Genomic DNA, 138,672 nt, shown 5'->3' on the forward strand with positions numbered 1-138,672 from the left:
CAAATGCACACCGCAGTCAGCCCGGGGCTGACTTTTGGGTCTGACTCAGTCACTATCCCATCCCGCCGCCCTTCTGGCATCCTCCAGAGCCTTCCTCCTCGGCTCTCCTCATCCTCCTCCACCACACAGCTCTCCCTAACCGCAGGGCATAAAGCCGGGATGCCAAAACTGCCTCCCCACCAGCTGGGAGGGTCTCTGCTGAGCTCGGGGGTGCCAGAGGCCGGATCCTGCCATGGGGGGTGGTGAGGGACCCCCGCTCTGTCCCTCGGGGCTCCCTGTCAGCTCTGAGGTAGTTTGCACGTGTACGTTTCCAGCTCGCAGCACCTGCACGGTCTCCAAAAAAATTCATGATTTAAGAGCCTCTGGCTGGTTTTGCTCTGCTCTGGATCTCATCCACAATCACAAATGAGTTAAAAAAAAAGAAATTAAATTTAAAAAAAGAAAAATAAAAAATCAAACAAAAATAAGAAGAAAGGCTTATTCAACCGAATGGGGACGCATCTCTCTCTTCCCCACGCGCTGCCCATGTGGAGCTGCCGTTGGGCTTCCCGAATTAATTCTAAGCCTTGAACAATTATTGCCAAGCACCCGCTCCCAGGCCGCTTCCCGGCCCGTGGCCACCCACCTCCGACCAGCAGATCAAAGCCTCCCGAGCTCAAGCACTGCTCGTCCCCACTGCCCCATCGCTGCTTCCAGCTCCCAAAGCAAATCCATAGCCAAATCCTGCACCCTCCGGCCCGGAAAGACCACAGCTGGACTCGGCACGGCACGGCCCGAGTGGCTGCCAGGAGCCAGCGCGTTAGGAGGATGCTTAAATATTTCTGTGCCCTCTCAGGAGAATATGCGTTTCACAGGATCACACCGATTTCATCCAAACGAAAGAAAAAGCTACAACGGAAAAAAAAGAAATTAAAAACGACCGAAAGAAAAAAAATAATAATCGGAACCCAAAAAAAACCAACCCTCGGTTACTAAATTCTCCGAAAATAAGAAAGTTCCAAAGATATCAAAAGCCTATGTTGTGTGGACCAGCAGGGGACAGGGAGGGAAGACCTACATCAATAAAAAGAAATTAAATTAAAGAAATGTCTTCAACTGTCTTATAGCAAGTCTGCGTTTCTGATCTTTTTTTCAGTCTAGAAAACACTCAAAATAGGTGGAGCTAGAAATTAATATTTTTTTTTTTCTGGCACTGATTAACTATCTGACTAACTTTTACTGCTTTCTTCTTTTTTTTTTTTTTTTTTTTAGTGCACTAAAAAAAATAAAAACAAACCCAAAACCTAATGCCCAGGAAACAAAAAAAACGTAGCTTAGAGGCAGTTTCTTTTCAGTATTTACAATGGATTTTCCTCTAGTTTGACTCCGTAAAACCCTTCCACGCTTGTCAGCCAGGTCAGGCTGCAGGGAGGGAACGTGGCCCCAGCACCGCTGCTGAGCCCCCAGATGCTCTTAGCGGCTGAGAAAGCGTTCAGAGCTTGGAAGAGAAGAAACATTAGCTGGGATTTTGGGATTTTTTTTTTTTCCTTTTTCTCTTTTTCTCCAGCTGAATAGCAAAAGAAGACTCTGATAGCATTAAAACGAGGCGAACCCCCAAATCCAAGTCTCTCCGTAACGCCGCGGCGGCTCGTTGCGGTGATGCTTTGCACGGGACACGGCACCGAGGAGCGCAAAGTGCTTCCAAAGACGGGAATTTGTTCATCCTCACCCCAGCCCTGTGAGGTAGGAGAGCAGCATCACCCCCAGGGGGGAAACTGAGGCCTGGAGAAGTGCTTTGCTTAGCGTCCTTTCCTTTTTGCCCGTGGCAGGAGAGGCAGCCAGCCGCACAAGCTCTGCCTGCTCGCTGCCTGCAACTCCTCCCCGGCACGACCCAGCGAGCAGAAACCCATTTTACCCTGTTCCCCAATCCTGCCTGGAGGCTCCCTACGTCCCCCTGCTCCAACTTAAACGCTCCGCATCCTTCCTCACCACACGGACAAGGATGTTTCAGGACAGCAGCTGATCCCCTCTGCATCCCAGGATGGGGCAGGGCTGAGGCTGCTCCTTGCTCACGGAGGGAAAAAAAAAAAATTAAAATGAAAAAAAAAAAAATTATTTCTGCTAGGATAAAAGCACGGCAGAGAGGAGCTGACGGCATCTCTCACCCCTCCACAAGGATGTTCCCCCTAAATTACCTTTTATTCTGGCACAAAGAGAGCGGCTAGAAGAGCTACTGCGGGGCCAGGGATCCTTCCTGCTTGCTTTTGGGGTTCACTAGAGCTTTTTTTTTTTTCCTGCTTATTCGTTCCAGGCCTGATCCACGGCTCGCTCGCGTCTCCTGCCACCCATCTCACCAACCAGCCGCGCTGGGGATCCTGTTTTATCCCGCTCTCGCTCTTCCCAGCTCAGCTTGGCTCCGGAGAAAGATGGGAGATGCTTGGAGGCGTCTTCCTTACTGCAAATCACTTTATATAAATAATTTCCCTTGGGAAAACAAAGAGATTTCCCCCCCCCAGAAAAAGCATCGATCGCTCCTACGTTACAGCAGCGGGACCAGCTTGGGGGTGGGAAAAAGCATCAAAGGTTTCCCCTGAATCATCAGATTTTTAGGTCAAGATCTTCTCACTGCAACAACCAGATCAACAGGACTGGGGGTGCTTGGGGTGGGATTTGTTGGGGTTTTTTTATCCCTCAATGATACAGTTTGAACCAGTTATCAAAAATGCTTGCTGTTGGAAAAAGACAATTATAATCACCGATGTCTGAATACACTGTTCTGTGCAAGGCTGGGAAAAAAAAAAAAAGTAGAGAGCCAGAGATTTCAAGTAATAAGAAACCATTTTTCCTAGGACAAATATCAGACTTCCTTAAAAAAAAAAAAAAAAAAATTTAAAAATAAGGAAAACCCCACAGAAGCCCCTCTCCCACGGCCCTGAGGGGCAGGAGCTGCCAGCCGGGTGCTGCCAAGCCCTGATTTTGCTCCTTTGACCCCAAATTTATGGAAAGAAAAAGGGTCGGTGCTTCCCTACCGCCAGCGATGGGCCGGAACCCATGCTCCTCACCCACCCCAAATATTTTGGTGGGGCGGCGGGATGGGGATGGCAGCGCCCGCTGCTCCCAAATTCACTTTACCACCACCGAATTTCTTGTATTTTTTAACTATCATTCAAGCAAGGGTCGTTTTCCTGCAGGTATGGTGAAAAATAGCAAGATGGGACTTAAAAAAAAAAAACAGCCCACGGACCTTTTAGAGCGGGCAGAGAGGTTCAGGCCCGTCGGTCCTCAGGGTTCATTCATCCTCTCTCTCCTCGATGTGCGTTTATATAAAAAAAAATTGGCTCCCATTAATTTCTCTCTCTCTCCTTCTCACTTTTTTTTTTTTTTAATTGCTTATCCTCGGTAAAACGGAGGCAAATCTCTGTAAAATATTTAACAGCATCATAGTGGAGAAGATGGTTTGAAACTGCCTCCGTGGCAACACAGGAGGCCGATTCGTTTGGGTTCTGGGATATATATAAATATATATATATATATATATATGGCTTGCAAGTGTTTGAAAAAAAAAAATCGCCTGAGCTGGTGTGGTTTAAATACCAGCAAACCCCGTGTACCCCACTTTGCATAGTCAACGCTGCCTAGGAGTCCGTCCTCACATCCCCGGGAGTGGAAGATTTCTGATCCCAAAGCTCTTTCATCATTTGATTTCTCACTGGAGTTGGATTGAGAAAGGCCTTTCAGCCAGTAGCAGGTTTTGGTTGGGTTTTTTGAAAAATTCAATTTAAAAAAAGAAAAAAAGAAAAAAAGAAAGAAATTCAGGGGTTTTTTCCCCAATTGAAAAAAGTTGGTGGGCTCCAATTTGTCCAAGGTCTCGAAGAGTCGCGACATCTGACAGCTCTTGCGTTGTGGTGAAATTCATTAACTGGCTTGAAAAGGCCAAAAAAAAAAAAAAAAAAAGAAGCTGCTGCCATCTTTTCCACTATGTCTGAAATTCCTGTCGTTCTCCATAGAGAGCTCATAACACTTGGTTACCTGCACATAACTCCTGGCTCATAAGAAATTATGAAACTTAACTTCTCTTTTCATTAAAAAAATAAAATATTCAAGACTATCAGCTTTTATATAAAATATCAGCAAGCCCAAAAAAAAAAAAAAATCAATTGCTGAGGTAACTTCATACCTTGAGGTAGCTTTTTTTTTTTTCTTTTCTCTTCTTTTTTTTTTTTTCTTTTTTTTTCTCTCATTGCTCAAACACACAGCAATACCTGGCCTTCCCCCACATCGCCCTGTTGTTGCAATGGTTTAAAGGACAGTAACTGCTGCCATGTTCCCTTATCAATGAACCACCCGCCTTCCTGATGCTGCATGAACTGAATTTCAAGCCGGGTTTGGCTTTGGAGGATGCGCCCAGGAAAACGCCTGCTCGAGCGGAAGGGCTGGTCTCCACTTCAGAAAATAAACGGGTAAAAACATCAGTGCGAGGTTCGTCCCAAATTCCCTCCTTTTAGCCTCAAATTGATTCACCCAGGGGTTGCTCCCGGGTCTCCTGCCACCTGGTGGGTGCAGGATCCAGCATCATCCCTCAGATTAATCCCAATCATCCCCCCCCTCAGATGAATCCCAATTTTGCTTTTCCACCTTCCCGCCCCAATTTGCAGGAAAATCAGCGTAAATCCACATTTCAGATGCATTTGCAGAAAAAAAAAAAAAAAAAAAAAAAAATGCAGCACGGGGGCTGCCCCAGCTCCACCATGGAGACAAGACCTTCCCCTGCCTGGAAGAGGCGATGGCAGCAGTTACTGTCCCTTCCAAATACTCAATATTAAAAACAAATCATTAAAATATATCTAAAATATAAAATCCACATAAGAGTGACGGGAATCAGTAACCATATTACATTCGTTTGACGTATATATTTGGTATCGTCTCATGAGAACAATTATTCTTACTGCAGAAAGGAGGGTGGTGGTTGGTGTTTGTTTTTTTTAAATAACAAAAAAAATATCTTTATAAGCTAATAAAAATGTGCCAAATTTCAGGAATATTTTTTTCCCCACCTAGAGAGATTTGGAGCGGGGGCGGGGGGGGGGAGTAAGACACAAACAGCCCCAGGGGAGTTCATGTGAGCTGGCACCTCCCCAGTTTGCTAATAAATATATTCCCTGGGTGTTTTCAGGAAAAAAAAAAACAAAAAAAAAAAACAAACCACCCTGTATTCCCCCACGGCTGAGCCCCTGGAGGCTCCGAGCCCCTGGAGGCTCCGATGGGACTTCAGGGCACAAACCTCCCGCTCTGGGTGGGGAAACTGAGGCTGAGGGCAGCTGGCAGGGGACGTGGCAAAGGAGTTGGGCACAAAACCAGCCCCGGATCAGCGGCAAAGCCAAGTCCCCTGCGGCTGGGCATCGCTGCGCTGCACCCCTCAGCCCCTCCGGCTCCCTCCCGACCCCCCAAACCATTCTGCATGCATTTAATTCCCATAATCTGATTATTAAAGAGATGAAGATTAATTCAATGTTTCCTACCAAGCAGGGGTTTCTTTGCCTTTTTTTTTTTTTTTTTTTTTTTTGGTGGTGGTTTATTGCTGTTGCTTGAAAGGAGGAGGGAAAAGCAAAAGCCCTTCCCTCACCCCTTCCCTTCCCCAGACAGTTTGCCTCGTCTCTAGGACGGGTCGTCACCTCCGCAGCGGAGATCACTGAGAAAAATGGTCGCATGTCCCGCTTCTGCCATTATTTCATAGGCTTCAAAAAAAAAAAAAAAAAATTTAAAAAAAAAAAGTCTTTCTTTAAACTAACCTAAAATGAAAAGAAACATTCAAACAACTGAAAGAAAAAAAAATAATCATCCTGGAAAATAGAGGTGCTCTCCTGGCTTCTAAGGCTTTACAAGGCACTGCACTGCAGGCAGCATAGGCAGGAGGAATCCTGCCCTCCCACCTGCCTGCCGGTGGTTCCGAGACTGGAGCGGTACAGAGCTCCCAAGGGACACAAATCCATTTGGTGTTAAGGTGGGGGGGGTTTTTTATCTTTTTTTTTTTTTTTTTTTTTTTTTTTTTTTTTTTTTGCCCACAATGGATCTTGTTACCAACAGGGGGTTGGCAAGAATCCCCTGGAATTTCTCTTAAAAAAAAAATTAAAACTGAAAAAAAAAAAAAAAAAAAAAAATCAAAATTAAATGCTCCAAAAGGCTTAACGTCGCTCTGGGAATATCCACCAGCCGCGGGGAGGGAGGGAGCGAGGGGTCGGGGAGACGCAGCCACCGGGCACCTCAGCTGGGACAGGACCTCCAGAGGCTACTTAAATGAGAGGGCAAATGCTGCAGCCGTGAGAGGGGACCCAGCGCCGCGGTGGCCGCGGCTTCGTCACACCATCATCCCTGGGCACCCGGCGCCGCGCTGCCGGCGCGTTGCAGCACCTCTCGCTTCATTTAAGTAGCTGTCCTGGCACGTGGAGCTAAAAACGGATCCAAATTTTTTTTTTTTTTTTTTTTTTTTTTTTTTACCCTAGCCATCTACCTTGGAAGCCAATCAAACTGCCTTTTAATCTCGATCGGTTAATGAAAAAATTAGCATCTGTCTACGGTAACTGATTCCCAGCCACTCTTAAGCCCGGCATTGGCTTGTTCCGCTTTTCACGTTGGTGTCGGTGCTGCTCTTATTTCCTCCGCGCTTGCGTCTGGCCGCTCTGTCCCTTCTGGTGCTGCTGCTTCACCTGGGCCAGGATGTCTCGGATCTTGCGCTGAGCCATCTGCGGATGAAAAGAGCAAAAGAGGGGAGCTGGGGGGGGGATCCCGGGGCCAGCGAGACTCTGGGGGTGAGGGAAACAGCTTTGCATGTCGTGAAAGATGCTGGAGAGAACTGGCTCCTGGAAATCCCTTCCTGCCCTAGTTTTAGTGGCGTTTCCTCCAGAAGTTGGGTTTGGGAGGTCACACTCTGCGTGTGTGTGCACTCCCACGCCTCTTCCTGCTTCCCCCACCATCACCCACAGCAAAAGGCACAGCTCACCACCACCCACTTCTGCAACCACCACCAGCCAGGCGTGGAAAAAACTTCCACAGGAGGATACGCACATGGGCACAACCCCATACAAGCCATCAGAGAATCCACTAGTGTTTAGCACAGGAGCTGCCGGGGCCGTACCTGGCTGGCGTAGAAGTGCCCGATGATCTTCACGATGACCTGCTCATTCTCGTCGGGGGTCTGGTCCCGCGGCACCACCACCTCGGCTGCTGTCAGGTTCTGCAGCTCATTGACCTGCCGGGAAGAGGCAGAGATCACCCCGTCGCGCCGTGCGGGAAGGACGAGCCCCTCCGGGAAATCCCAGCCAGTCCCTCAGGAAATCTGTCCCTGGGGTGTCTCCAGGCACTGCCATGAAGCAGCCACCCTCCCAGGGAGGGGGGTGTGTGTGTCCCAGGTGCTCCCACCCCCATCCAAGCACCGCTTTTCCTTACGGTTTTGCCCCCTTTGCCGATGACCCTGCCCGCGGCCGAGGCGGGGACCCGGATGTGTGTCTCCAGCTTCACTTCTTCCTTCGGTCCAAAGAAGTTTTCCTCTTTCAGCTTCCCATAAATCCTGCCTTGTGCCTGCAGAGGGGACGGAGCACGGAGTCAGATGCCATCCGAGATGCCTCTCCCCGGCGTGTCCCCACCACGGCAGCCGGCTCAGGGGTCTCCACCCCTGGGACCCGCCAGCATCCCAGGAAATCCCAGTTCCTCAGGGTTTCAAACCAGCTCAGCCCCTGGGAGAGCTGATGGTGGGTTAACCCAGCCACAAACTGGAGGGCTCAAAATTGGGGTCAACTGCCCTGCTCCTCCCTTCCCAGCTCCACGGGGTGGCAGAAACGGACTCCCCAAATCCCCCGCGGTGACAGCAGCGCAGGGGAAACCTTGAACTGAGCTTCTGGAGGGCCCGTGATGACGACCATGCGCACTTTGGAGTCCGGCGTCTCCGGAGGAGCAATCTGGAGCGGGGAGAGAGACGATGGCTGCAGTGGGGAGCGCTGTAGGACTGGGCCCCCAGGCTGAGCACCTGGGCTTTTCCAGGTGGTTTTTGCAGCCAGAAAGGCCTCCCCCCCCCAGCTCAGGGAGGTGCTGGCAGAGGTGGGGGTCCTTGCCGGGACAACCCTACCTTGATAGAGGCACTTGCGAACCGGGAGAGCTGCTTGATGTGCTGCCCCTTCTTGCCGATGATGGCGCCGACCGCCTGCGCGGGGATGAAGACGTGCACCGTCTCCTGCTCCGGAGGCTGTGGGTACAGTGTCACCGGCTCAGTGTCACCGTTCAGGGCTCAGTGTGTCACCACGGGGATCAAGGCTCCAAGTCCCCTCTCAAATGATGCCCACACCTCTCCCAAGGGTGCAGGGCTGAGCCACCACCAGACCCTGTGGGGTCTGATCACCTTCTCTGTTGTGTTTACAAGACCAGATCCCACCCCCACGCTGGACCTGACCTGCCTGCTGGCAGCGGGGGATGCTGAAGGCATAACCCTCACCATCACAAGGGTCTTCTCCATGTGGGGGAGATCCCCAAGCTGGAAGCAGGAGGAGTTCGAGCTGCCTGGTGTTCACCTACCATGAAGGAGCTGTACGGCGCAGCCCCGGAGACACTGCTGGGTGGAGGAGGTACTGCGTTGGAGGAGGCAGGGAAGAGGCCAACTGCAGCCAGGTTAAGGCCAGGGATGAGGTGAGATTGTAACTAAGGGCAAGAGGAGAGAAACGCTCATTGTTTTTATCGGGGCGTCCTCCTAGAGAGCTCCCATCAGCCGAGATGCAGGGCAGGACCGGATTCCACTCACACTCATGGCGGCCACGTCGTTCTCGTAGGCTTCCCGCACTTTCTTCATGATCTCCTGCTCCGCTTTGCAGCAGTTCTCGATGGAGCCCTTCACCGTGATGGTCCTTTCGGGGTTGTACAGAGTCAGGTCCTGCAAGCTGAGGGGACAGGCAGGGTCAGCGCCAAGACCCTGCCCAACCAGTTCTCCAGTCCTTTTGATGGGTGCTCTCGGGGTGCCGGGGACACTGGGTGCTACTGTCACCATGTTCTGGGACTGTCTGGTCCCAGTCAGAGCAGGTATCATGGTTTGCACTGGGAAGTCCACCCTGCCTTCCCTAAAAACATGGCTTAAGAGCGAAACCCCCGTCCCAGCCATCAAACCAGCCAGTGCTGAGCTCTGCAGCCCTGAAGGGACAGGGAGGGAACACCAAAGGGATGGGGGGAGGAATACAGAAAATATAAAGCCAAGATTTTTCAAGAGAGCTTTGGGGAGTAAAGCACCCACGCCATGGGCTGGCTTCCCAGCTGACAGAGAGGCATCTCTGCCCACTCTCATCATATCACCCGTCTCCTCCTCATCCTCCCCATCTGCCCTGGGCTGAAGAAGGTCTGCCCTGGTTTCCCCAAAGGGAGCGAGGAGCCTTACGACGAGATGGTGATTTTTGTCTCCGTGTCCTGCTCCACTTTCTTCAAGTTTCGCCCTTCTTTGCCGATCAGGCGCCCCACAAAGTTGTTATGGGCCAAGATTTTCAGAGGCACTTCATCAGCTCTTGAGAGAGGAATAGGGGAAAAACCAACATGAAGGATTACTGCAGCCAGAAGAGGAGGGATTTGGTACAGAGGGATGGGGGAAGCTCAAGTCCCCTTGCTTAGAGTCCCTGGGTCCCCCAAACCGAAGCTCCTGCACACATGGGAGCATCACCTGGCTCTGGGCGTTGGGATGGTACCAGAGCCCAGCGAAGAGCCGCGCCTGGGATAAGCGTGCACAGACAGGCAGGGGGAAACCTTACGTCTTGGTGTCCTTCGCCTCCTTCTGCATGATCTCTAAAATCATCTTGCAGGCGGCGGAGCAGCCCTCGGGGGTGGAGTGGATGCTGATAGCTTTTTCTGCAGCTCCTGCATTTTCCTTCCGGTGCACATCGATCCTGCAAGCACGGGATGGGCGTTGGGGAGGAGGAGCAGCTCTGCAGCTTCCCGGTAGCGTTAGCGCCGGCTGCTCCGCTCCCCACAAACCGCCTGGAGCTCACACTCAGCTGTAAGGTTATATGCACCCAGGGAAGGCAAGAGGAGTTAATTCTGGGCTCGATACTCGACGTGGACGTAGCGGCTAGAAGCTCAAATCACAGAAATCCAAATAAGGCATCAGCATCTATTTATTTTAAGCAACAGGAGTGATTAAGTGGTGGAACAAGCACGTGCCTGGGGGATGGGATGGGCTGTCCATCACTTCACGTCTCAGATAAAGCCTTCCTTGGGGGACAAGAGCCCTAGCCAACACAAACTTGGGGGCCAAACGCAAGAGCAGGCAGGTGAAGCACAACAAGCTCATGTTAAATGAGACCAGCTGAAGCAGTGACCTCCCCGTGTGCCTGCCCAGGTCCCGTCCCAGCCAGGACAACCCCAGCAAAGGGAGACATGGAGGGAACTGCAGCCAAGAAAGCCTGGCTGGGGCAGGGCATGGGAAGGTGGCTCTTGGACACACTGCCCTGCACGGCAGGAGAGCCGGAGGGGCCTCAAATAGCCTGTTCTCCAAAAAAACAAAAAATCCAGCCTCGTAGATCACTGCAGACCGCTGGGCTCAACAAGGTGCAAACCTGCTCGTGGGAGAATGGACTCACTTGGACTGCGTCTGCTTGGTGATGTTCCTGATGGTGGCTCCTTCCTTGCCAATGATGGCACCCACGTACTGGGTGGGCACCAGGAGGCGGAGGGGGATATCCACTGGCTGCTGCTTGACCGGTGCCCCCGCGGTGACGGGGGAGCCCTGCCTGGGGGCACCGCGCGCTCCGAAGCCGCCCCGCCGCCCGTTCTCCGGCCCTTGCAGGGACTGCTCGTCGGGGATGTAGGAGACCTTCAGCGCGTGGTTCTCCAGCTGGTGCCCGTTCAGCTTCATGATGGCTCTGGAAGTGGAGAAGGGGTCGGGGTGGGGGTCCCTCCTGTCACACTCCCACGCCAAGCGGCAGCGCATCAGAATTAGCTCAACACAAAACGGGCCAAGCCCTCCCTGGCGTAACACCCAGAGAGGAAGCACCGGGACGAAGGAAAGGAGATGTCAGCGATGCCACAGGGACCTGGCAGGACTTTCCAATCAGCGTGGATGAGCCAAAGTACTTTAAAGGGAACCTTTCCGAGCAACCAGGGCAAGGACAGGTTTGTGCAGGGAGCGATTCCCACATCTCCTCTGCCTTATGATTTTTGTCTGATATCTCAAATCCCTCTCCCGGCAGGACTTCAGGGACTGCAAGAGCTGAAAGCTGTCGATAGATGGGGCTGGCAGCAAGAGCAAAGCGACGGCTTTGGCCACTGCTCTCTGCAGCTCCTTCAAACCTCCCCGGTTTCCTACGGAGACAACCCAAACTGCAGCTCTCCAGAAAGTGGTCAGTGACTCAACTCTTGCAAAAAAAACCCCAAAAAAAACCCCAAACAACCCCAAACCAAAAAAACCCCTAAAACTGGCTGAACAGAGAGTTTCCCTGCTAGCAGCCCCATCGCTGCAGGACACGATGGGACTAGAGAGAGATGCTTGATGAAGCACACGCGTCCCTGGAGGAGGAAAAAGCAGAGAAGGGTTGCAGATCTGACAGCAAAACTAACTGCACAACATTCTTTTGCTGGGTGCTTCCTGGTAAAAGAAACTCAAAATATTTCACCTCATAGGGTGCAAAGTGCAGGGCTGGTGTGGATGGACAAGGGACAGGAGGGCAAACCAGGAGCGTTCCTCTTGCTGGGCTCCACAGCCAGACCCTGCCCCGTGTTATTACAGAAAGTAAAACAAGACAGCGGTTCCCCCACGAAGGTTTGCTGCGGCCACACATGCAACCACAGCAAATTTGGGTTTGACAGCTGAAGCATTATCGGCCGGAAGGCCATTTGGAAGCCGGCGCTTTGGCAGAGTGACCACAGGCGACGTCCCCGGGGACGGTGGCGCGGCCACTGTGGCCACATTTGAGACGTGGCCGCCTCGGTGACGGAAACATTCCTGGATTAAAAACCTATCAATCAACCCCTGGGCTCCTCCAGGCTGCCCTCCGAGGAAAGTGCTGATCCCCTCCCTTTCCAGAGTCCCTCATCAGGGTAAAAGGAAAGCAAAATAAAGAAAGGTGAATACCCCATTAATTTTCCATTTGCATTTAGTGCAAAGTCTGACTTCCCCCAGGCCGGGTGGGGAAAGGAGCTGCAAGTGTCCCAATGACACAGCCCCCAGCCAGAGAGGACACTTGCTCCCAACACCTACCAGTTCCTATGATATTTGGTCTCATTATTACTTTTTCTGGAGATGTAACTCCTGAAATCATGTAGGTACAAGAAAATCTCTACTTTTCCTTGAGCGCTTTTTGCTCAAGGAAATTATGTTACATTATGTTTTTACTCTCTGAACTGCACAGCAAAGCCTCAAACCTTGGATGTCCACCTGGAGGTGAAGGAAAAGAAATCAGAACATGGGGAGCACGTCCTCAAAGATTTGTTGCATTTTAGCCAAAATTTAGGAATTCTGGGGTAATCTGAGTCCCAGCATTGGAAATACTTTTTTCTGCAAGCGGGAAAGGGGCTGGAGCCGCAGCAGGGAGGGCAGCCCGAGCTCCTGGGGGGACCACGGGGCACTTACTGCCTGGTCTGCTCCCGGTTGGCATAGGTGACGTTGACAACGGCCGTCTCGCTGTCCGTGTTCACTGCGAGCAAGAGAGGCAGAAATTAGAAAGGCAGCATGAATGCCTCACACCAAGGCCCCCCGAAAAGCTGAGAGACCCTCTCAGACAAGTCCCCACTGGGACGAGTTCCCTTCAGGGCTCCTCAGGGATTTGCAAACATTTTTCTCCTGCGAGGAAGAAGAGTGTCCGAGGGCTCAGGCCATGCTGGGCCTCATCCTGGGCAGCACAGACCCTCCTGTCTTATTTAAAGGATCCCAATGTGTCACTGCACTCTGCAGCAAAGCCACCAAAGCCATCTCCACCCCGTCATCCCTCGCCGGAACCTGGGGACAGCCCCAGGAGCTCCTCCGAGCCCTCTTTTCCATTTCTAGGAGGGTTATGGTAACTCTACTCTCATTAAACATCCCGGGGGCAATATTAAACCTCCTGTCTCAACTGATTGCCATTAGAGCTGAGATAAAATCTGCTGAGTGGAGACAGATAGTCCTTGGCCGGCCTCAGGAGAGCATCCAGCAACTTCCCACGAAGCGGCTGCTGGTGGGTACCCACAGGTGAGGTGGGAACGACGCCAACCCAGCACCCGATGCAGGGACACCCACGTGTGCTGCCCAAAGCCACCACACCAGACTCATCTTTTAGCAATAGAGAACAAAAGAAAAAAAAAAAAAAAGCCCCAGCAATCAGGCTGAGACCTCTTGACATCTTTAGCCACGGCTTCTGCTGACAAAGGAAAACTGCGTGCCTGTCCTCACCCTCCTCCCCCCCAAAAATAGCTGGGGCAGAAAGTATCTTAAATAACAGCAAGTTGGCATCTTTTTTCAGTTCTACCTTGCTCGCAGTTTTCTACGGTGCCATACTGGGCTAGCAAACCATCCAGAACCTGGAAAAGGAAGGAAAAAAACCTACTTTACACTGGGAATGTCAGGACAGACCAGGGAAATACAATCAATCAATCAAGACAGCTTTCTAGTCATTAAGATTTCACAAGCAATTAGATGAAGGAAGCTCCTGCCTGCCCCAGGATGCTGGACCAAGAGGCCTTGGAGCCAGAAAGGGGGGAAAAAAAAAAAAGAGTCGGGGAAAAGTCCCAGCAGTCGGTGGGAAGAAAGGATCCATTTTGTTCCTTATACAATAGATAAATCATATAACCCTGTATTAATGTAGATTCTCGTTGGTGTAGCTTACATTGCTTCTACCACTTCCATTTACTCCTGTAATGGAAGAGAAATAAGCTACACGGATGCAAAGGTCTAGTATAATTAGACCCAATTAACAACAAAAAAAAGGATAAATCAATTTTAATCCCAAGTACAGAAACCTGGTGGGGGGAATTAGTCCTTAAATCTAATCTACACTTCTCCACTTGCTCCTCTTACCTCCCATCGCAGCTGGGGTGGGATGTTTCGGATTTGAATTTTCCGGCTCCTGAAATAAATGAAAAGTGATTAAAAAGCAGATTTGGTGTCCGAAACGTGGCTATTTTGCGTTGAACTGTTGCACGTTGATGTATCTAATCAAGCTTTGCATTTCCATATGCTACTGGGGTTTCTGATGGCTTTTGGCTAATTACACCCAGCCCGGTCAGTGCTGGATTTACACTGGAAACTTCAGCGAGAACAAGATGCAAAAATCCCCCCGACCCTTTGGCACTGGCTGGAGCCCTAACGTGGGCACGGCTGGAAAGGCAGAGACTTTTGCCAGATTACATAGAAGGATTAGAAAGCAGAAAGGGAGCTGTGTGTCCATGTAACCTGCCCTCCTGCACTGGAGGCACGAAGAGACGACCCTTGGGATGCCACCAACTGCTGGCGGGACCCGCTGGAGCATCACTGCCACGTCCCAAAACCTGGCTGAATTTTAACCGGGGAGATCAAGGCACAGGCATCCTGGCTCCGCCACTCGAGATGGTTTGACTGCTTCTCTGGTCACATTTTTGGCTTTTCCTAACCTCGCTTTTCCCAAAATAGAAACTCTTTTTTTAATTCCAATGCCAAATTTGCCCCGGGGGTGCTGTCCCCCCACCCGCCCCTCGCCCTGCAGCTGCCGCAGACAGCTGAGAGCGGCCGTGGGCTCGTCCGGCAGCTCCAGCACCGGTGTGGAGCCACGGCACCGCAGCTGTCAGCACCCTGACGTACTGCCAGACACCCCAAGAACCCCCACCTAAAGGCAGTGACACCTTTAGGTACCCAAGGCTTTGAAAGATGCAGCTTTGTGTGTGCAACCCAGATGTGAACAGTGCCAACCCCCCACGGATGGCTGGTCCCCCCCTCTTGGCTTCTGTTTTTCAGGAATAACCAAAACCACTGAATTTTAAGATGCCTAAAGAAAAGCAAGATAAATGCCATGACCATGGCAGGCAGCTCAGTGCTGGCAGCACTATATGAGGTAAATACTCTCACACCTGGGCTTCAAATTCAAACTACTTATGAACGCATGAAATAATCCAAAAAAAAGGAGAGAAAATGAGGTTCCAGATTCTTATCTTCTAATTACACAACTTCAGAAGGTGGCTCAGCTCATTTGTCAATGAGAAGAAATCGTCTCAGCACGAACTGGCCCAAAGCCATGGGTATGATTTAGCCACACAGGTAAGGATTCCTCCTCAGCCCCTTCATCCCGCGAGCTGCCTCGAGCATCCCCTCTGATCCGTGCTGCCGACGCAAACCCACACACATCAAAATCCCTCAAAGGGCTGGCTGAGCCAGTTGTTTCAAACAAAACCAGAAGTGATGTTTCCCAAAGTCACCAAAGATTTCCTAAAGATTCAGACTGGAGGGACAGAACAGCCAGATCTGGGGTGTCTCTCCCTTCTAAAAGTCAAAATTAAGCACAAAGAATGAGAGTTTCAGCGTTCCTGCCAGCTCAGCCACCAGGAATGCTCCAAAACACCAAATGTTGTCACTAATACAGACACAAACTGGATAGATGGGAAAAAAGAAACGAACCCTTAAAATCACAGCGTGTCGTGGGGGGGGCTGCAGGAAGCAAAGTCGGGGAGGGCACACTCTGAAACCAGATCTCTCGTTTACATGCTAATCCGCATCCCAAAATGAATGGAAGAGAGATTAAGAAATTCAGAATGCGAAGAATGTCACAGCCCAGGGAGGGTCAAAAGGATTTGAAGTGATAGAGGAAACCCCATAGGTCTCCCACCGCCCACCCCTGCCACGGAAACTTGTCCGGATAGCTACAAGCATCTGCACGGGCAGAGCATGTGTTCTGCACATACGTGACCAGCATCAAATGTGCTATGGAGAGAAAAGAGCCATTTATGTCCTCACACCGTAATTCTGCTGGTGGCATCTAATTTTCTGCCCCTAAAAAAAAAAAAAAATTAATGAAAAAAAGAATTGGATCTCCGTTTCTGAGCTTGCTGGAGTGTCTGCCCAGGCAAAGCATCACCTGCATCCGCGCCGGCCGGGAAAGGTGAGGGGCTGCTCTGCGCCTCACTGGGGCCACTGTGCTTTTATTAATATGTTAATTAACCGGTAATTCCTCCCATTGCGACCACACCACTTGGATTATTTGCTGCTCCTAACAGCCTCCATCGCTGATGGATATTAAATCCCCGCGAGGCCGCGCTCGGAGCGAGAGATGGATCTTTTATCAGCCCAGCCAGGTGAGCTGCACAAAGCACAGCAGGATCCCACAAAACCCCGGCACCCCGAATACTTGACTCCTGGCCCATCTCCATGGGTGCTCATGCTGCCCCAGGGAGGGTGGAATCGGGGCCACATCCATCACCCTTCGGTGAGCTCTGGCTCAACATGGAGTTGCCCCACAGCAAATGGAAACCTCCCCCTCCGATGAGCAGCCCCTGCTCGAATCCAGCTCCATCTGAGCGCTCGGCAACGGCTGTGGTTAGAATTACAGAGGAAGTCATGAATAAATAAACCCCACTATTTGCTTTGCTCAAAGCAGGTCCTGCTGTATTTAAATCCTCATCACAAAATGCCACTCTTCGCGCCACCGAATGCAACAGCCCGGTTCTGCCCGCTCCCACCTCCATGCCGAGCGGAGCTTTACTCCAAATAAATAACTCCGCGAGACGGCGATTCCCCGGCTTTTTATTCACGATGTGCCAAAGGCGGGAGCTCCTCCCTCCTGCGCCGCTGAAGGGCTCTCACAACCTCCGCTCGCCCGACCTCGGCTGCCAGCCAGGACCGGCACTCGTGCCCCTCGGGCGGGCAGGAGCCACGGACCAGCCCCAACATTTCCAGCCTGCGGGAGAAGGCAACAGCTCTCACGGATGCTGCTCATCTTATGGCAAAGGCAGGAGCCTCCCAGATCCTTGGGGTGAGCCGGAGCGGACTGATCGACCTGGTAAAAAAAATGTCTATTTGCAAATCTGGATGGTTTCTGCCCACGTGCTGGTGGCTTTTTTTTTTTTATTTAAAGAGAAAAAAAAAAAACGAAAAAAAAAATGGGGGTGGAGAGAGGAGGGCGAACAGCTGCAGGGCTGTAAGGGGAGAGGAACCGCGAGTCCCAAGGATGGATCCTGGCGTCGCCCTCCTCCTGCTCCGTCGGTGCTATTTGTGGTAACGGGGTTTTAGCATCTTGCTACATCCCTCCTTCAGCCCTCAAAAACCTGCCAATGTGCCCGGCAGCCCCGTGCGGACCTGCTGGCTCTCCTGCAGAACCAGGAGGCAAAGCAAGACCTTTGAAATCTCTTGACGCTCTCAGTAAACCCTCCCCGGCCATGGGTTGGGCTCACTGGGAAAAAAAACCCACCCACCGGGGAAAAAAACACCCACCCTGATGCAGCCAGACTGTAACAAGGGGCTGTGATGGGACCCACATCACGAAGCCATACCACAGATGAGCATCTTGGGTCAGCCCCTCCATACCCCCGAGCAGTGGAAGCACCAAGATCTGCTCCATCAAAGACTTTCCTCAGGTTTTCCTTCAACTCTTTAAAGAGCTCAACACACCAACAGGTTAAACTTCACTGGGGGGAAAAGCAAAGAGACAGAGCAAAGTGCCACGGAGGATCCTGCAATATCCAGGTACCATGGAGACTTCCTGCCCTCTCGTGCTGTGCCCATCGATACCGTGTGGGTCAAACCCAAAGTGCACCAAAAGGAACCTCTTCTCCAGAGGGGAGAAAGGGAGCTGAAATGGGAGAAGGCGGCAGCAAAGGAAAACCTTGTTCATTCAGAAAATACTCACTGCTGGTCTCTGACAGCCCTGGAGCCAGCTGGAAACCATTGTGTGTCCCCAACACACCCAGGGCCCTCCCAGCCCACACGGCATCGCTGGCGCTCGGTGTCGCGGCCACAACCATGTCCTCGGAGCCGTGCACCCTCGGGTGCCCACGGCACATCGGCAGCACAAATGGACTGGTACCCTCAGCAACCTTTGCAGAAAACCCTGATCACCCAGGGAGGCAAAATCATCATGAAGAAATCCAAATTAGGTTTTGGGGCTTTTTTGAGTTTGGTTTTTCATTTTTAAATCCAACAGGGAAACATCCAAACGCAGATTCAGCCGTCAGGCATCCGCCTCCTCTCACCTCTGGATGCATCCCCAGAGATCACCTTCGAGAGGGTGGCCGGAGCCTCCTGCTTAATTAAGAATCTGCTGGTAATTCCCTGGAGTGGACTGGCACGGTGGTGGCGGTGGCAGAGACCCAAGAAAGGGGCACTAGCTAGTTAGGAGCAGGCAGCCTGGCCGGGGGCCAGCAGGAGGCTGGGACTGGACGCTGCGAGCCAGAGGCGACGGCAAAGCAGCACCGGCACAGCCCGGCCACACTCGAGGGTTTTGCACAAGCCCCACGTGGTGTTTTCAAGGTGATACTTTGGGGGAGCAGAGCCAATTCTCACTGCATCACCAGCACGAGCGCATCCCTGCCTCCCCAGCGAGACTTGCTGTCACCTCCTCCCAATAAAGTTTTGGCCACAGGTCCCAGCTGAGACAAGAGCTGCTCTCCCCCAGCACGGAAAGCTGGAGAGACATTCAGAGAGGAGCATCGCTGCACCCACAGCTGCTGAGCAGGTCGACAGCAGAGCTTGGGATAAAATCTGCCTCTCCCCATCGCACCCCACAGATGCGCCTCCTTCCCCCACCCTGCGGCACACGGAGCCTCACGGCGCAGGCAGGGGCTCGCTGACAGCCTGGGGTTATTTTGCCACCAGGATTTCACAGAATCACCTAGGTTGGAAAAGACCTTGAAGATCATCTAGTCCAACCATTGACCTCACACTGACCGTTCTCAAAATTTGACCCCAAGCATCCCCAGCTCTGGCAGGACAGAGGCAACTGGAGGGATCGATGTGGTGGGCGCAGAGGGTGCAGGATGCTCAGGTCGCTCCAACTACTGTCTCTGAGCATTTAGCCCCAAACAACGTTCCCTGTGACCTGCAGGTAACGGACACTCACAACCACCTGCATTACCAGAGCACGATGCTCTCTACAAGGCTCATCTTTAGCGGGTAACAAAAACCCCCTGCACAGGAGTTACTGCCACGAGCGAAACGGCCCCACGGCGCAGCCATCTCCATGGATTTCCGTCCTCTTCCCCACCTAGTCCAGGTTTTGTCCTGACAGCTTGATTTCTCTTTAGCCCCAAAGCAAGGGGCTGATTTAGTGAACGTCTGCTAGAGAAAAGGTCAACCCCAAGCACCGTGGCAGGAGCTGCTGGTCCTCTGTCCCCCATCACTCTGCACTAGGGTATCAGCAATAGCTCTGCAGTTACCTGGAGCTGCACACACACCAGACACACTTCCCATGGGACGTTGGCTACAGCATCTCCCTTATATCCAACACCTCCTGGACCTTCTCTGTCCCCCACCATGTATTTCTCAAAGCAGAGGTGACTAAAGGCACCGAGATGCTGAGGGACCAAGCGCTGATGGCAAAGTACAGCCAAGCTCTGGGCTCTCCCTGACCGCAAGCACCGACCCCATCCTGGCCATCTCCTACTGAAACCATTTATGCAGCTCCTCAGGACAGGAGGAGGATGGCCAAAGCCAGAGACATGGGGGGACCTACTAGAAGTGAACAACATTAATGATGGCTTTTCAATCAAATGCAAATGTTATGCAAATTTGGGGACTGAAAACACAGTGCATCCCTGATTCAATTAACAGCATTTCATTTATCTAGTTAGGCTTTGATTCAGGAAAGCACTTAATCCTGTGCTTAATGTGTTGTTGTTGTTGTTTTTTAATGTTTTAAACATTTTTAAATAGGAAAATGTGGTTGCTAAGACACAAACGTTGCCAGGGGGACTCACGAGAAAAGTTGTAGCAGAAATTACTTGCTTTTCCCTTATAAATTGATAGGCTTTCAATTTGCTGGCATCTCCGTGAAGCAGGAACATTATCCCTAAACCCCCTTCATTGACAAGGAAACAAAAGCCCAAAAAAGGAGGTACCTGCTGCTGGAAGCCCAAGCAGATCCCTACCACACCTCCAAGCACAACCCATCGCCGTCCGGCCGCTCAAACAGGATCTGCCTCCAGGCTTTAGTCACTTCACCTGGGATTTGCCACCTTTTGCGTTGCCCTCCAAGCCAACACAGGTCTCAGCTTCTCCACACACTGGTTGGTTTTTGTACTATTGAACCCACCGACACATGGACTTCCCAGCAGGACCAGGCACACGAGGTCCTCGCTGGAAGCGCTCACACGCTGGCAAGGCAAGAAAAAAAAAAAACAACACATACCAAATTCACCAGATGATGCTCAAGCAAGGCCAGCAATCCTAATTCCCTCCTCAAACGCAGCATTACTAAGGTTTGAATCATACTTAAGCAAAGACAGATATTTGAATTTTTGCCTGAATCCAGACTTCCTGACCCAGCTCCTTACAGAGGTGCAGCAGGTCCAGGTTGAACTTTTGGAGTCTTCGTGGTTTGGAAGAAAAACCTCAATGTGGGAACGGGGAACAACCATTGAAAAGTCTTCCCCTTAGTTTCCAAAGAGCCTAAAACCAGAGCTCTGAGATTTGGAGGCACTGCGTTTGTTTCGAGCATTAATGCTGCAATGTCAGACATCAAAAATATTCAATTTGAGCATATACATAAAAAAAGGAAAACTGGGCTAGCATTTCCTAAAGGTTGGGGGGTGAGCCCTAAATTAAAGGCATTTTTTAAGAGCACTGAATTTTTCTGCTGGAGTTAAGGTCATCACTGCCCTCTCCTGGTCATGCTGCTTCCCATCACTGGGCCCCCCACTGCAGCACTGCCCAGGTCCCCTGTACCCCTCTTGTGCCTCTTGCCCAAAGCCTGGCTTCACTGCTGAAGCTGCTGATTGAGGTAGATTTGGACTACGACCTGGGCTGTGATATGGGGCAGGTCATGCATAGTCCCACTGAGGGAAAAAAAAAAAAAAAAGTGGTAGAACCCGATGAAAAAGCCCCCAAATGTGCTACAATTGAGCAGGATCCAGGAGGAATGGAACGGGCAAAGAAAAGAGCATCCCTGGGTCCTGAAAAGGGGCCCAGCTTGCAGCCTGCTCAGGAAACACCGATTTAAACAATGACTTTTCTACATTTCCTATAAAGAAAAAGCAAAGGTCTCCCAGAGAACCGCACCCCCGCCTCCAAAACACCTCCTCAACTTAATGTCATCGGGGCAACAAACTCTGAAACTCCAACACTCTTTCTTCTAAAGGCATCTTGTGTTATTATGAGCTGTTATCCTCCTTCCTTCCAATCCCAGTGACCTGCTTGCCCTCGTATCCTAAATCTTCACAAAGAAACAACTTCCTTGTAACCACAGACCAGTGAAAAGCCTCCGTGGCCAGTGGTTGCTGTTCACTGGAGGACCTGGCCAAGGCAAGAGAGGAGAGTCCCAGCTGCGCCTGTGCAACAGCAAAGCCAGAGCTGCAGGGTGGCTGCCAGGAAAGAGATTTGGGGGTGGAATAAAAGGAAGAGGAGGTTGAGAAAGAAATATGCAAATATGTATAATGACAAGATTAAAGCAGCAGTAGAAGAAAGAAAAGCAGAGAGAAAATCAGGCTCACCCCTTGAAGAGAAACGATCCAAGAGGCCCCTCCTGAGGAGATCAGGCCAAGCCAACAAAGACATTTGGCTTCTTGCAGTTGGAGGGACGCAGAAGTGAACAGGCCGTGGGATTTCAGAGACACACATCATCCACGCAAGAGTCTCATACAGACCCACTCGCCTTGGCCTGTAGTTATCACTGGCAAGCAAGCTCAACATGATTAATCCTTTCCATCAATCATCTCAGCAACCAGAATTTGATCTTGGGCTAATAAATCTGTCTAATTGGTTTCTCCCCATTAGCTCTTTTTCGGAACCACTTTGTACACGGAGAATCACCACCTAATAATTGATGAGATTTTTTCAGGAAGCTGCCAAGAATGAGTTGTCCATGAGCATTCCTTTGAAAGCCTTGGAGAACTCACTCCTGTTTTTAGAAGAGCTGCTGCATCTGGGGTGCAGAGAGAAGGGACTGGTTGATGCCCAGAGCCAGAAGAATTGTTCTGTCTTATATTCCCTCCTCTATTAAACTGCTGTGCTACCTTTCCACTCCTCATTTTCCCCACTGATCCCACGTAGATAGTGCTGGCATGGAGCACACACCACATCCACCCAGCTAAGTGCCAACCTCTGAGAGAAGCCAATACCTCAGTGCTTCAAAAGATGCAAGAAATCTCAAAAAAAAGTCTCAAAATCCCTTATCCTCAACTTGCCCTGAGGAAGACTCTAGTCATCCCCCAGACCTCTGCAGTTAGTCCTTGCCAAAGTCAATACATCAAGTATCTGCAGACAGGACAAGTTTAACAGTAAGTAATAGAGAGGAAAGATGGATGAGTTTTATACAATGCATCCATTTTGCATTATCTTTCCATTCTAATTTGCTGGCAGGTTGCCATGTATTGAAAGGCTCTTTCTGATGATCTGAACATGCCCCAAAGCCAAGCCCAGCTAAATTCAGTGGGTTCCCACAACCGGCAACCCAACCCCAAACCTCAGTAGGACATGCTGCCTCTGACAAACGGGTGGCAGATAACACACCAGTTCCCTCCCAGCTACAGGGCAGCTCAGTCCCACTGCCAGCAAGACACGTTGAGGGATTTTTCATCCCTTAAGAAAAACCTAAAACTTCAATTCTCAAACTGACAGTAACCAAACTTGACCCCTGAGCTGGCACTGGCTGGACTATGAACACAGCAACAAATGTGATGTTTAAAGGCAAATTTTCTTGCAGACCATTACACGTGGAGGGGTGGCAGAAGAGGGACTTGTTCCTCACCCCATCTTTTACCCGTGGTCCTCAAAGCACTTCTGAGACCATCACTTCAGAGCACAGAACAACAAACTCTAAGGTAGGCGGGTAAGGGAGCGCGTCCTCAGAGGGTCGATGGGAGCACTGCCAAGCCCGCACGGCCGTTAGCTTCCCTCTATCCCTGATGTCAATACAAAAACCTGAATAAAAGCACACACGAGATGAAGTATATTCCACATTTTGGTGCCTTCTGCACATTTCAGAGCACCTCCCTTCACCCACCGAGGCTGACTTCGAACCGAAAAGGTCTGAAGTGTGGATTCTCACTCAGCCACCTGCCTCCAGGAGCTACGACATCAGCCACCGACACAGGAGACGTGTCAGCCCGCCACGTCTCCTGCCATCCTCCCCCAAATCCAACAACGCATCAAATAAAAGCTCAGATGGTGTGAAACCCACAGCATGGCCACGCAGACCTCCCGCCCTTCGTTACTGCCTTCGTTAGGGTGCTGGGAATGGGGTTTCAGCAGGCAGTTGGGTGCCACCCATGAACCTCTCTCACCCACTTCTCCTTGCCACGAGAGGGCACCTCTGCCCTCCTCCAGCATCCCAGTCGCATTTCTAACTGGTTTCCAGCGGCTCTGATGGTGCTACAGGGTCAGGGATGCTTTGAGATGAGTTCAGGCTTTGCAAAACAGCCAAGAGAAGCTTCATGCAGCTCCCCCGCAGTCAGCATCAACGGGAACCCCAAACCCCCTCAGCACATGCTCTCAGGTGGGTCTTAGACCACTCTAATTTCTTAATAATTAACCATCATTACCAGGGTGATTGACAGGTGGCACTCAGATGAGTTTCATATAATTTTTGCCTACAGAAAGTGGCCAGGGACCTCTTTTTATTCTCTATTTTCATTCTCCCTGGACAGTCTCTTACTGGAGATCTTACAAACCCCGCGGGCTCAGAGCACCTCAAGCAGGGGAAATAAGGAGGGATTTGTTAAAACCGAGGGGAGCTGCAAGAATTCAGGGCCCCAACAACTTCAGATGCACAAGCACATGCCAGTGCCAGCACGAGAAAGGAAGAGGAAACAAAACGGCTTGTGACTTCTGAGGGTTTTTCTGATCGAGGTCTGTGTCGGGAGGAGGAGGAGGCAGCAGGCGAGGCAGCACAGGGACCGGCGGCTTTGAGGGCTGCTCTGTTGGGACGTTACAGTGCTGGAGAGGGGCACAGTGACACAGACCCCCGTGCCTGGCAGGTACGGCTTTGTCAAATAAGCCTGGATCAAAAATCGATATAAAAGAGTCTCCATGCTGACCTCTGTGCCAGTGGCACCGAGTCTGTTTTAAGCCAAATCAGGTTGAACCAGTGCAGCGATTGCACACAGACAAGCCCTCCGAGATCAAAGCAGACTCATAAAGGGAGAATCCAGAAGTTACAACATGGATTATACTATCTTCTGAATTTAATTCAAGGGTGGAGACCCTTTTGCCAAAACTCAAGTTAAAACCCGTGATGCCGTACTCAGACCTGCCAGTCCTCCCAGTTTGGGTGGGGAGGTGGCAGGGAGGGGTTTCATAGCTCCAGCAGCCCAGGCTGGGAGCAGCACCCTTGTCCCCATCGTGTCAGGCACAAATCCCAGGCCAGATTCCACCCAGGAGCTCCCAAAGCCCTTCCCAGCCCTGGCACAGGCGACACGTGGATCTGTGGCAGGTTTGGTGTCGCAGCCGGGGCTGCACCTGAGCCCCAGCTGGGTTACAACTGCCACGTATTTTCCACTGACAACTGCAAGTGAAATCAAAATGCTTCCGTTCTTCTGTCTAAGTGAAAGTAAAGACAAAAAAGTAGCCGAGATTAAAAAGCGAGGCTTTTTCTTCTTCTTCATTTCCAGCACAAATTTTAACTAGAAGAACCAAGTTCTTCACCAAATCTGGTTGAAGTCTTTCTCTTGCATTTCCTCTTCAGAAAGAAGAAAAGGGCAAAGCAAAACTCTTCTAAGAAAACACGATCTAGCATTTTCATTGGAAAACGAGAAATTAAGGTTTCTCACACACAGCTCACAGAGATCACCCTTTGGAGGCAGGAGGAAAGATGTCAACGAACCCACCTCGGACAGCCCAACCGAGGAAGCCAGTGGCACCCACGGAGCCTGCGTGGATGCAGCCGTGCTCCTCCTCAGGTATCTACTCGGGTTTAGGAGAGGGTTAAACGCCCCCAACTGCTTCCTTCATCCCACCGGAGCTGGACCAGCAGCAGAGGAGATGTTAAGTTTCTAGACCAGGGAAGACACCCTATATTTGCTAGTTTGGGGTTGGGTTTGTTTAGGAAGGGGGTCATGAATAAGAGAATAAAAGGTTGAGGCTCAGGTAGGACAGGGCAGGAGGTGGAAAACAGCAAAGATGGGGCTTTTCTACTCCACTGCTGTTCACCTTGTCACAAAGTAAATAGCGGTGCCAAAGCAAAGCCACTTAAAGCCCACCGCTGCTTTGGCACCGGCAACATGAAAAGCCAACCCGACAAACGCACACCAAATAAATTCAATGCACCGTTAGGGAAATCCAGCACAAAGCTGTCTGAATATCTGATCTGGATTTTTTCCGAAGTGAATTCCCTTCAGACATGTTCGTGCCCTCTCTCCTGTCTGCCTTCCATAAACATTCACATCGCCAAGTTTTACTGGCACAAACAGCAGCAGAAAGTAGCTTTCAAAGTTGCATGAACAAGTATTTGGGGAAACTAAATATAAAATTTGTGCTGTGCAAATATTCATGCCAGGCATGCAGGGGTGTGCAGCCAGTAAGGCACAGGAACAATATCACGGGGTGGATAAAAGCTCACCAGGGGAAGCTCTTGATTCAAGCCATAGTTTTTAAAAAGTCACAAATATTCTCTTCCCCCAATACATATCACATATAAAAGTCACAGCCACTTTGCATCTCTGCCACGAGCAAGAAGAGGCTACAGATGTCAGAGAAATTTGTTGCATTATTAGTTCAGCTGTAACTGAACGCTAAACAATGACTATATAAAGTTCATATAAAGTTGTATATTTAGGCTCAAATTCAGCACATGCCTCATTTTACCATCCAAGCAGCCCCATTAACTTCAAAAGGATGGCTTCCCTGTTTAAAAGCACGTCCTTAGGAGCCTTGTGAATCCGAGCCTAAAAGCACAACATTTATACAAGGTTCTTGGCTTCTCATGAAATTACACCCCAACAAACAACTCCATAAAAGCCTATAGCAGCCACAAGCTCTTCTTCCTTAGAGAGATCACAATTTTCTTTTAGTCTTTGCTCATTTGATCAATTTGTTTGTAAATACTTTTACCCCAGAGGCTCGAACCACAGGAGATCACAAAAGCGCATGTGAGTGTCTTCATAGCAAAGAAAACATATACACTCACACATATATGTGTGTGTGTGTATACACACCCCTGACTACCCACTCGGGTGATCAAGTCTGCTTGGACGTGACCAGTAATAACCAAGGAATAATGTGGATAAGATTGATAGTCCTGGTTATAAGGCAGAACCACAGAGCTCACCCCACCCCAGCAGAGCTGCTGTCGAGGATGCAGCATTTCCCACCACCTCGCAGGTAAATGCTGGTATTTCTTGTGGTACCTTAATACAGATATCGAATAATTGCACGCAGTTCTCTGCACGCAACACACTCAGAAAGTCTGAACCCACAGAATCACACGGGAGTTTAAGCAAAGCCAGGGCTTCGGTGATCAACACCGGAGAAAACGTAGAGCTAGGAGGGAGAATGGAGCATCGCAGGCATCGCCCCGTCCCCCCCTCACCGTGCAGCAGCTCTGCGCCCGTTATTCTGCACCTCACCCACAGCTCCAGAGCCCTTGTCCGTGCGCACTCCCAAAACTCTCCAATAGTTTGACAAACCTTTCGCCACGAGCACTAAGCACGGCTCTCAACACAGCCAAGAGCTAGAAAGTGGGGGGACAAGTAACTCCCCTGGACCTGCCAGCCTGCACCCCACAGCATCAGCCCCTCCTTTGGGGCAGCAGCTGCCTCTGTTGCATCATGAGGGTGAAGGGGCAGGACCTGGGGGGGGGCCAATAACTGCTAAAACCTCCCGGGTGCGAGCTGGCGGATCCAAATCTCAAGAAATAAGAAGGAATCCCGACAGTCAGATTTTTCAAAAGTGCTCAGCACATCAGGCGCTAATCGCTTCTGAAAACGGAGCTTTTATTTAGACGCTTAAATGCAAGTTGGAAAAATCTGGCTCCAATTGTGGGTGAAAATCTGGCCCTGAGAGCCTTTTTTTTTTTTTTTTTTTATTCTCTTCCCTTTTATTTGGCTCTAGATCACAATTCTCCTGTCTCTTTTACACTCCGGTGCAGGAGGCTGCTCCCCCAGGATCTCCGCTTTTAACCTTGTAAAAAAAGGAAACTGCAGCGGGACCTTCATCGGAATCAAAACTTTCTCCTTTTTGTGCAAATCCATTTCCCCGTAATCTCAAGCGCTGTTTACACATCGCAATACGCCCGGACCGTGCGGGATTTGCATCTCGCCGTGCGCTGCGTGGAGCCCTGCCAGCTCCCAGCGGTTCCTGGTGCACGGGGCTGCTGCTGCTTTTATTATAGGTGGACCGTGTTCATAGCATCTTAAACTCAACCTGGTGGATTACTCTTAAAAATAAAGTGTGGACCTAGTTCTGCTGGGTATACCCTGTGGATTAGGGTTGGGTTTTTTTTTTCCTCAAACTGGTTTGCTCCATATGGACCAGACAATTACAGTAGCCAGAAAAGTGTGAAATTTCAGCTCTGACCATGTCAGGGCTCCCAAGTGTCAGTTACAATAAAATAAATGACCCATTTCCTGACGGATCGCGAGGGCTCCTCCGAGACGGATGGACAGATTTTTTATGTTTGTTTATTTTCTCTTTTTTTCCCTGACGGGAAGGCTGCGCTCCCCTGCTCCTTCGCAACAGGAGGTGGGAGCGGAGTAGGGATGCTCTCGCCCCTGTGCCGCTGCCCTGGCAGTGCCCTCCTGGCTGCTCCCATCCCATCCCCAACACCGTCCCCACTGACTCTCCTCGCTCCCTCCCCACCGAGCTCCACCAGCCCCCTGGCCCCGCACCTCCAGCCAGAATCTCAATAAACAGTCCCCCCGCTTTTTGGATTTTATTAGGCTCCTTGGGGAAGGCTGTAAAGGCAGCGGGAGCGGGCTCAACCCGAGACAACAGCATGGGGAGGATGAACAGTTTCCCAAAAGCACTTCCCAACGCACACAGATCACCCGGGTACCCCAAAGCCTCCCTCAAACAGGCACCAGCACCCAAAAGCCACAGTGATACCAAAACACAGCTTGCTTCGCTGCGGATGCTCCTAAAATGAAGCCAAACCCCAGGGAAGGGGACAAGAGTCGGGAAGGGGACAAGAGTCGGGAAGGGCTGGCAGGAGCCCAACCCTCACGAGACCCTTTCCAGAAAGCCCCATCCATTGCTAACTCTGTCTGGAGGAGACAGCCAAGCGGGTTTCAATTAAAGCATGACTTTTTCTTTTAAATCTATATACTTAAAACTGTGAAGACCTCTCCAGCATCTTCAAGAGCAGGCTATGGACACTGGACATAAACCCACGGGGAACTGGTTTCCACTCCCCTTCAGTGGGTTATTCCATCAGAAGCAGAAAACGCACACTGGTTTTAAGAAAACCAGCTTAAAACAACACCTTACTTTAACTTTCCCACAGCTTCCCAGGGGCACTACCAACACACAAGTGGTGTTAAAACCTCGAGCCTGCTTTGGTCCAAGACATCTGTCCTTGGTTCAGGGCAGGACTCGGGTGGGGAGGGACGTCCCAAGGTCACCTTGGCCAACTCCAAAGTTCTGCCAGCCCAGCCCCTCTGCAAGGACACAGGTCTCGGTGCTGCCCGGGCAGAACAAGTTCACCAGAAAACATGCAAGAATGAGGACAGACAGACAGAGACACGTACGCCCCTCCAGCACCTCTTGCAGAAACGAGGAAAACCTTCCAGCCTAGACCCCTACAAACCCCCCGGCTCCACAACCTCGAGGATAAACTCGCGATTTTCAGGTAAACCCCAGCAAAGGTTTCTGAGCTCCGTTCCCTGCAGGGTTCACACATTTGCTGGTAATGAGCAGATGACCCGGGAAGGCAGCTGGGATAAACCACCACACACATTTCTGGAGTGGACAAACACCCCCGTGGGTCTGGGCTTCTCGTTTCATAAAATATAGGCTAAGAAAAACTTTCCTGGTGAGCAGACTATTCCCCAAGTGCCTCTGCAACACTCCTCGTGCCTCTCCCTGCAGCAGCTAAAAGCCATCCCAAGAAGATGCAGGACAACGTAGAACATCAGCTCTGGCACTAATGTATTTTTCTCCCGTGCCACTTGTTTTCTTACATTTTTTTAAACTTTGCTGGGCAAGAGCATTTGTAACCCCCCAGGCACTCAGTGCAGGACCTTCCCAGATCATTTCCACGCTTCAAACTGGACGGAATAAGAATTTAAAGGTGCCCAAAGGCTCAAACCCATCAGTCAGTGAGGAGGACGAGCACCTTGCAAACTATTTCTTCTGCTGGTTCCTCCCCACTATCCCCTGGTTTATCGGGGTTCATCGGGCAGCTGGGAACCCCTCTCACCCACAAATCCAAAGAGGTAGCCAGCAATGCTGTTCAGAAGCGGGTGATTTAGGAGTGCACATCCTCACTTAAGCTTTCAAATGCCTCTGGTCACACTGAAAATGAGAGTTTTCACCTAAAAATTTTGAAAAGATCCTCTCTGGTAAGAAAATACAAAACAACAAAAAAAAACCCCAGAAAAGTCTCTGTGACCTCTTTAAAAGGCTTTCTTTTTAAAAGAAACCTGCTACCTCCAGCTTTCAGGCTCCTCAATTTTTCAGTTTTCTCCTACTCCCTGCCTTAATTTTTGGGAAGGGGGAGACACCAGCATCCCCTGGGGCTTCCCTACGCATTTACTTCAGGCTCCCACTTTTCCCCACCAGAACTGTTCTATAAAACCAGTGGCATCATTTTAAAAAGCAGGAAAAAAAACAAACAAACAAACAAACAACATTCCACCTGCATCGACAGAGGCACCTTCCATTCCTAAATCCAGCAAATGTGGGAGGCAGCGGAAAGGCAGGTGCTGGAGCCGGTGACCCCAGGAGGGAAAAGGGGCTGGAGATGTTTCCTCCTGCTCCAGCATGGGGCTGCAAACCCCTGGGCCAACCTTGGGCCATCCAGAGCAGCCTGAACTCTCCCCAAAACCCTCCAGGTAACTCTGGAAAACATTAACATCCCTGGGGGCTTGGGCTGGGGAGGGAGAAATAGCCAGTTTTATTTTTCTTTTAAAATTCTGTAAGGTCTCAATTTTCAAAGCAAGTACTTTAACCCCAACTTCCCTTAGCCATATCTCTGTTTGCTTGGGGTTTTTTTAACTTAAAAGGCAAAGATAGAAACAAATTCAACTGGATTCAGTCCTAGCAATTGCCACCAGAGTTCTCTAGGGAATTCAATTTATTCTCTTCTGAATTTAAAAATCATCAGACTCTTAACAAAGGGCATCTACAGGGGATGGGCTCCATCTTCTATGGGTTCAAAACTCGAAGCTACAAAGTTTACAGTTAAATTGCAATTTCTTGGTCATATTTGCCAGTTATGGCTCCTACGTGGAAAGGGGGAAATAAAGTCATTTCTTTCACTCCAGGCTGTAAATTGATAAATACAGTCTTTCTCCCAGATATGTTAAAATTGATTAAATTATCTGTTTTAAACCTCATGGATGAAATTTACTGACAAATTATTAATGACTAATTTAATGACAAATTATTTCTAGTTTTTCTAGCTGGAAATCATCAAAATGTATTAATTTCCAACTGACTACAGTTCTCAGCGATGTAAAATCAGAAAGCTCTGAGCTCAAAGCTGGGGGCTCACAGAAATAAAGCAAAAGACAACTCAAGTTTATTACCCTTTTTGGTAATCAAAAAAAGTAGTAACAAACCAAATCCCATTAAACTCGACATCCTCAGAAAGGAGCATTCATCCTGCCTTTCAATTTTCAAGCCCTGCTGCAAACAAGGGTGTTGCTAATTTTTTTAATGATACTATAACTTACAAACCAGACCTGTTTGAAGGGGAAGACAATGATCTTAAGTCTGGATTAAAAGCATATTTTACCTCAGCATTCTAGACAGTGCCCTTATTTTACATGGAAAAGAACTACCAAACTTTTTTCAGTTCAGTTTTCAGATAATCCAACCACCATGAGGGAGAAAGGCACATTTTTTGATTAATGCTGACAAACAAAGAAATCACACTCACTGTTATCAAGAATTTTAAAATATTTCGTTACGAACAATTAATTGCATGATTATGCACACACAAAGTGAACGTTTCTCCGGTGTGAAAACATTAATTTGAAACAAAGACTAGGAAAAAAAAGGCAGTTTTAAGATTTCTCCATCCATTTCTCTGCACTACACTAAATCCTCACATCATTAACAACATTTAATAATTCCCACCTCCACTCAGGAGCACTCGGACCCTCTAAACTCACGAGTTTCTTGTGAATTACTTCAGTTTAAAAATACCCTTTTAATTTTAAGTCTATGGGCTGTTATCAACCCAACTCCCTCTTCCCCCCCCAATTACTTGGTTTCATTCTCTCTGGTCGACTCACTTCCACATTCCTCATATTTGGAATGTCTGCTTGATGGATTCACTTTTTTCCCCCCTCACCCCTCCTCCTCTCTTCATTCATTCATTCTTTCGACCCCATCAACTTCGGGCTTTTCAGCCTCCCAGTTCCAACCCCCCCCAACCAATCCTTAAGTTTAAGTAGAAAAACTGAATTTTTTTTTTCCTTAAAGAATCTTTTCTTCTTTAAACTTCTGAAGAATAAAGCATGCAATAATTTTTAAGATTTTTTTTTAAATCCTCTTAAGTTTCTCCAAATTTTTCTACCAGCAGAGTTAAAGAAAAAATAACTCCCAAACAACGAGATAATTTAAACAAATCTAAACTAACTTTAAAACTCAGGTTTTTTAATGAAACGACATACTGCTCAGCACTGACTTTTCTTTACAGTCTAATCCATCTAAAATATTTCGTTAAAATGGTTCCCCATGATCATTAACATAATTTGCAACTTTAAGTGTTATTTGAAGAATCATTGTAATTAAACAACTCTAAATCAGTTTATCCTTCTTGGGTATTTTGGTGCAGCAGCTACACACGCCAGTCACTTTTTCTTGTGCCATATGAACACATTCAGTATTTTTAAATTAATTTCTATGATGGGTTTAGGGACAGGAGAGATTTAAAGAAGGAAATACACCAGCAGGAATGATTTATTTACAACACGCAATTTCACCGGACACATTCATTCTAAAAACACCTAAATCAGTTTTCTGAGCATTCCTATTTGCACTTTCAACGAGAAGAAAACACAACCAAAAAGCCAACTTTTTTTTTATTTTATAAATTAGCTGGGAAGCGCACCAATGCTCATGACTTGTTTTCCCACATTTCTAAAGAAAAAAAAAAAATAATATCAGGTTGGGGGGGGGGGGGGGAGGGGGAGGTTGTTTGGTTTAGATCCACCAAACTCATCTGATTTTGTCCTCATTGCTCACACTTAATTAACCATTTCTGTTCTATGTGCCTTTTAAACTGGAAAATCCAGTCTTAAAAACAAGCAGAAAGGAAAGAAAGAAGAAAAAAAAAAAAAAGTCGCCTTTGAGGCAGCCCCCCCGCCATCATCTCAGCCCTTATCCAGGGCGGAGGAGCGGTGGGGGGGAACCAAAATCCACCAAATTACCCCCAAAAGCTCGTTTGGGTGTGAACAACCTGCCAAGTTTACAAGCAGCTGCCAAAAAGTTGCCTTCTTCCGACCCAGAAACACAAACTACTTCCCCAAAGTGAGACAAAGTAACCGCGGCCGCTGCACATCCCCCCCCCCCCCCAGCCCCCCCCCCCACTTCCCCCTCCCCTCGGCCCCTCCGCGCCCGCGCAGCCCCCGCAGCGCTCAAACAGCGAAAGCGGCTCCTGTCGCTTTAAAAGCAGCACCGGGAAAGGGGGAGAGGGGGGGGCGCTCATTTTAACCCCCCCCCCAGCCCCCCAAAAAGGGGTTTTGCACGTTTTAAGGAGATCCAGGAGAAATGCAAACCAACCTTCCTTCCACCTATTGTAAAGTTTCCCCCCCCCAGCATTTATTTGAATTACAGACACAAAGAAATATTCCCATTTCTCCACGTGTGCTCTTGGGGGACGAGATCTGCTCCCCCCAACCTATTGATTATCCAGCAGCACTAAAAAAAAAATAGTGGGTTGTTTTGGGGGGTTTTTTGAGTATTATTATGCTACCCTTCATAAAGCAATTGCCTCTCCAACAACCCCCTTCGCTCATTGATAATTAAGCCACCGCAAGTCACCCACCGCTGGAACGAGCACTATCGATCACCCCACCACGAGGTGCTAAAAAATAAATAATAATAATAAAATCTTGGCTGAGAAATTAGTAAATGGATTTGTTTTTTTGCCTTTGGGATCAGCCCCGGGAAGCCTGTTCTGCTCTAGCCAGGGCTGCAAAGTTTGGCCAGGACAAGGGGGTGACCCCAAAAATGGGCTCCCACTGCCCAGCCGAGGGGGGTTTCGTCAAGAGACGAAGGAACTGGGAGAGTTTGGGGAGGAAGAGTTGGCTTCGCCTCCTCCCTCCGCGCCCGGGCGTTGAAGTAACCGCCTCGTCACGTGGCCGACGCGGGTTTTGGGCTGCACGATCCAACGTGGACTATTTGGGGTTGGGGACTAACTCGCCCTCAGCCCAGGCGGCCTCTCCTTGAGCTGGGGGGGGAAGGTTTCTGCAAAAAAAAAAAAATACTCTTTATATTTCATATATAACCCCCAACGGGGCTGGGGAACGTGGTGCCCGGGGCTGCTCCAGCGTCCTGCACGCCAGCCCGGCGCGCAACAACAAAGGGCCAAGAAGATGGAGAGGGCCGGGCTGGGCAAGGCCGGCGGTGGCGGAGAAGCCGTTTGGCAGGTAGATGGAAACCACCAAGAAACGCAGTTCTTGCCCCAAAATAAAAGTTGCTGGTGGGTAGGAGCTAGGCCAGCACCCTGCGCTCGCCGGGTTTTAAATCCCTCCCCAGCATGGCACAGTGAGACCAGCCCCATGGGGTTTTTTTTCTTTTCTTTAAGTCCTCACCGTCAAATCCCAGCAAATTTAACTTTTTTTAAAAAAAAATGTTTTTCTATTTTTTTGAAATTTTACAGTTCTCTCAGAAAACAAAAGATATCGCCCATTTCGTAGCAGAGGAACCGAGCAAGGCTGGGAAATTCTTCCAGTGCCACAAGTTTGAAAATCCCAACCCAAAACGCCTCAGCCATCCATCACCTTGGGCGAGCTGCTGGATAATTGTTTAACCATTTCTTTAAAAAAAAAAACCCAACTTGCTCACAGAGGAAGTTTTCTTTTTTTAAAAAAAAAAAAAAAAAAAAAGAAATTAAACGTTGATCCTCAAAACTGCCTCTCACCTCGCTAGGGACACATCTAAAGCCAAATCACCAACATCTCGAATTTTACATGCACATATTTGGGTATAATTTTTTGCCTCCTTTATCTTACGTTAATTTTTTTTCCCGCAACAGAAATTTAAAAAAAAAAAAAAAAAAAGAAATTAAAACACTGTATTACCTTTGCTTTTTAGGTACTGAATGTTCAATCTCTAGCTGTTTTCCATGAAGCTCCACTTTCCCTAAAAACAAAATGTGTCTGTTTTTTAAAATCTGGGTGGAGTGGTCAGAAAGCTTTGGATAACATACTATCACGTGAAACCTCGCAATTTAATTCAAATTACGACGAACTACGCACAAATACATTTTCCGATTCCTTTACAAGTGCATTTTATTAAATATAAGACTGGCTTCAAATGGGAAGCGGTGGGAGGGAGTGGTGAGTTAGCTGTCTGGACAATGTTCCTTAGGAATATTTAATTCCTTAGTTCATCCTGCTTTGAGTGAAAGAAAATGAGGAATAATATTTTGAGACCAATTCTTCGCCTTTATTTAATTCCGCCTTGTTTAATCCCTGCAAGAAGTCCTTCGGGCAGATTTCTTCCCCCCCATTAAAAGGCTCAAAAATTGTAACTCCATGGCAGAAATGGATTTCTCTTTGAAAATGGAGTGGGTTTCTTCGCTGCTGGGTTATTATGATGATTTTTTTTTTTTTTTTTTTTTTTTTTAAGGGGGGGAGAAGAGAGGAAGAGGCCGGCGGGAGGCGGGGGAAACCCGGGCCGAGGGGGGGAGAAAAAAAAAAAAAAAATTCAAATATTTTAAAAATTATCTGCTTCCCGGGGAGCTTTTTCTCTCCCTGCGAGCAGCATGGCGACCTTCGCGCTACTCCACACATCACATGCCCCAGGAAACCCAGTTTCAAATCAAAATGGCCAAAGTCCCAGCCCACCCGCCCGTGCCGCGACGGGACCCCCGCGCCGAGCCCCGCCGGGGCGGCCGCCCCGCCGCGGAAAGGGGGGGACGGGGGGGGGCGGCCCACGCAGGGCGGGGGGCTGCGTGGGGTGGCGGGGCCCCGCTCTTTTCCCCCCCACGTTGCTTTTTTTTTGGGGGGGGGGTAGGAGGGGGGGGCAGCGCTGGGGAGGGAAAGAGGGGTCCCACCCCGCCGCCCGCTGATGCAAGCCCCGACGGGGCGCAACGGAGAGGGGGGCCCCACATTTTTTTTTTTTTTTCTTTTCTTTTTGAGGGGGGGAAGCGGCTGAGCGTCAGGGGGGGTCCGCAGCTCTGTGGGGAGGGGAAGAAGGGGAAGCGGGCGGGGAGGGAAGGCGAGATAACGCCGCTTACCCGAAAAAGTTTCGATGGCTTTCATGGCCCACTGCTCGTCGGGGCAGTCCACAAAGGCATAGCCGGACTTGACCAGGAACTGCCCGCTGAAGGAGATCTTGTGGTCGTTGAAGACTTTCTCCAAGTCGGCCGGAGTCACGTTCTCGTTTAGGTTCCCGATGTAGAGCTTGTTCATGGTGGCGGCGGCGGCGGGGGGCGGCGGCGGGCGGGCGGTGGCGGCGCGCCGGGGCTCGGAGCGCGGCTCCCGGGGGGGCTCCACCGTGCGCCCGCGCCGTCGGGGCTCCGGCCGCGCTCTGCCGCCCCACAGCCGGGCCGAGGGCTTGGTTTAGGGTGGGGGCTTCTTTTTTTTTTTTAACCCCCCCTCTTTTTTGTTGTTTTTTCCTATTTTTGTCCCCTTTTTTTTTTTAGGTGGGTTTTTTTTTTTCTTTTTCCTTTGGGGAGGGGGGCGGCGGCTGCTGGAGGAAGGGAAGGGGGGGGGGGGGGGGGTCCTAGGGGAGGGGGCGGCTCCGGCGGGTGGCGGCGGCGGGCAGGGCGGTGGCGCCGGCTGCGGGGGCCCCCAAGTCGGCGGAGTGGCACTGGAGTGTCACCGGACGCCTCTCGGCAGCCGGGCACCGCCTCTAAATAAAACCGACCTGGAAAATGAGTGAAAATGTTTGCTGGAGGAAGCCACGTGGTGATGCGGGAGGGCCCGGCCCCCGGGGGGAGGGGCCGGGGGGGGAGGGGGCGGCCGCCACTTATTTATTTATTTTAATTTAAATACTACGTTATTTACCTCCACGCACACCCCTCTTCCGAGCGGGGGGCGCATCCACTCCCTGTCCCGTGTGGGTGTCCGCCTCCCCCCCCCCTTCCCATCCCCTCCACCGCCCAACCCCGTCCCGTCGGAGGCACTTTCCCATCTGCTGCAGCCCCCCGCCCCCACCGCCCCTCCCCCCACCGCGCCCCTCCCCCACCCCTTTCCCCCGGTGCCTCAATGGGATTTTTCTGGGTGTAAAAAACTTCGGCATCAAAGGGGCCGGGAGGTCCCCTGGCGCCAGGGGATTGGGGATGGGGGGGGTGGGGGGAACGGCCCGCCCGCCCCCCCGGGGCTGGCCCGGCCCGGCGGGGCGGCTGGGGGAGCCCCCCCGGGGGGGTATTGTCCCCGGCATTGTTTTAAGCCCTTCATGTGCAGCCCCGCGGAAGCCTTCGGGGAAGGGGGCGGGGGGGGGGGGGCTCCTCCCGGCACAAAAGGGCCCCACGGTGGAGGAGGGTCGGTCCCCGACGGGGCTGAGGCTGGGCTGGGAAGGGGAGGGGGGCGCCCCGTCGGCAAAGCGGCGTGTGCGGAGCAGCTTCCCCCCCCCCCCTTCCCTCTCCGCCTGCCTTTTCTAGAGACTTTTATTTTTAGGCTCAAGATGGGTTGAAAATAGCAGCGAACCCCCCCCCCCCCCCCCCGCCCGCCCCCATTCATCCCCCCCCCCTTCCGCCTTCCTGCCTTCCCCGACGGGGCGGGCGGGGGAGCCCCGGTGCGCCGGGGGCTCGGCCGGGATGCTGCCGGGCGGGGAGGGGCGGGGCGGCCGCGGTCTCCCCGTCCCCCCCCTCCCTCCCCGCTGCGCTGCAAGTAGAGGCACGGTCCGGCCCCTCCGCGCCTGCAATTAAATGTAACGCTCCCCAGGAAAACTCGCTCCCGCCTGCCCCGCCCGCCGGGCCGGGGGCTCCGCTCTGCCTCCCCCCCTCCTCCCTTCCCCGGGAAAAATTTAAAAAATTTAAAAAATTCCCCAGCAGAGGAATTTTTGCCCATCGAGGGAAAGGCTCGGCGGAGGGCTTTCCGGGCGCGGCTCTCCCGGGCAGCTCCGCGCTCCCTGCGCGGGCGCGCAGCCGGCTCCGCGCTTCACCCTCCCCCTCCCTCTTCCCCGCTGCCTTTCGGGGGAACCGCGCTGCGGGCTGGGCCCCCGGGCTGGGGGGGCGGCCGGGACCCCCAGCTCGCCTGGCAGATTTGGTTGTTCTCTTGCTGCTACACAGATGTGATGTGCTGTGTTGCATTGCTTTTTTATTATTATTATTATTATTAGCTATTTTTTTTGTTATTATTATTTTTCTCCGGCTGAGGAAGAGCCACGCGGAGAATTTGTTAATAAATAAATTTGATATCACTCAGGAATCAGAAGTTGTATGAACCTGAAGAAATAGATGCACATGCCCGAGGACATTTGTATGTGCTCTGTGCTACAGCCTCCTAGGAAACTCATTAAAATGAATGATAAAAATCCTGGAAATAGTCATTTAAAGCAAAAAGCCTTTAGCTTTCCCTCCTGCATCCGATCCATTCTGTTATCCCGGGATCTTTGCCTTAAAAACATGTAGATGCTGCTCACCAGGGAAAGTTTGGTTCCCATCCTTCCAGCTGCATTACTTGGCTCTCCTGAAAGTACCAAACCAAATTAGCCAGAGGAGTCTTTGTAGGAGCACTGCTGCGTCCATGTGCGTGTTTCTGAGGTTTCCAGGGTGTAATCCAAGCTCAAAATTCACAGGTGAAAAGAAGAGAGCAATGAAATTGGAAATAAATTTCCTGCAGCTCAGAAAGTGCACTTCAAACCTTCCCTGGCTGAAAACTTGAGCGTGCACCTTCCTCCACTGATAGTGTCCCCCACAAACACAGCTAAAATCAATGATCCACTATCTGCTTCGGATCTATTTCTAATCTTGCCCAGAATACTTTTGTTGTTGCTTTTATTGGTTTACCCAGTACCTTCCCCATGTAACATAATCCTTTGCAATAATGAAATGAAGGAAACCAACCTAAAAAAAAAAAAAAAAAAAAGGAAAAAAAAAAAGGAAAAAAATCCAAACAAAGAGGGAAGTCTTCAATTTAGATCTGAAACAAGAAAGGCTATCAGTCAACCTCCTTCCCCTTGCTGGAGCATTCCAGATGCAAGGTATTTAGAGAATGCAAACAGCAGAGACTAAATCATTGATCTGCTGGGGGGTGATAGAGCAGCACTCCCCCCTGTGCAGGAGCTGGGGGGAGAGGGCTGCCCCCCAACCCCAAACTGCCCCTGCCCAGGCTGAGCCAGGGCAAAACCAGCTCTGCAAAATCCCCCCCCCCAAAGGGAAACAGTTCTCCCCTCGCTGATTTAAATGTTATCAGCAACTGCAACAGAAATCCAGTGGGGATTTCTGGAGCCAGGGAAGGGCTGAGCAACAGTTTGCACCCGGGCACTGCCACTTGTAAAAGCCTCTGTGGCCTTTTTCCTCCCCCAGGATTTTCTTAAATTGGGTTTTAGTTTTAAAAATCACTCTGAGGAGTTGATTTTTTTTTCGTGTGAGTTTACAAACATTTTCAAATTTTTCTGCCCCACTCTCCCATCAACATAAAGCTGCTTCTGATTTAATACATAAAATCTGATTTGCGCAAAAGTTAGGGTTTTTTTAAAGATTTAAATCTTTGAATCAGGCAGAAATGGTCTTAATGAGTTTTTACAATTTATCTACAAGTTCAAATAGTTATTGTTGCCACTTAGGAGTTTGGGGAAATTTCTTAAGGGAGAAGGTTGAAGCTGGGTGGTAAATAATGCAGCTAAAATTTCACTGAAATGGGGGTTTGATACGAAAGGGTGCAATTCCTGCAGGCTGCTGAAGTGTTGTTGATCTGAGGCAGAACATATCTAAAGTAGAAATATTTTTTATGACAGATTAGCAGTAAACAAGAACAGATTATATTCTGTTATTTTTCTGCCAGTTATCATTTGAATCTTTAATTTGTTTTTTGCTGTGGTTTTTTTTTTAATCTCTGGTGATATCACTAGTAATTAATTTGGACAACATTAAAGATGCACTTAGAAGCCCCAGAAACTTTGGAAAAACCTCCATTTTCAAAAGTTTGAAAATATGTTTTAATTACTATCTTTTAAATATGGGCTGAAAGTTTTCAGTAAAATACACAGGTTGTGAAGAAAAAAAAATAAAAATTTTGTTTTCATAGAATCTGTTTCAAACAAATCTCAACTAGCAGAAATAATCTGAATCTAGGGGAAGTCTGTCCTTAAAACATAGGTGAGAATTCAACAGAATAAGAAGAGTGAGGGTTACAGTTGAGAAATATTTCCTTTTACTTAAGTGGAATCCCAGTTTAAACCACCTTTTGTTCAGTTTTTATTATGTGGAAAATATTCATGACTGGAAAAAGCAGCTCATATCTAAGAAGATCCAGTTGATTAAAGCTCATGTTGATAAATTTGTTAAGAAGCAAACTTGCTATGAAATTAACAGTTTGCTTTAAAACAAAATTAAGGTCTGAAGTAGATTATTACTAATCCCCTGGTTCTCTGTGCATTTGAAACACCATCTTGGCATTTAAATGATGTTTTGTTCGAGCTCAGGATCAGAGGAGCACCCCCAGCCCCCAGGAAGGGGCTGAGCAATGGGAAATGCCCCTCTGCTCCCTGGAGGGTGAGAGGTTCAGGAGCAGCAGTGCTGAAGATGGAAATGGTTAAACCTGCAACTTGCTCGAAGATCTGCCTATTCCCTAAACATTTTAGTGCTTCAGTTAAAAACAAAGCAAATACTGCAATAAACTCTGGCTTCAAAATCAACTCCCATCTTGAAAAATCCTTTAGTTCTGGTACTAAAAAGCTGGAGTCTCTTTAAAACAAACCCAACAGAAAACCACAACCAAACAACTATTTGCTTCTCCTCTACATCTGCTGCTTTGCAGTTTCTGGGCTCTCACCAGGGCAGGGTGCTCAGCTCCGCTCAGGACTGGGGCTGGTTGCGCTTCCCAGGTCTCCTGGAACAACCACCTGAATTCTCCATTGGGGTTTGCAAACACACAGAGAACTGTTCAAATTTCCACCAAACAAAGCTGCTTTGCATAGATTAATTTTTTTCCCCCACAATGGAAATGGTTCTGTTTGGGCTTTTCTGTCCCTTTCTTTGGGTGAGCGGTAAACTCGAAATGCGAGGAAAGGAAAATGCTTATCAGAAAAAGCCCTGAAATGTTGTTCAGATAGTCCCTTTAAATTTAAATTTTCCCCCCAAATGAATATGCCACCACTTCTTTACAGCAGACCTTTCTAACCTGTCAATTCAGTTTTTCTTCCTCAAAAATCACTGTGAGCAGCTGGACAGATAGCTGGAGCAGCCATTTCTCCTACGGATGGCTGGAGCGGTGGGGGAACGTTCTGGTCTTGGTACAGTGATAAACTAAACTAACGTGGTGGAGGAAGCATCGTGGGGGATGAATCCTGCCGTTGCTGAACTCCCCCTGACCTTATTTCAAGTAGGAGCTGCTCTTTTGAACCCCCCTCCAAACATTTGCAGCACTTATAAGGCACAGATTAAATGTTTTCCTTTCAGTAACTGTAGGTATTTGTATCAGATTTCCTCCAGTCTGAAATAAATGCATTTATATCAGATTTATGCTCCGCGAGTACAAATTTGGGGGCCCTATAATTTCGAGTCACCGTTTAAATCCCCCAAAGAACAGCGGGCTCTCCAGCACTCACTGCTTTTCATACCTCCACTTTTTAAACTCCCTGTAGCAGAAGGCAACGAAAGGCTGAGCCACTAATACCACTGCATTTTTGCCTAATTCTTTATACCCAAAACAAGTGGATCCCGGGAGGTGGGAAGCTGCACAGCAACACGTTCTGTTGTGGGTCACTTTAAAAAATATAGGTCATTTCACAATCGAAACCTTGACCCATACCCCACCGCCTGTGCCGGGGCACCCGCACCGCTGGGCTGCCGGAAAGGTGGTGTGAGGAGAGCAGCTAGGGCACGAGATAGAAATAATTCCACGTTACTGAACCAGCCACTTGGGCAGGCGCCTTGCCGTGGACTGGGTTGTCTAGTTTCTCGTCCTGCTGGTACATACTTGGGATTTAGCGGGACTGATTATTTCCTCTCCTTTCCTGCAGCTCCACCACTCTGATCTCCCCAGCTGGTTAGTTCTGGCTCTATCTTTGCTCAAAAAGGGAATAAAGGATGGTTTTCACATTAAGATAGCTGCCTCAAGGTAAAGTGCTAACAGGGTAAAGCACAGGTAGTTTTAATGCTAGAGCAAGCCCGGATCATCTCTCCAGCCTATGGAAGCAGTGACAGCGCTCACTACGCAGAGGTAAAAGTTGCAGTTGTGGGATTTTTTTATACGCAGCTCGGTGGTCCAAATAAATCTTCCCCGCGTGGATGTTACAGGTGCTGTCGTGGGCTTTTTGTTACGGCAGTTACTGTCCTGTAGGTCCCTGCTCCTGAGGGGTACAACAAGCGTTTAAGAAAAAAGAAACAAGCAGAACATGCAGCAAGGAGAAGTCCATATTCCTCATGTTTTGTGGTTCCCATTTTTAGTTGTTGTGGGGGTTTCCCCCCACCCTCCCCCCCAAAGAACTGGCAGTCAGGAAGGCTCTGAGACAGCCACCCCAGTGAGCTTTAATTCATCAAGAACAACCGCTGGAGCCTTAAAAGGCCCTAGGGTTTGTCTGCAGTTAAAAGGGAATATTGGTGTTTAAAAACATATCTGGTATTTTGCCATTGTGAAAAAACCTGTTCCATTCCCGCAAGCCCTGGAGAGGGAGGCAGCTCTGAAGCCAGAAGAGAGGATGGAGCGGTGTTTGGCACTTCAAGGATGCCCTAGAAATCCATCCAGCCCATCACTCGTGTCCCCAGTGCAGCTTGGTGCGAGCGCTGGGCACAAGGGATGGCGCGAGGAGCCAGGCAAACCCTCGCTGCCTTCAGCTGGAGCCAAAGCTGCTTTTGCCATGTTTTGGTAAGTCTGAGCTCCCTGGCAGAGTCCTGGCACCCAGGATCGGGTGTGTGGTTTCCCTTCCCGACAGCACCAACCTTTGCTGCACGAGACACAGAAGATGCCGTACGGAGCGGAGGCTGTGAGCGGGCAGCGGGACCCCAGGCAGCCCCAGGAAGGGAGGAGAAAGCTGGACATGGGCTGTGGGGTCAGGGATTGGGGGAAAGAAGCTCATATTTAGGACTTGTGCTCTGCAAAGGTGTAGCAGGATGAGCGAGAATAAAACATGTGAGAGCAACCTCCTCTGTGAGACGTTCGTATTTTAGGGAGAGAAATGAGGTTCCAAGAAAAGCTTTGAGCCTCTATGACTTCGTCAGCAGCAAAGCGGAGTTAAAAACAGAATTAGTCCTGAATCAGGACCGAGTTTGAATGATACTCCGAAGCCTGTGATTTCAGGGAGAGGATGGGCGTGAAAAACTTAAAAATCCCTCCTTCCTCTCTCCCTGTGATTTGAGGAGCAGAGCAAATGCTAATAGTGATCGATCGTAGCTGGATACAATGAGGAATCTCAGATCAGCCTAACGCTTGCACAGAAGATGGAGCAGAAAGTGTTACTTTCACCTAGGACACGCAACACCTGGAATCCTTCTCTGGCAGAGCAGAGGTGCCCTGAGCAGTGCCACACAAAACAGCAACCAAAGAGTGCTGCTCCGGAGGGAAAGGGAAAATCTTATTCACCGCGTCCACTGGGAACAGGAGAGAGGGGTAAATTGTGCCATTGAAGTGAGATGTTAAACACTAAGAAATTTCTTGGGAAGTTTTGCAGCATTTCCATTTCTGAAAACTTTCGGGAACGGATCAGACTCGTCCTTTCCGAGCGATTTAAGCGGAGCTGAGGCTGTCTGGGAGCAGGGGAGGGAATGGATGACCTCTTAAGGTCACTTCAAGCCCTATTTTCCATGATTACAGGGACATCTAATACTTGAAATGCTTTGTAATCGAAGTTGCCCTTGAGATGTTTCGGTGTCTCAAAGCAGAGCAGAAGGACCGTTTCAGTAACGCAGCTGTGATCTTCCCAACGCATTCCCAAATTCCTGAAACACCAACTCCTCGAGTCAGGTCGGCTGCGGAGAGGAGCAGAGCTCGCTCACTAAGCGCTGCCTGGCAGGGGAGCAGGAAGCAGGGCAGCCCCAGCTCTCCTGTTGAATTTGTGGGGAGACAAATGCCACAGCTGGGTGAACCCTGAAGTGTCCTCTATCCCAAGCTGGGACCCACTGAAGCTTGTGAAATGACTTGTGTTATCAGCGAAGGCAGCAGAACACAGATAACACTGCAAGGGCAGCGCTGCTGTGGCTGTGATGGGCTGAGGCTAGAGAAGAGCAAGGTTTGCATCGTTAATTAGACCCCCCGTTACCCTGGAAAAAGCAGACGTGGGCACGTGGCCCTTCTCTAGGTCAGGACTTCACTCGTCACCTCTGCGCCTCCCAGACCTGAACTGGCATGAAGAGGTTCAGCATTTTAGGCAGCGGTTAGTGGATATCACAGACAGAATGAAATGCAGACAGTGTCCTCCTGTCTTTGGAAACAACTTCTGCACATCTGGGGGTTTTTTGTTTGATTGTGAGAAATTTTAGAGTGATGCTGCTGTCCAAACTGCATCACGAGCAGATGCCCTGAAATAACCGTAACTGTGAACCCTGGGTCAACATTTAATGTTGCTGGATATTTATTTCACTCTATTAACTTTATATCCTACAGAGGCACTTAATGAGAGGAAAACAAATAGGTTGCACTTTGGAGAAACAAGATATCCGAGTTGGCTGGGAGTGAAGTACCCAGAATACATATAATAAAGACACCAGGACAAACTATTCCATTTTATTGATTAGCAACTGTGCTAGGAGTGTAAATTGGTTACTTGTAACTATTATAGTGCATCATTTATTACAGCAGGCACCATGCTCCTGCATGGGTGAAAAGCTTTGGGAGACCCTGGCACGCTTGTGTGCTGCTAGCGAAAGGACTAAGCCACGTGCTAAGTAGTTCCTGTGAAAGTAGTAATTACTCCCTAATAGCACTGAACTCTTAATCTACACTAATAACATCCTTCTGAGCCTTTATCTTAATGTCATATAGATGCAAGACTTTTTGCTGGGGATGCTGGTTGTGCCGGGGAGTTGTGTAGCTACAGAGCAGCAAGAGCTGAGCTCAGCCAGTGCCGGGCTAAGCTGGACGCGGTTCATTCTGCGCCCTACGGTCTCCTGGGGCAGGAATAGAGGGAATGGTTAAAACTAGCCTGTATCTGACAGTCTGTCCCAGCAGCACTTCTGAGAAGAGCAGAAAAAACACTTTTTAGAAAGGAACTGCAGAATGGATAGCTTTTGCGTGGAGACACGTACCTCACCACGCTGGATTTCCGCACGTGTTTGGGACAAGATACAGCGGGGGCACAGTGCCAGCACAGCAAAACCCTCTCCCACGCCAAAACCACCGACACTTCGATTTTGCCATTATTACTGCAATTCCACTAAGGGCTGTTTCTTGCTCAGCCCTGTCAACCAGAAATCCTAGTTCTTTCCCACACAAATCCCTGATGTAGCTGAGCCAGCACAAACCTGGGAGGATACACACATACACGCACATCCCTCCTCCATCTAGGTGTGCGGGGTTCCTGCTCCGAGCAGCTCAGCTGAAATCCACAGAAAATAAATAAAAAAAAAAAAAAACAGGCTGGCAGACCCGAGGGGATGGTTGTAACTTGGATAACCTCCTGCAAAAGTTCAGGCGGCTCAGGGGAATGGAGCTGCGGACGGGACTGTGCTCAGCAAGCCAGCACAGCCACGGGCACTGCTTCACTTTGGTGTTGATGCGAGCAGAGCTCAGCTCCTGGGTTAGGCTGGTTCCAACATAATCCTGCTCTGCTCCTTCAACAGATTGAAGCTGGGTGTGACAGGGTGTACCTAGAGCAGGGACGCACCTGGTAGCAGTCCCTAAACAGGATTTCCATGTTAAAATGTGATGGGTCCAGTTCTCCCAGAGAGACCCAGGGGAAGCAGAACAGGTCAGACACCAGGGAAAATATCTTACCAGGCACAGCAGAGCTGGTGGGAAGCAGATTTACCCCTTGTACTCTGGTGGCATGATTAACATCTGCAGAACATCTGCTCTCCTGGATCCAGCTGTGCAAGGGCAGGGTGAGGTGGTGGCCTCACTGACCCATGTCCCCAGCAGCTGCAGAGCCACAGGGAAACACTCCATCACTCACTGAGGACAGAAAGAGCCCAAATGGGTGCTTAGGTCCAGCTGCTACCCCTCACCCCTCATAGGCGACTGCTGTGCCACCAACCTCCACCTCGTTAACCAATGCTGCCTCACCATTTCCTACTAGTTTCCTGTCTGCCCCTCTCTATCCTAAGTTTTCTTCTCTTAGAATGCCCATTTTGGGGGATAGATGCTGTTTTCAGAATTTGGGGGTTGCACAGAATTGGGGGACTGCAGCTGGGATACCCTGACTTGATGGTGACAAAAATAACAGTGATGGGAGTTATTGATTTTAGCAAAGTTATTCCTCCTGTAAGAAAGAGAAGGAGCAGATTGAATCTCTCAAAGATAATGCTTACACTTGACAAAAGAAAAAGATGGAAATTAAGGAGGTTTTTATCATGGAAGGCGATGCTACGTGTAATTAAGGTTTAGACCAATGTCGCATGTATTACGCCCACAATCCATACGCATTCTTGATTTTGTGATATAGTAATGTTTAATTGCCATTAATGTAAACATATTTTAAAAGGTTATTTTCCTTCTCTGCAGGTCAATAGACCTAATGAAGCAGCTCTAAGTGGGTTTGAATTGCTTTGATTAGGTGCTTGATTTCCTGTTTACCTCATGGAAGTGGGTTTGGTCCTGCCCAGCTAATGTATATAAAAGCCCTGACGGGTCTCATCAGCACCAGAACTAGCTGAAATCCTCCTGGCAGCTTTAGAGGAGAAGGAGGAGAAAGGTAAGAAGCTCTATGTCAGTCTCTCTTTTTTAATTTGTTTTTACGTTGTGGGGTTTTTTTTTTTTTCCCCAAGATAGCAGTGGGAGTGAACAGTGTTTGAGCGCGTCGGGTTGTGGCTGTAGCAGAGCAGGAATAGCCTGTACCTTTGGCTGAGTTTTTCCCAAAGTGGTACAAGACCGGCCGTTTTCTTGGTAGCTTTGGCAAAAAAAGACCTGCAGCAGTGTCCGTGTCAGGTTGTAAAGGGAAAGACTGTTATTTCAGAGGAGGATTCAGTACGTGGCAAATATCAGGTTGGGATCTGCACCTGCGCAGGGAAATAAGGAGAAATTGGTTCTTAGCTGCTTTTTGGGACCTCCCAATTATGGATAAAACAGGGATAATGCTTCTTCCAAAGCAGATGGTATTGCACAGGGGACTGGAAGACCTTCACGTTGCAAAGATCCCACCAGTTGTTCCTCCTTTTGTGAAGAAGTCAAGTCATAGGATCAAAACAGTGTAGGTATCGCAGCAAACTCTGTGCCAGACTGGGCTAGGAGAGCTCGACTATTCCAGTTCAGTGTCACACAGGCAAAGGCGTCTTGTACTAATTCAAAATGGTTTTTCAAGAGTCTCTGAAAATGTGGATTGCTTTTCCTCCCTGTTTGGGTAAATTCTGCAGAGAAGTCACTGCCCTTTCTTAAAATTAAGGCTACAAGGCATTTCCTCTCCCAGCGTCATAAATAATTATCCTAAGCAGAACAATATTCTTGCACAACTTATCTGTTTTCAGATCCATCATCACACCCACAGTTATACCACCAATACATGAAATGAAAAGCAAATAAGAGGGAAAACCTCAGTTATTTAATCATGACATTTTTTTCTTTTCTCATTTGAAATACTCCTCAGCTTTTTGTATAATGGAATTTACTTCTGCTGTTAACACTCTGTAACTATTTGTCTTTTATTGCTTTCAGTCTCAGTATTTTAGGGATTTTGCCAGTGTTCAGAATATTACACCTTTGCTTTTAAGAGCATTCCTCAGCACTTGGTGTATCTGAGATAATGCGATACATTTAGTATTTTTTTCTCACTTAATAGGAAGGGCTGAAAACATTTGTAAAAGATGTCACAATTTTCCAGAGGAAAAAATGTCACAATTACAAACGACATCCAAACTTGCAGATTCTTGCTCTCTCCAAAACAATAATTGGGCTGTTGTAAGAGTACAAATAACTACTTAGAGGAGTAAAGTTCTACCAATGTGTGAATAAATTTTTGAAGGATGGGATACTTGAGTCCCGATCTTTTTGTTACTGTGTTATTCCTGTTGACAGCAGCTCTCCATTGCAATGCAGTTTCCAGAAATAGGTATAACAGAGTGAGGGACAACAAAATATATTTGTGAGCCATGATCAAAACCATTTTGGTACAGAGTTTGCAGAGCTGGAATAGTAATTAAAAGAGCTCAGATGTCCAAGGACTACTGAGCTGAACTGTGGATGTGAGGACTAGGAACAGCTTGAAACTAATAAATCTTGGAATTTGATCCTGTCACTGTCCATGGGGTATTTTTCATAACTGATATTCACTGACTGGCTCCAGTCCCTACATAAGGCATTATCCATCCCAACAGAAAACCTCCCAGAAATTAGATCAGGCTCCTAAATCCTGCAGAACCACAGTGTGGGATAAGCAGGATGCCATTGCTACTGAATTGCCTGATCCGACGTACGTTCCCGTTCACATACTCAAGATTGAATCGACCCTTAAAGCACAATGAGGTACCCACAGGGTCAGCTTGTAAACATGGAGGAAGACAAAGCCCCTGCCTCCAGGAATGTGCAACCCACAATGAATTTGATGGTTACAATAAAAGTATAAGGAACCAACATTAAAAGACACCACAGTGGGAAAGAGCGTTGGCATTGAAAAAGTAATTTAACTGGGAGCGGCAGAAGAGGGCTTTGTAGGATGGAGAAGGCTGCTCGAAGCACAAGGACTGAAGGAGCACATTTACAAGCACAGGCACGTGCCCAACCACCGCCGCACATGCCTTTGGGTTCGCTGTCCTGCCCCTTATGTGTCCCGTGTGTTACAGGGGCTGGACATCTGGACTGCCCTCTGCTTTGGAACAGAGAAACCAGCCAAGAAAATGATGTCTTTCAAAGTTCTCTCTCTGCTCCTCGCTTCTCTGGGTTTTGTTTTGATGGAAGAAAACATCTCGGGGTAAGTGTTTTGGAAAGCTCACAGTGTGTTTTGAGCCTTTTCCAGCTCCCCACTGGAGGCAAATGGATTTTTTCCATTGGCATCTTGGTAAGTAGGTGAGAACATGAGTCCTGAGGTAGATCTCAGATAATAGAGACAGCCAAGTGTACAGAGATGAGGGAATGATAAGAGAAATATCAAACTAAAGCCCTGAGCCTTTGAGATGGAGCCAGGAACTCCCAAGTTTTCCCTACAAATTCATAGCTCTGGGTTAGGAGGAACAAGCTGGAAGTAAACCAGGAAGAGAAGAAGGTTGGCTGTGAACTAGAAACAAGATGTAATCATCTCACATGAATGAGGTTAGGGGGCATCCAGTATTTGGAAGCCTCTGAAAATATGACCAGTTACATAAAGCAGGTATATAATAAAGACTTTCCCTCTCTTTCCCTGACTCCTGCTACAAAATTTCCAACTACTACCCGAGAAGATCCAAAACAATCCTTATTAGAGCGGTAGGAGTTGCTGCAATCCCAGCTTGTAGGACTAAAAAACAGTCAGCTTTGAAATCCTTTGCTAACTTAGGTAGCCACCAGCTATGTCTCCACTGTCAGATCACTGGTCTCAGGGTCAGCCCTTGCCCCCTGCCACCCACCCTGAGCCTCTTGAGGACTCAAGAGGCGGATTCCTTGGCCGTAGGTGTGCAGTTCACTGGAGGAGGGAGCCTGAGCATGCTTGGTGCCTTAGCTCGGAGCCAAAGTCCATGTGAATCAGGCTACGGCAGGGAAAACCACGCTGACGCCAGACTATCAGCAACTATCCTGAGCTCATCTCCTCCCAAATTCTCCAATCTGAGCTGCAATTGTCAGGAGCAAGCGAAATGGCTGAGGAGCATGTTAGCCCCTTCCCCGGCCATCTCCTTAATGTTACAGTGCAGGAATGGTCACCTGTACCGTTAAAAGTGACCACAAAACCTCGCTGGATAGGGACCGCGAGGGCCACCACGTGCAACCCAAGCGAAACTCGCCCCGCGTGTGCTCCCGCTCCGTGCAGGACTCACTCTTGTCTCTGTGCTCCTACCCCAGTGTAAGTACAAGGACTCCCAGTGCCAGACCAGTGCAAAGACGCTACTCTGAGGCCACCCTGGCAAGCGATTACAGCCGCACGATGGATAACATGCTGAAGAAGAACTTTGTGGAATGGTTGCTAGCCAGACGGGAGAAGAAAAGCGAGTAAGTGTGTAGACTTTCAAAGCTGCTACGATCCAAACTCACAGCTGTCGTCAGCCAACTGATGGCTACACAAGAATGTAGAGCCGAGGATATTTTTCTTGGACTGCAGAAGTGATTCTCTAGGGAGTCGGTTTTCTTTTTTTCTTTTATTTTTCTAAGTCCTAGAAATGTTTCTGGTCTGTCGGCACACAGCACAACTATCCCTCTCCCTGTCCAAGACCGCCTTCTTCTCTGGCTGGTAGATGGAGTGGGAGGGAGCTGGATTTTATGGAAAAGAAGCATTTTGGCACCCTCTTGTGGCATCTCGGGCTGATATCGTCCCATTTTGCCTTTCCAGCAACATCATCGAGTCGTACAAGCGGGAAGCTGAGCCCCAAGTATCAGCTGCGAATGGTCAGAGGTTGGACCTGGGCACTCAGGAAGCCAAAGACTTCTTCGCCTGGCTTCTTAAAGCCAAGAAAAATCAGAGGTGAGATGGGAGAGTAAAAAGAGAAAGTCTGGTTGCAGGGAGGGATGAGGTCCCCAAGTGTTTAACTTTTGAAGGAATGTTTTGGGGCAGGAACCTATGGTAACGGCTTCACATGGGGGGAAATAAAAAGAGGATTTTAATTTCGAAAGGAAACTTCACATTTTGCAATTCTGTCTCAGGAGTGAGGAAAAGAACAAAGACCAAAAAAGCCTCTCTAATTTTGAAATTTCTCGCAAAATACAAACGCCCAAAATATAGATGATTGGGGTCTTTTTTGGTTTTGCAAAGGTCAGCACAGCCTCATCAAAATCCAGCGCTTTGATAAGGTCAAAGCACGGACTTTTGACAGGGCTGAGGCGCATCCAGTCCCCTAACAGCCCAACATCACCCTAATGGAGAAGTCAAAATGAAGTGTTTTGACCTATTCGGAACAAAACCCTCTCAAAAGAAAACTCTCCAGCAAAAATGATGTGAAATTGATACATTTCTGCAAAACATTTTGATTTGATCAAATCACCCACACGGGGGGGGGGGGGGGGGGGAATCCTACTCGTTCACACTCTCAGCATGTGGACTAGTTAATTTTTTTTTAAAAAGAAGCAAACCAGTTATTTCCTCGTATCGCTGCTCCAAGCTCTTATTATGAAAAGCCTGTCATCTAAGCGTGAAACCAGGCAGGGGGAAACCACGCAGCCTGCCTGACCCAGGAGGAATTTCCCAGTTGGGTTCTGATCTGAGGGTCCCCAATTGCGCAGATTTTTAAGGTGTAATCACCTTAAAATCATCACGATTGTGGTAACGATGGCGATACGAGCTTGCTCGGAACAGGTACCTCTGGGCAAGGTAACCTAGTCCATCTGGAGCTCTCTCCTGCTGCAGCTCGTGCCTTCGTTCCCCGAGCCATCTGGCTGAGAGCACACTTGTGTATCTCAGCGCTGCGTGGCTTTGTGCTGTGTCAGCATATCCACAGCCTGTCAATAGCCTGTTTCACCTCCCCCAATCTTAGCTTATGTCACAAATGTTCAAACAGCAAATTAGACACGAGTCCAAAGAAAAATCTGTTCTCAGGCACTTTCTATATTTAAAAAAAAAAAAAAAAACAAACCACACCAACATATGAATGAGGGATACATTTCCTTTCTTTAACATGAAGGGGATTTTACAAAACCTAACAGGTTGCTGCTGCTTAGTCCTAAAATGGTGGCAAAAAGGAAAAAAGCACTTACCACACACAGCCCACATCCTTCAGGCGCAATCCTAGTGTCTTCTGGCAAAAAAAAAAAAATGGAATTTCTAACTACAGGGAGTCATGGGACAGTCACCCAGAACAAGAATCTGGGGGCATTTGTTGTCTTTTACAGCCTTTGCATGAAAACTGCTTTAGAAACCAGGGTGCGGGGGATGACCCAGGGTGGGGGAAATGAGCACAGTTATGGTTCACAGAGGTGTCTCAGGCCAAGCACTCAGAAAATCAGACACCGAGAATTGCTAGTCATACGGAAAATACAAAATCAAAGAAACAAGGGCTTTGAGGGATCTCAAGAGGTCATTTAGTCTGACCTCTGCTCCGAGGCAGGATCAATGCACCCTAAACTGTTCCTGACAGATGTTTGTCTAACCTGTTCTGGGGGTGGGGGTGGAGGGGGGAAGGGAAACCTTTGATGCTAGAGATTAATCAGCTTGATTAGCTTCATTTTTAAAAAAATAAAATGTTTTCTAGTGTCTCCCTCTATGTCCTTAATTGCAAATAAAAAATGCAACTTGCAGAGGAAAGTCCTCCTTGGAAACAAAGAGTTTCCTTTGTGAGTTTGAAGCATAGATGCTGCTTCACCCACGCTCTGCTTTTGTTTTGATGCCTGCTGGTTCTGAGAGGAGGTGGAGCGAGGCGGGGGGGGTCACCGGACTGTTCCTTCTCGTCCCCCAAGCCTGACAGACATGTTCACTGCTGGGCAGCCCAAACGTGCCAAGATCAAGGCACTGTTGTGTGCAAGGAGCTCGCCACGTCAAAAAGAGGTTAAAGCTTTTTGTGGGTTTATCCGAGTCAAAGATACTAAGACAATGAAAATAAAATATCCCTGTGAACTTGAGGGGATTGGGATAACAGACTGTTGTACACTGCATCTGAATTATTGCCTCTCCTCTGTCGTTATGGCACGGCACATTTCTTGCAGTTTGACTTCTCTGGAAGGTTCAGAAGGTTTGAAGGATGTTTTGAGCCAGGATTTTCTGACATGGCTGATGCTGACTGATCTCTGCAGACCGATGTGAGTGGCTGTTCTACCTGTTCCTGTTGTTACAAGCATCCCTACAGATCCTTTCCCAGCCCTTGTCCCCAGAGGTTCTTGCTGCAGTGCTCAATCAATAAATTTAGGATTTCTTTAGATAAACACTGAGTGCTTACATGGCACAGCTCAGCTGGATTTGACTGGAGAGGTAAGAGCTCTGGCCAGAATTTGGTTCTGCAAAAGTATCTTCAGACTGTTGATACAACAAAGATGGGGGAAGACAAATTTCAAAAAATTACTGTCTAGAGAAGGGAGGATAGTAAATCCTTTTCCCCTCTTTTTAATGAGAAAATGAGGTGTTCATCAAACCACTTACAGGAAATATTTTTTTCTGTGCATTGTACACTGCTATGAAAGGCATTCAGAGAGACACACAAGACACTGCGATGCAAAAGGTGCAGGGGAGGGCCCTGAGGAGGCTCAAGGGAATCACGAGCCCATTCTATGTTTAGTTGAGTAAAATGAAGGCTGAGAGAGACAAAGTCACCATCTATAAAAAAACAGAGCAAGAAAAGAGCTGTTTATGCTAATAGCAAAAGTTGGCACAAGAACAAAAAGGGATGAACTGGCCATGAATAAATGTAGGTTGGAAATAAGAGGCAGCTCTGTGCTACAGACAATTCCATGCAGCTTGGTCAGACAATGTGAGCCGAGTGGCCAGCCAGCAGGCCAGAGAAAACAAATAACGGTTGAGCTCATACTGCAGCCTTTCCTGCAGAGAAACACTTATTTGCATCTCTCTCCTCTAATCAGTTGCTGATTTTTCTCAAAACTTGTAGGTGCTTACTATTAGATACTCACTTTGCTACACGTCTTGCTATCAGAATGGATTTGCAAGGTGTCAGAGGGGGCTGCAGCGTGGAGAAGGCCGTGACTTATGTGTTTCCTATAGGAACCAAATGAAAATGGGGTAAGTGCAGTACACAGGAATTTATGCTTTTCTCTCCCTCTTCTGCTTTGTCAGGTCTGTGTAACTCCAGGACCTTCCCGAGGACCTCTCCTCACCCTATCAAGACACATGAGAAGGAGGAAGATGTCTTATATTCACTCTGTTCTGTGCATATTGTCTGTTTTGCTAATGCAAGCAATAAAGAGTTTAGTCTGATGCTGAAATAAGATGCAAATAAGACTTGATTTGGGGATGGGCTATAAAAGATTACTAAATTGCCAAAAAAATAAGCATCCTTCCCAAACAAGGATTGTGAGGGTCACAATAACACACCTCGTGTCAGTGACTTGGGCTACAGCTGACTGAACCCCAACACTGAAAGATCCCGACTGCAGGTTTTCAGGCATTTAGGATCCGCCACTGGGCTCTGAGTTAAAAAATGATGTTGGCATCAGCTGTGGGGGGTGAAGTCCAGCCTAGGCTGCAGGGAAACAAACCCTGGCCGAGGGCTGGCCCCGCTGAAAGCCACCTGGGAGCCAGCCCACCCTTCCAAAGGGGTCCTGAGGACTCACCCTCCCTCCTGACCCCCCCAAACCGGGGCTCCCCCGCACCCCCCCGAGGAGAACACCATCCCACAGAAGGGACCCAGCCCCACAAACAGGGCCAAAAATCTGGGGGGTCACCTTTACCCAAAGCAGGGCTCCCCCCCATCCCGGGGGAGACTGAAGCCCCCTCCAGTGAGAGCTACCCCCCCCCCACGGAGGGGGGGTCACCCTCCCACAGAGGGGACCGAGACCCCCAGCAGGGCCTCACCCCCCCATAGACACACACAAGGACACACACACACACCCCCGCGTGGTCTGAGGCCCCTCAGTGCCCCCCCAGGCCCTCGGGGGGTGACCCCGGGGCGGGATCCCCGTTACACGAGGGGGGGACACCCCACCCCTGCCGTGCGTCGGCACCGCCCGTCGCGGGGTGATGACGTCAGACGGAGCGCGGCGGGCAGCGGGGCCGGGATGCACCGGCGGGGGGTGGGCGCGGGCGCCATCGCCAAGAAGAAGCTCGCGGAGGTGAGGGGCGCCGGGACCCTGCTGGGGAGGGGGCGGCCCGGGCTGGGTTGGCGGGGGGGAACGTGTCAGAGCCAGTGCGAGGCGTGTCAGGCCCGTATGAGGGGACCGGGACCGACGGAGCCCGTGGGGGGAGGTACCGGGCCCGTGTAAGGGGGGGTCAGGCCCCCCAGTCTCGGGTGGGGGGAGCTGCCAGGCCCCATCGGGCCCGTGTGAGGGGGGCTAGGCCCCTTCTGCCCTGTGGTGGGGGGTGCCAGGCTCGGTGTGGGGCCATCCCCGGCCTCACATCAGCCATCCCAGCCCGGTGCCAGCCCTGCGCCACGTCCACGGTGCCACGAGCTTCCTGGCAGCCTCCCTGCTTGCCCAGGGCACGAGGCTCTGTGTCCTCCTGGTTCATCCCTCCTTAAGGAGCATCTCCCTCATCCAGTTCTGGTTTCTGGTCCATCTGCCCTTCAGCACTGTCTCCATCATCGTGTTTTCCTCCTGCAGGCGAAGTACAAGGAGCGAGGGACGGTCTTGGCCGAGGACCAGCTGGCCCAGGTGGGAGATTCACGCCTGCCCTGGCAGCAGGAATAACGGTGGTTGTGAGCCCAGCAAACCTGGGTTTCATTTCCTCCTCTGCTTCAGTGACTGGAGCACTGTCCACGAGAGGTGTGGATAACGACGGCACCCATTAGGCTGCCTTGCCATCAGAGAGCTGTGATGTTTGCTACAGGTCTCACTCTGCCTCCCGAGACCTCAGTGACACCTCGTTTTTGTAGAACTGTTTCTACCCTGTGTACACCACAGAATAACTGCTGCCCCCCTTCACAGCCTGTCTCTTCGATCAGAACAGCCCTTTGCCTTATCTCTGCTGTGGTCTGATACTGGTTTGAATTCAGTGTTAAAAGCGTGGAGAATTCTCATTTAATCAAGCAATTTTATCTGGTTTCCTTCCTTTTAAGATCACTGGGCAGGCAGCACATCAGAGCCCTGAGTGTTTCTTGAGGACTCTGCTCGCTTAGTGCCTGTTGGGGGCTGTGTTTATGCAAAAACTGCATAAAATAAGTGCTAAGACAGAAACACTTCTCTGCGATTCTCTTTCAGATGTCTAAGCAGCTGGACATGTTTAAGACCAACTTAGAAGAGTTTGCCAGCAAACACAAGCAAGAGATCCGTAAAAACCCCGAGTTCCGGGTCCAGTTCCAGGATATGTGTGCAACAATCGGAGTGGATCCTTTGGCATGTGAGGAACAGGCACTGGGGTTAATGACTAAGGACTCATCGCACTGTTCTCATATTGTAAACTGTTTCCTTGAGGAGAGCTGATGGTGTTTTGATTCCTGGGGTTTGTGAATCAGTGTAATGTACTGTTGGGTGTTACTTACTTAAAAGGGTGGGGGAAAATAGTAACCAAAATGGAGACTCTTCTCCGACAGATCTGAGAGTCCTCACAGCGAGGTTTGTGAGCAGTCTGTGTCACACCAGGAACTGTTAAGGAAGGATATTTTTGCCAGTGGTCCAATCACTTTCCTCTTTCTCGCTTCACAGCTGGTAAGGGATTCTGGTCAGAGATGCTGGGAGTTGGAGACTTTTACTATGAACTGGGTGTGCAGATCATTGAAGTTTGCCTGGCTCTGAAACACCGGAATGGAGGTGAGGATCCCACCGTGTCTGGTTTCTAGGAGATACAGCTAACGGGAGGATACCTTTCCCTGTGGAAAATGAGGCGCACGGCTCAGCGTAGTGCTCTTTACTAGATTTCACAAATTACTGAATGGCAGTTCAGTCTTCATTGTCCCCAAAAAGCTTTGTTTTCTTTCTATAACATGTTACAGCTACACCACTGGTAATCACCCAGCTTTATTGGTTCCTGCAGAAATCAGCCAGCTCTGCCCTGTGTAGGTAACAAAACCATAACTCACAGGATCGCGGGGAAGGAGCAGGGATCCATGACAATCTTGGAGTACAAAGCTGATAAGTTACGGCGTTGAGCCTGGCAGTAAGATTGTCTCTAAAGGATCACAGCAATATCCCGAAGAGTTGGAATACCAGTGATAAGTGCCTCATGAAAAGATAGTAGATGTTCTTCACTCCAAAAGGGCAATCTGAGACCAGGAATGGGCTACAGCAAAGCCTGTTGAAACTTGAGTCCGATACATTTGTGGGAGAAGGCAACAGCTGAGCTGCATGTTAGTTCTGGGAACAGAAGTGACGATGCTGATCTCACCCGAGGCTGGATACTGGGAACAATGAACAGCCGCTTGTAAAAGGGAAGGCAGGGGTGAGCCAGCGCCAAACGCACAAAGGATCCTTGACTGCTCTTGCTGGATGACTTTTGTAATGCTCTCCTATCTCCTTTTGTTGACTTCTAGGTCTGATAACACTGGAAGAACTTCATCAGCAAGTGCTGAAGGGAAGGGGGAAGTTTGCTCAGGATGTCAGCCAGTGAGTGTCTGCATGTTACAGGAAAGGGGAATCAAGTAGCATTCAGGGAAGAAAAGGGGGGTGACTGATCTCAGCAGCACTTGTAGGCGCTGCTGTTCATTGGACTTCAAATTTGACTTCTAGCAATGGAGCCACTTAACACGTGATCCACTTCAGAAATTGTGACCATTTCAGAAAGCAGCAGCGTGCTTTCTCCAGGAGCCCTGAGGCATAGAGGACTGTTGCCTTGAGCTGGAGACAGTTCCCTGCAAATCCAGCTCTTTCTGCCCCAGTCTGCTGAAGCTGCTGTGGTCTCCTGAGCTGTAAGGAAGGGGCTGATGGGTGTCACTACAGAAATGGACTTTAGGACACAACTCACCATGATCACTGATTGGGGCTGAATCTTAAAGAATTTAGCACCTGCAGCTCAGGTGCTACAAGTGTGACTCTACTGCAAGTCTGTGCTTCTGAAAGGGGGCACAGATATGCCAACTAATTCTAAATTGCTTTATAAAAAATTTTTTCAGCTGTTGATTACCTGAAACTGCAGCAAGCTCCAAGGAGCTGTTACTGCTCATAGCTTCTGCACATCGAGTCTTCCTCATTTACAAAATGTAGTGTGTGTTTTGAGAGAGGCTCTCGCTTTAAAGCCTTGTATTGACCTCTGCTTCTCAGGGATGATCTCCTTCGTGCAATCAAGAAACTGAAGGTCTTGGGGAATGGCTTTGGGATTATCCCTGTTGGTGGAACATATCTGGTCCAGTCGGTACCAGCTGAACTGAACATGGATCACACTGTCGTCCTGCAGCTGGCAGAGGTATTTTAAAATCTCCTGGCTCGATACAACCACTTTGAAGGAACCTTATTGCTTCTGTGATGGGAAACTGTGATTAGACCAGGCCCGTAGGCAAAACTATCCACACTCTTCTAAACTACAGACTTAAGTCTTTTTCCTCTTATTTCAGAAAAAGGGCTATGTAACAGTCAGTGAGATCAGGTCCAGCCTGAAGTGGGAGACAGAACGTGCAAAGCAAGTGCTGGTACGTACGAACGTCTCACGTGCACAGTGGAGTTCAGTGACAGCGCAGCGACTGCTCCTGCAGCCGACGCCTGGCTGGGGCCGCGTTATCACGGCATGCACGGGGGATCCTAAGCTCACTGGTAGACCAGAGGCAGACTACACACTGTGTAAACATAGATTAAGGAAAGCAGAATCTCAGAAGCTGCAGATATTCCTGTGGCTTCACTAATCTCCAGTAAAACTTGGATCTTGTTAGCTCAGATCTTACAGAACACGCAGGGCAGACACGGCTGGGTGTCTGAACTATATTTCTCCTGGTCAAGTTGAGTAAAAATTATTGTAGTCCAAGTTCTACACCCTCCTTTACTCTAGAATAAATGTGGGGTCAGGCCTCACTTGCGAATGGCTTCTCAGCCGTTTAGTTAAGTTTCACTCACAGTTTCTACTCTGTTTGTACAGGAACACTTGCTGAAGGAAGGAATGGCCTGGCTGGATACGCAGGCAGCAGGAGAACCTCAGTACTGGCTGCCTGCTCTCTTTACAGAGCTGTACTCTCAGGAAATCACTCCAGAGGAAGCCAAGGAGGCAATACCTTGACTGCTACGCTTTCTGTGCCTGTATATAATTCTTCTTGTGAGGTTATTTGCGTATCACCTGAAACACAGGGACAGTGGACTTCAAATAAAAGTTTTGTAAAAAGTGTCTAGCTTGAAAAGTTTAATAGGACTAATTCATACTTGCTTACCTCTGAATTTTCTCCTCTGTTGTGGGTGGACATGCCACTTAATACTACAGACAACTGATTACCTTGTCACAGCGAGAGGAAAATTATCTAAGCTGCTATTGCAACTGTCTCGGAGGATGCAAATGTGACTCTGTCTAAAGAATTGGCTAAAGAATCTTGGAGCCAGCAGTGACACTGAGAAACTGTTCTCTAGTCCTCTCTGCTCTGTGAATGAGTCGTTGTTCCACTAAGGAGTACCACAGTCTAGATTCTGCCAAAACAAACTTTATTGCACAAAAAAAATCTTATGTACAATAGTATATAAACAAGGTATCTTAAGAGTGACTCTTGTGCATATATTTTCAACTCAATTAGGTCTAAAAATCTGTTGCTAAAACATCTCTGCCTAGAGCAGTCATTTGAGGATTGTCACTTTGAAATGGAAACATTCAGAAATGGTAGGACAGACAACATTAGAGCTATAAAACTAATACTCTTTTACAGCCACATGCTAGTTATGTGAATAGTGTCCACAATAAGGCATTTTCTTGTTTCGTTGTATCGGTGGATGGTAACGCCACATGCATCACAAACAGATTTCAGAACCAGCTCTGCCTTGGGAAGGCAGCAGAGTCACAGCTCTACCCACAATGCTACTGAATGGTGAAAAACAACGTGACATTTACAATGGGATTAAAGAGGCGGTGAAGTAGCACACAGCTCATGACTTCTCGGGAGAGCCCACTGCCTCCCCAAGACCTCATTTCAAGGTGAACACCGCTTTAATTTACTCTCATCTGGTGTATGTGTTGAGTGAGTCCTGTGTAAGTTCAGCTTTCCCTCAAGGGAAGACAGGGTTTAAGTCTAAATCAAGCCAATGACAGACCCAGGGAAGTTTGCTTGCTCAAGGGAAAAAAGGTTCCCAAGTTGTTAAATGGCACCTTAACAATTCAGAAATGTTTCCACCTTTCAGCTTCTCAGAGCTGCTTAAGCAGCCGCGTGCAGGCTTCTGAGTTCTGCAAGAGTTGATATAAATCACAGAGACTGAAAATAATTCAGTGACGCATGGGACATTGCCTTTCTGTACAGCGCACGGCGGGGGTCTTTTGGCCCCTCTTTCTGCGCTTTTTTAGAACAAAGATGACTGCGTTGGAAGTTCTCCCACCACCATCAGGAGTCTGACACAGGGCCGAGCTGGTGGGAAGGTGTTTAAGGAAACTGGGAGAGGGCCCAGGACAATGTGCAACTTTGTGCTTAAGCTTTCTATCAAAGCTCCCGTAAAAATAATAACAACAAAAAAAAAAAAAAGTAGATCAAACTCTTTATCAACAAAACATACTGCTCCAATCAATCATCACCAGGTTCGTTTACCTGGTGATTTCTGGGTATTTCACCTCCACCCAAGTTACACTGAACACGTCTTCAATGTAATGGCACTCGCAGCCAGCAGACACCTCTCCAAGAGGCCGGCCTTCGCTCACAGTAAAAAGCTGCTGTTTATAACGTTCAAAGCACTGAAGTGTTAAACTTTACAACACTTGGCTAGCTTGCGCTCAGCCAAGTTTGGCAAAGGAATTTGTCAGTAACAAGGCGTACACCTCTGCAGAACTCCACCCAGAAACAGTGGCTTCCTTAGCTAGAATTGCCCCTTTTTCTAGCGTTTCAATCAATGGATCAAGGTAGCAGTGGGGAGCGAGGTGGCAGGAGGAAGAAGGGAGGAAAATAAAATATTACACTGACTAGAGAGGTGAAAAGCAAAGAGTACTTCAGTTAAGGAAACAAAACAGCTCCGTTCAGAGCAGCCAGAATAAAATATTTCTAGAATGCTAAATTCAAATCAACACCTTAAAAAAATAATACACAAACTAGACTTATTTTTAAGTGCTCCCCCCATCTCTGACCAATTATTTTCTCAACCTCCCTTCCCCAAAATGCCAGGATGAACACACCTGCACTTGATTTATGGATTCTTGCAGTTTCCACTTTTCATCCGCCCCTTCGCGCCTGAAGTCTCAGTGGACGAAGTCACCCAGGGCTTGAGTAAAGCTTTCAGAAAGGAGCCCAGATTCCACCACTGCTCTTTATCTTTGGTCTGTCTAGAACAGTGTCTAGAAGAAAGACATCAGGTAGATGGGCTCCCCAGAGCAGAGAGGCTCCCTCTCTCCCAACCCGCACAAAAAGGTTTCGCCTGGGCACACGGTACGTGGGCCCTGTCATACCCTGGACTCATCAAAGCGCTCCTACAGCTACAGCTCCACGTTCAGCATGGCCCCAGGGAAGGGCTCACTGTCTAGGAACAGAAAAGCTGTAAAGAGGATTCGCAGTCTAGATCTCATTCTTTAATCAAATGGAGGAAAAAAAAAAAAACAAAAAACAAAAAAAACCAACCAGTGTAGGTGTTTCCAAAAATTAACCTGATGCCACATGCTCCGGCTTTCTAGCATAGTAAGTACCTTTTAAGAGTAGCCTGTCACAAGCTTGGCTTTGTCTAGCATGAAGTCTTCTCGTTCAGCGTTATCCACCAGAGCAGTAAAAGGAGACAGAAGATATCCTGAAGTTTTCTCCGCTCTGGCATTGGTTTGGTTGTCGAGTTTGTCAGGGGTACTCTAGAGTGTGAAGACAGAACATCCCCACGGCTTGGCCTCTCCACTGTTAACGCAGCTCTAAGCTTTAGAGCAACCTTGAGTGTCTGTCTCTGTCTCGGAGGAGCTGCTCTCAGAGTCTATTTCTGTATTCTCCTGCTGGTGTTTCTCCTGCACCTTCTGCCGAATTCCTTGCAAACGCACTAATAGGGACTGATAGTCAAAGTGGCCTCGTTTTTCACCAAAAGGATCCTGGAAGAAAACCATAGATAAGCTCATTAATACAGACCATTATCCTTCCGGCAAGAGGCAGAAAGAAGCAAGCTGCAGAGTAACTGGGCAACAAATGGTCAAAGACTTAAGGATTAAATCCCATCTTATGATGAAGAGGGCCCTTAACTTCCCACTGTGGTGGCAGAGGTTGAAGACTGATGATAATTTTTGTTTGGAGTCTCTTTTGGGAAACCTTACAAACCCAAACAAACTTTAAAAACAGATGAAAGGCCAAGCAGACATGGGTTGGATTTCTTCTACCAGTTTTGAGGAAGTAAACTATTTCAGAGATTTGGTCTCAGGACCACTCCAGGGAGGCAGGGAAAACATTACAAATATAAGTCTCTAAAATCCAGAGACCAAAGGCTTGACCACACTTTTATTAGTGCTACAGAGCCTTTCTAATCAAGGCCTCCAGCTGAGATGTGGCCAAGTCAAAGGCAGAAAGTCTTTGGAGATTATTTAACATTTGCTGCTTTTATTGCCATCCCAGATCGAAGACACATTGTCAGGGCTATAAGGTGGTGGTAGAGTTTACGCTGTCTTCTCTGATGGGAATCTTTGGTACAAGTCAACACGTGGCTCTGGAGTTAACAAGACACCACATCTGGCAAACACTCGACTGCTACTGAGCCTGGAGTGACTTCATTTTAAATACAGGTGAACGAAGACAACAATACCATCTCTCCAGCACACTGTGTTCATGCTTCCTGCACTACCATTTACAAGTGAACAGAAAACCAGCCATGGCAGTCACTGCCTCTGGGATCCAAGCACAACACACTGATCTTCATAAACCCTGGAGAAAGCAACTGAGCCCTGGCTCCTTGAAGAAGGAACAAGAGTGGGCGATACCTGATAATCCTCTAATGTCACCAAACTTCGCTACACAGCCTTCAGTGCAGTACTCTCTGCAGCTGTAAGTCAGGCACAGAAGTTCCTTATGGGAATTTCTCACTCCAAACATGAACTCTCCTGCTTTGGGAATGCTTTCTATTTATGAATTACACTGCCAGTGACGGCACTGACAAGAAAAAAGGGTTCAGAGACACCAGATCATTAAATCAACCACCTCCATCTTTTCTTAGCAGTGGAATTTCTCAATGAGTCAGACAAGAGGTGGCTGATGAGGGAGGAAGACACATCTGTTCATATGCAAATAGCTTGGCAATCTATTCTTTAAAGTCTACTTTCCTGCAGAAACAGGCTCCTGTATTCAACCTGTCTAGATGTGTCTGCCATATTTTCAGTGTTCCTCTGTCTCTTCCTCCCGGAGTAACTTTTGACTCAGTCAGCCACTTTCGATCTCACCTGATAGAACAAGGAGTGTCAGAGAAAAGTTCTTATCTGCTGTATAAGCAAAGGAAACTCAGAAAAAGAGAAACTCTAGCAGTGACCCAACAGGAAAATACTGCAATGGAGTTCAATTGCCACCAGTATTGGATAACCTGCATGTGCCCTCCCTGCTTAACATCAAATCCACATGAAAGCAAACTACTGGGTCGACTACTGAAAGAAGTACCTGCTTGCCTGGGGAGTGTCTTGGGTCCAGCACTCAGAAATCTAACAGCCTTGAAAATACTGCGTGTGTACTCTGAACTTGGGGACGGTAGGGTTTTATCCACAGGAACGTCTCAGGTCTCAGTTTCATGGTTGATTCAAAGTTGGAATATACATTTTATAGAAAAAATCCAGATCCACCCCATGTAGATCTAGGTACTGCACATTGTTGATTGTCACTAACCACACACTCTTGTCTAAGGCAGTGTTTTAGCCACAAGAAAATTGTCTGCCACTCACCTGCATTGTCTGTCCTTGGAGATAAAGTCTCTCTTTACACACCCCTTCATAGAAGTCGTAGTACTCCATGAAGGATTTCTCCATTACTCCCCTGAACGCAACGAGAGAGCAAACAATCAACACAAAACGACAGTGTTACAACTGTCACATCACCCAGGGTCACCCCATCCCCACGGAACCCCGGTTCATGTAGTCAGCAGGGACACACGTACGGGGCGTCCCAGACAACTAACAGGGTCCAGCGAGGCAGGACACAGAGCGAAACAAACTGCAGCATCACTGCAGCTGAAGAGATTCTGCACATGCTTCCACAACAGCTGTGCTCCCCTCCCTCTGAGATTTTTTTTTTTTTTTTCCCCATAAGACAAGGCACATTTATTCTCAAACACAAGTCAGAGGATGCAGCCATTGTGCACATTAACACAGCCTTTGTCAATGCGCAGCTCCTGGGCGCCGCACAGATGCAGCCATCCACTTCAGGGGAATCAAAACGACTCTTCGCTGGACCAGGGAGAGTTTAAGATTTGCTCTTCCCTGAAGCAACTCTCAGGATCTCAGGAACAGCAACCAGAGAAGTTTATCCTGCTTCCCCACACCCACTTTCTTATACCCCCTCCATGCCTCTTTTCCGTACCGTAACGGTTCAGGACAGGGACACTTTCCTTCCAGCATGTCGCACACTGCTACTCGGATGGTCTCATGCCGAATGCACTCATTATAGTTCTTGCTGTCCCCGGGGTGCCTCTCCTGGAAACAGAATTTGGGCCACTGAGTCCACAGGACTGCAATGGCTCTTCGTCTCTCCCTCCTGGGCCCGATAAATTTCACTGGTGCATGAACCCACTACAGCTTTGTCTGTTCTGTGTATGCTGAGCTAATTTATACTGCAAATGAAAAACTGGCAAGATCTCACACGTCTCCAGAGCCTCGGACTCACACAGCTGTGGAGACAGGTCAACTGATAAAGTTCGCACAGAAATCTGCCTCTCTGCAAGATGCTGGAGACCATGAAAACCTGAGAAGTTTGGTTCCTGCATGGTCGCAAGGAAACCATTTCAGGAGTCATGTAGCAGAGAAATGAAGAGCCATCCCATCTCCCCGGCAACTTCTCATGTTCTTCTGTTACCTTACACGTACGTGAGCTAAGCAGCCTCTGGTTCAGAGCTGGCTGGCAGCTCCCCCTCAAGCTCTGACTAGAGGCAGAACAGGCTGGAAAAGAGCCAAGCGACATAACCTACTTTTGTCCCCATTTCCAGAATGTGATTTGCCACCAGGAGCAAGGGTGGAGGGAAGAGACAAATAGCTGCAGAACCAGAGATGATCCACCTCAAAACTCTCACCTGCTCAAAGCCGGGTTCATTGTGATAGGGGTTCTCAGTCATCAGAGACTGGATGGAGATGAGGACTGAAGAGATACTCTGTGCTGGGCTCCATGCAGGCCCGGTCCAAGTGCTGAGGTATTAAAACAGAAAAGCGTCAATTAACAACAAAGGACTGGCCCAGTGAGCGCCATCCCTCCAACTACCAGAGATCAGAAAGCTTAGGAAAGCACACCTACACCTTACAGAAATGCGATGGGAAAAGCAACAGCTGCTGCAGATATAGAAAGCGCTGGACACTGAGAAAGTTTTCAGGGTCAAAGTAGTTTATTCTCCCAACCAAATGAGTACTTTGGCTTGAGCAAGACAAGAGAGGTTGGTAAACCTCCCTCCACTGCTACCACACAGAGGGCATCACACATGAGTTGAGGAAATGTAACATTTCTGAGCATTTTACAGGGAACTTTAAAGCCGTGGCTATCATCTCACACAGCAGCCTGGAGCAACACAAGCTACCAGCACTACCATAAGTCAAACCCAACAACTCTTAAGAACTGAAAGCTGATTTTCAAGACTCAAACAAGACCATCACTTGTACCGTCTGTACTGCAGATGCTCAGCCCAAGGGCTGCCATCAAACGCACTAACCGATGCTCTGCTACAGGAATAAGGTGCCCGTTTCATACACACAGGGTAGCAAAAACCTTTGCACAGAACGGCATAAGCAGAAAAAAGCTGTTCTGCTGCTTGCCCTTAATATCCTAGTTCCAGATACAGACTTGTCTCCCTGTGAGCTGAACAAGGATGTGCTGACCCACATATGCTCTTCCTAAATCCTTTCATTCGCAGCTCCCTCTGCGCTTCCCATTTCTGCTAAGGCCGAGGTTCTTTGTTCACTCTTCAATAATTTAGTTTCCATGCCAGGGCTACAATTGCAACAATGAGCAACAAGGCAGCTTGCGTGGGAGCTGCTGGGCATTTAGACCCCCGAGATAGACATGCCCTACACATCTCAGGGCTTTGCAGGCATCGGCATCCAGCTCACTGGATCAGGAAGGCTCCTGTGCTGAGGAAAGTGTTTCCCAGCACAACCCATCTCTCTACCAGCCCTGGGCCAGTATCCATCAGCTCCTGGGCATCAGCTACTTGGACCAACTTTGGTGTAAGAGGCGCATGCACAGCACTGCTGAAACCATCCCAGCAAAAGCTGGTTTATAACCACATCCATGCTCAGACTCATGCTGGTTGATCAAATCCCTACAGCAATCGTCCCTGCCCCTTCCTCACCCGGCTGTCGCTACTACCTCTCTGCAGCAGAAGGAATCAGGTACTGACAACCCAGCTGCACCAGTGCAGAGTCTCAGCAAAAGCCTTTCTTTGCTGGCAACTGAAACTGTCACAGCTGGGGTTGGGAATATCACACCAGGGCCAGGGTTCCTCTGGCAGAGCCGTAAGAGCCATTCAATCAATCGGGGCTCTCACATGTTTAAAAATCAAGCAGGGGAACAACAAGCACTTGCAGCAGTGGAGCCTGTTTGAACAGGCAGCATGGGAGCAGCGCTTGTAAATCATTACACCCACCGCTCAGCCCCACATACAATGTGTAGGTGGAAGCCCAGAGCAGTCAAATGGCTCTCAAGGAAGTTCTTAGCGGCTTTTAATTTTATTTATTTATTTTTAAACCCACACAGAGAGAGGAAATTAAAACCACAAAACCCTACGTTCAAACAACATTAAGGATCAGGCTGCAAAGCGCAAAAGCGGAAGAAACGCAGTGCTTGGTCCGAGGCTTTGCAAAGGGAAGTGGGAGAAAAGGGGCAGTGTCTGCTGGACTCTGCGCTTCCCCTGCTCCATTCTCAGGTGCTTTTAAAGACAAGCTAGACTCTTATTTCAGTAGAGGGATTTGTGCTGCTTTACGTCTCTTGATTCTGCACATGACTTCACAGAAGCATAAAGGTGCATCCAAGCACATGTCTGGGGCAAGATCAGGGCAGAAAGCGCTGAGAAGGATGCGTGAGGCAGAAGACAGCCTGCAGCCACCTCCTGATTCCCCATAAAACAGCCAAAGTCTCCTCTTACCCTAGAATACTCAGGCAGACTTTCCCATTGCGGTAGAAGTTGGGGTTAAACCTCACTGTGTTATTTCCCGTTGTCATCAGTTTGACCCTTGGTGGGTGGATGGGATAATCTGGAGGACAGCGAAACAGGAACAAGAAGAAACCCCCTTCATAAGGCGTGTCAAATGGGCCTGTGATCAATGCATGAATCTGGAAAACAAAAGCCCGTCTTGCGCACCACTTCAAAATTGTGCAGCACCATCAAATCCTCAACAAAGCCAACCGAAGGCAAGAAACCTCCACCCAGGCAGCAGCACGGAGGCAGCGTCTTCCCCAAGCACACGCCATGTGCAGGCCATACTTAACCCTCCCTCCTCCCCTCGTCAGCCAGAGCCACTGCTGCGCACTTCTCTCCCCTCTGCCACACTCAACGTGCAAAGCAGGTTTCCAAGGCGAGGTTTGGCCAGAGTCCACAACAGCTGCCTCCCATACATCTCTATACAGTCCAAACCAGGCTGAATCACAGTTCAGCTGGTAAGCTCTGCTTAAAAAAAAAAAAAAAAAAAAAGATTTCAAATATGAAAAAATATATCTAATTTTAGAAAGAAAAAAATTCAGAATTTCTGCCAAAACTAGAGCATTCCTCAATTTTATGGTCTCGTGCTGATTCGGTCTTATTAAAACCAATCACTCAATTTCCTCTGCCAGGATCCGAAATTAAGACCCTATTCTCTCCATGCTAATTACCCTCATAGATCCCAATTGCATACCAGGAAATCTACTCCCTCTGGGCTATTAAGGAAGCTTACTCCCCAAGTGATCCAAGCAGTTTCCTTTAATGATCCTCTTACCTCCCCAGGATTTCAGTTAAAAGCCTCAAGGCTGGTGTTCTACAAACCCGCATTTCCCGTTGAAGGGCATTTTGGCACTTTCAGCTACAGAGGCTGAGGGAAGGCAGAGCTGCAGCTAAGTGCCCCAGGTGGGGGTTGGCTGTGCAGAGACACTCCCTTTGTGCTACCTCCAAAAACCCAGGGGCCCTAAGTCAGGCAGGTGCTTACATGGAGGGAATTTGGGGGAATCTGGGGAATGCCGCATTTGTCAGGGGGGTGGGAGAAGTGTGCAGCAGAGGAAAACCAAAGCAACCTCACACACACTCCCACACAAGTCTCAGAAACCAGCACAACCAGACCAGGTGACGCTGGCTGGAGAAAGGGCAGCACCAGCCACAAAACACACTGGGTCAAGAACATGGTTTGAGTCTCCCAACACACTGCATTCTCTCCAACATAATCAGAAATTCCCAGTCCTGGAAAACACCAAGAGCCAGGAGGGGAAGAACTGGGGCAGGAGAGGCTGCAGCCGCGCCTGTGTCCCCAGAGAGCGGGTCTGCTGGAGGCAGCGTGGTGGGAGCAGCTGCCTGGGTCAGACCTGCAACGCAACCCTGGTGCCTGTGAGAATCCGGCGGCAGCTCTACAGGCGGGGGCAGGGACACATCTCTCTACCAGCTCACAGTTAAACACCCCCAGTTTCCACAGGTGGATTATAGACACTCCAGCACTGCTTGTGGCTAATGGACATTACTCATTTCCAGCTCCTCTGAGAAGCACCCCATGGCCAACAGCTTTCCATGGGGCTCTCTCTTCTTTGAGCTGCTCTGTTCGTTGTTTTCAACCATCAGTAGGGTGAAATGAGCTGGAGCAGCAGCCCACTGGTTCTTCACAGGACCACCAAAGCAGAGATGGCTTTATCTGTGGAAGCTCCTCAGATCCCTGTGATGGTATCTCTCCACAGAGCCAGTTTTCTTGAAAGCCTCCTCCCATTTTAAATGCAGCCCATCTCAGTGTCACCAAGAAATGTGGAGCCTCATTATGCTCTTTCAAGACTCATCCTGACTTCTCTCAAAACATTAAGGGAATACTCCCACTTGGGCAAACCCTTAAAGCAGCCACCAACAGCAACATACAGAGAAGCGGAAAGTTGAACCAGCTCCAAATCTTCTCTTACCTTGGTCATGTCGTGGGGATCAGGCACAACAAACATTCCCGGGGGCGGTTCCTTGTAAATGGACATGATATCCCTGAACAAAGGAAACAGGAATTAGTCAAGATCTCCCTTGGCGTTCATCAGTCCTCGAGGCACAGAACGTTCTAGATGACAAATCTGTGCACAGATGCAAAGGGACAGACTTTTAAGATGGAAATTTGCAACTCCTAAAGAGCTAGACATTTCTCTTTTGCCTCTGACTTTTCTGGCTGAGCTCTTTCAACTCATCCCCAAGAACAGTTGGGGCATTTCAAAAGCACAAGCAACATTCAATGAATCAATACACGAGGCATCAGACCAAGTGCACCTTGACTACCTGCTGCCTCATATTTTACCACAGATCACCTCCAGTGCATAAAACCTCAACCATAAACTTCCCCAACCATAAGCCCTTCCATAAGATAGTCGTTTAAAAGATGTTCTAGGTGAATTTTGTTGTTCAAAGGATGTTTTTCCCGCCTCATGTTTTCCTTCTTCACACTCAAGACTATTGACAGCGTCTCTGTCGTATACCCAGTCATTTTTTTTTTCCCAAACATAGCGTTGAGAACATTACTGATCTGACAAATTTGGGTTTAATCAGATAGCAAGTTCAAGAGTAGTTAGGATGCACACACATACATACAGACTTGATCACAATGGCCTTGTTTCCTTAGGAATGTGGACTAAATGAACAGAGAAGTAACAAACCACCTACAGCAGTCTACAGATAAACCAAATGGCACCCACTACCTTTCATCACCAAAAAACCTCCCTCCCATAATCGGAGCTGTGCCAAGCTCCAGCACAAGCTCCCACTCGACCTTCCCATTTGGGAAGCAACCGGAGTTCAGAGAGGTTTCAGGGCGAGAACAAGTGCGAGAGCAACAGGAGCGCCTCGCCTTCCTGCCTACGGTTACGAAGTCAGTGCTTTTGGCGTTTGGATTGGAAAGTGCCCAAATATCTGGTGCCATCTTTGGAAGACGTTATACAAGCTCTAGAACAAGGATGAGCAAGAGCCTGGCAGGCAGTGTTACTTGCTCCGAAGGAAGAGGAAGAACTTGTTGAAACAGTGCCAGCATGTCTAACAATACAAAACCATATTGCTCGTTACATCAAAGGTTATTGACACGCCAGGTTTAACTAAACGATCCTTTAAAGAGCCTGAGCAGCCAAATGGGTGGGCACCAGCAGGAAGGAGGATGCTACACGCAGGTTTTGGATAAATATCTTAACTCAACCGTTGATGGGGACTGAGAAGCCAGCTCCCTTCCCCAATTAACAGCACCTCCGAGGAGCAGCCAGCAAACCTGAGGCAGGATTAGCGCCGTGTCCCAAGGAGCTGCCAAATGCCCCAGCGACAGCAGATGGAGAAAGAGACCCCGGATGGTGGTACAGAGGTCCACGGCCCCTGGGCAGGCAAGGAGCGAGACTCCCTCCTCGCCCAAGCACCTGGGCAAGGTGAGTCCTGGGGCCTGATGGGGAGCCGGGTCTGTCCCCAGAAAAGCCCTAGGACACAGGGAGGGACCAGGGCCTGTCCCCAGGCCCGAACCCAGCTCTCCAGGACCGCTGGTGAGGGGGTGGTGAGGCCCAGGGGACCGTTACCGCCCCGAGGGTACTGGGGCCGAGCCAAGCGCCTCTGCCGCGTTATGAGCCTCGGCTCCGAGCCCGCTTTCCGCCCGGGCTGCCCCCCCAACACACGCCGGGGGGCTCCCCGGCCCGCGGCTGGCTAGGCCCGGGGGAGCCCCGCGAGGTCGGCAGAGGCGAGGACCGGAGCCACCCCCGAGGTCGCTACGGGAACCGGCACCCGGCAGCGCCGCTCAGCCCCCGGGCCCGGGGCGGGGAGGCTCCGCCGCTCACGGGCAGGGCGGCTCTCTCACCGTTTGATCCGCAGGAGGCAGGCCGGGCTGGGCCGCTCGCTGTCCCAGTCGCCGCTGACCGTGGGGTCCCAGAAGGCGGAGTGCGTGAGGAGCGCGGCCCCCGCGGCCGCCGCCGCCGCCGCGATGGGGGCCCCGCCGCTCCCCGGGGCGACGCCGGCGCCCGGCGTCGCAGCGCCGAAGCCCGCCGCCGCCCACAGCTCGGCGGGGATGAAGACGCCGGGGCTCCCCGCGCCGCCGCCCGGGCCGGCCGAAGCGCCGCCGCTACCCGCCGCCGCCAGCACCGCGGCCGGAGCCGCCTCCTCGGCGGCCGGACTCTCCGCCATTCCGCGCCCGGCCTCGGGGAACGCCGCTTCCGGGACTCCGCACCAGCGAGTCCGCCGGCCAGAGCGGCCCCCGCCCCTCGCCTCCACCACCGATCGCCGGCCAGAGCGGCGCCTCCCCCGCTCCCCCCTCCCACTACCGCCACTAACTCCCCCCACCCACCATAGAGTCTCGCCCCCCTCCGGCGCCAGAGCGCCCCTTCCATAGAGACGCCTCATCATAGGCTAGAGTGTACGCCGGGAGCAGCGCGCCTCCTGCTGCGGGGGGGTGTCCCGGGCTGGAAGCAGCAGAAATAACTAGTTTGGGGCTTTTTGGGTGGAAAAAACTCTGTTGGGAAGTGGCTGCTCAACAGCCTCGCTCTCAGCTCGCCTCGGCCTGCGGAGACGTGGCAGGACAGCGTTACAGAGCGGAGTGAGGCGCAGCCGCGGCCTGAGGCAGCACCCAGAGCTCTCCCCAGGGTGCCCGGCCTCAGAATCCCAGAATCATCCAGGTTGGAAAAGCCCTTGAAGCTCCTCCAGTCCAACCGTGAACCTCACCCTGACCGTTCCCAACTCCACCAGATCCCTCAGCGCTGGCTCAACCCGACTCTTCAACCCCTCCAGGGATGGGGACTCCCCCCCTGCCCTGGGCAGCCCATTCCAACACCCAACAGCCCCTTCTGCAAAGAAATCCTTCCTAAGAGCCAGTCTGACCCTGCCCTGGCGCAGCTTGAGGCCATTCCCTCTTGTCCTGCCGCTGGTTCCTTGGCTCAAGAGACTCATCCCCCCTCTCTGCACCCTCCTTTCAGGGAGTTGCAGAGGGCCAGGAGGTCTCCCCTCAGCCTCCTCTTCTCCAGACTAAACCCCCCCAGTTCCCTCAGCTGCTCCTCATACGACATGTGCTCCAGGCCCTCAGGAAAGGGTCAGGAAGCAAAATGGCCTGTCCGGAGAGGGGAAGCCGTTATTCCAGCTCGCAGAAACCCAGCAGCTCTGCTTCTGGCCTACATGAACCATCGCACCCTCACACCACCTGCCAGAGCCCCCCAGCAGCGCTCGGTTACTCAGAGCAAGGTACAGCCACACCCGAGAGATTCCAGTTCCAAGGTCACTTTTGTTTCACCATGGATACAAGAAGATACTTACACACAGTTCCCTGCCTGTAAGGGAGAATAAACAGAGACACATGGAACAGCGTTGTTTTCCTGGCTGCGGATGTAGGATTTTTCCTCCCTAGCTGAGCCAGCAAGTCTCCCTTGAGCTCTTTTTGGTTTCAGAGCCACATTTCTCCAAGAAGTCTCAGAGACAGTTTTTCCAAGTCAAAAATCTTCTCAGCCCCTCTTCCCCTCACAGTAAGCAGCTACTACAGAGCAGCTCCTGCACCCCATTCCTACCCCCAAAGAGGTCACAACCACGCTGCAGAGGTTTTAAGCACACACACAGTAGCTGCATTAATTCAATTACCTAAAGCAGATAACAAGACAAGCTCCCCCAGTGCTCACCTTCCTACAAGGCACAAGGTCCGAGATTCAGGTCAGATTTTAGCATTTCTCCTCTCTACTATACCCCAATAGCTAAAACAGTTGAAGCACGTAACTGTTGGGGGAGGGAAGAAATAACGCTGTGGTTCTTTGTGTAAACTGATGCTTTGAGAAGGAGCATGAATAGCGTGACCTTGAAAGCAGCTCTTTGCTAAGGAAGAAAATTCAGATATGGCAAGTGCATATCCTCATGTCCTTGTAACTTAGTTAAGCAAACTCCATTAACAAATTCTAAGCACCTTCACCTGTACACATCACCTTTTCTACATAGTCAGATGCAAAAAAAAAAAAAGGCATAGCATTTTCAACAACAGTAAGTTGAAAACACCAACGCTTTGTCAGCTCATCTGGAAGTATTTGCTTCACTAGGGCAATGCTTGTTGGGATTTTTGCATAGATTTGAGCTGTTCAAGGCCATCCTCTCTTATCTGACTGACTCACATTAGTTTTCCTCCCCTCCCACCACCACTTCATATTCCTCTTCTCCTTTATTAGTGGGTACCCCCATACCTGGGACATTACCCTCTTCAGCCAATACACCAATTTCCCCAAGTACTTCCCCACCACTGGACCAGAACATAAAAAAAAAAAAAAAAAAAGAAAAAATAAAGCCACCAGTTTATTTAGAGAAATCTTTTCTTTAATTGTCAGTCTGGAACGCTCTGATGGAAGCAGACTCAAACCGCAGAGGACAGAGTGATGGAAGCCGCAGCCAGGACCAGAAGTTGTCACATAGCAAAGAGGATAAGGAATGCCACCATCAAACAGAAGAGACCCATGGCCTCAGACAGGGCAAACCCCAGGATGGCATAGGAGAAGAGCTGCTGCTTGAGAGACGGATTCCTGTAGGTTGTTCAAGGTGCGGAACAAACCAGAGAGAGAGATGGGGGGGAAAGAAAAAAAAAGTTCCACAGTGAGGAAAAAAAAAAACCAAACCAGAGCCTGTATCACAGAAAGCCAGGATTATGACACATAGGCAACGGATTTTGGAGCACACACCAGTTTTATGGCAGGCAGCCATCAGCTGGAATGAGAAAGCCATGATTTTCCCCTGGTTTTAGTGATGTAGACATGTTGAACCCTGAAGGCCAGTTCCACACGCCCTGGTGGTACCAAGCAACAGCTCCTGCTAAGAACTAGCCCTTCATTTCTTCTAGAGGCAGGCAGAGCTCCACTGAGCAGCTGCATCATTCAGAAGTATAGGGTAGATTCAAACAGCTGCTTTCTTATTTATTTTAATAGAATAATGGACTATAACCACCATTTTATATTTAGTTAAACGCAGTATCTGCTTATACACACTACACATGTAGAGCTAGACATATATTACAGAGAAAGCTCTACTAATCTACTGAATTTAGTGCTGGAAGAAGGGAATAAATTCAAGCCAGCCTGGCATCTTACTTACCTGGCATAGCCAATGATCAAGCTGCCAAACACCGTTCCAATACCCGCTCCTGACCCAGCCACCCCGACCGTGGCAGCACCAGCACCAATGAACTTAGCAGCAGTGTCAATATCCCTGGAAACAGCACTGGTTTGGAACTCACGGCGCGTCAGCTGCGGATGGGAAACGCCAGCTGGCTGTGGGATACAGGAGAAGAAACACAATAATGACACTTTTAATCATAAATATTTCTTTTAATAAAATATTATCACCATTTATCCTCTACTCAAGGCAGAACAAAGTCAGCCAAGCTTGCAAAGCCATCACCAACGTGGGCTAGAAAGCCATCCTCTTGATATACAAACTTACTCCTCCATCTCAGGAGGAACCATGACATATCACAGGTAGCAAGCACAGAAATACAGGACCCAGTTTACCACGTAAGACTCTCACCTGTACAGTCTGAACCTCAGGCCTGCTGAAAACAGACACTGAAACTGGTCTGGCCAGAGCCCTGGAACAGCACCGGAACTGAAGTGAAACACAGACAGTTAACGTCTATAATTGGATACATCTGCACTAATCCTCAGAAAAGAGCAGTTATTTTATGAATGTCTTAGAATTTTTTTAAACATCTTAAGAATGAAACAAGACTAAAAAGCAAAGGCATATGCAAGTCTAGGATATTTCTACTTTAGCCAGTTGGATTAAGTCCAGGAGCAGTACTACTACAGACCACACACTGCAGCACAACAAGCATCATCTCTGCTACAGCAACTCAGTCATTACTACAATTCCCTACATTCTCTTGCTAACGCATACCTTGAGAGAAAGGGACAACTGAGTGTCTCTATGGTAGTTAATTTATCTCTGGAGAAACCCTCAGGCCTGCAGTTCAATGCACATCTACAAAGATGGTAGCTATCGCCCTCCGGTCACCAGAGGTCACCTTGTTTCCCCTCCTTGTTAAATCCACAGTAAAGCAAACCCACACGATCTCACCTCAGCTGAGGGTGGCCAGGACAGTATTTTGAACCAAGCACCACAGAGAAAGATTTCACAAGCATGTATTCCCACTAAGAATTATTATACCTAATTATTATGCTTAAGAAAGGCAACTTACCAAAGCTGGAGAGCTGACAAGAGCCAAAGGAGCCTGCATTTTGCTTAACCTAATACAAATGAAGAAAAAAAGAAAAGGAATTGGGAACCCCAATGCCATTGCCACCAGCCCACACGCCCCTCCCGGGACTGACACACATCTGCCTGGAGCCACGTCCCTGAGGCTTTTCCCCACCGCCCCCACGCATGGCTCCGTGTCTCCCCACCGCCCTCCCTCCATTAATCCTCGTCTTTCCAGGACAAAACTCGCAACGGCGCATTTTTGTCCTCCCCAACACAGTCGAAGCCTCCCCTCAAGGGTCAACTGAGCCCGCCCGAGCCCCGGGGGGATGCGTGGGGCCAGCGGACACGCCGACGCTTATCTCGCCCCCCGCGGCTGCCGCCTCCCAGCGAAGGGCACGGCCGGGCGCCGACCCCACCGGCCGCCCGGGCCCGGTGCTACCCCGCGGCCGGCAGAGCCCCCCCTCGCCCCGCGCTACTGGTAGGGCCGCAGTGTCCAGGGGGAGCTGCCGGGCCGAGCGGGTCCCACCTCCGCGGGGCCGCTCAGAGCTGCGGCGGCGAGAGGAACGCGGCGCTCCCGCCCCGCTCACCTTGCCGTGTCCCCCCGCGTCCTCCGCGCTCATTGGCTGCCGCCACGCACGGCGCGATGCATCCTGGGACAACTTCCGCTCTCCCCATTGGCTGCGGCCGAGCGAGCACCGCCCACCAGGATCCGGCAGAGCGTTACGGAGCGCGCGGGCGGTGTCGCCGCACGGGCCACCATTGGTTCGTTTTTTTCCCTGCGTGCTTGCTGATTGGCTGGAGCGCCGGAAGTCCTCCAGAGGACCATAAGGCGCGCGGGGCTGCTCCATAGAGTTACCATAGAGGCGGGGGGATGATGGCGGTGGGGTGGGCCCGGCCGCTCTCTCCGGTGTGTCGGTGGCTGCTGCGCCCGCTCCGGCACCCGCCTCCCTTCCGAGTCTCTCCTAAAAGATCATTTCGAACATTTGAACGTTTTCCCCGTGGTTTGTTAAAGTGCCCGGTTCAGCCGTGGCTGAGCGTCGCTGGAGCTGAGGTTTAGTGCCGTCGCCCCGGGGAGGGGCTCGGGCTCCGGAGAGGGGGATCGCCGCCCGGCCGTGGTGCAGGGGCAAGGTCCGGCTCCGTGCCCTGTTACCGGCAGCCTCAACCGCTGGGGACCGCCGTTGGGTGAGCCGAGGGGAGGTGGGCCCGCCCAAGGTCGCCGGTGTCTCGCCCACCGGGGTGCCCCGGAGGGGGAGAGCGGTTGGAGGGGCCTCCCCAGGGCCGTAGATCGTTACCGAGACTTTTAATTTCCTGTTTTTCCAAACTCCCTGAGCTTTTATCCACCCCCATCCCGAGCCTGCCGGCCCAGGACAACCGTCACTGGTGTCCCCGGTTTTCCCCCACCCCGCCAATGGGGGGGGGGGGGCACTCCCGCACCGGACTACAAGTCCCAGCAGCGCGGCCGGGGCCGCCCAGGGGGAGGTGTCCTGGCTGGGCTCTGCCTTTCCTAGTCCTCCACCTCCTCCTCGCAGCCGCGGAGGTTTCCAGCCGTGCCTCTCGGTGAGTGAGGTGGCGGGGGGGCGGTGGTGATGGGGTCCCGTATACCCCTCCCGGAGTCTGATTCCCCCTCCCAGGGCCGTACGGGAGGCCAGGGGGGGCGGGGGGGGGGGGCGCTGCGAAACGGCGGCGACACTTTCACTTTCGTTTCTTGGCGGCGAAGTCGAGGGTGCCCGGTCTGGGGAGGGGGGACAGCCCGGTCCGCTCCCCGCCCTCCGCCGGCAATCCACGCACACGGGGGATGCTAACGGGGACCCCCGTGGCACATGCTGCCGGCGGCGGGGGAGCTGCCCGGTGCACCCGAGCCACGGTGTCCCGGTGTCCAACCGCGGCTGGCAGTTGGTCTCACTTGAGAAGGGAGAATCCGGGTTTTTCTGCATCTTCGGGGCGCTGCAGGTTAATGAAAGATGAAACGGCAACAGCGAAAGAAATGGGGGAAAAAAAACCCCAAAAAACCCCAGAAAGTCCCTGGAGAGAGGCTCGGCGGTGAACACCGGCGGAAACGTTATTTATTCCGCTCTGCTCCGTGTGAGCTGTAACGGGACCTCATTAGCTCGGCTCTGGGCTGGGACTGTCCGATAATTACCGACACCCCGAAGGTGTGGTTGTCACCATCCCCTCGGGGGGCAGCAGTGGCCTCGCAGGGCCTCTCCTGCCTTCACTGATGACTTACAGACTGTTCACGTAAAAAAATTTCAACGTTAATAAAATGTCTTCCCCACTCTACTTCCTGTCGTCTTTTCCTGGAAGTGAACTGCAGACTTTGCCATCAGCGCACTCTGCACGGCCTCTGGGTGTGTTTTCCTTCAAGATCGCAAGTATTTTTGCCAAAACCAACATCTTTTTTTTTGCAGCAGAATGCATTGTTCTGCTGCACCCAGGCACTGACTCTTTCATTTTCTTTGCAAGTTACTTTTAAGCCTTGTGGCAGCAAGGGCTCACATCCTGTCCTGAAGCTTTATTTTCTTTTTTCTGACTGGTGGCTGTCAAGAGTTCCCTGCCATTTGGGAGCTGTAAATCATAAAGGCACATCAGGGTAGGAAAGTTGGTGAATCGCACGCCGTTTCCTCGCTTTACTGAGGTAACTAAAAGTGAAACTGCAGCCCTGGGTGTCCTGCACCAGGGACAAGAGATGTTTGTGCCACACCTATTTCTACGGTCTGCCCTGTTTTCCGCTCCCAGCAGGACAAATTCTCCGTCCTCCCGAGGCAGCCGTTGTCAGTGCCGTTATCACCACTCTTCACAGCTGTGGATACCTTTTCCTTTCTGAGCACAGCCCTGCAATCTCCATCTAAGCTTCTGCCTGCTTTTCAGGCTATTCTTTCCTCTTGTAGACTTCCACGATGAATGGGACCTCCGATGAGCCTCCCACCTCTGCTGTCCTCTTAGACAACTGCTACTTCTCTCAGGTCATCTTTAACAACGTGGAGAAGTTTTATGTTCCCGGAGAAGACATAACCTGTTATTACACCCTCACACAGAACATTGATCCTCGCGGGAAGGACTGGGTGGGAATCTTCCAGGTGAGTGAATACTGTGAAACCGGTTGTGCCAAGTGTGAGGAAGCAGAAGTAGGCAGAAACAAATAGCTTGGGCTTTGATAGAACAGGGTTGGGGATTTTTTTTCGCAGAATCACAGAATCATCTAGGTTGGAAAGGACCTTGAAGATCATCTAGTCCAACCGTTAACCTAGCACTGGCAGTTTCCAACTACACCATATCCCTAAGTGCTATGTCAACCCACCTCTTCAACCCCTCCAGGGATGGGGACTCCCCCCCTGCCCTGGGCAGCCCATTCCAACGCCCAACAACCCCTTCTGCAAAGAAATCCTTCCTAAGAGCCAGTCTGACCCTGCCCTGGCGCAGCTTGAGGCCATTCCCTCTTGTCCTGCCGCTGGTTCCTTGGCTCAAGAGACTCATCCCCCCTCTCTGCACCCTCCTTTCAGGGAGTTGGAGAGGGCCATGAGGTCTCCCCTCAGCCTCCTCTTCTCCAGACTAAACCCCCCCAGTTCCCTCAGCCGCTCCCCATCAGACCTGTGCTCCAGACCCTGCACCAGCTCCCTTGCCCTTCTCTGGTCACGCTCAAGTCATTCAGTGGCCTTTTTGGGGTGAGGGGCCCAAAACTTTCAGTAATAACCTGGTGTAATGGAACATCTTTATTGTGCCTAGGGACAAAGTGCCAGACCTGTTGTGGTCTGAAGAGCTTCAAGGCTGAGCAAACACCGATTATTCTTTCATGCATAGACCACAACTCTCAGAAGTCAGGATATCAGTGCAAAATTCCTCCCAGTAACTGATCTATATGGAAATACAGTCCCATTACCATAGGATAAACATGAACTGAGTGATGCCATATAACAATTTTGCTGTTGCAGGTGGGATGGAAAACAACGCGGGAATGTTACACATTCATGTGGGCTCCTCTGCCCGGTGACATCCACAGGGACACCCCTGTGCAACAACAGATCTGTTTCAAAGGTGAGTTGGGAGCTTGGGTCACTCGGGGGATGGATGTACACAAGCACACACAGCCACGCACAGGCAGACTCCCACTTTGCTGCCACTAATAAGCGCTACGTTCGGAATTACAGAATATCTGTAGGATCATGCTTTGGGGGACTTATTTCAAATGCCATAATAAATCACAAAATTTTGAATCTGCCAAATTCTGCCATCCTGACTAAGTGATACTGTTCTTATCACTGCCACAAGGAATTACTCACAGTGCAGGAACAATACTGAACTAGGATGTCTCAGTTTTCTGGGGTTCTCACTTTCTGTGCTGTGTAGTTAAGACACTTGAATAATTAGAAGCTGCATATGATGAGGCTGTTGTGTTTCTTTGAAGCTTGCTACCTACCGAAAGATGATGAATACTACCAGTTCTGCTACGTCGATGAGGATGGCATGGTCCGAGGAGCCAGTGTGCCTTTCCAGTTCAGAGCAGAAGCTGAGGATGATATCCTGGTGGTTACCACACAGGTATGTGTCCTCTCTTCCCCTGCGTTTTACTGCCTCTGCTTTTCGTGGCATATGCTCACTGCTAACGGGGAGTGATCCGGTAAATTGGATGCTGAGATAGAACTCAGCAGACTTGGATACTAATCTTGGCTTTTCTACTGATCTGTCACACAAATTTGGGCAGCCTTTTTTTCTCTACCTGCCATTTATCATTTAGATTGTGAGCTCTTTGAAATGCAGAGTGACTTAATGCATAATGTTTCAGGATGTTTTGAATATTTTTAAAAGAAAATGTCATTTTTATGGAATCAACCCACCAATAAATGGGAGTAAGCACGTGCCCATGGTCTGGTCTGTGCTAGTAGTGAAGGCACGGGGAGGTACACGGTGTTCCCTGTGCAGGGCTCAGCTTGCTTTGCTCTTCACCCTGTGCTATTTGGAATGGAGCTTTTCGGTGCTCCTGTATGACCACATGACTTTGTTTCTTGCCAGGGAGAAATGGAAAAGATTGAACTACAACACAAAAATTTGCTTAAAGAAAAGGAGGAGCTGCAAGCAAGCTGTGCAGGACTCCAGAAACAAAACAGCGATCTGCAGGAAGAGCTCAAGAACACACAGGTACACAAAAAAGTTAATACGAGAAGTCAGAATAAAGCTGTAAGCCTGAAGGATGAAGAGGGACTGAGTCAGGTCTTGCTTCACTGTATGCTTCCAGGAGAAAATTTAGGAGGTTTCTCCCCATATTATCTGTTTAATCCTTTACCAAATCATACGACACCTCTACTGCAATAAGAAGGATAATGATGAACAGGAGACATCTTCAGGCACGGGAGCCAGGAATGGACAGGAAGGAGAGTGTTTAAAAATGTTATGTAGGCTGTCCTGAAATCACGTTATCGCTACCATTTCCTCCTGAAGTTTTGCTCAGGGCTTCATATAAATGCATCAGGGGCTGAAAGCGTCGTCAGGATGCAAAGGAGAGATTTTCCTCCTTCACATGGGCTGCCTGGCAGTGTTGCATTTGAGGGTTCTTGCAGTTCCAGTGCAGAGCAGGAGTATTGCTTGGGTCCCATTTACCTCCTGTTGACCTCTCTGTGATTTTCAGGACAATTTAGAGTCTCTAAGGAGCAACACAGAGAATCTGGAGCTGGAGCTGAATTCCCTGAAAAAGGAAAAGCAACATCTAAAGGAGCTGGATGACTGCAGAGAGGCAGAACTGCACGAGTAAGTGTATTTACAGCACATCTCAAAACAGGATTTCCTGTAAGCACCTTGCCTTGATGGATTAAATTTCCACCTGTGAATGTATGGTGTGTTTTGATTTGTTCTGAGTAGACTCAAAGCGCAAATTCAGAACGTGATCTCTGACAAGGAACAACTGGACACCAGACTGAAAACAGCCCTGGATCACATGGATCAGCTGCAGGTAGCAAACATACAGCTTTGCTTTTATGAACTGTCTCTGATGGAACCGGTTTCCCTCTGACAGAGGAGTGAACAATCTTGAGCCAGTATGCGGTGTACAAGCTTTGCTAGTGATCTGTCACACAAATCTGGGCAGCCTTTTCTTCTCTACCTGCCATTTTTCACTTGTCTTGTGAGCTCTTTGTAATGGGGAGTGACTTAAAACATAGTGTTTCAGGGCATTTTGAATATTTGTAAATGAAAATGTCATTTTTATGGTAACAGCCTGCCATTAAACGGAGTAAGCACATGCCCATGGCCAACAGTTGAGGTGCTGTGAAGCCAAGCACTCTCTTTGCAGTGTCTTGTGTGCAGCCCTTTTGTTAATGACTAGACTGCACACATGGTCCTGATCTAACAAACTGCAAGAAGCCCCAGAGCTCTGCCTCTGCGACTTCTGCAGACACAGAAGGCGTTGAGCATCTCCAAAGATCAGGGTAGTATGTGCTCAGTGTTCAGGAACTGGGTTGAGGGTCAGCTTTGGGCAGGCTGGGGAGAGGGAAGCAGCAGTCTGGTCTGTGCTAGTAGTGAAGGCACGGGGAGGTACACGGTGTTCCCTGTGCAGGGCTCAGCTTGCTTTGCTCTTCACCCTGTGCTATTTGGAATGGAGCTTTTCGGTGCTCCTGTATGACCACATGACTTTGTTTCTTGCCAGGGAGAAATGGAAAAGATTGAACTACAAAATAAAAATTTGCTTAAAGAAAAGGAGGAGCTGCAAGCAAGCTGTGCAGGTCTCCAGAAACAAAACAGCGATCTGCAGGAAGAGCTCAAGAACACACAGGTACACAAAAAAGTTAATATAAGAAGTTAGAATAAGCTGTAAGCCTGAAGGATGAAGAGGGACTGAGTCAGGTCTTGTTTCACTGTATGCTTCCAGGAGAAAATTTAGGAGGTTTCTCCCCATATTATCTGTTTAATCCTTTACCAAATCATACGACACCTCTACTGCAATAAGAAGGATAATGATGAACAGGAGACATCTTCAGGCACGGGAGCCAGGAATGGACAGGAAGGAGAGTGTTCAAAAATGTTACGTAGGCTGTCCTGAAATCACGTTATCGCTACCGTTTCCTCCTGAAGTTTTGCTCAGGGCTTCATATAAATGCATCAAGGGCTGAAAGCCTTGTCAGGATGCAAAGGAGAGATTTTCCTCCTTCACATGGGCTGCCTGGCAGTGTTGCATTTGAGGGTTCTTGCAGTTCCAGTGTTTGGGTCCCATTTAGCTCCTGTTAACCTCACTGTGATTTTCAGGAGCTGCAGAACAATTTAGAGTCTCTAAGGAGCAACACAGAGAACCTGGAGCTGGAGCTGAATTCCCTGAAAAAGGAAAAGCAACATCTAAAGGAGCTGGATGACTGCAGAAAGGCAGAACTGCACGAGTAAGTGTATTTACAGCACATCTCAAAACAGGATTTCCTGTAAGCACCTTGCCTTGATGGATTAAATTTCCACCTGTGAATGTATGGTGTGTTTTGATTTGTTCTGAGTAGACTCAAAGCGCAAATTCAGAACGTGATCTCTGACAAGGAACAACTGGACACCAGACTGAAAACAGCCCTGGATCACATGGATCAGCTGCAGGTAGCAAACATACAGCTGCTCACCTTTACTTTTACAAACTGTCTCTGATGGAATCGGTTTCCCTCTGACAGAGGCGTGAACAATCTTGAGCACAAGTAGGTGGTGTATGAGTTTCTTTTTTGGTTATGTGGGTTCTTTAGGAAAATGTCAATCTTTGATATGATTTGACCTCCAGAAAACCTCAAGAATGCTCTATTCTGGAAGGAATGTTTGAGGGTGATGTGCTAAGAGAAACTGTAAGGATTTTATTCTCTAAAAACATCCCCTTTGCTTGCTCATGAAGTTGATCAAAATTCCACTGTTTACCTCCTGCTAGCTAATGATTCAGGCAGAAAACACTTCTGTTTTAGAAAACATTTGATAATTATATTCAGTACTTCAGTGAAAACAAGCCTAGCTGGGAGGTGTGTGAAGGGAGAAGGTAGATTGAAAATAGCTTAGTTGTTAGGTTTGGGTCACAGGAGACCCAGAATGATGGGTTAACCATCAGGCTATAGAGTCTCTGTTTTTCTCTCTCTCCTCTGACTTCCCAGACTAGAAGTGTTGTGTTGAAACTTAGCTCTTCACAGAACGTATGAATGAATACTGTGTTCTGATGAATACATCAGCTCCAGTATATCTCCAGTTTCTACAAAGGTTTTAATGAAAAAATGTTTGCAGAAAAAAAATTCAAGCGACCATAGTTTCTGGAGCTTTGCCTTCTGTAGCAAAAGGTGCCTGTGCTGTTTGATCTTCACTTTTTGCCCACTCATCTCTCTCCTTAGTCTCAGGTGTTGAGTTATGAGAAAGAAGTGGAAAACTTGTCTCTCATGGACCGTGACAAGGCAGAGGAGCTTGAACATTTAAAGGAAGAGAATCAGCAGTTACGCATGAGTAGAAGTCAACAGGTAAAGCCTTCCCTGATTATCACGGTGCTTGGAGGAGCCAGGCTGGAGAGATTGAGGCATCCTCAGCAGTGAACACGTTCAAATATTGCTCAATCTTACAAGAATCTAAGGGATTCCGTGACAGAAAGAGAAGTGTCCATGGTGGCGTGAGTGTCCTCATAGGTGGTTCTGTGAACACACCATCTGACAGATTCTTACAGTCTACATCTATTCTTATAGTATACATTTTAGTTCTGGAAGAAACATCTGTGTAACTAGAGATTGTAATTCTGATTCTCTGTAGCAGGAACATTCAGTCTCTGTCTTGATCTCTTTTGAGTCAGCTCAGGGGATAAAGTAAATCGGTGGAAAATCAGGATTAATATTCGGCTGATTGCGAGTCATTGCATCTGAGCATAATTGTTTCAGGACTGGGACTTAGGGGTGAATAAAACAAGTTACCCTAAATCTGCCCAGACTATATGCTGTTAATTTTACCTCCCAACAGGAAGCTGACTAGTAATTGGTGTGAGGCAGCAACCTTGCTCCTCTCCTCTCCTCTCCTCTCCTCTCCTCTCCTCTCCTCTCCTCTCCTCTCCTCTCCTCTCCTCTCCTCTCCTCTCCTCTCCTCTCCTCTCCTCTCCTCTCCTCTCCTCTCCTCTCCTCTCCTCTCCTCTCCTCTCCTCTCCTCTCCTCTCCTCTCCTCTCCTCTCCTCTCCTCTCCTCTCCTCTCCTCTCCTCTCCTCTCCTCTCCTCTCCTCTCCTCTCCTCTCCTCTCCTCTCCTCTCCTCTCCTCTCCTCTCCTCTCCTCTCCTCTCCTCTCCTCTCCTCTCCTCTCCTCTCCTCTCCTCTCCTCTCCTCTCCTCTCCTCTCCTCTCCTCTCCTCTCCTCTCCTCTCCTCTCCTCTCCTCTCCTCTCCTCTCCTCTCCTCTCCTCTCCTCTCCTCTCCTCTCCTCTCCTCTCCTCTCCTCTCCCCTCCCCTCCCCTCCCCTCCCCTCCCCTCCCCTCCCCTCCCCCCTCCCCTCCCCTCTCTCCTCTGATGTTTTTGACTCTTTCTTATCCTTAATATCTCAAATTTAGCATTTAATAATCAATAACATAAATGCAATATGCTCAGAATGCACCAAAATAAGCTGTAAACAATGCAAAGTTTCTGTTCCGTACTTTGGTGCTCTCACCCACATCCTTCTCTGACACCTCTTTGCAACTCTGCTTGTGAAAATCTGGGATTTCTGTGCAGAAGGAGCAAAATAAGGAGCTTGAACATTGCATGGAAAACTTGAAGGGGTCAGAGGCCAAACTCTCACTTTGTCTGTCCCCCTGTCTGCAGGATGAGCAGGTGCCCAGCGTTGCTGGCAGCTGGGGAGATGGTCCTAAAAGTGCTGAGCACAGAGCTCTGCTGTATTGTATGGAACCTGCTGGTACCTGTGCAGGGGAGCTGAGATTCACTCACAGCACTCTTTTCCACCTTCTTTTGAGTTGCTGAACCATCACAATTTCCCTGTGATGTTGCAGATTTCTATGTGTATAACAAATTCAAGTTTATGGACAAAAGTCTTGCTTTTCTTAGGTAGCTTCTGCAGACCTTTTAGAAGTGATAGACAAACCTCAGCACTGGAAATCACTCCTTGAAGGAATGTGAAGGATATAAAAGGGCAGCATGCTGTGGCATTTCTTTCCACTGAAGAAACCATCATTGGCAATGACTGAGGCCGTCACATCATCTTTAGCCTGTTGCCCTGAGTGACCTTCTAAAGGTGCTTCTCCCTCTGTCTGTGCTACTCAGGAGGCTTTTGGAGGCTCTACCCTCACTTCAACATTGAAAATTAGATGCCTAAAATAGATGATGTGATTACCTCCGCTGTGATGCCAAATGTTCAGGATTCTCAGAGTGATGCTTTGAGAATGACTGCAGAATCCCTGAGTGCTCCATCTTACCTAATTTACTGATTGAATTCAGGAGTCAGCTACAAGATTAATTCCTAAGGATGTGTTAGCTATCCAGCGTCAATGCAAGCCTTGCAGCACCAGGAAGCCCGGCAGACTTGGCTAGCTCTCACCTGCCAGGGTGGATTTTTCAGCTGTTTGTGTTCCTTTTCTTCAACCTCCCTCTTTCTTTGACCCTTCAGAGGTCATGTGTCATCTCACACGTTGTAATGAAAATAGAGTGTGAGTGGTGACGTGGGGATATCCTAGGGGACAAACTATGAAGTGGTAAGACTCCCATTGAAAGTGAAGGGTTATTTCTTGGTAATAAATGCAGCATGAGACAGCTCCAAGCACTGGATCTGTCACTGTTTTATTTGCCAGTTTCCCAAATAACACTCTTCCTTCACAGCAACAGAACTCCAACTTAATTAAAGAACTTGAGGAGCAGAAGGGTTTGGTTCGGGTTCTGCAGGCAAGAAAGAAGGAAGCTGATGAGGAAAATCAGGTGAGAATGTGGCTCAACTCCCTCGCCTTTCTCCTGTGTTGAATATGACACTAATCACTCAGTCTAGCGTTCAGTTCCATTAACCCTTCTACCAAACGGGTCCTAATCATGCCTGCACGTGGCCCATCACCCAAACCCGGCTGCCAGGCTGTCTGCAGGCACGTACAGGTGACTCTGTGGGTACACTCACAGCCTGTTGTTGCTGTCACGTCTGTACAACCTAAGAGGAAGGGTCAAAAAACTTGCACCTTTTTCCCCCACCACAGAATAGATTGGTTGACCCATAATAGCACGGAGATTTTCAAAAGCCCCTAATGTTACCTTAATTCTGACACCACTGGTATGAATGGACTTACGCATTTAAATGGTCATAGCATTTTTGTCCAGTCTAAGCAATGACTGCTCAGATTTGTTCCATACTCTGCATGACTTCAGTATAATCTTCTGTCTTTTAAAGTGTATTACTCTATTGTGATCATCCTGTCTGCCTTTCCGAGCAGGCCACAGAACGGATCCTTGTCCTTCCTTACCTCACTTTCCCATTCAGTCAAGCAGGACCAACACTGAGCTACCTAAAAGAAGTTCAGAGCAATTTTGATTCTGATATCAGAGGATCTATTTTAGTGCGAAGTAGGACTTTTCTCTGAAATGGTCTCCTGAGCTTCTGGAAATTCATTCTGACCTTCTGTCCCTTTGCAGAAACTAAGGAAACAGAATGACAATCTTCTGAGGCATCTCTCGCAGGCTTCTTCACCAGCTCAAACTTCAATTCCAGCTTCTGAACTAGGAGGCCTTCTGTTTGGAAATCCATATTATGGTGAGATTACTTGGCGTTCTGTCTGAAACTGCAAATACATGGCAGTTAAAGTCTCAGCAAATTATCCTCCCTCTCGAATTGAATGCTGTAGAAAAGACATTATTAGCAGCACCTCTGTGCAGCTTTGCATGTGTGCAGATGACTTGGCAGCTGCAAAATGCTGCCAGGTGTTGAGAGTTGACTTAAGTGATCAGCTGTCTGTTCATTTTCTGCCAAGAGAGACAACTATTAGCTAGTTTATTCAGCTGTGAGACTGTTAGTTCTGTGCTTATATCCAGTTTCGATAGTCCTAAATATGGAGGTTTAGATCCAGAGCCACATCCTCATGTTTCAGGAATTACTAGTTATCAGCACATCACATTGTTAATCATTTTGCTGTGGCTAAATGGACTTCTTTTTCCAGCTGCAGGAGCAAACCTGGGAGCAGGAGCTGCAGATGTAAGTAAAATGGACACAACTGGACATGAATTAGTGTTTATGCGCATGAACTGGTGGTTTGAAATAGAAAGCTCCAAGTTCAGCTCTGTAGCCAATTGTCTACATACTGGTTTAGTCCTCGTAAGATAGCAGACAGCAGAATGGAGCCATGTATGCTTAACGTGTAGAATTAATGAGAGTTATATATCTTAAGGAAGAGAAAGGAAACTGTTGACCTTAATCTTTAAGGCCCAGCTCTTGGCAGCTTCTAATGTCAGAATGAGCAGCATGCAACTGCTCAAAACCTTGTTTCGTACTGGAGACATGGACATGTGCTATGAAGGATGGAAAGTCAGGGCACCTCACAGAAGCTCTTGACTTTTAAATGCTATTTAGAGAAGCCTGGAGATATTTGAAAGCTTGAGAATGTTAGAAGTCAGAAAGACTTGTCCAACAGTGATAATATCTGTCTACTAAACCTTTCTGCTTCTTCTCTTTCAATATAATTTTTTAACTGACTTTATTTGCATTTGCTTTGTACTTCAGGCTTCTCTAAGGAAATGTCCCATGTGCAATGAAGTATTTCCTGAAGATATTGAGACAAGTCAGTATGAGGCCCATGTGCACAGCCATCTGCTGGAGTGCCCATTCTGCAGCGAGACCTTTGAAAAGTCCAATAAGCAGGTGTTTGATGACCATATGTTTTGTCATGACCTGGAATAATTCTGAGTTTATATCTGCGCTGTAGAATAGGTGGCAGAGGCCGCAGTATAGAATAGACCAAAATCACTGTGTAGGCTTAATTCATGCTAAGATCACCCAGACAAGACTGACTATACCACTAGCACTGTAATTCTGAGCTTTCTGTGCCATGTAGCATACGACCAACACATAAATCAGGTCAGACGTGCACATCCTGAAACTGAATCACCGTCATCAGATTTAAGTCCTCTGTCTTGGATCCAAGTATATGTGCTTGTTAAATGAGTTACAAATCCTCATTCAAATTTAGCTGAATGTGGTACCAGTTCTTTAGAACAGGATTGGCCATGTAACTGTTCATTCAGGTAGGGATCCAATTGATGGGTTGCAGTACAGCAGTTTTCTGTATTTGGCTGATACAGCTGCATTATAATGGGTTTATTCTTTAATATAGCACTGTGATTGCTAACCAAAGACCAGGAACATTGTATAATCACACTTTCAGTCCTGCTCAGTAGAATTAATTATTAATAAGTAAAAAAGCCTAAATAAAAATACATCTTTTACCATCAGTCATAAAGCAAGTGAAAGATACATGTTTATAAAGAGACTAAATATCTACTTGAAGATCTGAAGGTCTGGGGCCCTCCTTCCAGCAAAGTAGGCAGCACAGCTTGTTGTAGGGTGAGGCACCATCCATCTCAGAATGAGGAAAACCTGAAATTTCTGAAATGGGGAAGGTCACTATGGCGTGGAGCCCACAGGAAAGCAGTAGCTGAGTTGTCTTGGTGGCACAGAGGATAAATAGCCTCTCAATCAGAAATTGGGCATCCTCATTTAAAATAAATTATAAAATTAGATTCTTTCTCTTTTATGTTTCTAAACCTTCTTGATTTAACAAGAAGAAGCTGTTCTCAAACCAAAACATTGTGATTCAAAAGTAAGTGCCTTGGGATGTTAGTGCTTTGTGCACAGGTTACCCAGTTACTATTTGTATTTCTGCTTCAGAATTTTCTATTTATGATTAACAGCTCTTTTTTCCATGCAAACACAAATGGGGAAAGATTTAATATCCAGCTGTATTAGACTGTTTCCTGCTGAATAACTGAAGCAGTAGAAAATACTGAGAAGTTTATATAGAGTTTTAAGAATATTGAGAGTAACAAAAGCTTCAAATTTTTTTTTTTTTGATATTTTGATTCTACACAAACTTTTTATCAGTCTAGGTTTAAATAGAGTATTTCTCTCTTGAGGTGTACTAACTGGTAAGCATTATTTAAAAAACCTGTAAAAGAAAATAAGAGTGAAAAAAATCAAAGCTATATGGATAAAACCTTTAAAAAAGATGTCTATGTTCATTCTTAAAGAAATAAATTGGAGGGTTTGATGGGGTCTTAAGGCAGCTGTTTGTAGGCTTTCCATTACTTGCTGAAGCTTCTAACAAAGTACTTAAGCACCTCTCTGAATAACTTTTAGCATGCAACATGGTATCCCTGCAGGTAGCAAGACTGTTTTGTTTAACAAAAAGCACGTATTTTAACTGGTTTGTCCTCTGTGGCTCCTCACAGCATGGGAATATATCATGAAGGCCAAAGGATAGTATGGGATAAGAGAATGAATCAGGAAAGTAAAATGAGCTGCATGGGATCTGTTTATTTATATCCATTCCCAGTAGTGCTGATCTAAAAAGCTAGAGCTGGCCGAATTTCTTCTGGGTCATAGGAACGGCCAGTGTATCAACACCTTTCTGCCCTAGGCTAGGAGGAAAAGCTGAAAACCCCCTCACTCAGGATGATAAAATATTATTTAAAAAATACTCGGTATTGTACATGTTTTGACATTATTTGATTACTATAGTATATCTCAACATTCCTGGCATAGCTTTATGCCAATTTTGACAATAGAACATTACATCAAAATGAGGCTCATTTTTAGCCGAACACTTGTTTCCTCAGGAAAAGTCCCATTGTTTTTCAAGAAAATGCTTTTCCCCCCCAACCTTTTCCCGTACGTCTTCATGCTAAATTACATTTTGCTTCTTTTACTGCATTGCGTCTTGACAGAAGCAGATCAAACATGGAAAGACACAAAAGCAGTTTTTACTAAAACCCTGGTAATTCACCCAAATGCCAGTTATCAGACCTCTTTCCTTTCTACACTGTTGCTAGTACTGGCTTTAGCAGCTTGGATCCTAAACCCAAACCCGGTCACCTGGGCTTAGTCATGTCACGAAGCTATCTGTGTCCTTCAGCTACCAGGTGCCCCCGAATTGCCTCTCCATCCCTTTTACACGGGTACCTATCATTTTCCACTTGCCTGCTCCTATCATTTCTACAAATCTCAGTGCCTGTGTTGAGGTGCCGGCCCTGGGACACAGGCAGCGAGCGGGTGACCAGCAGAGGGGGTCAGACTGCAATAAATCTCATGAGGATGCTGGCTTTCGGAAGCATTTGAAGGTATGTCATTTTTTTTTTCTGTAATAATGGCACAGATTCAGACTCCCAGCCATATACTTCGGCCTGATGCAGGTCATACCTTCCCTATCCTGGGCGGCCAGGGACCAATTTACCCCTAAGCACAAATTACATCATATATTTTCTGACCAAGTTTTCATTTTGCTTGTAACTTACAGCATTATTTATGTTACTGCTGCATTTAGCCTTTGGAATCGTAAGAGGTTTCAATCCTATCTCAATTTTATGGTTTAACACAGAAGAAGCTCAAATGGCTGATAATTAGATATAGTTATACTTTGGATGAGATCCAATACTACATTGATATGTATTGGGTAAGGACCTTGAAATAAATTTTCAAAAGGGACAGTAGGGGTTTGGCACAATTTATACCCGAATTGATGTAGCATCTGAATGGGAATTCATGAGAAATGTATCTAAAAAGGAAGAAGTCATACTTTGTGAGCCAAATTGCTGTGAATATATGTATTTTTAATTCTTTACAGGGCGTATCAGTTTGGTCCAGCTTAGGAACAGGCCCAGTTTGCTCTCCATCAGCAATCACTGCTGGGATGCTGCGTAGCATTTTCTGTTCCCTCATCCAGGCAAAACCACTCAGCCCCAGAGAGCTCTTCTCCCTTTGCTTGGTCCTTTTGCTTCTCTCTCATTTTTGTCAGACCCTTTGCCTTCCTTTTCCAAGAAGTTGGTTCTTCCCTTGGGATTTCTCTCCTATTCATACAGAGTATATTTTGAATTATCTGTCCCTGTCCACGGCACATTGTTTTCCAATTAACAGGTATGTTTCTGATGTGTAAAATGCAAACCAGATGGTAACTTCTTTCAGCTGCAAAGAGACGCTGCTAACTGGTCAGAGAGGGCATCACATACCAACTGATGTCGGTTCGTTTCATAGGAAGGACCATCGTTTTGCCTGGGAAAAGTTATTTTTTGCTGTAGAAAAAAAAGAGAGAGACTGGCCACAAGGGAGACGGTTACAGATTCCAGATTCCCAACCTATTTCAGCCCTGAAAGTCTGCAAGGATGCTGAAATAACCGATTGGTGGCTCCGCTTCTTCCAGGAAGCGATTCCTAATCATTCAGCCACAGTCCCCTTCCTCACTTGAACAGCCTCTTTCCTCCACCCATTCTCCTTCTGGTTCCTCTTCATCTATCGTGTCTTCTTTCCTCTTCCTGCAGAACAATTTGGACCTTCAGCATTGTCAACCTCCTCCAGAAACACAGTGCTGAGGTTTGGGGTGCAGACAAGGGGGAGGCAGAGGCGTGGAGCAGTCTGGGAGCGCTGCTGCTGCTGCTTCTCTTCACATCACCTTAATGAGGCTCTCGTGGAGAGCAGAGAGAGCTGAAAGGAAATAAAAAGATTCCTGACAAAAGGAATGTAAATAGACAAGATGCAGGTGAACCGAGGAAAAGGAAAGGCAGCAATTGAGTGGTTATACTCAGTAATCAACTTGCCAGTTTGGTTTTAAGACACAGCGGAAGAGATCGATAATTCTTTACAGCAGCAGAATGCACCTCTAGGGTTTAAAGTGTTTTGATCATCGGAGCCCTTATTTCAGGGATCAGTCCTGCGCTTACTTAGTAAGTGGAGGTGCTTCTGTATTTGGCATGTCAGCGACGGGCAGGGGAAGAGAGCAGAGAAGGGAATGGTGGAAAAAAATGTTCTGAAATGACACACAGACTGCCACACTTGGTTAGGTGGGGGGGAAGGAAATGCTCACAGGCCCCCGTGAGATTGAAAAATGAAGATATTACTCTTACACAGAGGGGGTTTTTTTGTTGCTCCTATTATTTTGTAAGGACACATTCTTTATCTTTGTTCTGCTGTGGAGATCCAGACTGACCTATTCCTGCTTGCACAGGAGTCAATGAGTCCCTTTATCTCTAGTGCACTAGTACAAATAGAGAGTGCTTAGTGGGTATATAACGGCACAAAATCCAAACGCTGCCATTTATCACCCTCTTTGTGCTGAATTAAATCACTACGTGAAATGCGCTGAAGAATCGAACCTTTATTTTGTTGGTGAAAGGATTGGGTCCCAGAATTACATCAGTTGTTTTCTCTAAGCAGCTATTAGCCTCCTCCATTATACTAACAGAACTGGTTTCCATCCTCTGGCTCATTTATTCCAAACCAGCATTATTGAAGTGAATGGGGTCTAGGCCCTGGATATTAGAAGAGCTGTTGGTCTACTCATAAATAACAAGTTGTCAAGGATTTTAATGGAAACCCTTGGAGTGCTGTAAATCTGTGCAGTTCTGCCTGCATCCCCTCCCTCATTTCCATCACAATATCACTCCGGTGGGACTGCAGCTTGCAGCATGTGCCAGGCAGCCTAGATTGGTAGGACACGGGGGAAGGAGGCAAAAAAAAAAAAAAAAAAAAGCTGGAGATGGGGTGGGGGATTCAGAACAGTTGGTACTGCGGAAGCATCTGCTGGGTGGCCGGTTTCGGAGTCACCTGGCCTATTCAGCGTGGTGAGGGGCAAGGGCCATTCATCCAGGGGGGCTGGAGAGGGGAATAACAGAACCAGGGATGCTTGTGGAATAAAGACGGATGTAGTGCAGTTTACATTTCGCTCCGTTGGTCTGTGAAGCAGTAAATCTCAGCAAGTAGAAGGTTTTGTTAGGTTTTGATCACATTTTAAGTGGTGGAGCTAGTGCGGTGGTACTGCATAGACTGTCTCTTGCTGTTAGGCAAAGGGGACTTTTCAAGATGAATTTTTTTAACCTTCCTAGCCAGTCCAAACTACCTCTGGGGAAAATTTGACACCGTGTCCTGATCCAAACAGCAATGTTTCTGTAGTTCACTGCATCTGACCAGAATCTGGTTACTACAAACTATGCCCCTTGACTTAGTCATCCCCCAAATATCTGCAGCTCAGCAGCCTGCTCAGATCACAGCACCCTGCTGCAGGCAACACTAAAGCTTTCTAGGAAGGAACTTGAGCTCACTCATCCATTCTTCACTGGCTATATGATATTATGGAATATTTATGATTGGCACAGCCGTGCTTGTGCCCATTGCACTCACCAAGCAGAGGGAACTGCACAGGGGCCTGTTTTAAATGAGTGTGTGGACTCTCTGCCTTCTGAGGTGCCAGAGTTCATTAAAATCTGTATGCAAGGTCAGTTCAGGCTTCAATGTAGGCTTGCACCCTGGCTGTAATGTAATAAAAATTACATTGGTGACAAAGCTTCTACTAGCTTCAGAATGCCCAGGGCTTATAGTCTTAAATAATTACTAGTCTGGCGCTGAGAGTCTAAAACACAGCAAAGCCATCAGCAACACAGATCCTAAATTAATGGCGTTAAATATAGCTCCTTTCACATCACAACCTCACATGACAAGCTCTGAAGAAGCAGGCCTTACGAGACTTATGTTCTAATTAAATATTACCCCTGTGTTACAGACAGGGAAACAGTTATGCAGACATGAAGGAATTTGGCCAAAGTCACTCAGAAAATTTGTGGCATAATCCCCCTTTCCCTTGCCAGATTTAACATTCATTTTGAGGGAAGCTGAACAGCACAAGAAGTGAGCCAGTATGGAGAAAAAGTGGATGGCTGCCAAAAGGGATTGATGCCCTTCAGACTCGAGGGAGTTTTTAACCCTTCCCAATGGTTTTCCCAGCCTGAAAAACCTGGTGGGGTTCATCAGGCTGTACTTCTCCTCTACTGATCCATAAGAGATTCGCCAGTGGGAGCAGCTGCTTCAAGAGTGAGTTGATAACTCAAGCCCTGAGGCACTTACATCTGTACGTCTCGTCCCCTGCCTGCTTCCCTTCCCCACTAACAGGATGAGACTAGAATATTGCATGTGCTTTCATAATGTGTATTCCTGTGGGGCCTTGGTCATGATTACGGCATCTAAATGCAACCAGAAACAAATAGTGACAATGAAAAAGACAAAAAAGATGGTCAGCCTGCAGATTCCAAGCATTTTTTACACTAAATTTGTTTCTATTTAATAATAAGTTGCAGTTTCGTAAGCCATACAGTGTAGTTAACTCCTTTTTTAATAACAGTTAGAATATTTTTGTGAGCAGCTGCTGCACATGTTATGTAGTACAGCTGAGAGAGCCATATGGATTTTTAATTCCTAAGAGTTATTACTTGGTTGTAGCAGTATCTATGAACCCACGCTTGCCTTAATGGAGTCATTAGACTTGACGATCCTTCCTTAAAGAGGGCTATTGTTAGGATAGACCTGATCCAAAATGTAGGAAAGGTTTGGAAGAGCGGCTTTTCATTACGTGAAACAGAGAACATTAGTATTTTTTTAGGCAGCTCATGGTTTTTACACCTTCAGGAAGTTCATTCTCTGTTAGTGTAAGGTAATTTTAATGACCTGTATTCTGTCCTTTCAGAACTACACCTAGAAACTGTGCCTTGAGATGTTATTGTTGCTTTACACTGGTGGGTTTTTTAATAAACTTTCTTGCAAGCTACCAAACCCCTCTGCTCTTAAAGGAAGAAATCTTATAATACTACTCAGAGTTACAATCCTAACACACATATTTTGGAAGAGACATTAACTTTGAAAGAGATATTAAATCATATCTCTCAGTGAACTTTTCTAAGACAACCCCTAAACATGAGATTCTTGCACTTTATCCTAAAACATGTGGCCCAATGAGAGACAAAAGATAGACTAGACGCATCACTGCGGGATCCTGAATGAAAATTTCTTTAGTTCCAGTAAAGGCTCCAACCCTTGTGTTTACAAGCAGCGGAAGAGAAAAATACGCTGCTTGAATGCAGAAGCTATATGTACACCTATATATCACTTGAATGCATCATATTGAGTATGCTACAGATTGCTCAAATAAATCTGAGGAGCTCACTGGATCTTTAATTGTATAGAAAACATTGGAAAACCCTTAACCTTGTATCAGGATTGTAAAATTTAAAATCAATTCTACTAAATCTGCTGCTGGCTGCCATGGAAATGGAGCAGGTTAGTTTAAAGGAATCAGTATCACAAAAAGAAAAGGGAATCCAAGCTTTTGTGTATGTGTGTTGAACAATTAGCTCAGAACAACCTGCTCCATTTTTAGCAGTCTGTTTCCATGGCAGCAGGAACTGAAATTGTACAACTGTTGCAAATTCTGGATGTAAATGGTGCTACCCATTGTGTCTGCAGCACCAACAGACCTCAAAGTCTTAATTTTGGTTTCCCAAAGCTGGTAATTTTGTTTCATTATTTATTTAGGATGGTTTTTGTGTTGATTTAAGACAAGGTCGCACTACCATTAGCCCAGAGTTAGGATAGCATCGACATCTGGTGTAGATCGCTCTGCAAACTTTTGGCTGTTTAATACCAAGTTGTGAAATCCCACCCAACCAGCTGCAATAGCGTTACGCTGAGGCGTGTTGCCTCATGAATAAAGAATCACAGAATCATCTAGGTTGGAAGGGACCTTGAAGATCATCTAGTCCAACCGTTAACCTAGCACTGACAGACCCCAACTCCACCAGATCCCTCAGCGCTGGGTCAACCCGCCTCTTGAACACCTCCAGGGATGGGGACTCCACCACCTCCCTGGGCAGCCCATTCCAACGCCCAACAACCCCTTCTGTAAAGAAATGCTTCCTAATATCCAGTCTAAACCTTCCTTGGCGCAACTTGAGGCCATTCCCTCTTGTCCTATCACTTATTACTTGGTTAAAAAGGCTCATCCCAAGCTTTCTGCAACCTCCTTTCAGGTAGCTGTAGAGGGCGATGACTCTTGATGGGAAGATCCTGTATGCCCACTGCTGTTTAGGGATCCCCATTTTGCTCTGTCGAGAACTCTGGTGTGCTGCGTCACCTGAAGCTGTTGTGGGCACCACAACAACCTCCCACCTTCCGGCCCCCCAGCATCGCCTCCCTCAGCGGCCCCCAGGCAGAGCCCTCCGCCGCCAGCCCTCTGCACGAAGCCTGCCCGCCGAAGGGAACAGGGCTCTGAGCTGGCGACTGGTTTCGCACCACAGAATCACAGAATCATCTAGGTTGGAAAAGACCTTGAAGATCATCCAGTCCAACCATTGACCTAACACTGACAGTTCCCAACTACAGCATATCCCTAAGTGCTAAGTCAACTTTACTCTTAAACACCTCCAGCGATGGGGACTCCACCAACTCCCTGGGCAGCCCATTCCAACGCCCAACAACCCGTTCTGTAAAGAAATGCTTCCTAATATCCAGTCTAAACCTTCCCTGGCGCAGCTTGAGGCCATTCCCTCTTGTCCTGCCGCTGGTTCCTTGGCTCAAGAGACTCATCCCCCCTCTCTGCACCCTCCTTTCAGGGAGTTTGAGAGGGCCAGGAGGTCTCCCCTCAGCCTCCTCTTCTCCAGACTAAACCCCCCCAGTTCCCTCAGCCGCTCCCCATCAGACCTGTGCTCCAGGCCCTTCACCAGCTTTGTTGCCCTTCTCTGGACATGCTCGAGTCATTCAATGGCCTTTTTGTAGTGAGGATGCCTCCCGGCCATGAGGAGAAGGGGCGAAACAACCCCCACCCCCCTCACAAAGCCCCTCCCCAGGCAGCGCCTCACTGCCACCTCCCAGAGGCCCCTGCGCAGCACCTCGTTGAATATTCAAATCAGCTCGCTGTTCACAGCTGTGATTGGCTGTGGCTGTTCAAATGAAGCCACGCCTCCCTGGGCGGGGTGGGGCCGTTAGCGGCCGTTGGTTTGGGGGCGGGAAAGGCGGCCGGGAGCGCTGGAGTGCGCATGTGCAACTCCTGCGCACGCCCGTGACGCCGGCGCGTCCTCTTGTTGCCGTAACAACACCACCCCGCCCCTTGCTGTTTTTATCCAATCAGAGACCCTCCTCACCGCTAGGCCCAATGGCGCGGCAATATGTTAATAAAGGGGCGGGGCGGAAGGGGGATGTGCAGGTCGTTTTGCCCAATCAGAGGGTGGGGAAGGGTAGGGGTCTGTTCGCCTCAGCCTGCTGCGGGCCTGGTGTTTCCCTCAGCGGCTGCCGGGGCGGGATGGGGTCGCGCTCCCGCCTGCTCCGCGGAGGTACCTCCCCTCCCGGCTCGGCCCTGCCCGTGCTTCCGTGTAGGCCGGGGGGGCGCGGCCCGGTCCCGCGGGGTGCGACCCCCTCTCCTTGCTCCGAGCTCGGCGGTGCCTGCTGAGGGCGGGGGGAGGAATGGCGGTCGCTGTAAGGGCGCTCCTGGCCGTCAGTTCCTGCTTGGGGAGTCTCCCAGTGGCGTTGAGTTAATGTCAGGTCCTACGTGATAACTGCAGGGATGAAACCTTGAGGGGAAAAAAAAAAAGTGCCTCAAAAGTTGTGTTGTAGCCGTAAGATGGGTTCTAGAGTCCGCTCCTGGCGCAAGGGTGGAGCGTTGGGAGATCGTTTGCACTGCCTCTTGAAGGGGGAAGCCAAAATAATTGTGGTTTAGTCAATTCCTAAAGGACTAGTAAATTTACATTTGCGCAGGGGTCACAGCATTAACACAGCACTTGAATTGTTAGAAATCAAAAGCTTTAGTGTCTGTGCGTCTTGTTTTGCACAGAAAGTTTGGCAGCCTGTCTCGGAATTCCCCCATTGATGCAGTTGACTTCAGACACGTGCTACCAGTCATTAGAGTATTTCTTTATTGGCCCCAGAGTGTCCCCAGTTGTTCTAACACTTGCTCTTTGCAAGGATGCACTATCCCTAATGTTTAATCTTTCTGAAGTACTAGCTTGTGATCATTATACATATTTCTCTCATAATGACTGAAGTTAGGCAAGAAGTCAAAACTTAATATGCCTGTGAGCTCTTGCCAGTATTTTCTGGATTCGTGCCTTGAGAGAACATGAAGAAGCACTGTAAATGGCTCCGATCCCAACGCAAATAAAGCATTATTCAGAGTCGTATTCCAGGAATCTTTGTTTTTTCACCACTCATCAGAAATATCAATGGAACTGTTTGTTCTGGGAGTTATTGCTAGCTAGTATGAAGCTTCTGAAACAAAAATTGTTGGTTTGTTTGGTAGTCATTTATGACTAATTGCCCAGATTATCATCTAAAGCAGGCAGTTTGTAAATAATACATCCGCAGTGAGCAAAAGCAATCCACCTTGATTGATTGCCAAGGTCTAATTGAACGGCGATTCTACATCTCCCTCTGAGTCCAAATAGAGTTTGAAATTACAAATCTGCATTCTCTTGAAACTGCTGCTCTGTGATGCAGCGTGTGGAGCTGCCAGCGGGATTGGCTTTTGGGGAGCAAGAGATAACGAGGAGTGAGCAGCATGCTGGACATTATACCGTCTCAACAGATCAGTTAATGGAAATGAAAAATAGTCAAGTGCTTATGAGTGTGAGTTGGTTAGGCTATATGCATATGATGATCCCTTTATTGGTTTTTTACAATCAAAAAGGTGAAGATCAAAATACTTGTTTAGGGCTTTTTTTTTCCCCTGCACTTCTTTCCACAAAAAATTAGCTACTTCCCTGGAAGGGGTGAGATCTGTAGGAAATATTTGCTGGCTAGGATGGTAAAGCTCTTCCTGAAAGAATTCAACTTCTTTCCCAGTGTCTTCTTGCAGAGTAAGCCCTTAAAGCCTCGCTTCCTTCTTGGCACAATTAATTTTTGGCTATTAGATTTGAATTCTATTATTTGCATGTCAGAAGGGGCTAACTTCCAGCATATTAGAAGCCTCTGAATACTAGGCAAAGATTAATCTGCTGGGCTAGAGGAAAGCAAATAGTTTTCTCTGTTTGAAATTAGTGCTGGGAAAAAAAAAAAAAAAAAAAAACAGGAAAGAAGCAATTGTGACTTAGAACTTTTTTAAGTTCAAAGGACTGAAGGAAGGTAGTTCAATTCTTTAATCTTACAATATTTTTACAATCCTATTTGCTGTTACAGTTAAAGTTATACTTTTACAAAATTCTTTCAGTAGTTCAAAAATCTAGGCCTACAAAATCTACATTAGAAAGCAGCTTTAATGCATTATTTCATAATTTTTCTAGTGTCCCTCTCTTCTGTTACCCTCCTCATAGTTATGACAATTTGTAGCCCTATAACAGATCAAGGAAACACAAGACTGCTATCTGTAAACTGGACTCTGGCTGTCAGGGCAGAGGCATCTTCATCACCAAATCTGAGAAGGACATAAAACCTGGGCAGGATATGATCTGCCAGCTCTACATCTCAAGGGTAATCCCTCCATTCCATGTTTCAAGATTGCTGCTTTGTCACTGAGCTGGTGTTTCAATATCCAGCTTAGCCTTGCCTTGATGTGGTCAGTCAGCCATAAATAGCATTCACTGGTCATTTTCTTGAGATTCATCACTGTCAAAAGAATTCATCGCTGTCAAAAGAAAAACGTCCACTTTACATGTTATTCTGTAAACTCTTGTTCAGAAATGACTTCTAATATTTTGAGGCAGAATCACCTTGAGAAGAATTCAGGGCATTCAGGATAGATGAATTGAACAAGGAAAACTTTATCCCTCTTCAGTGAATGAGCACTTGAAAGATACTCATTTTTCATGAGTCCCATTAAGCCGTATCGTCCTATTCCAAACAAGTGTCTCACCAAAGTTGGTTTTGATTGATGCTTTTAAGTCATGTCCCTAATGAAGTTTAATATAAAAACTTCTGTAAGCGTCTAGTAGTTTGGACTTCCAATAATTTGAGGAGCAAAAGCTTAATTTACGTTGGTATCTTGTTGACCTTTGAACATACTTTATTTTATGGGCCAAATTTGTTTGACTTTGCATTGACCTCATTGTTATTTTTTAGGGAACGTTCCAAGGAAAGAATGAAAGTCTGTGAATGACTGGGAAAAAAGACCTGGAAGGGAGGACGCTTGGAGCCTCTGGCTCGGAGAAAAAGAAAGTAGGAAATCAGATCCTCTTGAGCAGGAGATAGGGTGAACTGACCCACAGGTACCTTTAATGCTGTAAATGTTTCATTCCTTCAAATGTTCATGCCTGAAGTGAACTTCAAACACTTGCTGAGCTGTACAAAGACCAGCTACAGCTTTAAATTAAGTGAAGAACCTGTGAACACATATATGAGACATCTCCAGTGTCTTTCCCAGCTCAGCGCCAAGCTAGACTATGGTGGAAGCATACCTGGCATAGAAAGGTTCAGCTGGGCTTGTCACCTTTGCTATAGCAATTAATGAGTTACCCATGTTGTTCATGTGTTTCAAGCAAGTTTAGAAGCAAAATGGCTTAAAGTTCTCCTTCCAACCTTTTACTCTTGGTAGATTTGAGTTTGATCTGAGGATTTACGTGCTGGTGACATCCTGTGACCCTCTGAGGATATTTGTCTGTAATGAGGACCTTACACATTTTGCTACTTCAGCATCCTCTGACCTTTTGCATAATAGCTTGGTAAGTAAACAAGCCTATTAGCAGAAGTTAATGACAGTTCAATACATATAGCAACCAGAGGTACAGAGAAATCATAATGGTTTGACTGTCCGAAGCATCTTTCTCTTGCGAATCTCTAAGCACTTCATAAATACTAGTAATTCATCTTTGTAGTATCTGAGTGCCATAAACAAAATTGTGCATGAAATATTTGAGCAGATTCTGTAGTAGAATGTGGCATGTGTTATATTATCCAGATCAGTGCTACATACAAGTTTAGGCACAGTGAGTACTTCTATAAATACACACCTAATTAACTTTCTGTGTTATTCTGGTACTATTTTTCATGAAGCATTATTGTGAAAAAAATATAGTTATGAGAAAAAGAAGTCTTGGAAGGAAAAAAGGTCCTAAACGCTAAGATATTTTGGTTTACTTTATGAAAAGAAGTCGTGGCTTAGCTGAAGGCTGGAAAAGGTTCTGGTATGCAGTTCTGGATCATTCCAACACAGAATTAGCTCCACTAATAAGCGGTTGTAGAATGGGACCTGACTGAGAAAGAGGGTTATCTTCCATTGAAACTGCTGATTTCTCAGAAGTGATGGAATTGGAATGCTGATGAGATTGCAGTGAAGTGAAATTGAAACTGTTGAGCCTCATTTATTGGGTTCTTTAGAGTAATGGGATCAGTATAGGGCTGATCATATTTAGTGCCATTAAATCTTCTGTACTTAATTAAGATGCTTTGTACATTATGCAGTGTGACCAGGATCATGTAGAGAAGAAGGGAGGAGGCTAATACCTTTCTAACCCTGCATCTTGTTCATTCATTTACAGGATAATGTATGCGTGCATCTGACAAATTATTCCATTAACAAGAACAGAGTTAATTCTGCCAGAGAAAAAGACACTGGAAGTAAGAGGTAAAAAGGAGAGAACATTTCTAAGCTACTCCCAGAGGGGGTAGTGTTTACCTTTTCTTGTACATCTTCATATGCTTGATGTAAGTCTTCTAGTTTCCCCAAGGCACTGTATATTTTGCTGTTGAATAAATCAGGTGAAGAAAGTCAGATGACTAACAGAATTGGACACCAAAATTGGGGAGAAAACTCCACAAAGGGGAGTTTGTACTCCAGCTTGACAGCATACATTGAATTTGTTTCAATTTTTGTCTTGAGATTAAATACTTGCTGCTTTTCCTAGGCACACTGATTTGTCTAATAAAATGTTACCACTTCTTCCAAATTTTGCTTGAAACCTTAGATCACCATGCCATAACAATTCTACACCTTCACTGTATTTATCTTCGTCAGCTGTGATAGGCAGTTTTATATTAGTTTACTTAGACATAATATTTTTTTTCCTATTGCAAGCATTTCTCCTGTAATGTTCCTTCTATGTTCTTTCTTTTTAAATAAATCAGCTGTACTGCTGTGATGTGCAAGGCATAAGTCTTATGAGGTGATCCAGGAGCATACATTTCTTTACATTTTGCTTCCTAACTCCTTTCCTGTACTAGGAAATGGGATTGCTCTAACTCAGTAATAGTCTGAGCAATAAGAGTTTCCAGGCATGAGTGCAGTTATAATGATATAAAGAAGCAGTACAGAGATTGAGCTATTGCAATATCAGGGTGGAAATACGCCAAATTCAGTTACATTCTGTTTGTTATCAAAGTTTCCAGTATCCTGCCCTTTCTAGAAAACTGTCCACTTTGAATAACTGCATGCAGAAATGTGGCTGTGATACCCGCCAGATGTGGCTGCATATAGCAGATGTTATTATTAAAATATGGGCAACAGCACATGCAATTATGAAGCATAACTATCACATCTGCTCCCCCAGCCACACCGGGGTAGTGCTCACTTTGAAATACGCGGGTTTGATGTTATCTTGAATCACAGATCCAAGCCCCAGTTGCTTGAGGACCCTGATAAAAGTCTTTCCTTGATCCTGCAACATGATCATGTATTAACTGCCTTTTTTTTTTCTTCTTCTTTTCCAGCCTGTTGGTTGCCATTATCAGCCTCTTTCTTACCGCCAGTTTCGGGTGGGTTTGGCTCTTTGCAGGGCTCCTGCCCCCAGTTTCGGGTGGATTTGGCTCTTCGCAGGGCTCCCGGAGCCGGATGGCGGGTGGGTGGCCGGCAGAGGGGGACAGACTACACCGAATCAGGGGGAAAACCGGGTTTGTGCTCCCGGACACATGCGGGGAGCGTCGCCTGCCTGTAGGAGGCCTCACCTTTGCGGCCAGCTCCACTCCATCTCTTTGCATCCATAAGTTTTTCAGAGTTATACATTACCCTCGGTGGAAGTTACTGGGTAATGGAAGGTGGTTCTCAGAGCACAGCAAGTTAATGCCAGTTCCTCCTCTTCTGCTCCCAGCACGTACCGGACTGGTATCAACTCTGCATTCAACCTCAGGCTGTAATTTCAAACTGTGTTACTTATTTTTTTCCCTCTTTGCAATATATATAAAAACCAGCTGGCATCACCATACCAAGAACTGGCTGGATAAGAAGAGATTTTTTCCAGCTTAAGTGACTTGTTCACAAATCCTTGTTGAAACCAGCAGCAAAACTCCAGATTTCCTGTGTTACCTCTGACCTTAGATGCTGGGATCAAGCACAGTGCATCTCCTGGCCTGGCTCCACACATCTCTGTCACCTCTAAGCTATATTTAACTTCCTAATGCACCATATGTACTGTGTTCTAGGTAGCCATCAAACTGCATAGAAATTCAGTTTAGATGCAGCTTGAGGCAGGTAGATGAGGGATCTTTTAGGAAGGGTTTTACATCAGTTATTGTATTTTACCAGTTCTAGTAATAAAAGCAGCGGGGCCAGACAGAGGGCCCAGTTTGTGGGCTCTGCTTTCTGCAAAAAAAGTTCCATGCAAAGGGATAGACTGGGCTCACAATTTCTCCTTTAGCATTTCCTGGAGCCACACAATACAAGCACAGTTAACTCCAGGCAAGTATGGGGGCTTGAGATAACCCCTAGGGTGTGGAATAGACCCATTTCTTTAGCTCATCTGTGAACTCAGATATGCTGAACAATATTGTCTCTGTTGCTCCAGACTGGGTTTGATTTTTAGCAAATGTCAAGTAAGATTTGGAGCCACTGGATGGCTACAACTCCAATCCAGACCCAAGAGATCGTGCAGTGTGTGGTCATCACCCTGCAACAGATCAGAGAGTCAGATTAGCAAGTAAAAAACACTCAGAGGACTATATTAACTGTTTTTTTTTCTGTTTTCTACTTCCAGTCCTCTAAAATCTTGATCTCCTTATGAGAATACTAAATGTCTTGTGGCAGCAGCATACTAGTTATTTGATGCGAGGAGTAGCATAGTGTGACCTACGTTACAAACAGTGGAAGCTACAAATAAATTTGAGGACAAAAGAAGAGGAGAAGGAGAAACTAGGTGGTAATATCTCTCTGTCCAAGGACTATCACCTTCCAGAAGTATTCTGCAAATAGTGGGTGCTAGCCAGCCACGAGTGAACTGCATTCAGTGGAAGAGGGTGCAAGTCAGTGGGCCCCATCACTTGCTAGGTTTGACTTCATCGTGTAGTAAGGAGAGATGTAAGTCAGTGGGTGATTTTTCTTCTCTAACTCAGCATTGTATCCTTGGTATACTATTTATAGATGTTAGGGCAAAACATTGAAAAAGCAAAAGATTCCTAATTTTAATTTTAAAGTGATTTAGGAAGGAAGGATTGAACGCTGCTAAGAGGGGAACCAATTTGCTTTCTGTGCTAGATGATTAATCAGCAATATTCAGCATATGATAACTGTCTCAGAAATGAAGTATGAACTTGATAGAAGTTATATTTAAAAGGGAAAACCTTGACAAGGGAGGTGCTAGCTTCTGCTGCCTTCACTTTGACTGTCATGTTGTTACTGGAGATGCTGCAGGACAAATACACTGCCAGGCAGAGGATCTTCAGGATCTGTTTTGCAAGTTGTTCAGTGGTCTCAAGCACAGGTTTAACTGAACCTGTGGGAGGGTTGTCACAAGCTGGTGTGGAAGGGTGTGCTTGCTTTCGCTGTACGATTCCAGTCTCCTTCCAAAGCATCTCTCTGTTCTGCAGTCGTCTAGTGGTAGTAGGGAGTAGCTGGGCTCAAACTGTGATGCCTTTGTGAGCAATGCACACAGGTGATGCTGAGCGAATACCACCAAAATAATGAAATCTTTTCCTGCATGCAGGTTTGTAGCATGGAGGAGCAAGCTAATTTGGGAACCCCCTTGTGAAGCAATATCCGAGCTATCTTTGACTTACTTCTCTGAGAACTGACAATGTACATGCAGCTCTGCCTTAGCTATACGACGTCCAGAATGTGAGTTCAGTCATTTAAAGGTTCAGCCTGTAGTGTGGACATACCATTAATATGTTAATTACTGTATTTCCTTTCTTATGGGGCTTAAACAAACCTCTATTCCCAAAATCTTTGTCTCCACAAATCAGAGAGATCCCCTCTTCTGTAGACAATATTGTTCACTGGGAACTGACAGAACCATTTTGTTGTTTCTTTTTTTAAATATACTCTTTGACAATTGCTTCCCTTCTTCCAGCTTTGCTAGCACATAACATCCATCGATAGATGACCCCTGAAATTTGCCTTTAAAAAAGAAATGTCAGGAGTTTGTGGGTGTCCTGATGTGAAACTGCTGTAGTGGAACTTGATGTGTATATGCTTGCTATGATGGTAACTGATTGCTGCCAGCTCTTGTTTTGCTCAATGGAAAATCCTTTGCTAAGAATGCCGGTGTGGTGTCTGATCTGCTTAGTGGAATCCAGTTAGTGAGGAAAAAAGTTCTCTGTGCTGAACTTCAGCTGAACAGCTGAGTGCTTGCACTACGTCTTGAAAATTTGCTATTCACAAGGCAAGACAGGTTTAAACCAAACCTGTACATTTATGACTCTTCATAAGACTGTAAAGAGTATAAAAATAAATACATTAATACGGTAATTCTACTACTTCTCAGGCTCATGAAGAATAAAGGGTGGAAGAGGCCAAAATGAGGAACACCAACTGTGATCTTGTACGTCTGGAGGGTTGGCAGGGCTTGTTGTTTATATTGCTCCATTGAGAGTCATTCATTTTGCACTTAACCCTGTTAAGAGAGCACTCGACTACTCACAGATATGCCCTTCCTTGGCCTAGTTTTCATCTGATTAGAGGCAGAAAGAGACCTCATGTGTCTGACAAATTGCTTCATTGGATAAGGCGATTTCTTTTTCAAGCTCGATTTCAGAAAATGTACATTTATTTACTACATATTAACAAAACTGTAGATAAGGAGGCACTGTCCCTGTCTGAAGCACTCACAACATCTGCTAAAAGAAGGATTTGAGGCTATTGCTTCGTCTTCCCTCTACCAGCAACAGAACAAATATAATCCAGTGCCTCATTCTGCCTGATCTTCACCCTTGTGTCTGGAGCCTACTGCTGTTAATTGTGACAACGCGCTCATACTTTGAACTTCACCTGTGAAATTATGCTAGAAAAATGCTGTTGTTTCGTGATTTTTAACAAAAGCACTTTCCGGATCTGCTGCAGAGGTAGCTACAGACACTGTTCCATTGTTTTCTGTTCAACTGTTCGCTGTTCAGTTCTTTTAGTTCAAAGTGGGCAGTCACTGAGGGAAGGTGGGGAATGAGCAGCTGACTGAGCAAAGGATGAAAACCTCTGCCCCAGCAGAATAGCAACATGAAACAAAATTAAAAGGTAACCAGTGTCTCATCCTCGCATTTTTTTAGCTCATTTTTTAACACAGACTGAGCTGATGCCCTGCATTTCACCGACCTCAGCAATGTTGCACCAAGAATGAATTTAGTCCATGCCATCAATCTGATTTTGAATCAGCTCCTGATACAAGCTATTTAGCCTTGTGAGACAGATGTGTCTGCATTAAGGAAGATAATTCCAATGCACGACACCAATAAAATACTAATCTTTTCATATATTTTAATATAAATTTTGGTGGAAATTAAGCTACCCACTCCAAGACTGTTCCTATGTAAAAATACGATACGATGTAAGTCACTGGAAACTACCACATATACGACATGCAGTTAATCAGGTTGCTGTGGGAAGGATCCTGTGAGCCTGGCAAGGGGTCCTGAAGTGCCTCCTTGCTCTTTTCCTGGTAGCTAGATTCTCAGCGCAGTGATCCACTGCCCTGTGAGTACCCACACAGTGGAAGGTAGAGGGATTTCTGAGTTGAAAGGCAAGTGGAGGGAGAAATTTCAGTTTTTCCAGAGACCTTCTAAATACTAGAAGAACATTTGAGTATAAAGGAGAAGGGAGAAACACTCCTTCAGCACAATACCTAAAGGTTGAGGGGCAGCAATCAAGGCAATTAGTACTTTTTTCTTTTATCCTTCATCCTTCAGTTCTGGAGCCAAACGTACACAGAGAAATGAAGCATGGTATATTAGAAACACTGTCGGTACAAAGCATCACTAATGGATTTGGGAAATATGGTTATGAAACAGTATTGTGCGTAGGGAAACTGAGGCACTGAGCTTGTTGCTAGTTGGCAGAGATGATCCTCTGTGTCACTGGACTTCTCTGGAACTTTCTCTGTGACCCACAGAGTGAGGAGCAGAGTTAAATCTCCTTCTCTCCAATGTGAAGTCGATAATTTTGATAGTTTCAGCCTGGTTTGGGTTCCTGCTCCAGCTGCTAATGGCACAGTCTTGGAGCCGATAGCAAAGCTAACCCTGAGGGGCTTTAGCTCTTACTGACTCTTGGACAAAGTGTGAGATCCCATAACATTCCTTTCCACAGCCTTGGTCTGACCATCTCAGAGCTGACAGTGAACCTTCATGGTGCTATCGGATATATTCAGGCCATCCATCACCCTTTACCTTTTAATTCTGGAAAAGTGAATTTCATTGAGCTATTATTTTTCTAAGTAAGCTGTTTCAGTAGCAGAATGTCAGTAAAAGAGGATCTATGTCTACAAAAGGAAGAGTCTGAGCTGTACAGTTCTTCATTGTCTTGTGTCACTGTGGAAAAAGAAAAAGGACACAGAACTAATTCTTTCATTTTTTTTGTTTAATAGTGATGTCGGTTTAGGTATTAAAATGGCCAGATTTGTAAATGTAGTCATGCTGTAGGAAACAGCAAATCAAAGCAGCTAGTTTCAGAAGAACTGGGTATTTGAAAGTTCTTTGGTGTGCTGTTAGGACAGGATGGGATATCCTTGGGAGCAACTGTACTGGGAGTGCACTTTATTTCACAGCTTAAATGGAAGTTGGCCATTTCTGGCTTCTACATAATTGCTACATACTTAAAATCTGTTCCAAGCTGTTACAAAAGTTTAGTCCCTTGCAAGCCCCTAACACATAATCCCACAGATTGTTAATACTTCTGAAAAATCAGATTAATCCAATTCAGTGCGCAAATGAGAATTAGACTCCTTTAAAAATCTGATCAAAAGTGACTATAGCAACGGCACCTTTTTGTTTAAGTTGAGAAAAACCAGCCAAGCTCATATTACAAAAAAAAAAAAAAAAAAAAAAGCCACTGTCCGCTTGGTCTGGCTGCAAAGCCCATTTTCAATAAGTTTATGCTCTAACAAGCTGTATCAGTTTCATCTCAGTAGATCTGATGGTTATTGAACAGTGTTCAATGTTCTGGAGGGTGCCAGGCACATAATTGTTTTTACAACACTGTAAAATGAATCAGACTGAAATTAGCGTCACTCAGCAGAATCACTTTCCTTCCCTTTAAATTACTTAATCTGAGGGTTAATCAAAAAGAAAATGAAGTTTTGACACTGCCCTTCAGCTAAGGGCAAGTACAGGTTCAGTGGTCTTCACTTCATTTGGCTAGGAAGGAATGTTTTACAATATCTGCACTTGTACCTGTGCCACTTCCCTGCTGCTCATCCCGGGGGGAGGCAGGACCCTGCTGACTTTTCAGCGCTTCCCGCTTGGAAGTCAGATTGGCAGAAGGAAGCTGATGCCATTTTGTCATTTCAACTCCCGTGAAATGGGAGCTAGCGAAGAGGAGTTACAGGGTAGCGAGGAAAAGGGGTATTTCGGGGGGGAAGGTCCCCACGAGAATAGGCTGGCAGCTTCATCTATTATAAAGCAGAGACGTTGTCACCCCTCCTTTGGTGCCACTTAAACTCAGGAGCTGAGGAGCTGCAAACAGCTAAAACAGCCAAGATATGCTATTGTGTACAAATATCAAATAACATCTCCTTGATTTCTCTGGTATAAATTGGCTCCTTGCTGAGAAAAACCAAACCTCCTTTGTTCTGCCCATTTTGAATTGTGTATTTTGGAAGCAATTCCAGTAAATGTCTCTGCCTTGAAGGCTTTCAGATCTCATTGAATGTGACTATTGCTTTGTTCTGATCATTCACTGTAGCAGGTTTATTATTTTGCACTCCATCATATTTTGTATGCACGCAGGTTTCAGTGGCATTTATTAGTAGTATGTTTTTAGAACAACGTCTGGCTGATGAGTTATATCAATAACAGCTGGGAAAAGTAAGATGATCATGAGCTATAATTATTATATACAGCAATACTGTCAACTAAAGGCTCTGAGAAATGATCCAGGCTAAAGAATATCTGTAGTTTCAATAGTGCATAATCCCTTTGCAACAATACAATTATGCAAAATGAGATTAAAGGGTTTATCTGCATGTGAAAATTGCATCAGTTTCCATTCATATTGCTTTTCAGCTGGTGTAGATAATATTCATCCTCTGATAGCTTCATTTCAAGAGCACAACAAACCTCAGCTTCCATTTTGCCTGCTTCCCCACCAACAGAAATGGTACATCGGGGGCATTTTGGTCCTTTTGGGTTGAGTTCAGAGAGCCCCTTCTTAGACAGCTGGTCTGCGAAGGCTCAGCTGCTGCCAGTCAGTCCTCCTCCATCCTACAAATGACCATCAGTTAATTCCATTTTAATACAGTCCTATCATAACCATCAACTCAACAAGCAACGTGGATAACCTGCTGCAGGATTAGGGCAGGGCTCTCAGGATATACCCACGTAACAAGTGGAAATGGGAGCGTAGCAGCAGAAGACACACCTGCCATACCCTCACCAGCTTTAGGTAATAGTAGGAGCAAAACCAGAATAACGGAGGCTTAACACAGGTCACGAGCCAAAACATTTGCTCAGCATCTTTCAGGGGCCTGTAATTCCACCTACCAGCCAATGGAGGAAGGTGCAAGTCTCCGCTTGTGTGCGTGGAGGAGCTGCGCAGCTCCTGAGGCACATCCCCTCTGTTGGGAACATGTGATTGGGATTTAATTACTTCCAGTGCATATGGGACAGCTTCTTTCATTACAACATATATCTGAAGATTTATATTCTAGCAGAGACAGGGAGGGATGTAGCTTGTGGAGTGCTCTGACTCCTTTCTGCTGAAACTATTCTAGATTTCCTTCGCCATAGCAAAGCCAGAAAAGGAATTGTGTCTGAAATCCTTGGGTCGTTATACCCAAGAAGTGTAGGGATCAGGGGGAGCCAATACAGATTTTTAGAATATCCAAGATGAAACCCTCCTACCTTTAGAAAGTGAAACCCTCCTACCTTTAGAAAGGGTACCAGCTGTTATGGTCTGAGAAAAATGTCTTCTCTACAAGCAGTAAAAAAGGGGGAGCTCAAGCGAAGAGATGATTACAGTAAGCCAGCCATGAAGAAATAATATTTACTTCTTAATCTCTTTTCTTAAGCAACTGAAGAAATAATATTTACTTCTTAATCTCTTTTCTTAAGCAACAACCGATAATGGTTTTGACATGTGTTTGGTAACGAATGGAAAATATGAAGCCACCGATGGCAATGTCACACAGCCTGCTTTTAACAGTTGGGGCCTGGGTGCAGAAATACAGGATTACATGAAGTCACACAGGTGGTAACATTGCTCACAACCATCGAGGACCAGCAAGCAGCATTTATTGGTCCTGGCATTCATAAAAATGATCTGGCACTGCCTGATGTCTTGTGGTACGTGACTAGTCAGCAGGAGAAGTTGTACATAATGACAGTAGAAAGGCAACATTAATTGTGAACCATCTGTCAGACGGGTGCTTGGAAAGTGCTCCGATGTGGTGCACACACTCCGCAAGGAGGGAAAACCCAGATCTGCCTCTCCTGGAGAATATAAAATGATGTGGGCACAGGTATCAAAAAGTCTAGATTATCTTGGCAATGGGAAGAGAACGACTAGCCAGCTACAGTCTCCTGCTGCATGGGTGTGCAAGCGTATGCACGTGGTCAACCTCTTTTGCTATAAAAAACTGGTCTGGGTGATGTTGGAAGGACATTTGCCAAAGGGAATGACTGAAAATGGTTTTTTGAAGGATTTTCTAGTGTGGCAGTGAATAACCTTGGCATTGTGAATCTTTTTTTCCCTATATTACGTTTTGAAAATATGAGTTATTCCCCAACTGCATCGATCAGCAGCAAGGACTGGACTAAAATGAGAAGGAAAAATATAGTCTGAGACCACCAAAATGCTCAAGACCGGTTCCCCAGGGAGGCTGTGAGGTATCACTGCGGGGAGCTCGGGTGTACGGCTGCGTGCCGGGAGCTGCCTATGTCAAACCTACAACTCTGAAAATTTTGACGCTGGGTGTTCCAATATCTAGACTTTTAAAAATACCGTGCAAGCTAAAAAAAGTCAGAAAAAAAAGGCAAATCATGATCTGTAGACAACTCCAGAGAGTGCATAAACACCTGGCATGAAGACACAGAGAGTTCTCTGGGTGAGAGAAATGTGGGAAAAAGGCAAAATAACTTCTGTGCAGACAGAAATAAATGGTAGAAAAAATGTCTAGTTTGCATATAACTTTCCTAACTCCGTGCCTGTGTGTTTTATTTTTTAATTTATGATTGTGCTGGAATCCGTTTGATTTTTTACATCCTGATTGTTTGATAATTAAGAAAGAAAATGGATTCTCCTTGCTGGAGGACAAGAAGCCGTAGAGATCGCCTGGAAATGAAGATGTGGAAAGGTATAAATCGGGTTGGGAAAGGTTGCTGTAAGGTGCATTGTTCCATTTCCATTAACGTTTCATGAGGACACGAATGATTCACCGGGGAAAGTTTCGAGTTTTTCCCACCAGACGCAAGGGTCTGTCCCCCTCAAGGACCCCCGGACCCCACAGGGTAAATTTACCGGGAAGAAGATAAAGAAAATGAAACCAAAATAAACCACAATTTAGCCGTGGAGGTGGTCCCAGCTGAGCCGTTCACAAACAAAACTCTCCTTAAATTAATGGCTGTATTGGCACCTTTCTGGGCACCTTGGCGGCACCTTCAGTTTTGGCTCATTTTTAATAATTCGGGTAATTAATGTAAAACAAGGCAGTTGCCTTCGCGGACGGGATCTCGATCCCTTTGTCAGCCCCCGAGGGAGGAGAGAAGTTGGTTATTAGCGGGCACCGGCAGATCAGTCCCTGCTGCGGACACCTTCCCTCCCGCGGGAGGGTTTTTGGGGAGCGAGTGAACCCCCAAAGCCCAGCGGGGGTTGCCCCGGGGGAACCTCAAAGTCGGTGGCACCAAAACGGGAGAGGAAAAATCCACTGTTTTCCCAGGACAGCTAAAAAACAGGTAACGCTGGAATAGTACGGAGAGGGAGGAAGGGAAAACCTCCTCTCCCGTTCGGGGGGAATTAGGGTAATCCGGGCAACACAGGCGCCAAGTGAGAAAAAAAAAGTTTTAAAAAAATTTTAACCGATTTTATAATTATTTCTCTGATTTGCAGTGTTATCTCAGTACTTTGTTCAAACCCCAGCGGGTTTTGGGGTGGGGTTTTTTTTGTTGTTTTAGGGGTTTTGTGTGTTTTGGCACGCACTAATCAACTAAGGGAAGGAACAGAAAGAAACTTTTCCGATCCGCTGCGTTAATTCCAACAGAGAAAAAGTGTATTTGTGACTTTAGTAACACGGTACCTTCAGAGCCCTGACGGCGCCTTTCCGCACGCTCCTTTGTTCGTATGCGGGTACAGGTGTTAAATAAAAAGATTGTCGGGATTATGTTTTGTTAATTACTATTATTATTATACATATAATTCATTAATATGACAATATTTTGCAATATAGTTATTACTGTATCAATATTGATAATGCTAATTTAATGATTGGTATTAAAATTTATTCGTATACTTATAATATATTGATAAATGCACTTCAGTTACATAAACCTCTCAGGGAAGCTCTCAAAGGGATAACAGGTCTTAATTATGATACCATAATTAAGATACCACGGGCCAGTGGAAGGCAGTGGGTTCCCCCCGTGCGAAGCTCCGTGTCCCCAGCACCGGGAAAACCGGTCAGTGCAGGGAGAGGAAAGTGGGTGGGGAACGGGCTCGGGGGGTCTCTGGGCCGGTGTGAGTGGATCCGGTACCGGGTCGAAAAAGGTATTTGGTCAAAAAGAAAAAAAAAAAAAAATCTATGGCGATCTGGGCATGGTAATCGTTCCGGCTGGTTTGCAACACAACTCGCCTGAGGTGTTACTCTGCTGCGCAGCGGCGAAGGGAAAATATAAGGAATTTCCTGGCTTTTTAGGGAGAAAACGAGTGAAAAAAGCTCGGGGCATTGATGCTCATGTTGCCACGAGGTCTGAGCCGTGCCACGTCCTGGCTGCTCTGCCACGGTCCGTATTTATCAGGAGCAGAGCAGAGACTAAGAGTATTAAGAGCAGAGACTATTAAAACCTTCATCCGGCTCGGAGGCAACGGAGATGGGAACTCCTGTGCCTCGACCCCCTCTGATTCGGGGCTGGATTTATTTATCGGAAGTGTAGACAAGGGACAGCTACTTTTTCTTTAACTGCCACTGCGGTTAAACTCTTCAGACGTGATTTCTTCAGTCCCAAAGCACTTATTTCTGCATCGACAGAAATTGCTTCTTCCACCAGCCCTGCCCGAGCTCCTGGCCCAGCTCCCCCCGGTGTGTGCAGAAACCTGCAGGGTTTTGAACCGTCTCTGAGTGCAAACGGCCTGAGAAATCCCCGCGCACCCCCACAGCCGGCGGGGGTGGGGAGAGGACCCCCAATCCTCCCTCCTAGGGTGCAAAAAATGGGAGGAAAAACGACTGTAAACGTCGGGCTCGGGTAAGGTGGTTCCCCTGTGTTTTGCCCTTTGGAAATTACGGAATTATGTTTCGGCAAAGCAGAATATAAAGCATCCGACCCCGTCCTTCTCGTAAACCAACAACCCCGCCATTGTATTCACGCGTGGGATTGATGCAGTCTGGCACTTCTCGTAAACAAACAATTCCCTCACCCATCGGCTAATACTTGGCGTTATTTTTTCCACCGTTCTGGCAAGTAACGTTTGGGCATTTAATAGATTCACGGCAACGCATTTATTCCCCAAACCAAATGAATTCGGCATCAGCTGGCTAGTCCTAACCGCCGGGAACGAGTCGCGGGGAAGCTGTGAATTCAGCGTTGAAAATGCCAGGAAATACCTGGATTTGGATTTCGGTTTCTTTCCATTTAAGGGTAAAAAGCTGTTTAGGTCTCCGGACCCCCCTGGACACCCCGGAGCCCCCCAAGCCCCGGCTGCAGCCCTGGGAGGGAGGCGGGAGGCGACTGCGTGTGTGTGTGTGTGTGTGTCCCCGCCGTGACCGCCTTCTTCCCTCCCTGCCTCCCCCCGCCTTTCTCCCCACCCTCCTCCGCCCCGCCGCACCGGGCGGCCCCGGCCGCCGCCCCTGCAATAAGGAAGGTGGCGGAGGGGGGGGAAAGGGTGACCTTTGAAACCCCCCCCCCCTCCCCGGGCATCCGCCCAAGCCCGGCGGGGACCCAGGAGTCCTGCGGGCAGAGCCGGGGCGGGCCCGGCGCTCAGGGCCACCCCGGGGGGGGGGGGAGCGTGCAGAGTGGGGGTCACCCCCGGGCTCCCCGCCCTCCTCGACCCACCCATGGGCCCTGCGGAGAGGAGCGAGGTCCAGGGTGCAAATGGCGAAGGGAAGCAGAGGCCGGGGGAGTGCAGCCACCAGCCGGGATGCTGGGGGGGACTTCGCTGCCCACCCCGTCTGATTTACGGGGGGCTTTGGACCCCCCCAAAGGGGTGAGCGAGGGAGGTGAAGGAAACCAGGGCAGCGTCAGGGAAGAGGATCTCTGCAAACCCGGTTTGGCCTCAGAGGGTTTCCAGCGATGCACATCTCACGTTGTGCTTCAGTCTGTCCCTATCACTCCTCCCGCCCCACGCCAGGATCTCAAACTGGATTCAGGGGCTGAGAGTGAGACAGCGAGGAGACCCTGCTCTCAACCCTTGAATTACAGAATAAGTAGAAATGTGTAAAAACATATTAAGACCCACCAGGACGGGGATATCTCTCCCTGTCCCCAACGATGCTGCAGCCCAGGGCACACCAGAGCTCTGGGATGATCCGGGCATGATGCTCAGTGCCTTTCCATGCTGCATCCATCTTTCCATGCTGCATCCATCTCTTCTCACTGGGAGTCACCCTACGCCGCAGTGCAGTGGGCAGGGGAGGCAGGAGAGGCAGGAGAGGCAGGAGAGACCTCCCCAGACCTGGCCTGGCAGTGACAGTGGCAATGGCAGTGCTGAGGGCAATGCAGGGACCATCTCCCAGCGGCTGTAGTCATCTCTTCGTGATCCTCAAGTCTCCCAACACACTTGCCATGATCTCTGCTCTGCCTGGGCAGTGCTGAGCCCAGCCCTGTGCCTGTCGGTAACCACCTTCAGGCATTATTGATCCATCACCAGGCTCAGGAAGGCAGAAGAGGCCTGAATGAAGCACTTCTGACCACTTTTTGGATATACACAGATCTCTCCCTGCAGTACAGGTGAGAAACACACAAGATTCAGCTGGAAAAGCAGCAATGCTGCTCCCCAGACACCTCCATGGGGCATCTCCCCAGCGTGGCTGTCCTGGGGAGATTCAGATCCCCGTTATTTTACCTGTTCTGAAGACCTTAGCCCCAAGGGCCTGGGAAAGCTTTGCCATGAAGAGCAGGAGGCATCATTCCCCCTGCAGTGGTCACTGCAGGCCTGGGGACTTGTCACCATCCTGCCAGCCTGAGCACCTCCGTGCCCAGCCTGGGACTAGGAGCAGCCATCACTCATCTGGCTGCGATTTATGATCCGTGATTCTGAGCTCAGTGAGACTCCTCTGAGCATAGGGCGTGAATCACACCAGGCACCCGAGTCAGGGCCTGGCCCTCAGTGGAGATCACCGTATTGATGGCTCGGGCCAAAAAACAAAGGCCTCATGTCTGGATTTCTGCCTGAGGGAGGAATCTCTGATCTAGTAGCAAGACCAGAAAAGAGAGCAATAACCCATCGAGTGCAGCGGAGCTGCGCTGGAGCAGAGGCACGGTCCAGCCTATAGGCTTGTCTATAGGTTTATGATATGAGGGAGGGGGATTCCTCTGGTTCCCACCTCCAGGCTGCCCCACGCCCCGGGGAACCCGGCAGTGACATGTCTGGTACAGGAGAGCTGCTCCTGCCCTGGCTGGATACCACCAGATTCGCCTCCTACAAGGCATATTTTTGAGAACAAGCCTCAAAATCCTTTTGATTGCACCAAAAATGGGGCTCACCACCAGCCCCTCCATGCATGTGGTCAAGTTCTGCCCCCTCGCAGGCTGCCTGCGCGACCCACTGCAGGCTCCCACCAGCAGCCGAGGGAGCAGCAGGGAAGAGCAAAGGATCCTGACGGCTCCTAACGAATTAAACATCAGAAGCAGGGCTTAAAAGCCAAGCCCAAAGCAACTCCCCTTTTCTCCCACAACAGCTGAAATAAATTGCTTTAGCCGAGCAGGAACTTGGGGAACACAGAGTTAGTCCCTGGTGCGTGCAGCGATGGGCGCACACTGCCGGGCTCGGCGCCGACAGGGAAATGTGCTCAGGCGAAAGGGCTGCTCCGGCTGGGTGGGATGGAGGGGATGCACAGCCCCAGTGCGCGATGCACATATACCACGTACAGGAGTGTGTGAGATGTGAGATGTGTGTGAGATGTGAAATGTGAGGTGCATGTTTTGCCATATTTAAAGAAAGGGCATTTAAAGAGCTGGGTTATACACAGAGCCAACGTGAGCAGGGACACCCAGCTGCATTTACGTGGCTGTTTCCAGGTCGAGGATGTGCAAACGTCTCTATCTGCAGTACACAGAAAGATAAAACACAAACATAACATATAATACATCTGTATTTTGCCTCTCTGCTCTCAGGCAGGAGCATTTGCTTCATAAACTGCACCCAGGCCACATCCCCTCCAGGTTTCTGCTCTGTGGATAAAGCCATCACAGACTCCCACCACCGCTCCAGAAGCAGGAGAGGGGTCAGGGTTGGTCCCCTTTGAGGTTCTGGCCTCCCTGGCCGAGGAACTTGGGCTGGAGGGGAGGATGCAGGAGGTGGGAAGGGGGCTCACGGAGAGGCCTTTTCTGAGGGAGCAGATGGGTTTGGGGCTGGGAGTGGGGGGGTCTGGCAGCTGCGGCCTTCAGGGAACCACCATAGTATTTCATTTTTCATTTTGGTGAAGAGGAGGGAGAGACCCAAACTGGAGATTTCAGGTTGGACCAGCAGTCCGAGGTGGAGCTCGGCCCTCCTGGTTTCTCAAAAGGAAACTAAAAGGCAAGGAAGGAGCCTCTGGTCAAGCCCGGGGAGGGGAGAGAAAACCTGGGAGGTGCAGGGATGGTGAGAACCGTGTTAAACAAAACACCCCGAGTTTGAAATCCCCCCACATTTCACCCCCAAAAGGGGGGTGGGGTGGTGGTGGTGTGTCAGAACTGCGCTTCAGTGATTGCGGCGCCGGGGCTTCAGCGCAGAGCGGGGATAAAAAGAGCAAAGAGAAGTCAGGCCACGCTCTCTGTTCCCATGCCAGCTGATTTGTTCAAAGGATCCACGAGAAATGCGCTATAAAGTGCAGAGTCTGGCCCTCCAGGCAGCGGGGAGAGAAATACTCGCACCTACATCCCCCGGGCTTCCGGGGATGCCTGTGGGGTGGGGAAGGAGGGGCCGGTGGTGAAGGGAGAAAAAAGAAATAAAAGATCAAAATGTTTGCCTTTATTTGATTTTTTCTTCCCAGAAATATTGCCAAAATCAGAAACCAAAGAGCTGGGCTCCCTTCCAGACCCAGAATTCAATTTTCCAACAATTGATTATTTCCAAACGTGAAGTCTTTAAGTAGTTCCAATTTTTTTTTTTTTTTCCCCTCTTCAAACTGCTTTGGGGTTTGAGTTGGTTTTGAGGGTTTTTTTCCTTGTAGTTTGTAACGACGCCCTCAAATTCAATTGCTAAAAAAAATCACAGACTGATAAAAAGTTAATCCACAGCTTTTTCAGATTCCAGCTGGTATAAATATTAAATAGATCCTATCGAGAATATAATAGAATAGTTGCAAACTAATAAGCGCATTTGATAATTTTAAGCCCGATCATAGAGAGCAGAGAGGAACTAGTAAAAGAAAATAATTTTTCCTTTAAAATAACCCCGTTCCTCTTGCTTTATTGTGACCTTAAATATTACACTGAATTTTCTCCGTAAAATTGTCAAAGAACGGAAATATTAATATCAGTTTGGAAGCCGCATTTTGAACTATTTCCACGGCAAAGCGTGCTCGAAATTTTCCGAAAATGTTATGAAGAAGATGACCTGAAGGGACGCGAGGTCTTAAAAGCACGAGGTACGCTGCAATTTCGGAAACCCGTAATGCCGCTAAATAAATTAGCCGAAGTGCAGGGTTTTGGGGGTGAAAAAGGTGAATTCCTCCCCGACGCTGCTCCTGCCGGGACAGCATCCGCGGGAGGCGGAGGGGCGACTGCGGGGGCAGAGCTGCCGCCCCCCCCCCGCCCCAGCCTGCCCGAGGAGTCCTTGGGAAAGGGAATAAAATCAGATTTTCATAAATCGGTGGTTCCGTACCCTCCTTTATCGGGGGGTCTGTGCGCGCTGGGCTGGCCGGGCGCTTCTGTCGTTGGATCCCACACCCTTTTTTTTTTTTTTTTTTTTTTTTCCCCCGCTTGGATTAAAAATAAAATAAATAAAAGGAAATAAAGTGACATGAAGTACCAGGCAAATCTGCAGCAAGACGCTCTGTCCGCGGATCCCGCTCCAGCCTCAACCCGGGACATCTCGGGAGCTTCTCCCTGCAAAGCCGCCGCGGGACCGAGCTCTGCCCGTGGCCGGGGGGGGAGCCGGGGGGCGGCGGGGCCGGGGCAGCCCCGACGGCCGCCGCCACAGCGAAGCCCCGAAGTCAACAGGCTCTTAACTTTCAACTTGGCCTTGACCTCCGGATTAAGCCCGACCTTTCCGTGAAGGAAAGAGGGTGAGACGCGGGGGAGCTGCGGCCCCGTCGGCAAACACTCGGCCGCCCGTCGCGGCCGCCGTGCCCCAGCGCCCCAGTTATGGGCTGGTTCAAAGCAAATGGGGAGAGGGCAGGAGCGGGGGAGAATAAAAAGGGCATCAAAGAAGGAGTGCAGTCGTTAAACTACTAAAAGGGAAGAAAGAAGCTTTGAAATCGGAAAGGTGAAGGCTAAAAACACGGGGATTTTTTAAAATTTTGTCTTTTTCTCCAGAAAAAGAAAATCATCGGTTTCGGTGAGACTCCGGGATTTTTAGCGGATGAGAAGGGCCGAGGAGCGAAGATGCAGCTTTGCCATGCGGTTTATTTCTTTCCCTGGGAGAGAGGACGGGGTGCGGGAGCGGATCTCGCCGAGACAGCCAGGGGCAAAGCCTCTGCAGATGCGGGAGCTGGAAGGAGACGTGGGGATTTTTTTTCAGGGGGGGGAGATGCCCCCTCCTCAGCGAAACGGGGCTTTTCCCCCAGCCTGGGTGAGCTTTGCAATCACCACTTCTAACCCCTATTTTCCATGGGCATTTCTGTCCCTTCTGTCGCGGCTCCTCTGGGCGGATGGGTCGATGTTTTGGTGGCCCAAAGACGTGGCAGAATAAGAATTTTTATTGAGATATGACAGTCAGAAGGCAGAAATCTCTCGCTTACTCTGCACGAAATAAAAAACGCATGATCAAAAGCTGCCTTTGGGAGAATTCCGACAAAAACAGAGAGAAAAAGGAGCGAGAAACGCAGCTCTGTGTGTTTGTAGCATGTGTACAGACGATTAAAACTGCGCGTACCTGAGTAATTAGCACAGACACAGGCACAGGCCTCAGTGTATTCACCCCAAACTTTCCCAGACCGATGTAATCCCTCATCGCCACGTCCGTCTGTCTTTCCCCTTCTGCCTGTCTCTCCACCTGTCTGGCGCTCCTGGACCCCAAAGGGACTCTCTGTGTTATTTTCCCACCTCCCTTTTCCAAATTCTTTCCCTGTGGGATATTTCTTAGCCGGGATCCACAGTGACCCGCAGGCCCGACCCAGGGCCACGCCAGTGGCCTGTGTGGCAATAGCTGTGTGCAGGCAGATTGTTCTCCCCCCCCCCCCCCCTTTGCAGTTATTTTTTCGGTGTACCGAGGACCCCCTTTCCCCTCTCTCCTTGCTTTTAGGTCCATGCCCTGTCCCTCCCCTCAAGGATACAGGTTTCAGCCTTTTGCAGCTGAAAGTGGGGGTGAGGGATGATGTGCGTGGGATGAACCCCCCCGAGCAGGGGCAGAAGGAGAGGCCGGGGCGCAGAGGAGACCCTGTCCCCGAGGGTTCATCGCTGCCCCACGGCTGCCCGCCGTCACCCCACATGGGCTGAGGGGTTCCCCCGGTGTCCTCGGGTTGGACCGAGTGTTTTCCGAAGGCAGAAGCCCCCGCACCTTTGTGGGAAGAAGGGGCCACACTGGAAAAAAAAAAAAAAAAAAAAAAGAGAAGAAAAAAGAAGAAAAAAGGTGGTTTTAATCTGAGCCCGGATTTTTCCACCGGGGACTGCTCCTCCGCGCCATTCGCGATCTTCCCTCTCCTCTTCCCCTCCCTCCCCTCGTCCCCCCCATTCACCCCCCCACCTCTGCCCCCTTTTTTTTTTTTTTTTTTCAAGATGCAGCGCAAGAGGCGCCTCCCGTGTACCCGCCTGTCACGTGCGGGGGGGGTCCCCCTCCTCCTCCCATTGCAATAAAAGTATTTTCGCAATTTCTGCAGCCAGGGTTTATTGGGGCTGGAGGTTTTTTTGTGTGGGGTTGGGTCGGTTTGATTTTTTTTTCCTCCTTCTCCGTCCTTTTCCCCCCGAGCGGCAGCCAATGAGGCAGCCCCCGACCGTTGCGTCAGGGCAGCCCGGCAGGGAAAGGCAGCTCTCTCGGCAGCTCGCAGCCTTTTAAAAAGATCCGGGGACCCCCCTCGGGCAGTGCCCGGGTGCTGCCGAGCAGGCTCTCCCCATGCCCCGGCCCCCACGCCGCCCCCCATGCAGCCCCCGGAGCCCCGAGGCCCCCCGGGCCTCGAGGGGCTCCTGGCAGCCGGCGGCTTCGCAGGCAGCCAGGGCAGGGGGCTGCTGCCTCCTCCCCCCCCGGCCCTCGGCGGTCCTTCGCCCCCCCCCGGGATGAACCCCGGTTACCCGCCGGAGGGGCCGACCGAGCCGCCCAAGCCGTGCCCCGCCGCCCCGCCGCCCCCCCCGGCCGCCCCGCCGGGTCCCGCCGCCGCCGCCCCGCTGCCCTACGGATATTTCGGCAGCGGCTACTACTCCTGCCGCGTCTCCCGCAGCGCCCTGAAAGCCGGCCCGGCCCAGGGCCCCTTCCCCGCCGAGAAGTACCTGGACCCCCCCGCGGGCAGCGAGGACTTCCAGAGCCGTCCCGCCGAGTTCGCCTTCTACCCCGGTTACGGGGCCCCGTACCAGCCCGTCGCCGGTTACCTGGACGTGTCGGTGGTACCGGGGCTTGGGGGCCCGGGGGAGGCCCGGCATGAGACTCTGCTGCCCGTGGACGGTTACCATCAGCCGTGGGCTCTGGGCGGCGGCTGGAGCAGCCAGATGTGCTGCCCCAAAGAGCAGGGCCAGGCCGGGTACCTCCTGAAATCCGCCTTTGCAGGTAAATCTCTGTGCTGGGAGAGGGCGGAGGGGGGAGCGGGGGGTGCATCGTGCGCGGGGCATTGGGATCAAGGCTTAAAATAATCTACGGGGGAGCTTCTCTTGCCGTGTGGTAACACTTGTTTGCGAGCTAGCCCAAATTAGCCACTGGGTAGGTTTCACAAAAATAATTAATTTAGATTAACACTGCCCTTTGCAACCCATCGCCCTCCGAGCAGGGAGGCAGACGGTGATACCATCCGGGTTGGGACGGTGATACTACCCGGGTTCGGACACGGTCCCGGCAGCTGCGGGCCAGGCGCCTTCGGCATCGGGCTGCTTTAAAGGGGTTCAGGGGTGTGCACGGCCCCCACCGTGCGGGGCAGTGAACGGGGGGGGCCCTTCCCACGCTCCCACGCCGCGCCGGTGGGATTGAACTCGCCCCCGGCCCTGCTCGGCCGCGCACCGACCCCCGCAGCGAGTACGCGGGTGTCAGCGCGGGTCTCACCCACGTCGGTGCTTTGCCAATACCTGGATTTCTCCCCTCTCCCGCAATAATAATAAATTAAAGGAAGAAAATCAATATTTAAATATAAATTTGGATAATAATTTAAATATCCTTAAATATCATCGCTCTCAGGGAGGCTGGAGGGAAGAAATGGGGTGGCAGGGAGAGAAGGTGTTGCTCGCAGGGAAAGGTGATGGGAGGTGGGTGCAGGGTGGGTGCAGGGTGCGTGGGGACCCCCCCACGGCCCCGCTCAGCCCCGTCTCTCCCTACGCCCAGACTCCACCGGGCAGTTGCCCCCCGACGGCTGCTCCTTCCGCCGGGGCCGCAAGAAGAGGGTCCCGTACAGCAAGGGGCAGCTGAAGGAGCTGGAGAAGGAGTACGCCAGCAGCAAATTCATCACCCGCGACAAGAGGAGGAAGATCTCCGCCGCCACCAACCTCACGGAGCGACAGATCACCATCTGGTTCCAGAACAGGCGGGTGAAAGAGAAAAAAGTCGTCGCCAAAATCAAAAGCAGCAGCAGCAGCAGCACCCCGTGAGGACACGGTCACCGCAAGCCCCGAGGGGGTCCCCCGTCCCGGGCTGGGGCGGGGGGGGGGGCTCCGGCACCGTCAGCGGCGGGAGCGAGCGGTGCCCGGGGCGGGCTGAGCCGTCCCCGCTGCCTGGGGCAGCGCAGGGCGCTGGGCACCGCTCCCCGCTGCCCCCGCGGGGGGAGACCCCCCCCAAAAGGAGGGCGATATAGGGAGAGGCCCCATCCCCGCCCGCTTTGCACGCAGAGGACCCTGTACAGTTTGTCTCTTGCCTTACAACGCCGCTGCCACGCCGCGCTTCCCCACCTCCACCGCTTCGGTTTGAATCACATCCTCAGAGCGCTTTTTTTTTTTTAAAAAAAAAAAAAAGGAAAAACAGATTTAATTGCATTAATGAACCCCAATACGCCACTCCCGGCTCGCCTGCGTGCGGTGGGAGCGGGGCTGTCCGGGGTTGGAGGGATGGGTCACAGGGAATTTGGTCTTTAGAAACGAAAAAGCCGTACTTATAGCAGAAAAAAAAAAAGCTCCTTAATTGCAGGCAGAAGTATCAAAATGCGCGTCTAAGGGAGAATAAATATAGTCCAGGCGTGTTCTATAGAAACACACGTGAATTGTTTGCAGAAACGCGCGGGTTTGCGTGAATGTACAGTATATGCGTATGACATATGCACCCGTAGGCACACATTTATGAAGGCACGTATTTTGCGCGGTTATATATAAAATATATATATACATATATATATGTGTGTATATATATATGTATATATAAAAAATATACATGCACATATTTAGCAATACGCATTATTTTACCTTTTATCATATACAATATTTGTGTTCGTGTGTTTCTATATACCCAGCTACCCAAACGTATGCACGTATACATGCGATGTAGTACTGGATGTGTGGATATAAATATATACTCGGATAAAGGTGTATATACACGTGTTTGCATACGTACATCTAGACATACTTCTATGTATGATCATGCCTATATTTTGATACAGGTAAATGCAATTCGTATAATCCCATACGCGCTTTTGTTTGTGCTAATATACGTGTATTTGTACACACGTTTTCCTTCTCCTACTAATACAGAATTATAGCGATACGTTTCGTAGCATGTGCTGAAATAATCCCCGTATAATACTAAATGATCCTGGTTAATATTAAGAAACGTCGTCATCCTTTTCAACAGAATAAATAGGGTGAAAGTAAATATACTCAAAGATGCGCTTCTCTCTGCTCTTTTCGGGTTATTTACAGCTTCAGGGCAGCGCAACCTCCACGTACACTATTTCTTTGTTTCATATCTCGGGGTTTCAAGGCAGCGGCGTGTCGGCTCGCAGAGTCCCCGCAGCAGCGTCCTGTAAACCCCGAAAAGCCTCTCAAAGGGTGAATAAACTGCAAAATTGTCACCACAATTAAAAATTTGCCTTTTTTTCCTGCCTTTTCTTTTATTGTAGAAATTCGAAGCATTAAACAGCACCGTGCCCTAAATAATGGTAATTTTAAATAGTGATTTTTTTTTCTTGTTTAATAATGTATTTATTAAATATTTTAGGCTTGGGCCGGCGCTGGCTTCCAGCAGGTTCCCGGCGGGGAGCGGTGCAGAGCCAGGCGAACACTCCCCGGTTTTTTCCCCATTTTTTCCCCTTTTTCCCCGGATATTTTCGCCCCGCGCGTTGCAGGAGGTGCTGGCGGCACCCCGGGGTGCAGCCTTGCCCCGCCTGGGCGGGCGTCACCCCGCCCGTGACGTCACGGGTGACGTCAGAAGCTCCGGGACGGGAACAGCCAATGGCGTTCGGACTGAGCGTTCCGAGCAGTGACGTAAGCAGGGGGGGTGGTGGGACAGACGCAATAAATCCCGCCCCACGCGGGGGGAGCCGTCGGGGCTGCGAGGAGGCTCCGCCACCTCCGACGACCGCTCCGGTCCGCGAAAAAAAAAAAAAAAACAAAAAAAACACCAGAAAAAAAAGGAGGAAAAGGGGCGATATGGACAGTGTGAGCGCAGAAGCGCGTAGGAAACCGCGCGGCTCCGCGTGTGCGGACCCAGAGCGGGCTGTGAGTCCCCGCGCTCGCCTATAGCGCTCGCATATCGGGCCCGGTGCTCGCCTATAACGCTCCTCCGGCCCCCGGCAGCCGGAGCGCAGGCGGCAGCGCTGTCGTGCGGGGACCGGTCACACTTTGCTCCTCCCCATCCGGATCCTGCTCCGAATTATTCCGTTTTGAACCAATTCGGGTTTATTTTCTTAATTTTTGGCGCGGAGGGAGGATCCAGCGGCACCGGCCGGACCCGCCGTTCCCCCCGCGCTAGGAAGCGGCTGGGAGTGTTTGTCCGGCTTTCCTGAAAAACTCAAAATCTGCTTTTCTTTCTCTCTGTGTTACCGATAATGAACCTTCTCGCCCCGGTTTCTGTGTGTCTGTAGAGGCCGCAAAGCAGAAGCGGCTTCACCCGACAGGAGGAAGCCCCTCGGATGTCGCCCAAAGTAAAGCAAATAATCCAATCAAATAGAATAAATCCGGTCGTGGTCTTCCAAGGCCCGTATCTGAGCGCGACTTAATATAAAGCCGGTGTGTTTACGGGTTTGGAAAGAGACGCTCCTCTTAAAGCTCCCCTCTATGGCACTTTAAGGGTTAATCCTTTCCGTGAGATGTTTCTTTTTCCCATCTTTTTTTTTGTTCCCCAGCCCCCCCCCCCCCCCCCCCCCCCCCATCTAGGGATTTTTTTCCCTGATGTCCCTAAACGCGCACTGGGGGGACTGGAAACCCCCAGACACCTCCAGCCCAGTTAGGATCCCTGCCCCAGTGGGAAATTGGGCTGAAACTGGGACACATGACCCGCCCCCGGCCCTCAATCCCTGTCCTCAGCTCCAGCCCCGAATCCGAGGCGGCAAATGCAGATGGGAAGGGGAGGAGGAGAGTCTCGGGGAGAGCTGTAAAACCTTTACACGGCGGCCTCAGCAAAGGGCGAGAAAGGCCCGACATCCTCGTAAACCGCCGGGAATGAGCCGCTGCCGGGGGGCGCCGGGCCAGGTGAAGGCCCCTGCCCCCTCCCTTTGCCGTTGAACTTGAAACTCAGAAAACCTGGGGCAGAGCAGCCCAAAACCTGGGGCAGAGGAGCCCCAAATCCGGGGCAGAACAGCCCTGGGAGGTCCCGGGTGGACGGTGGGATGGGGGAGGTCTAGTATAGTTTTAGTAAGAAAATTTTGTGTAAAAATTGCACCCTGCCCCAAGCTGGGCACACACCACATTGGCCTCTCCCTCTCCTCTCCTCTCCTCTCCTCTCCTCTCCTCTCCTCTCCTCTCCTCTCCTCTCCTCTCCTCTCCTCTCCTCTCCTCTCCTCTCCTCTCCTCTCCTCTCCTCTCCTCTCCTCTCCTCTCCTCTCCTCTCCTCTCCTCTCCTCTCCTCTCCTCTCCTCTCCTCTCCTCTCCTCTCCTCTCCTCTCCTCTCCTCTCCTCTCCTCTCCTCTCTTTTCCCTCCTTTGTTTTTTCTCTCCTAAACCAAATCAAAATGTACCAAATATCCACCTAGGACCTTAAGAAAGGCAGAAACAGACACAGTGGGAACACCTCTCCGAATCCTTCCTTCACGCCTCCCCCCCTTTCCCAGTCTTTGACTCCTTTCTTTTGTTCAAGTTCATGCCCACTGCACAAAGTGTCTGGGCTGGTTTTTGTTTTTTTTTTTTCTTCTTCCACTTTCCCCTTCAAAGGATTTTGTCATTGAACTTGAGCCCACGTTGTAAACATTCTTGGGTCTTACAAGCATCTTGACGGGATGTCATTAAGAGGGACCTCAGACTGCTCTGTCTTTCCCTGCTTCTCCTGCAGCTGAATCAAAGGTACATTTTTTACATCCCCACTCCATTTGTTTCCTAATCCGAGACCAAAAATAAAATACAGTATAAAAGGGGGCTCGGCCTCTCTCCCTCTCTTTTTAAAATTTTTATTATTATTATTTTTTCAAACCTAAGACGACGTGATCTCTTAGTTGTGTGCTGCTGTACATTACCATGTAATTTTAGACCTGTAAACAAAACAGGAAAACTCCTCAGAGTAGTTACATCCAATAAATTTAAAATTAAATTCGTTACTCTAAAGCACTGTCAGGGAAATGCCTTTTCGCTATATTATAGTGTTACATTCTGTACAGAGGCAAAAAAATAATTAATTTTCCACGGGAATCAGTGTTATCTTTCCCTGCTAGATGACTTAATTGCTTTCAATAAAATAAAATAAAAATAAATTTAAAAGATGAAACAGGTTTATTGTTTGCAAGCAGACTCGCCATTGATGGGTCTCGCCCACTCTGGAAGTGCCACTGGGATGAAATACTCCCTAAGCAGCAACTACAGCGTTCTTTTCGTTGGGGTTTTTGCTCTGATCTACAGAACTAAGTGTCCAAGTGAGAAATATTTCAATTTTCCGAGCTGAAATTTAATACAGTCATGGTTTTCTAATGGGTTTTCGCTCATTCGCACCCAAACCTATTTCATTCCTACCGCAGAGAACCGTGTGCTGAATGTTAATGCCCACTGTAAGACTGTGAAATATCCGCATTATAGATCCCCGTGCGATTTGCTGTTGCAACCAAAAGACGGAGAAAAGGAGGCTCTTTTCAATTCCTTTCAAGCTCCGTTTTGTCTTTATTCTGATGGCTAAACACTTTTTTTTTTTTTTTTTTTTTTAAAGGACGATAAATGAACAACCCGAAACCCGAGGCTGCCCATTTGCATTTCGCCGCACCCCTCAGCCTCCATCACGCTCTTCGGCGTTAATTTGCGTGCAAGAAAGTGCAAGAAAGAGGCAATTCCTCCTGCTCTCGGCCGGGCAAGACGAGAAACAGGAGCCCGGCAGAGAAATGAGGGGGAAAAGCCCGATTTGTTCGGTCCCACAAACGTTTGCTCCGTCTGAGGCTACACCCCTCCCCGGGGCCGCCGGACCTGACCCGCCGGCAGCGGCTGCGGCCCCGAGGACGGGCTAGGGAGGAGGGAAAAACCACTTTTAAAGCACAGTTTTACCTAGAAAGAGAGAATCCCTGGCTGCACCCGAGCTCACCTTGCAAGGGTCTCCTGTCCCCTTCAACAATTTGTAGTCCAATATATTTTTTACAGCATCTGTAGGGTTGTTTTTTCCCCTAAACACCCAAGGCTAAAAGAGATTTTTTTTTTTTTGGAGGATACACCCAATTGCTTTTAATTTTTATAAGAAAGCAAGAAAGCCTCTCTGTATGGCCACAGGAAGGAAAACACATGGAAATCAGTGTGTTGGTTATTATGAGACTACGGGGGGTTTTGCAGAGAAGGGAAAGAAAATCCCGGTGGTGATTATCTTCAGTTACATAAAGCAACCGAATTAAAGGATCTGTTGCTTTTTAATGTCACTAATTCCTGACCGATGCAGAGGTATGAGGCCAGCAAAGGGGCTTGGGGCACTGAGGGACAGGACACTTGGTGTGTGCAATGGCCAGAAGAAACCCAGGTCCCACTTGAGTCACCTTCCAGGGACCATTTATCAGAGTATCAAGAAGATTTGAATTACTGAAATTCACCTCCAACCCCAGCTCACCCTCACACAGCCCTGAAAGCACCAGGGGCCCATCCTGATTCTGCAACCCAGAAACCAGGTCCTGGCAAGAATATCAAAAGCGAAAGGGAATGAGGTGTGGGAATGCCAGGGACAGACTCAAACCTGTACAAAAGGAGATGATAGAGAGCTTACAGCAACGCTAAGCCACCGAAAATGGAAACTGAGTGTGTGGGCTTTCATATCTGCTTCCCATTGAAATGCACTGAAATGCTGGAGAGGGATGGGAATGGGAGGGGTGGAAGCAGAGACAGGTCTGTGTTTGCATGCACTCAACAAGTTATTAATAAAAAACGTAACTTGGACTCATGGCTTCATTTCCTCATTAAAGTCTCAGTTTAGCAGGATACTTCAGTGACTGCTTTAAGCAGGTGAATGAGACTCAGGAGCTTAATCTGGCTTAAAACCACAAGCCCCTTGTGAACCATGGGGCTCCCAAGGTTGTCCCCCAGCACCACACGCAGCCGCAGTGGTCACGGTAGCTCTGGGTGTAAATAACTGCAGTGGCTGGGATTGCTCACCTGAAGGGCTTTTAGCAGATGAGGGAAAGGAAAAAACCATTTCTGAGTTGGAAAATCCCACCAGGAAAAGGCTAGTTGGAAGAAATCTCTTCCTAAAAAAAAAAAAAAAAAAAAAAAAGTCCTTATTAAAATAGCTACATGGCTTCATCTTGCCCCCCCCCCAATTTAATGAAGTGATATAAAAGAAATTTCCTTTTGCTTTAGCAGTCACTGGCTCAGGTACTGGCATACACATTCACATCGACACACAAAGGCAAATTATCAAAAATGTAAGTATTGCATTGGCTTTCCTGGGTGGGGGAAAAAAAAAAAAAAAAAAAAAAAGAAAAAAACCCAAAACCAACAACCCATATTCTTTTCTCACATATTTTGGCTTTTTAGCAATTTACCACATCAAGCAGGAGAGGCAGGAAGTGGAACTTAACTAAATTATGTTCAATGCTGTTTTTTCCTGCACTGTGTAGTGTTTGAAAGCACTGGGGCTCAGTCAGCGTCGGGAGCTCTGGGAGCAACAGTTTTTTGCCAGGGCAAAGGATCTAAATGTGCACCGAAAAGCCAGGAGCTGTGTCGAGGAGCAGCTCGCTGACCGTGCTGAGCACACGTGAGGGTGAGGGTGAGCCTTTCCTCTGCAGGGGTGCCGGAGCGCAGCACCCCTCCCCGGTGCTCTCTTCAGCTCCTGAGCTTATGTTGATATAAATCAATAGCAATTCCCCTAAAGTGCACCAGCAAAATTGTGCAGTCCCTTGCATTCGTTAAAGTTCAAAGCAATCTCCTCAAGTTTAGTGCAGAGGAGACTGGGACCATCGTTTCATGCACATTTGTGAGGAATGAAGCAGAGCCTTTCTACAGCATGAACCGTTATTTTATGTCACCTTATTACGGCTTCTCCTATTTGTCCCTCCCCAATCTCCCTTGGTGGACACTGCTGAAACACCACCCTGATGCTGCAGATCCCCTGGGAATGGAGCTGTTGCTTCCTCCCACAGCAGCTGAGATTTCTTCCCCTACAGTGGATTTCTGTGTCTCTTCTCTCCCGCTGCCCTGTGCAAGCGGTGGCCTATTAAGACAATGTCTTTCAGATGGAAGAGAGATTCGTGACCTGCAATAGCTAAAGTAGCATGTGCTCTTGTGTTCTTTCATATGTGGACCCAGAAATGGTCCCTGTGGGCCCGTGAAGATGAGGCTGAGCCAGACAGTTGAGAAAGAATTGGGAATTCATGGCTTCACAACTTGTTCCCTTTATCCACCAAGAAATTTTGCCTTCATGGAAGAAGAGGAATTTGGTCATGGGTTTTGGACATCCAGAAATATGGAACAAAGGAAAGTAGGAAGAGATTAACTCCGTGGAGATCAGTGAGTCTGATGCATTTGGGAGGTGCTGGGACGTACTGTGCAGGAACCATCTACACGCAGAGTCACAGGCAGCGAGTCCAGCACCCTCAGACGTGCTGCGTGGTCCATGACCTCCTCTCTGTGCCGGGGATTTCCAAGCTGTGACTGTCCTTCCTTCCCCTCCTCCCACCCACACTAACTTCCTCCCATTTTTTGGATGCTCCTTTGTTAACCCTGGAGAATATTTGTTAGCACAAAATATTTCCTCACCTCTGAATTTGAAATGCACCGCGGCGCACACGTTGCAATCCGCTGTGTCCTGGTCCTCCAGCAGCGCAAGCAGTTGAGCTGGGCCACCCATGGGGACCATTTGCTGGGCTAATGCTTCTACCGGTGTCACACAGACACAAAGCACAGATCGGTTGTTAAGTGAAATGCCTTTAGCATCTCATCATTTCTGGCCTAACATATTCCTCAAGACTCTGCGTGAACTCCTGGATGCTGGTGCTGAGAATATACAAGTTCCTGATTCAGGGCACAACATGCAAACAGCCCACATGTTTTTGGCTAATTGATATTTTTGGGGGGGAATTTTTAATATACCTTAGTACTTTCACCTATATGTAAAAAACCAGCCATAGAGTTTAATTATTAGAAGCAATATGTAAACTGATGTGCTTGATTAAATTTAACAGTGTGTGTAAAGCCATAAAGGCCAGTGCTGAGCTAGAAGAGACAGGCAGGTGCTTCTTGTTAAAATTCCTCTGCTGAATTACATGGCAGGTTGGGGTGAGTTTCCTGTCATTTGAAGGCTCACCCTTTCTGCAACCACCATCTATCTCTCCCAAGATTATAAAAGAGTGCTTAACATCTCTGTATTTCTTGAACACACTTTTGAATAATGACACGTATCTTCTTTTTAAATATATCAGCCTAATCCAGATCTCATCTTATTTTCCTGAAAAGATCTGATCCTTAGAGAGATGGCCCTAAACAACGACTTTGTTCCTATTTCTCCCTCCAAGAAGTCAGGCACCGGCATTTAGCACTGAGATAGCTTCAGCGTATTTTTCCAGAACCAACAGAAATAATTTTCCCATTTCCAGCCCTTCACAGCAGCGTGTTTGCCCAGCCCTGGGACCTTCCTTGCCCAGCCTTGAGACCTTCCTCCCCTCCGACGTTAAAAGAGAAAGTGCTTTTGTGTAAATGGAAAAACAAGCACTGCGGTGTTGCAGCTCCTCAGACATAAGATTTTCACAAGCAAAGGAAGGTCAGTGGTATTTTTACGGGAATCCCTGGTTAATGTATGTTGCCGTCTCTGATAAAGACCCTTGTTTTTCTATCAGTATTCTCATGAACTCCCTCACTCCTTAGTCCCAAGTGCCCCATAATTTAGGAGGGGTTTCAGAGAAACATGAAGATTTGTACACAGCAGGAAATGTGCCCCAGGTACAGACTCTACTGAGCAGACCAAAGAAACAGCATCTAAATAAATGTTTACATAAAAATCACACACCTTAAGCTTTATGGTACCTTCTGGCTCTGTCTGCAGTCTAGGCAGGCGATGCAGGGTGGGGGTGTTTATGTGCACCCTGCACAGCCCTAAGTGCAGCCCATTGCACTGCCGGGGCCACCTGGGCACTCGTCTTGCTGGCCAGATGGGCTGGGCATGGCTGGAGCCAAGCAGGCTGCTGCCCTCAGCTCCCCTGGCAGGCGAGGAGGGGGCTGATGAGGCCCCCAGGGCTGGGAATCTCAGCTGGGGCTTTCAGAGGAACCTCAGGGAAATCAGTGTGTTTTTTTTAACTGGCAACCAGAGAGATTCTGGTCTCAACCTTATCACTTTGTTCTCATTAACAAATGGGCTTTTCCTTCACAATGACTCAGCTCAGTGCAAATGAAAAAAAGGACAAAGCTCATTCCTACAGCCTGCACAGTCCCAGTTCTGAGAGAAAAGGGAGAGTCAGGCATAACAAGCCTTCCTCCATGCCCTATTAGTCCCTGAGCCCGGAGAGCACTTTACCTTATGGTTATGCTTATTCTGCTTTACCTCTTCAGTCTGAATTTGGCTGCGCTGTGGAACTGCAGTTCTCCGAACCCATCTGCATGGTGCTTTCCATGCCCTGGGCCCAGCCCCCATCACTGGAAATCAGTGGAGATAGCATTTTTCACCCCAAACCATTGAACCACCCTCTATTTTTTTTTACTTCTGATTTCCCACTTGCTCTTTTTTTGTTGCTAAATCTAATGCTGAGCCTATGCCTGAGCTGCTGGTGTTGGGACACCAGCCACCCAGTTTCCTGTCCCTCTCCCAAGTTCCCCATCATCATCAGTCCGTAGAGGATGTGAAATCTGGAACGAGATTCCAGGGCTCATAGCCTCCATTCCTGCTGATGCAGCTCTATTTATTGCCAGTCCCATGTCCTTTCTTGGAGTGCTTTTGGCAGTCTTTTCCTACATCTGTGCTCAGCCATCATTCAGGCACATTCCACTAAACCTAGGCTTACACAAACGCATGAAACAATGCGGTATGTATGGAGCAGAACTGGAAATGCACTGAAGGCATTTTGTCACATCCCACCACTGCTGCCACCTTCCTCTGCACCCCACATCTTAAAATTCCACAAAGAGGTAAAATAGTTGAATCAAGAAATCTCCTTAATAAAATAATTGGAGGTTTTGAATTTGACTGTAGCTATTCTTTATCAAAATACTTCCCAGAATCAAGTCGGTTCCCTTCCCCACCCAAGTTTTAGAAGAAGAGGGGAACATTCAGGACTAGGATTTCTCAATGACAAATGTTGGCTTGTCTCTGTTCACAGCATGAAGTCAAAGCCCAAGACTGAGTGCTTTAAATAAAAATCCCAAGATTTGGTTTGCATTTGGTTTACAGCTTCTGCTGTAAAGGAATTAATGTATTTCAGAAGACCCAAGAGCCCAGTGGTTGGGGTACTACCCTGGGACTTCAGAGGTTTGAGTTGTACTTCTGGCTTTACCATCATCTCTGATTTTATTTCCACCTCTTACAGCCATTGTAAACTATGCGGAGATCTCTCTGGAACTTTGCTATATAAGGGCCAATGTAATTTATAGTCTAAATTGCAAAGAAAACCTCCCGAATCTGCCTAGTATCTAGCTCGTCTGCCAGCAGCAGGCCAGGAGGACTGTGAAATGGCAAACCCAGCCTGGCTGACAGCAGAGTTTGGAAAAAGGCTGAAGAGATGCTGTGTGTGAACAGGAGGCGTCTCGGTCACGCTGGCCGGATGAATGGCTGCACAATGGACCGGGCCACTGAGAGCCTCGAGGACCGTCCACCTCAGAGGGCTGCTCTCTCCCATGTAAACCTGTTTTAACTGTTTCCTTTAACCAGGCTCCATAATCCAGCTTTCTCAAACCCTCCTCTCTCAGACTTCAAGAGGAAAAGGCCAATTTGACAGCGGCTCTTCTTGGCTTATCAGGCTGCTGTGGGGCAAGGTCACCAATGCCTGAGCAGCAACCACAGACCTCAGCAAAGCCCCGCAGGAGACCAGGACTGATTTAATAAATGGAATTTCTAGACATAGACTATGAGAAACGCACTTTATTCCCACCTCTGCTGCAGGAATTTGGGCAGGAGTGTCTCTGGCTTTGCTCCACACACAACAATCAGTGGGAGCTACCCCCGTTCTTCTTTTTCTTTTGTTTTACTTTTCCCTTTGCTGCAAATGTCAAACGCAAGTGAGACGAGAAGTGAGATACTGAAATTCTTCGAGGGAATTTGTAAACACTGGTTTCTCTGCTCTCTCCCCTCACACTCTGCCAGTCTCTATGATGCTGGAGCATTTCCCACCCTTGTTGCTCACTTCACCATCAAACCCTTCTCTGCACCATGGAGCCGCAGGATGATGCGCAGGGCTGAGCCTGCCCAAGCCCACCCCAAAGGCCCGTGTCCCCTCCCAGGCTCTGACCAGGGGTCTCTGTGTGTGTCTGACCCTTTTCACCCCTGGGGAAGCATAATTCAACCCAGTAATGCGTTGGATATAAATCAGGATCCCTGTCCCATCAGAGAGCCCGTGTGTGCAGAGACTGACAAAACCGTGGGGTTCACAGCACCGGGGCAACCCTATTACTGGGGGGGCTTGTCTGGGGGCGCTGGATCTGACCCCCAGGGATAAAACTGCCAAGAATTAAGGGGCTGCAGCAGCGAGCCCTTCCCGGCCCGGCCCGGGACCCCCCCCCTCTCCCCCCCGCCGCGGTTCAATTTGCTCCGTGCCAGAGGGGAAATTTATCGCCGCCCGAACAAGAGCACGTTCTTCTGGCGACAAACTCTGCCTAAGTGACATTCTCAGAGTTTTCTCGCCTCAAGTCTCCTCCGGGAAATGCCGCCGCGACGTTTTTACAGTAAATCCCGGTGCTTCGGTTTCCAACGGGCCGGATCCTAAATCGCCCCCCGCGGCTCCGCGCTCCGCGGCCGCGCAAGGAAAACGCGGAAAGGAAAAACCGGGGGGGGACCTTTTCCATGAAATGAGCCAGGGAGAGGGAAAGGGGTTGGGGATGATCTCGCTTAATAAATGAAATAATGCCACCCCCTGCCCCCGAGTGCCCTGGGTGCAGTCCGGCTTGCCGCTGGGTGCTCCGGTGTCCCCCCCGCGGGGAGCTCATGGCTGGGATTGATATCCCGGGTAATCCCGGCAAATCCCGGCCCCGGGTCTCGTCCCTCGGCCGAGAGGGTCCGACGGCAAAGCCACATCCCCGCACCGGCGGGGAGGGGGGAGCGGGGGCCCCGTCCGGGCTCTGCACACACCGTGTGCGGATAAAACGACCTGGAAAAAAAAAAAAGCTTCGGGGAAGAGGTTGAGGGGTTCACCCGGCCAGAAAAGACGGCGACAGGGTTGCGGGTGCAGCCCCGGGGCCGGATCGGGCTGACGGGCAGGTTTTTTACCTTAAAGACGAGAATCTGGGGGGGATCTGGCAGCGTGCGGGTGGCGGTCACCCAGCCGACGGGAGGGTGCGACCCAGCCTTCTCCCTTCTCGGGGAACAGTTGTGGGCGTTTAGAAGCCCCAAATTACCCGATCTCATTTTCTTTTCGAAGAAAAGATACTAATAAAGGCAGCGGAAAAACAACAAATAAACAAAAAAAACAAACAAACACACACACCCCCCTCACTCTAATTTATTATAACAGCGAAACTCGCAGATTACGCAAATTTAATTTATTTTGGACAACGGCAACTCTACAATATATAACCTCTATCCCCCCAAAACCCGTAACTCAAAGCCCCACCTGCCATTTGGTCGCAATCCCTGGAAATCCGGGGCTGAAGCCGGACCCGCAGCGCCGTTCCCCGCCTCTCGTGGCCCTACCGCGACCGCACGGTTGCAAAAGCTCTGGAAAAACCTCTCGGGTTTTGTTATTTCCGTTTTCTTTGGGTAATTTTTTACCTCCACACATAGCAAATAATAAGAAGGAATTTTAAAAATAATATCGGAGACATTCTCGCGGGGGTAACGATTTCACAAAATGCAAGTTTCAACCTCGAGAATAATTCTGTAAAAATACTCCTGCTCATATTAACCATTTACGCTGTAGAAAACGTTGCACTGATTCACACCCACAGCCACTATTATTCTTCCAGAATCAGAAATAAATCTCTCCCTAGATCTAGACACCGAGTTTTAGGCTACAAATTATTATTTATCTCTATTTGCACTTCCGCAAGGTCAATTAAATTATCCGTACCGGTTTCTCTGTGTGTGTGTGTGTGTGTGAGGTTTTTCTTTGCTCTCTGCCTGACTGAAGAAGAGGAAAGCAAATTGGATACACGCAGTTAAATAACAATAGAAAGTTATATATATATAACTGAAGATAAGAAGGGTCCTGCAGCCCCAAGTTTCTCAAGAAAAAGCGGAGATCACTTTCGCTGATGGTGAGTGAAAGGTAAAGAAGATCCGAATTCTCCTCACGCTGTGGTAGCTCCTGTTGTCATTCTGCATCATCTTCAACTCCTGTTTTGCAGAAAGTTGTGATTACAGTTGCGAAAAACAAAATAAACCAAAAAAAGGCCGTTTCTTCCCCGCATAAAGCCCCCGTTTATTTGGTAATTTTCCTTGAGCATCTGCTTGGCTTGCAAACAAAGGCATTTGTAATCTTTCAAATCCTGACTGCAAGAAAATATATTTTAAACACAGCACAGGGAAGCGGAGGCAACAGTTTCCTCGTTCTGCAGATTTGAGATGCACCTGGTCAGCTTGCGGAAAGCACAAATACATTGCAGCACTCTGCTACCTTTATTTTATTACTTATCTTCCAGATTTTTCCCTCTCTGTGGGAAGAAGTTATTCTTTCTGTCCCCCTCTGTTAAATATCGCTGAAGGCGTTTGAATAATTTTAATTATTATTTCTTTTATTTTACTTTCGTAATTCAAGCCGGTGGTGTTACTTTACTCTTGTAATTTAAATTGGGGGTGTTTCTGCCTTGTGGCACAGTGACTTCATGCAACTGCATGCACAACTACAAATAAATAAATTCAGGGAAGAAAAGCAAAGTACCAGCCCAAATAACTGGGCTTACTTCACGTCTGTGTTGCTTCAGGAGAGCGTGGCCGTACCCAGAGCAGGACGGACCCTTCCCAGTTGTGGACTGGTGAGGACTCACAACCCAGTATGGTTCTTGCTGATCATACCCGCTGCCTTGTCACAGAGAGGAGGGTCAGACCCTCGCTGCGGGCTCCTCTCAGAGGATTGACTTGGAAAAGAAGCCCCAAACCTCATGAGAAAGGGAGAATCCAAGCGGGGTTTGACGGGTCAGGCGGAGCTTTGGCGTGAGCCAGCGCAGCCGCGCTCTGAAAATCGGTGGATGTCAACCCCCAGCCGGAATGCTGCCCCCACATATACATCTGTGTGTCCATACGCGTGTCTATACATGGAAGCCCAGGTGATTCCCGAAGCCCGAGCCCTCGGCCGCGCAGCCGGGAGCGCGGCCCGCCCCGTCGGGGGGCGCGGAGCTCTCCGCGGTGCTGCCGGCCCCGGGTTCAAGCGTGACCCCCGAGGGCGCGGGGGGGCTGCGGCAGCTGAGCCTGGTGCCTGGTTTGGGGGCGCTCCCCGGGCTGCCTGTCCCGGTGGGGTCTTGCTTCAGGCCTGCCTAGCAGTGCGGTGGGGTTTCTGATCCGCGGCCGGGCTGGGGTGTTGCTGCCGGACGGTTAATCAATGCTGACAGCTTCTGATCTCTGCGCTCTGGTTCCACGGCCCGTTTTCAGCCGTCTGAGCATTTTCTGGGTGATTAAGTAAAAAGTAACATTTATTATATATGTTCTGTCACTAGGAATATGGAGTTGGACATGATTTGTTTATCATTTTCTCTGTGATCTTTCTCCTCAAAGGAACAAGACCCATCTGTCGGGCAGAGCAAAGCTGCTCGACTTTAATCCATAAATGTTACCATTTAAGGGGTGCAACCTTTGACAGAACATAGTACAAGTCTTTGAACAAGACAGTTGTGCAACTGGCATTAAATAACCTAATTGAATCTTTCACTAACCACACGCTTGCTTTGGGCAAAGGTTTTCTCTGTGCAAATATGATCTTGTCCATTTGCTAGGAAATTTATTACCTTTTCAATCATGTGAGTTCCATACTATCTGCAGACTTAAAAGCTTAAACATCATGGATTCATCTTCTGTGTGTCCACGTGTTTCATTAAGGTGCCTCATAAATACATTCTGACTTTCATTAGTTTGCCTTTGCTTCCGTATTACACTTGTTTCTGTCTTTTCAAAGCATCTCAGTTTGATTGTCCCTTTAAGCTCTGCCCCTCTGAGTTGGAGACGTGATATTTGTTCTGGTGTGTGTTAAACTGAAGTAATTTCTTCTCGCTGAGCACCTGCCATTCGAGAGGAGCACCCAAAATCTTTGGAAAATGTTGGCTGCGTGCTTTCTTCTTTCTCCCCAAATGCCTCTGAACACCAGAGGTCCAGACAGGACTAGATTACTAGCAACTCTCAAGTCAACATTTCATGATCTCCTACTCTGCTGCTTCTCTCATTTTCCCTGATTTCTGCGGATGGGCCGAAGCTGTTCACAGAGGACAGGACTCATGGAGTCAGGTCCTGCCTCCCGCTCCCTCCAGACAGGTTTCATCTTGCATATTTGGAGAGCAGGGTCAGGATCCAAAGGCCAGAAGCAGAAGGGGAAGCGGGGACAGGCCGGGGCTGATCTGTAATCTACTAATCAGCTGCTCCTGGGTTATGGGATCAGAGGCCAATAAAGGCATTCTGCAAGGAAAGCAGGAGGTGAGAGCTGTAACAACGACTCTCTCGTACCCTCTGAGTAATACTGGAACCCCTGTCTCAGCTTGCCACATGATCTCAGCCAGTTTTACCTTGTTATCACTGTGACATGTATCCACCCAGCATCAGAGATCCCCCACCACCTTCAGGCTCTAAATCCATCCTTTCTGTTCCTTGCAAATACAAAATCCTTGGAAAATGTGTAATATAAATCTTCTTAGTTGTGATCTAAACCCATTGTTTCTTGTCCTGTCCACCATGAAAGTGAAGAACATGATACACTCCAGTCTTGCCCCCACTTTCACATATTATTTAGCCAATATGCTGAAATTTATCTTTAGACTTTACTTCTTTAGACTAGTAAGTATTCAAATATCTGCAAGGACTCGTTGCATTTATACCGAAAAGGAGAAATTGTTGTGTAACTCGCAGGGATTCACTGCTCAGTGTTTGTAAAGGGTCTGACCAGGGAAAAAAAATAAAAACCATTGGAATTTGTATTTTTCCTACCTTGCAATCAGTTTGCAAGTCCACAGTTTGGGTCTGGC

The 138,672-nt window shown here is 48.4% G+C and overlaps 7 protein-coding genes across 18 annotated transcripts; 4 read left to right on the plus strand and 3 right to left on the minus strand.

The window, feature by feature from the left end:
• Positions 1–6,005: 6,005 nt before the first annotated feature.
• On the minus strand, positions 6,006–36,542 carry IGF2BP1 (insulin like growth factor 2 mRNA binding protein 1). Of its 5 annotated transcripts, XM_074849360.1 has the most exons (16): positions 35,652–36,542; positions 34,492–34,552; positions 13,988–14,036; positions 13,440–13,491; positions 12,569–12,632; positions 10,581–10,862; positions 9,753–9,887; positions 9,389–9,511; positions 8,765–8,900; positions 8,538–8,664; positions 8,307–8,351; positions 8,099–8,226; positions 7,857–7,931; positions 7,423–7,554; positions 7,112–7,225; positions 6,006–6,719 (listed from the first exon to the last, which is right to left on the minus strand). In XM_074849360.1, the coding sequence occupies exons 1-16, from the start codon at positions 35,824–35,826 to the stop codon at positions 6,627–6,629; spliced, it is 1,791 nt and encodes a 596-aa protein (XP_074705461.1). In that variant the 5' UTR covers positions 35,827–36,542; the 3' UTR covers positions 6,006–6,626. The 5 variants fall into 5 exon arrangements, with proteins under 5 accessions (XP_074705461.1, XP_074705463.1, XP_074705462.1 ...); XM_074849362.1 differs by lacking the exon at positions 8,307–8,351 and having other exon boundaries at positions 8,099–8,215; positions 8,542–8,664; XM_074849361.1 differs by lacking the exon at positions 8,307–8,351 and having other exon boundaries at positions 8,099–8,236; positions 8,542–8,664.
• Positions 36,543–48,503: 11,961 nt separating this feature from the next.
• GIP (gastric inhibitory polypeptide) lies at positions 48,504–53,655 on the plus strand. Its single transcript, XM_074849173.1, has 5 exons — positions 48,504–48,577; positions 49,639–49,785; positions 50,123–50,254; positions 52,426–52,518; positions 53,504–53,655. The coding sequence occupies exons 1-5, from the start codon at positions 48,504–48,506 to the stop codon at positions 53,511–53,513; spliced, it is 456 nt and encodes a 151-aa protein (XP_074705274.1). The 3' UTR covers positions 53,514–53,655.
• Positions 53,656–54,423: 768 nt separating this feature from the next.
• On the plus strand, positions 54,424–58,624 carry SNF8 (SNF8 subunit of ESCRT-II). Of its 2 annotated transcripts, XM_074849507.1 has the most exons (8): positions 54,424–54,498; positions 54,985–55,035; positions 55,582–55,720; positions 56,026–56,130; positions 56,850–56,922; positions 57,577–57,718; positions 57,867–57,941; positions 58,382–58,624. In XM_074849507.1, the coding sequence occupies exons 1-8, from the start codon at positions 54,445–54,447 to the stop codon at positions 58,517–58,519; spliced, it is 777 nt and encodes a 258-aa protein (XP_074705608.1). In that variant the 5' UTR covers positions 54,424–54,444; the 3' UTR covers positions 58,520–58,624. The 2 variants fall into 2 exon arrangements, with proteins under 2 accessions (XP_074705608.1, XP_074705609.1); XM_074849508.1 differs by lacking the exon at positions 57,867–57,941.
• A 287-nt stretch (positions 58,625–58,911) lies between these two features.
• UBE2Z (ubiquitin conjugating enzyme E2 Z) lies at positions 58,912–70,968 on the minus strand. The gene is made up of 7 exons (XM_074849506.1): positions 70,580–70,968; positions 68,682–68,754; positions 66,700–66,887; positions 64,642–64,753; positions 63,936–64,048; positions 63,302–63,392; positions 58,912–61,480 (listed from the first exon to the last, which is right to left on the minus strand). Exons 1-7 carry the CDS (start codon positions 70,900–70,902, stop codon positions 61,310–61,312), a joined length of 1,071 nt encoding a protein of 356 aa, XP_074705607.1. The 5' UTR covers positions 70,903–70,968; the 3' UTR covers positions 58,912–61,309.
• Positions 70,969–73,034: 2,066 nt separating this feature from the next.
• ATP5MC1 (ATP synthase membrane subunit c locus 1) lies at positions 73,035–75,609 on the minus strand. Of its 2 annotated transcripts, none has more exons than XM_074849764.1 (5): positions 75,516–75,609; positions 74,927–74,975; positions 74,257–74,334; positions 73,825–74,000; positions 73,035–73,259 (listed from the first exon to the last, which is right to left on the minus strand). In XM_074849764.1, exons 2-5 carry the CDS (start codon positions 74,963–74,965, stop codon positions 73,145–73,147), a joined length of 408 nt encoding a protein of 135 aa, XP_074705865.1. In that variant the 5' UTR covers positions 74,966–74,975; positions 75,516–75,609; the 3' UTR covers positions 73,035–73,144. The 2 variants fall into 2 exon arrangements, with proteins under 2 accessions (XP_074705865.1, XP_074705864.1); XM_074849763.1 differs by having other exon boundaries at positions 75,455–75,535.
• Positions 75,610–75,797: 188 nt separating this feature from the next.
• On the plus strand, positions 75,798–89,126 carry CALCOCO2 (calcium binding and coiled-coil domain 2). 6 transcript variants are annotated; one of them, XM_074849150.1, is made up of 15 exons: positions 75,798–76,485; positions 77,817–78,005; positions 78,858–78,960; positions 79,331–79,464; positions 79,936–80,061; positions 80,549–80,667; positions 80,779–80,869; positions 81,563–81,688; positions 82,159–82,286; positions 82,398–82,488; positions 83,253–83,375; positions 85,693–85,788; positions 86,488–86,605; positions 87,009–87,043; positions 87,569–89,126. In XM_074849150.1, exons 2-15 carry the CDS (start codon positions 77,826–77,828, stop codon positions 87,743–87,745), a joined length of 1,647 nt encoding a protein of 548 aa, XP_074705251.1. In that variant the 5' UTR covers positions 75,798–76,485; positions 77,817–77,825; the 3' UTR covers positions 87,746–89,126. The 6 variants fall into 6 exon arrangements, 5 of the variants coding, with proteins under 5 accessions (XP_074705251.1, XP_074705254.1, XP_074705252.1 ...); XM_074849153.1 differs by having other exon boundaries at positions 82,168–82,286; XM_074849151.1 differs by having other exon boundaries at positions 75,798–76,110.
• A 31,661-nt stretch (positions 89,127–120,787) lies between these two features.
• On the plus strand, positions 120,788–124,251 carry HOXB13 (homeobox B13). The gene is made up of 5 exons (XM_074849671.1): positions 120,788–121,406; positions 122,169–122,427; positions 122,564–122,741; positions 123,689–123,817; positions 124,114–124,251. Exons 1-5 carry the CDS (start codon positions 120,788–120,790, stop codon positions 124,249–124,251), a joined length of 1,323 nt encoding a protein of 440 aa, XP_074705772.1.
• Positions 124,252–138,672: the final 14,421 nt, after the last annotated feature.

This window comes from Strix aluco, chromosome 24, assembly GCF_031877795.1.
Source record: "Strix aluco isolate bStrAlu1 chromosome 24, bStrAlu1.hap1, whole genome shotgun sequence".
NCBI classification, from domain to species: Eukaryota; Metazoa; Chordata; class Aves; order Strigiformes; family Strigidae; genus Strix; species Strix aluco.

Excerpts from the sequence above, each read along its gene's own strand:
- IGF2BP1 (XM_074849360.1), bottom strand. The coding sequence starts at position 35,826 with ATGAACAAGCTCTACATCGGGAACCTAAACGAGAACGTGACTCCGGCC. Across the intron at positions 12,633-13,439 it reads CGTAGAAAACTGCGAGCAAG|TGAACACGGACAGCGAGACG; the intron begins GTAGAACTGAAA and ends TCTTGCTCGCAG. Across the intron at positions 10,863-12,568 it reads AACCGGGAGCAGACCAGGCA|AGCCATCATGAAGCTGAACG; the intron begins GTAAGTGCCCCG and ends CTCCACTTCCAG.
- GIP (XM_074849173.1), top strand. The coding sequence starts at position 48,504 with ATGATGTCTTTCAAAGTTCTCTCTCTGCTCCTCGCTTCTCTGGGTTTT. Across the intron at positions 49,786-50,122 it reads AGACGGGAGAAGAAAAGCGA|CAACATCATCGAGTCGTACA; the intron begins GTAAGTGTGTAG and ends TTGCCTTTCCAG. Across the intron at positions 50,255-52,425 it reads AAAGCCAAGAAAAATCAGAG|TTTGACTTCTCTGGAAGGTT; the intron begins GTGAGATGGGAG and ends CATTTCTTGCAG.
- SNF8 (XM_074849507.1), top strand. The coding sequence starts at position 54,445 with ATGCACCGGCGGGGGGTGGGCGCGGGCGCCATCGCCAAGAAGAAGCTC. Across the intron at positions 55,721-56,025 it reads CGGAGTGGATCCTTTGGCAT|CTGGTAAGGGATTCTGGTCA; the intron begins GTGAGGAACAGG and ends CTCGCTTCACAG. Across the intron at positions 57,719-57,866 it reads TCGTCCTGCAGCTGGCAGAG|AAAAAGGGCTATGTAACAGT; the intron begins GTATTTTAAAAT and ends CTCTTATTTCAG.
- UBE2Z (XM_074849506.1), bottom strand. The coding sequence starts at position 70,902 with ATGGCGGAGAGTCCGGCCGCCGAGGAGGCGGCTCCGGCCGCGGTGCTG. Across the intron at positions 66,888-68,681 it reads ATCCCCACGACATGACCAAG|ATTCATGCATTGATCACAGG; the intron begins GTAAGAGAAGAT and ends TTTGTTTTCCAG. Across the intron at positions 63,393-63,935 it reads CCCTGTCCTGAACCGTTACG|GGGAGTAATGGAGAAATCCT; the intron begins GTACGGAAAAGA and ends CGTTGCGTTCAG.
- ATP5MC1 (XM_074849764.1), bottom strand. The coding sequence starts at position 74,965 with ATGCAGGCTCCTTTGGCTCTTGTCAGCTCTCCAGCTTTG. Across the intron at positions 74,335-74,926 it reads TTGTCAGCTCTCCAGCTTTG|TTCCGGTGCTGTTCCAGGGC; the intron begins GTAAGTTGCCTT and ends GTTTCACTTCAG. Across the intron at positions 74,001-74,256 it reads CTGAGGTTCAGACTGTACAG|CCAGCTGGCGTTTCCCATCC; the intron begins GTGAGAGTCTTA and ends TGTATCCCACAG.
- CALCOCO2 (XM_074849150.1), top strand. The coding sequence starts at position 77,826 with ATGAATGGGACCTCCGATGAGCCTCCCACCTCTGCTGTCCTCTTAGAC. Across the intron at positions 86,606-87,008 it reads GTTTGGAAATCCATATTATG|CTGCAGGAGCAAACCTGGGA; the intron begins GTGAGATTACTT and ends TTCTTTTTCCAG. Across the intron at positions 87,044-87,568 it reads TGGGAGCAGGAGCTGCAGAT|GCTTCTCTAAGGAAATGTCC; the intron begins GTAAGTAAAATG and ends TTTGTACTTCAG.
- HOXB13 (XM_074849671.1), top strand. The coding sequence starts at position 120,788 with ATGCAGCCCCCGGAGCCCCGAGGCCCCCCGGGCCTCGAGGGGCTCCTG. Across the intron at positions 121,407-122,168 it reads CCTGAAATCCGCCTTTGCAG|ACTCCACCGGGCAGTTGCCC; the intron begins GTAAATCTCTGT and ends CCCTACGCCCAG. Across the intron at positions 123,818-124,113 it reads CCCGAAAAGCCTCTCAAAGG|GAGGTGCTGGCGGCACCCCG; the intron begins GTGAATAAACTG and ends CGCGCGTTGCAG.